The sequence below is a fragment of the Thamnophis sirtalis genome, unplaced genomic scaffold (genome assembly GCF_051295495.1).
Source record: "Thamnophis sirtalis isolate CommonGarterSnake01/CBP01778 unplaced genomic scaffold, rThaSir2_p1.2 scaffold_3, whole genome shotgun sequence".
NCBI lineage: Eukaryota > Metazoa > Chordata > Lepidosauria > Squamata > Natricidae > Thamnophis > Thamnophis sirtalis.
Window position 1 is genome coordinate 75,461,193 of NW_028261383.1, and position 144,179 is coordinate 75,605,371.

The 144,179-nt window shown below is 39.5% G+C and overlaps 1 protein-coding gene across 1 annotated transcript; it reads right to left on the reverse strand.

Annotated features, from left to right (window-relative positions):
• Positions 1-385: 385 nt before the first annotated feature.
• On the reverse strand, positions 386-94,308 carry SEMA3G (semaphorin 3G). Its single transcript, XM_087709202.1, has 16 exons — positions 93,951-94,308; positions 57,509-57,669; positions 50,740-50,802; positions 37,569-37,688; positions 33,717-33,807; positions 31,399-31,515; positions 30,707-30,849; positions 19,316-19,430; positions 18,501-18,570; positions 18,029-18,173; positions 17,484-17,715; positions 16,151-16,242; positions 14,931-14,972; positions 10,478-10,703; positions 9,602-9,741; positions 386-1,704 (listed from the first exon to the last, which is right to left on the reverse strand). The coding sequence occupies exons 1-16, from the start codon at positions 94,069-94,071 to the stop codon at positions 1,219-1,221; spliced, it is 2,364 nt and encodes a 787-aa protein (XP_087565328.1). The 5' UTR covers positions 94,072-94,308; the 3' UTR covers positions 386-1,218.
• Between the last annotated feature and the right edge of the window lie 49,871 nt (positions 94,309-144,179).

A 144,179-nucleotide genomic window follows, 5' to 3' on the forward strand; every position in this document is an offset into this window, starting at 1 on the left:
TGGGCCTCCGGTGGTGGATAGTTGTACTGCCCAAGAGAAAGTAGCCAGCAATGAAATAATCAGAGGTAGTGCAGAGACAGGGTAAGATATTGGCAAGCAAAATATAGGAAGCCCAGGAATAGGCAAACAAAAGTACAGTACGTTGTGTGGCCAAGTTTAGCCTAGAGGTTCCTCTGCTGTTTGACAGAGGGATTGGGTATGTGTGTGTGTGTGTGTGTAAGAACAATTATAGTGGAAGGGGAGAGAGGCCGAGGGGGAAAAAAGCTTAGTTACTTTTCTGCCATTCATTTCCCCACTGAAATCTCTGCTCAGTCTGAGAAAAACCTAGGGAGGTAACGGGAGCTGCATAAGGTTTTATTTTATTCTTTTGGTCTGGTCCATGTTACCCTTCAGGTTTCTGTTTATTTATTTGCTTGTTTCTTTGTCAGGTTTAGTTTCGCCTCCACAACCGCTGGTTATTTGCAAGAGAATGCACGAGAAGGACACATGTGGCATAAATGAACATTAGGGTCAAATCACATCGTAAACGTAACTGGCCTTTTAAAAACTCATATGCAATCATGCCCAAAGAATTGACATTGCTTTTGACCTGTTGGACAGAACGAGGAAAAACATGAGGCTGGACGTGCTGTAACAATCTGCTTTGCACCTCCAGGTACCATGATACACACAGTTCAACTGTCACACCCATACTCAGCATGTAGCATAGGGAGAATAGGTCACTGGAAGCAGCATCTGTTCCTTCAAAGGGGTGACTGTGTTGCCTGTTATCTCCGGCTGATCCTTGTCACCTCCAGAAGAGCAAGGGTTATATACATATCTCCATTCTTCCCAGCTCCCCACTGTTTCATCTCAGTCTTGTAAGAGGAATGGGTGCCGCTGTTCCTTGGTTACTGGTAACAGTCTCCCAACCACATGGTTAGATCCTTACGGCTCCTTTTCTGAGTCATGTATCTCAGCCGTACGGAACATGAGGCTTCAGGGATGGTGGCATTTAACACACACAATCATCAGTGAGGCCACCTCCGCCCATTCTTAGACTTCATGCCGTGCGAGGTGTGATACAACTCACACCAGGGTTGTCAATACAGGACAGGAAAAAAAATACTTTGGTATTTGTTAAATCTCCAGCATTTTGACAGAAAGAAGGGATGTCAATAGGCTCAGTTGATCAGCAAGGCCAAAGGCAAGGGCAGTTTTAGAAGGGTGGATTTTAATTCAGGGGATGCTTTTGCCAAGAGTTGCCTCTATGTCCCCTTCAGTGGCCACCGCTTGCCTGGGCACCCGGTTTCTCTCACCGGGCTGCTTGCCTCGTCCTTTTTTGCCACCCTCCAGCAGGTTCTTGCTCTTTGGGAGTTTGCTTTTATGCCACAGTGGCCGATCTCCGCACCACACACGCTCACAGTATTCCTCCATTTTCTGCAGATTGGCATAGCCAATCAGATGCATGATGTCTTTGAACCACAATCGTTGTCCATGCAGCAGGCGGACTCGGCATGGAGACCGAGGCAGCTCCTCCTCCTGTTCCTTCTGGAAAATTTGTTCCAGCTGCTCGTTCTCAACCACTTCCAAAATGATTTTGGTGACAGTCTGCGTAAAGCCCTGCTCCTGAGACCTGCAGTAATAAGTTCCAGTATCCTGACGAAAGACTTTCCGAAATAACAATCCGTATTCTGTCTTCATGATCCGTTCATCTGTTTTCACCTGGAAGAGCCGGGGGCGGGGGGAGGAAATATATTAGGCAGTTTTCTAGAAATTCAGTTTGATTTAATCAAGATACTGCAGGATGTTAAGAAGTGGGTAGACTTTCCCACAAAAGTAGACTCAGTCTTTCTTAGGGACAAAAAACCCAAACAGATTTGTGAATATGCTATGATTCACATCTTTGATTCACATCTTTACTCACATATATTACAGTATGATTGATTCACATCTTTACTGACATATATTACAGTATGTTTAGGTTTAGGTTTAGGTTTATTGGGATTTATATGCCGCCCTTTTCCCTGAGGGGACTCAGGGCGGCTTACAACCACAGGGGAGGGGAAGTGCAAGGTCAAAACAAACACTTTGTGAACAAAAGAAAAATAATAAAACACAGCTTTCATTCAGCAATCAAACACTCGGGTGGGTAATTGGAAGCCTATCCCCAGGCCTGCTGGGAGAGCCAGATCTTGAGGGCTGCGCGGAAGGTCTGGGTCGTGGTGAGGGTGCGGATCTCCATGGGGAGCTCGTTCCATAGGGTCGGGGCAGCAACAGAAAAGGCTCTCCTCCGTGTGGTCGCCAGTCGACATTGACTGGCAGATGGAATTCGGAGGAGGCCCAGTCTGTGCGATCTGATTGGTCGATTTAGGGAGGTAATCGGCAGAAGGCGGTCTCTCAAGTACCTAGATCCACTACCATGGAGTGCTTTAAAGATGGTCATCATTATCCTGAAGCGCACCCGGAGACCAACAGGCAGCCAGTGCAGCTCGCGGAGGACAGGTGTAACGTGGGCGAACCGAGGTGCGCCCACTATCACTCGCGCGGCTGCATTTTGGACTAGCTGTAGTCGCCGGATGCACTTCAGGGGCAACCCCATGTAGAGCCCATTGCAGTATTCCAGTCTAGAGATCACAAGGGCTCGAGTGACTGTTGTGAGGGCCCCCCGATCTAGGTAGGGCCGCAACTGGCGGACCAGGCGAACCTGGGCAAATGCCCCCCTGGTCACAGCTGACAGCTGGTGGTCAAAAGTCAGCTGTGGATCCAGGAGGACTCCTAAGTTGCGGACCCTATCTGAGGGGTATAAAATTTGACCCCCCAGCCTAAGCGTTGGTGTATTAGCCAAATTATTGGGGGGGAAACACAACAGCCACTCGGTCTTATCCGGGTTGAGCACCAGTTTGTTAGCACTCATCCAGTCCTTAACGGCCTCCAGACCCCGGTTCATCACGTCCACCGCTTCATTGAGTTGGCACGGGGCGGACAGATACAATTGTGTATCGTCCGCATATTGATGGTATTTTATCCCGTGCCTCCGAATGATCTCGCCCAGCGGTTTCATGTATATGTTAAATAGTAGGGGGGATAGGACCGAACCCTGAGGTACTCCACATGTTAGGGGCCTCAGGGACGATCTCTGCCCCCCCACTAACACCGACTGCGACCTGTCCGAGAGGTAAGAGGAGAACCACCGCAAAACAGTGCCTCCCACTCCCACCTCCCGCAGTCGTCGCAGAAGGATACCATGGTCGATGGTATCGAAAGCCGCTGAGAGGTCAAGGAGAACCAGGATGGACGCATAGCCTCCATCTCTGGCCCTCCAGAGATCATCGGTCAATGCGACCAAAGCGGTTTCTGTGCTGTAACCAGGTCTGAAGCCGGACTGGAAGGGGTCAAGATAGCTAGCTTCCTCCAAGGCCCGTCGAAGCTGAAAGGCCACCACTTTCTCAACAACCTTCCCGATAAAGGGAAGGTTGGAGACAGGACGAAAGTTGTTTAAGATGGCTGGATCTAACGATGGTTTCTTTAGGAGGGGTCTCACCACCGCCGTTTTGAGTACGGCGGGGAAGTGCCCCTCCCGAAGAGAGGCGGTGACAACCGCCTGGATCCAGCCATGTGTCACCTCCCTGCTGTTAGCCACCAGCCAGGAGGGACACGGGTCCAGAATACAAGTGGAGGCACTTACAGCTCGGATGGCCTTGTCCACATCCCCAGAGGCAACTTCCTGGAACTCAACCCAGAACTGATGTGGCAAATGATCCTCCTGTGTCTCAGCTGGATCTACTGCGGTGGAGTCCAAGTCCGATCGCAACCGAGCTACTTTGTCCGCCAAGAATTGAGCATAATCCTCAGCCCTACCCTGCAAGGGGTCTCCCGCATCCCTCCTATTAAGGAGGGAGCGGGTTATCCTGAACAGGGCGGCTGGGCGTGACTCGGCGGACGCAACCAAGGAAGAAATATATGATCTTTTTGCAGTTCTTAATGCTCGGACATAGTCCTTGGTGCAGGTAGTTAAGAGTGCTCGGTTTACCTCGGACCTATCGGACCTCCACTGGTGCTCTAGGCATCTCCTCCGGCGTTTCTTCTCCCGGAGTTCCTCGGTAAACCAGGGAGCTCTCCGGGATCCACTGACCCGGAGGGGCCGTAGTGGCGCAATCCGGTCGAGAGACTCCGACGCCGCCGAGTACCAGGCGGCAGCCAGAGTCTCCGCCGAACTGTGGGCGAGGGTATCAGGAATAACCCCAAGCTCCGTCTGGAACCTCAAAGGGTCCATAAGTCGCCTGGGGCGGAACCACCTGGTCGGTTCCTCCTCCCTACGGTGGGGGTTTGGCCTCCGGAAGTCAAGCCTCAGTAGGCAATGGTCTGACCACGACAGGGGTATGATCTCATTACCCCTCAGACCAAGATCACACATCCACTGCTCCGAGAGGAATACGAGGTCGAGCATGTGACCCGCTGCATGGGTTGGGCCCCGAATTACTTGGGTCAAGCCCATGGCCGTCATGGAGGCCATGAACTCCTGCGCCCCATCAGAGCGTTCACCGAGCGATGGCAAGTTGAAATCCCCCAGAACTATAAGCCTGGGGAACTCAACTGCCAGCTCGGCTACTGACTCGAGGAGCGAGGGGAGGGATGCTGCAACGCAGTTGGGAGGCAGGTACGTTAGCAGCAAACCCACTTGACCCTTGAGGTCCAACTTTATCAGCAGAGACTCACACCCGACAAGCTCCGGAGCAGGGACCCTACGAGGTAACAGAGACTCCCGGATTACAATAGCCACACCGCCACCCCTTCTCTGGGCTCTCGGCTGATGAAGCACCTGAAATCCCTCTGGGCACATCTCTACAAGGGGGACTCCTCCTTCTGTGCCCAGCCAGGTTTCAGTAATACATGCCAGGTCTGCCCTCTCGTCAACAATTAAGTCCCGGACGAGGGGAGCTTTGTGAACAACAGACCTGGCATTTAGCGACAACAGCCTGAGACCAGGGTCCTGACTACTCGCGCCATCTGGTCTTGGAGTGGGACTCCTAGGGCCGGAAGGAGGGATCTCTGCAATGTAGCGAACCCTCCTTCCCCGGTAATGGCCAGCCCTAAGGTCCCCGCCGTATCTGCCTCTCCCTGTCACGACCGCTATGCTCCGACCCACTCCCATGTCCATGGTCCCCCCAACCACCCCGGTTCCTCCCGCCTTCCCCAGCAGGTCCTCCGAGTCAAACATACTCATTTATCCACTCTAACAATTCCCACGTAAAAATTTAAAACATATAAAATACAAGGGTAACAATTACTAAAATGCTTGAACTGATGCAGCAGTGTATGACAAAATGATAACAGTACAGGTATGTTGTAGAAATTCCAGCAGTTCGAAATGCATCTTGCTTCACCCCATAAGTAGGCAAGGCAGAATAATAAAAAAAAAAGTAAATGCTTATTTCACGTAACTGATGTGACTCTGAGATTTTTATAATTGATTTAAAAAAAGTAGAATTACACTTGCTAAATACTGAAGATACTGGTAAAGAATGGACCCAGAGCCTGGAACATCCAGGCAATCTGATAGATATATAAAAGATTGCCCTTAAGATCAAAGCTGTTAAAAAAAAAAAAGCTTCCACTTCATTCCCACTATTTCAACTACTTTTGTATTAGAGCTTCTGAAACATCCAGTCAGGCTTTACATTTTCCCCAAACCGTGCTGCTTATCCTGACCCAGAAGTCTTGTCTTTCCCTCAAATTGCCAGACTCCTTTGGTGGCTGGCAATTTTCAATAAATGGAAACCTTTCTCTAGTTTGGAAATGTCCTCATCTATAAAAATGTTCTAATTCCAATCCAATCCTTTCTCTGCCATTAGGTTGTGAATTCTTCAAGTGACTTACTCCTAGTTGTATGCTGGGTAATAATAGCAGTAGTACCTAGAACAGGGCTGTCAAACTCCTGGCCCACGGGCCAGATGCATCACATGCTGGCCATGCCCACACCCGGTTTAGCGAAGGGAGGGGGAAAGTCCCGATACATCATGTGACGCCGCTGTGACGACATGAGTTTGACCCCCTGGCCTAGAAGGACTTTTTCTAGGGAGAAAGCAATCCCCAAAGCAACCCCAAAAGCCTACCTAAAATGCTAACAATGCTCAGCTACAAAACACTTTTGTTCAAGGCTCCATCTTGAAATGGCCTCCTGCAAACACCTTCCACCTGCAAGAATCTATTCCAGCTGAGTTTCCTGACACAAGCCCCACCTTATAAAGGAAAACACCTCATACTAAAACAAAATAAAAGCAGCAGATAGATGTACAACTTGTTAATTTCTTCCCTTCTTTTTAACGATTGACTTGTATTTATTGTTTTATACAAAGAACAAGGAGCGCAGCAGGAGCAGCACATTCCATTCATCTGTGTGGTCCTTCAGAAAGTTGAAGGGAGACATGGGAGGAGGTCTGACACCACTGCACCCTCAGGAGATACCAGCGCTGTCCTTATTAGCAAATGATGGTTTTGGACTGGAACTCAGCAGCTGTGTTTACTTATCAGTTCCCATCTTCTATATCCCAATTGCTCTCCAATCATTGTGTATTATCACTTCCCTTCCTGGGAATTACACTTGCCTGGGAAAAGAGGAGAAAGACCTCACACAGTAGGGGGGGGGGGGAAGTTCCCTATTTTCAGTTTAGTTACGAATTTCTCACCACACTCCCTGAAATAGCAATTCCAAGAACCAAAAGTTTGGTGTAGTGGTTGAGGCCTACAAACCAGGAGACCATGAATTCTAGTCCCATTTTAGGCATGAAAGACAGCTGGGCCAGTCATTCTCAGTCAACCCATCTGATTGTGGTGTTGTTGAAGGAAAAAGAGGAGAAAAATGAAGCACTGGGTATCTTTGACGTCTTAAGTAACTTATAAAGTGATAACAGTGGGATAATTTACTAAATAATCTACATCAGGGCTGTCAAATTTACGGCCCATGGGCCAGATGTGTCACATGCTGCCCACATCTGGTTTAGTCACAATATGTCACGTAATGCCACTGTGACGACATGAGATTGGCACCCCTGATCTACATGCAGATAACTTCAGGAAGAAAACCCTCTCCTTGAAGGCTATTTGCCATTACAAATAAGTTTTTAATATAGAGTAGAATTCAGCATGAAGTAGTAAAGTATGTTATTTGCATTATGTAGAATAATTATTGGCCTTTTTATTTTAAATATTCATGGACTGTCCTTCACTTTGCTTGCATATTTCTCTGGTTTCCACAGTACTGGCACATATTGTAAAGGCAACTTTATTAATAATTTTGTAATTTTTACTCAAGCTTCTATGTTGTGATTTGATATGCAAGTCTGCCTCTTTAAAAAACATTGTGATTATGGCAAAATAATTTGTGGGAAAATATCCCCCAAATCATCACACTTTTCTGGCAACAATGAAAGTTACAGATTTTTACTGAGAGCCACTCCCTAATATATATGTATTCCAAACCACTGAAATCAGGCCTAAAGATTTAAGAAACCATAGCAGGGAGAAGCGAGGCTGTGCCATTATTCCAGAGACCTACTTCAAAATTAATTAATTGGAGAGTCTATGCCTCCTAAATTATTTTTTTTTCCTATAAGGATGGTCCACCATTTGCACAGAAAGAATGTAAGTTTATCTTCCATGCTTTGAGCACAAGTAAAAATAGAGTTTTGGATTTAATAGTGAGGGATTAATATGTCATTTGCTGTGATTCAATATTATAAGAACTTGCTGAATAGTTCAGTCTTTTTTATTAAATATTTAATGAGTTCATCTTTCACTTGCACTTTTTGTGTATTTTTTAAAAAGAATTCCCAGTGGAAAAAAATATGCACACATTTTAAACAATTATTTTGAAATTATTTTCAATCAAAGTATTTTCTGATATTTCACTGCCCTGAAATGTATACCCTTTATCACCAAATCTATCACCAAATATTTCTTAGCTGAGAAATGCATCATAAAATTCAAAGAATAAAATCTAAAGGACATATCTTTCCTTGGTCACCTATGAATTTGCATCAAAATTAATTTATTTTTGAATATTCAAGCAATGGATAACAAAGTATCTTTATTAGGAGTTTAATAGAACCAGAATTCAGTGGATCTGAACATCAAAGCATGTCAGCAGAGAATGATACTTCTTGTGAGGTGTCATTCTGATCACCTCCCAAGAAGATATCAAGATAGATAGAAAAACAAACCCACCCCTACCCTTCCTCAGTTGATCCTTGACCAGGACTTGTCCCTGAAGGTCCATTCCCAATGTCCAAACCTTTTGAGAATATTCCCATATGCACACTCCTACAATGAACTCTGAATTAAGAGTTCTTCATTCCTCATCCTCTCTTATTTACTTCAACTGCTGTTGCTGGAACGTTTGTGTTAATATTCCTGAGGTCCCCAGTATCTATTTCCTTGGTTTCTTCCAGTAGGAAGAAAAACTGGAATATTACTTTCTAGCCTTAAAGGCAATCAATCAATTTCCTTCTTAACTGCAGATGGAAAGTACCTCTTCTTAGTATACTCTCTAGCAACATCACAACAATAATCTTCCCAAACAATTTCTTCCCCACAGAGGACTTGCATGCCAAAGTAGTTCTTGACTGTAGTTCTTGACTGATGGTCAATTTACCAATGTCTGTTCCCCAGCCATCTGCAAATTAACACTCTGGTTGCCATAGACTGCGGTTGCATCAGTAATCAATTCAGCTGTTTTAGCAAACTCACTGAATGCCTCCTTAAGGGGTTCAGGGTCAGTTAGTAAAGCCTTAAACAACTCACATACCCATATTATCAGAGCTGGAGTGTGGGGAACAGCTATAAAAATAACACTTGAAGGCCCACAACAGCTGTTTCATGTTATTTAAGCTCTATCCATCTTACATTCAGTAGGATCCATAAGAACTGTACTTCTTTCTCTCTGGACCACTGTCTTGGCAATGATGGCCATGAGTAGTTTATTGACAGAAGACATTCCAAGCTATTGTATTGCCTCCTTGAAAAGGAGGTACAAATTAAGAGAGGAAAATGCTTCATATTTAGCAGGCTCTGTTACATGATAATCTATTTTATTTTATTCAAGTCCGGATACAAACCACTTTTTCCCCTGGACCAGATTTTTTAAAAAAATCAGATTGAGGAACGAGAGGGAGGGCAGATCACATCCACCAGATGCAAGAGGAGCTCTGCCTTATGACTGGAAGAGGTTGAGGAGACCTTTCTTATTGGTTCCATCTTTGCTAACTAAGAACTCACATGTGCTTATAGCCTGAAGAGAAGGCAGTTTTATTCACAGACAGGGAACTTTTCCACAGAATGGGGAGGGGCACACTTGGCAGAGATCCTCAGCTTTTACAGCTGTATTGCAGACTGAAATTTAGTAATTAAAGATCTCCCAAACCCCCACAATATAACCAATATCTGTTGTAAGGAAACAGTCAAGACAAAAAAAATGTAGTATTTATGCGACAGAAGCAGCAGGAACAATAATGTGCTAAGACGACATATATTTACACGAGAGAGAGCATATGTTTGTGTATACTTAGAGGGAGAAGATATAAAGAAAATTGCCATTAAGAAAACAAAAGCAAGAGTGCCTCACCTCATCTCTTAGCTCCTCTGGAGATCTGCGTACAAACCATTGCACTGCAGCTTGGGGTGATTTTGGGATACACTCTAAGAAGGTACTGTTGTGCTCCGTCCCATACACCACCTTCTCCGCAATGCTGTCAAAGTCATCCACTACAAAAACACAAAAATTGAAGTTTTTAAGAAGAGATTGGACAACCATTTGTCTGAAATGGCACAGGGTTTCCTGCCTGAGCAGGGGGTTGGACTAGAAGACCTCCAAGGTCCCTTCAAACTCTGTCTATTCTATTCTTCTTTATTCTACTCTATTCTACTCTACTCTATTCTATTTTACCCTACCCTACCCTACACTACACTACCCTACACTACTCTAAAGACAATCATTTGGAAATCACCCATTTCCATAAAAGGAGTCACGATGATCCAGGATTGCTTCTGAGTGGTAGGAAAGGGTTTGAAGCTTGGCCCAACCTGATACTTTGCTATTTGGTAGAGAGAGATATTAATTTCCCATCCAAAACACTGAGTACTGAATCAGAATTGCCAGATGTTTGCAGGATTAATTCAAGATGCCGAAGACTCCAAGATCTCCTCTCTTTCCCAATATTCCAGTGAAGATGGTGGTGCTCTGTTTATGTTTTCATAAAATAAGTGCTGTCCAAAGCAAAACTTTGACCCATGTCCCTGTGGAAATGTCTGTTTCCATGTACAGAAAGGTCATTATTAATGGTAATACAGCAGACGCCTTAACTATTTGTAACTGATCTTAATGCTGCCATGTTCACACTCTCTAGTGTACTTGAAATCCAAGGATATGGCAGGTACAGCTCCACAAAAGCCATCCCATTTTGCCCACCTGCTCTAAACACATATTCCCAAGTTCCTTCACCTGTTAGGTTTTGATCCAGGCACTGGTGCATAGGGTTCCCATTCTGGATGTCTTGCCTGCGAAAGCGACGTTTGCCCAATTCCTGGTATCTGGTGCAAGTGAGACCATCCCAGGCACAATACGGATCCCGTGCCAGGCAACATTCTGCACAGGCGGTCCCGTAAGTCTCACACTGATGCAGTTTCACTTGGGCAACACCGATCCGTGAGCCCACATAAAGCATTTGCTGTCAAAGGAAGCCAAAGCAGGGTTAATCAGAGGAGTGCCAAATCACCTTGGAGCTGGTATTTTTGTGCTGGTGAATGGAATAAAGCACACAGTGAAATTGGTGGGCATTGTTTTTGAACATGGAGCACTCACTCCACTCACACTGATATTACCTGTTTGGGTAATGAAATGTCTGCAAGTAAATAACCATGCTCAGAGACCATCCAGGACTCCACAGTTCAGCTCTGAGTTACCGATATTCTCTTCTAGTGAGACATCTTTTGTCTCTATCAGAATTTCCTCTGCAGTTCTTCAGAAAAGAAAACTGGAGTTTAGCTTGCTAAAAGCACCTCCATATGAGGATTCTGATCCTACCTGAAGCCAACTCCAAACCTGCCTAATTTCAGGAGACCGGCTTGCCTGGAGAGTAGGCTGCCTTACTCCTAGTGGTGTTTTGGTTCAGTAAAATGGGGATACATGTGTAGTGTTTGCTGGAATGCTGCTGCTGAGTGGGGATTGTGAGGGAGTGGGGCAACCTCCTTGGCTCATTTCCTGGGCTCGTAAGCCTTCACTCTTTCCTTCCCCCATACCACTGAGGGTCATTTCCTACATCCTCAACTATGTGTTTATTTCCCTTTCTCGCTCCCACCCCTTCCATCCCAAAACTCTTACAGGTCCTGGAAGAAATGCCCTGCCAAAAACTAAACTGATATGCTTTTGTTCTAGATATGTTTTTAAATACAAAAAACAAATGATGTCTAGGTATCTAAATAATCTATTTCAACTTTTTATTTTTCAGTTCCACCCCTTGCTTTATCAAGTTCTCATAATAGTAACATAGACACTAGAAACAGTGCACGTCACTTTTGTTATGAAACAGGGAACTAATTTTTTTTTGCTCCTTTGGGACCCAAACAAAGTTAGGGAGCAAATCCTGACTGAACTATTTTTTCTAAGCTACCCTACTGATCAGTGGGAAGGAAGATTGATATATATTGAACGCAGGACCGATCAGCAAGAGAACCAATCAGCTGCTCAGAGTTTAAATATAGCTTCAAATGAACAACCAATCACATGACCAACTGACCAAACTGGCACACAAGACATTTATATGCTAAAGGAGAATAGGAGAAGAAAATCCTGATGCTGATGTTACCTAGTAGGGTAATGAAATGTTCAGAAACTAAATTGAAACAAGCTTGGAGAGCAAACCACTGTCAGATTCATGCTGATCTTTTACAGGTAAGATGGCAAATGCCACACCTGCCATCTTGGTATAGAAACAAGTGCAGAAGTGTCAAATTTCATGGGAACAATGGCACTGGGAAGGACTGTTCAGTCTCTCCCCCCCCCCCCCCGCGCTATATTTTCCTGATCTAAATTGCCGTCTTCCTTTTTCTACTGAATTTGGTCCTCTGAGTGAAAATATTCGCAGCTGTGTCATCAACCTTCTTGAGTTACAGCATTTGGAAGAGCAATAAAATTAAATGGCTTTGGAATTCCCACAGCTTCCTGGATATGTTATGACATTATTTATGGCCATTCAGAATTGAAACTGATCGTATATACGTTCATGTCAAAGAAAACCTACTCGGTAACATCAGAGGTCTTAGAAGTCAAGACATACAGAAAGAAGCCACATTACATACACCTTGAGATAATCTGCAGTATCAAACTACAGTTAACATTTTTCACAGATCAGATTTAAAATAGAAATTCATGATTTAAATAATGATTTCACATTTCTAATTTGCATATCAATGACTGTTGGAGAATAATTGGGAAGTTGTCCGCTGTTTATAAAGCAGGGACATGTTTTCCCCAATGTAATGCCCATTGAAATGGACTACACAACCTATGATTTACAAACAGGATTCCCAGTCTATCTGAGATTATGGCTTCTGAATTCAACAGAGCTGGATAATGCTAAAATTGGAGGAAGGTAAATTATATTATGATGGTTCCCTGTTTGGGTATAAATGTTTGCTGTGAAGTCAGAGCTTCTTTTGGAAGAGGTATCTGAACTTTCTCTGGTTTCATTAGAACTGAATATCTTTATTGTATTTGTTTTACCCCTAACTTTCAACAACAAATCACCATAATCTACTGTAATCTAAAATCTGGGAGATGTTTTGTTGGACTTCAAGCACGGTGGTGATTGTAAACTGTTTTCATCAACACCATATTCCCATAAAGCACCTATTCTTTTTTGTTCCTATTTTTTAACTTTCAGTTTAAACAATCAATATTTGGAATGGCAGTTTACTAATTTAGCATCCACATTGTCACATTACAGATCACATTATGATTTCCTCATATGTCCTGGGTTGACAGAAAATGACTTATTATTGTTTATAAAATATAGTCCCCCCAGGTCCTGTAAAATGACAGTTTGCCATTCTGTTTCCTTAGCACATTCATCTTGTAGTTTTTTAGGTAAAACTCCTGGCCAAATTTTATTATGAACCACTTTACTGGTGAGAGGAGAGGTGTATAAATCAGTGGTGAAATTCAGCAGGTTCTGAGAGGTTCTGGAAAACTGGTAGTGGAAATTTTGAGTCGTTCGGAGAACGGGCAAATACCACCTCTGGCTGGCCCCAGAGTGGGGTGGGAATGGAGATTTTGCAATATCCTTTCCCCAGGAGTGGGGAAGGAATGGAGATTTCACAGTATCCTTCCCCTGCCATGCCCACAGAGCTGGTAGTAAAAAAAAAAAAAGAATTTCACCACTGATATAAATAATTGTAAATAATGCAATTTTCACATGATAAATTATTCAAATATAAAACTGAGCATTCATGATTTAAGTGAAAAAAATAAAATTGTAATAGTTATTTTTGCTACTTGATTCTATATTTATCATATATACTGTATGAAAGATTCTAAAACAGAACTCTTTGTTTAGTTATACTATTCAGTTCATCAACAACATTTTCTCCAAAAATCTGATCTTTTTCCACATGTGACTCTAAGGTGGAAAAATGTTAAAGCTGATACTTTTGCAAACTTTTGCAGCTCCCTTTTAATATGAAACAAAGGTGCTGTGTTTGAGTATCTATCACATTGCAGGAAGATTTTTCTCTTGAATGCATACTTATTACATATTAATAAGAACTCTTGTATTTAAATCTCCTTGCACTGTTCCTAAACCTCCTTACAGAGTCTGATCCTGGTGATTGCCATTCAGTACTGTAACATTTGTAATTTAGATTATCATTAATTTCATCTGCTATAGAATTGCCTGAAGGTATTTTTTTTTCAAAAAATCATAAATTAATCATTAGTATTTTAGTCTGGTAACAATTTGACCTTCAGAGATTTTTCAAAATCTTTTTATCTTGATTTGTATTATTGTATTCATAATATTTTTGTTTTAGATATAAAAGCTGTGTGGTGATTTTATCAAACTCCAAAATATCTTATTATTTTTTCCTTTTCTTTTCTGTTTATATACATATTGACAGACTGCTTACTGTATTTTGCCAATATATTCTTGATTTCTATATCTAATTTATTTGTAGATGTTGAAGATTCATTTTCAATTATACTGATCTGGTTTATATATTCATAATTATCTAAATTACGTACTGATATTAATACTTTCATAGATTCCTATCTTATTATCAGTATGTTGCCAAATATGAATAATTGCCTAATTTTCTTTAAAAATTATTAAAATGTGAAATAAATGTTATTTTGCTGCTTCATTGAAGGTTAATATAGGATTAAATGACAAAAATGAGTGTAGGTTATATTATTATCTAATTTTAACTCTAATACATTGGTAATTGGACAGTCATGGTTCCCTATGACTAGATTAAGCTCTTAACATAATTTTCTACAGGCTTTTATACAGTGATTTTGGGGTTTTATATTTTTGAATAGCAATTTTTGTTCGAATTTTTGTTCCTGAGTTTGTATTTGCCATTTGTCCCAGCAGCAGGTTCTCTATGTCAAATCCATTTAAACACTGCATTACATTCTGAAGGAATCTTGTTTGTTAATTAATTAATTATTACTTTTTTTGTCCAATTTCCTTTAGCAAACATTTAAGACTTTTAAAATTCATCTATAGCGATGCTGCAGGAAATTCAACCAATAGAATAAAAGCTAAGTATTTTGGAAAAGTACAATTTGTTGGAGGGGTTGAAAGAGTGAATGGCCATGCCTAACTTAAATATTATTTTGAGTTTTATAGTAAAAACACAAACGGATGATTTATTTTTATAATTCATTTATTACTTACCCGTTTCACAGAAATTTCCATCTCAGTGATGGGGACTGGTACCTGGAGGACATGAAGACATGGCGGTTCAGCTAATGTATATCACCAGAATGACCCCCAACCCTATCCTATGACTCTATATTTATGTATTTCTAATAGTCACAGAAGATCATTATTGTCCCAGCTATTTTCTCACAAAAACAAATGTGTGCACACAAATGGCAGTTGGACAAATCACTCATTTGAAAATTAAACTTTCAGTAAATCTGAAAATTAGGGCTAATGGAAGTATACAGCCATTCTCTTTCCCAGATTACTCAATAATTATAAGTATAAATAAGTATACTTTCTATGATCTTTTTCTCTTTTATCCTGAGAAAAACTGGATCAAACAGAATGGCAAATTCCAACAAGCAAGGCTCTTGCGCTATCTAAAAAACAGGGCAAGGTCCCATTATCCATGAAACTTCATTAGCCACATAGGAAACCAAGCCTAAAAGCAGGCTTAAATAATTACTGCAGTATTCATATTATGGTACCTTTATCATAGCTCCTTTATGTAGTGTATGTATACGTACGTACGTACGTATATACATACATACATATCTGGATGCATAAAATACAATTTTTCACTTTCCAAGATAGGCTTCTAATTAATAAAGATTTTTTAAAAAAAGAAATTGTTCAGGATGATGGCTGTCTTCATAAAACACCTTACAAACATGAAATTATATCGCTAAAAAGTAATCAGGCACAAAAGTGGTCCAAGGATGACTATTACCGCATATGAGGGGTGGGTTCCGGCCACCATTACTACCGGTTCGGCGCCTGAAAATGTTTGCTCTGCACACGTGCGCATTTGTACTTAAAACAATCTGTGCATGTGCACATCATTAAAAAAGGAATAATAATTACATTTTTTCAATGAATATTGTTCTGCGCATGTGCAGAACAGAAAATCAAGATGCTGCCACTGAGTATAGAACCGGTATGGTCATGTGTCTGCCGGAGTTACTACTTATTCAGCTGAACCAGACCAAATAGGTAGGAACCCACCTCTGCCGCACAGGTGCCCATTGATATTATAAGACTTTGTCAGAGGAACACATGCAAATACTATGCAAGAAAACAGTGAAAGTCAAGCAATGTGCAATATAATCCAAATTAGCAAGCCAGGATTGCTCTTTTGCTGATCTATATATATGAGGCTCACATATATACTGCTTTTTTTTTTACTGAACCTTAAACACTTGAAGTTCTTCCAAAACAACTTCTTCAACAGCAGCAAAATTTCCTCTTTGTAGGGCTATGACCTTCAATATGGAGCCAGCCTCTAAAAGGGAGGAAGAAGAGAAAGTGCAATGAAACAAGGCCATTCCTGAGGTCACCTAAAATCCTGGCAAAGCTGATTGGGGAGTTTTTCAAAAGCTACTCTTGAACAGCAGGTAGCCTAGAATCTGACTCCTAGTTTTACACTATGAAGTACACTATGCTACTAATATGTGATTTTGGATTTTTCCTTTGCATCCCTGAATCATCTTTATTCTTTCTGTCCCTGAATCTTTAACATTTAAAAGCTATTGGGGGAAATGCTAATTTAAAAAGTATTTTTCAATGCTCAACTTTCCACCTTAAAAAAATGAAATGGTAATATAACCATTTTTTTTTCTCATTCTCTGACCTTGACTTAGAAAACATTTCTTGTAGCTTGCCAAGCTATTGTTTTTCTCACCGTTGAGTAGGGCCTACATTTTGAAATACAACAAGCAGATGGACACAATTTCTAAGAAAGAAGCCTTAATGGGAGACAAATTTGAACACCTCTTCAACACAATACTGTAATTGGAGATTCTGTGAAGAAGTATTTTCCTTGAAGAAAATACATGTGTGACTTGCTCAAATGCATTCATCTACTTCACCATTTCTCTCCTCCTGAATAAGTGAAAATTGAAAATATTCTATTTTGCTGGTATAGGGCAAACTTCCTATAGTGCCAAAAAATGCCAAATCATTCAGAGTGCCTCATGGTGGTTACAATGTAGTTCTAACTGCTTCACAAATTGGTCCAAATGGCTCACTTCAGAGGGGAAATTCAGCAGGTTCTGACCGGTTCTGGAGAACCAGTAGCGGAAATTTTGAGTAGTTCGGAGAACCGGCAAATACCACCTCTGACTGGCCCCAGAGTGTAGTGGGAATGGGAATTTTACAGTATCTTCCCCCAGGAGTGGGAATGGAATGGGGCTTTTGCAGTATCCTTCCCCTGCCATGCCCACCAAGCCACACCCACAGAACTGGTAGTAAAAAAAAATTGAATTTCACCACTGGCTCACTTCAATTCTGAATTCAGCCAAACATGATGCACAGGCCACAACACATAGCTAAGTTTGGCTTGTCCATTTATCAGCATTTTACCCAAGACCCCTTGGGTCAGGATGTAGTCTGAAGATTTGAAAAGTCAGGAGATTATCTTCAAACTCACAAATGACAAGTAACTTCATATACGGCATCTGCAGTTTGGAAGAGAGATGTTCAGGTACTGCTGAACTCCAATTCATCACATGATGAACACTGTACCTGTGCCAATGAACATGACATCGTAATGCCCATCCTCAGCTTCCACGCGGTCCACTACTAACTGCCGTAGGCGATGCTGCAGGTTGGTTTTCACCAGCACAGGCTGCCGTTGTAGCGGATACACAGATTTGCTCATCAGGGGGTGAGCACGTGCAAATTGGAGTACCTCATCTGGGTAGTCTTTGGTAGAGGAGTACTGACGACTTGGCTGATTGGTGGTTTTGCTGGGGCACTAGGAGAAAGGAAATAATTTTAGCAAATAGCTCTGTTAATACTATTTATTAGGAATGAAAGCCAACTCTTTCCCACATTTCATTATGTTCCTTGATTCTTCCCATGCTTGCAAAATTTATTCCAGAAGTTGAGGAAATTGGGTTTTTTTTTGTCATTTCCACTGACATGAATAGTTCTGGCAGCTTTAGATAATCACACAAAACATCATTTTGCATGTCATTTTTTAATTTCTTTGTTTTACAGCAAATTGCTCTTCCTATACATTGTTCCTTTCTTTTCAGGAAAATCATCAACTTTATTGTTATACTTACAACTCCTGGCCTTGGGTAAGGCACCTTGCCCTCATAAGCTGCCCATTGATGATCAGGACCATCTTTATGAGCAAATGGTCCATTAAAAACCTCCCAGATGTCTGCCATACGATAGACACAGATGGCGAAGCCTTGGAAGACATTGCTGTAATGAGAAAAAATTACTCAAATATTGCTTGTAACACAAGATTTAAATGTCACTGAGATTTGCTTGTTATCTCTCTAGGCTGCAATTCAGAAAGAAAAAAAAGATTTTAGGTAAATAAATGTCTAGAAGATTACAGTTGTTTGGAAAAAATAATTCATACTGTATGGATCCTACTGAAGTTAACTGAAGAATTGGGAGAAAAGCAAACTACCATATGTTGAATATACAAAAAATTATAAACTTATTATTAAGGACATTTTTAAAAGATTCACTGTTAAAAGTAACCAAAGACAGAACTACAAGCTACAGATGGAAACATCTTACCTGATGGTGCTAAACAGTGCATAGACTTCAGGATTCTTGCCATCTTTAGCCCTCAGAAGAAAGACGTCCTCTGTTGAATAATGGATGATCGAATGAGTTCTGTAACTGTTCTGTCAATATACTCACTCTACACAAACGTTTTTCTAAGTGTTTTTTCTAATATCTTTGCTGGTTCAGGAATTCTGGGAGTCGAAGTCCACAAGTCGTTAAAGGGCCACAGTTCCCCATCCCTGGCCTAGAAGATATTTGTGCTGTCCATTTTGTTTCACTGCTACTAATTCCTCTTAACTACCACTGCCCAATCTAAAAGAAAATTGCATGGCATCACACTCTAGCATAGGAACACAAACTTTTCCTGAAGTGAGAGTTGTGCTAGTATGTGGGTGCTATGCTGGAGAAGAGGATCCATTCCAAAAGTTGGGCAGTTGGGCAGAGCCAGAATAAGACTACAACTGATTTCATTTGCATGTCATTAAGCATCATCGATATGATTACTCTTCATCCATGCATTTAATAATTTCCTCTTTCTCTTATACCAAAATTTATCATTTTTATTTGGAGGTTGCAGACACATTTGGGGGCGGGGATGCATAAGGCTGTGGATCTCAGATTATGAATTCCTAACACAAGCATTTATCATTGACTTTAAACTCCCAGTGATTTTTGATCAAGCACTGATCAAATCTCCACTGACTTAGTTTTACGATTGGTATAAAATTAAATGTCCCTGGTCATTCTAACAACCCCATACTATAAATATAAATTCTTAATCCTCTACAAACCAACCAACTGTGATTATGGAATATAAGTCATACCCAGTTCATCAAAGTGTGTGTCAATGCCATCTGGTCCTGGGACGGAACACACAAGACGGGCTTTGTTGAAAGTGCTCCATTTGTTGACCAGCACTCGTTGTCCACCAGCATCATTCTGGTGAAGAAGAAAAATAAATATTGCTCAGAAATGAAAGCTCTCTGACAGAGTGGCACATAAATTTTTTGAACCTTCTGAATTGGTAATATTTTGGCATAAATATGGCTTAAAACATGATCTTTCTCTACACAACTCCTGAAATAAGATCCTGAGGAGCTGGTTGAACAAACAAATAAAAAAAAACATTACATTTGTTTATTTATTCATTGAAAGACTCTAGAAAGAGTGCAGAGAAGAGCAACAAAGATGATTAGGGGGATGGAGGCTAAAACATATGAAGAACGGTTGCAGGAACTGGGTATGTCTAGTTTAATGAAAAGAAGGACTAGGGGAGACATGATAGCAGTGTTCCAATATCTCAGGGGTTGCCACAAAGAAGTGGGAGTCAAACTATTCTCCAAGGCACCTGAAGGTAGAACAAGAAGTAATGGGTGGAAACTGATCAAGGAGGGAAGCAACGTAGAACTGAGGAGAAATTTCCTGACAGTTAGAACAATTAATCAGTGGAACAACTTGCCTCCAGAAGTTGTGAATGCTCCAACACTGAAGGTTTTTAAGAAGATATTGGATAACCATTTGCCTGAAGGGGTATGATGTTTCCTGCCTAAACAGGAGGTTGGACTAGAAGACCTCCAAGGTCCCTTCCAACTCTGTTATTCTATTCTATTCTATTCTATTCTAAAGAAGTGTACTCTTAAACATGCTTTCCCTCTCCCCCAAAAAGCAACAGGACTGTATTTCCTTGAGGAGGAAAAAGAAGACATTTCGCTACTCCTCTAAGAAGCTTCGTTGGTTCTGGCAGGATGGTGGGAGCTATAGAAGTATTAATTCTCACAGGATGGAGGTGGGGTGTTGAAAGGATCACATTTCTTTGCAGTCTTCTGGTTGTTAGCATTTTCCCTGAGAGTTCTTGAGGCAACTTGGGGGTTTATCTGCTCCCTCAGGGTCATCTGTATCAGAGTACAAATGGGAATGGAATTTTCTTGGAACTACTATCATGTATTTGAGCTTTCCCTAGGCAACATCTCTTTGTCCTGTCCCCCAAGGTCTTCCGCTTCTCCCCACTTCCTCATTAAGAAGGAGAGGAGCCATTGGTGGCTCCTTTTATACTTTAAATTAATTCCTACTTGGCCTTAGCCTATGGCCAGCTCTTGTCACAGTTCTGGGAGAGGTCAGGAGGTGGTAGTCCAGAAACAATCCTGTGTCATGGCTCAGATTTGGTGAACTCTTTTTCCTCCAGAAATTCACAGGCTGACAACCATTTTATTTGAATGGGCTTTGGAGAAGTGATTTGACTTTATTGGTTTTGAGATTTTATACTTTGTTTCATGGAGATAAGGAATTGGGCAGTACAGAAATGTATGTAATAAATGAAAAAAAGAACAAACTTGGAGTGACAGACATTAAGAAGAATGGAAAGGAATTTTAAAACCAGATAGGAAAAAGGGGGAAATTTTAAAAAAAAGAAAGACAAACATATACTGTATAATGTTAAAAGAAAAGGGACACTGATGTCTCATCTAACATTGTAAACTCTAATTCTACCCATAAGACCTGAGTTTTGATAATGCACATCCAAACAGACGTAACTTGTACTTATTCTACACACAATGTTACTATTAATTATTTTGTTTATAATTAAGTGCTCCCTTGAGAAACAGAATAATCCTTTCCCACACACACACACACTTAAAATGTTACACTCCAAGGAAAACACTGATAAGATTGATGTTAACAACCAACGTTATCATTTTGGGAAGTTGGTGGCAAGATTTTAAACTATATTTATTTCTCCCACCCCCAATAAACTTTAGACTTCTGACTAAAATAAATCTTGTTTCACCACAGGAAGCATAAAGAAGTAACAGTATACATACTAAAATTATTCTTTGCAACTAGAAAATGCAAAGAAAAATAATCCAACATCTCCAGAACCCCAGGAAAAACACAGAAAATCCTCATTCAGCCTACCCGTGTAATGTGACCCTACCTAGTTTTCATCACTGCCCTGCTCAATGTGGTTTTCGTTCTCCCTCCCAAATATTCCCGCCCACAAAAGACACACGTCTCTTTTTCTCTGCCATAGATGAACCAAAATAGACTCCAACTATCTTCCCACAATTACCAGCACTACATTTCAGGTATTGTTCTATGACAACTGTTCCTTTTCCTTCACAAAAGCAGCCCTTACAAAATCCAGAAATCCCTCTGGAATTATTGTAGATTAATACTCTCGAGTGACTGCAGCAATTTAACCCGGCCATTGTGTGTGTGTTTTGACTGCCAAAGAGGCAAAAGGACAAAGCCACAGTCTTAACTAAGCAGGGTACTTAACTCCCCCTTCCCTGCCCTTGATTTATCTGTGCCCCTGCCAACTCTGCAAATCAAATTAGATCCCCATCCTGGATGCCTCTTAAACACAAAATCCCTCTTTGTAGAAAGACTGGTTAATCTAGCAAATAATTGCTTCATCTCTATGTTTTATTGTTTATTTGGAAGATTAGGACGAGAACAAGGAATTCACAGCCAGCAGAATTAGTCTATTTGCATGGAAATCTGCCATCTCCATTTCTCTCTAGTCCATTGTAGTACAGTGACTTTATGACTTGTTACGGGGAGTTTGAATTATTGCAGGCAGGCGCCACTAGGATAATTTCCAGCTGACAAACACTTCTCCTCAACAGCTCTTTAGGCAGAGACACAGTTTTTTTTTCCTTTTCAATTTTTCAAAAGCAGTGATAGAGACTGAATCGTATCTTGCCCTTTAGGCTGGCTCTTAGCTTTGCAGAGGCCAAGCTCCGACTTCTGCTTCACAAATATGGCAAGCCTTTGAATTGCTAGCTGTAGATGTTTCCAGATGTGTTTTTAGAATGCAGGCACGCTGCCTCAAAGGCAAATATTTAGAGTGCATTGGCTGATTTTCTATTTTGATACCCTCCCTCATTTTCCACTTCTTATTTAATGTAGCTTTCCTTTTCTCCTTTTCTTTTCTTCTTACATAGACACATATGCACGATCGAGAGAGAAAAGATGGTTGATTACTGTCCATCTATAACAGGCCTGTCAAATTGGTGGCCCACAGGCTGGATGAGTCACAAACATGCCACGCCCACCCCGGCTCCACAAAGGCAAAAAAAAACCATCCCAATACATCACAATATACATCACACGACATGATCGAGTTTGACCTCCGTGATCTACGAGGATTCTCTGGGAAAGTGTCTCAAATAGGTCATTTCCTGAGTAGATTTTGAATAAGCATCTACGCTTCCCTGTTCAGGTTTTTTTTTTATTTCTTTATTTATTTTTGGTACAGGTCCTCCACTTATGATCACAATTGACCCCAAAATTTCTGTTCTTAAGCGAGACATTTAAGTGAGCTTTGCCCTATTTTACAATCCTCCTTGCCACAGTTGTTAAATGAATCACTGAAGTTGTCAAGTTGTGAAGTGAATCTGGCTTCCCCGTTGACTTTGCTTTATCAGACGGTCACATCCCATAACTCACAAATATGAGTCAGTTGCCAACCGTCCACATTTTGATCATGTGATCAAGAGAAGTTGCAACAGTTGTAAGTGTGGAAAATGGGCATGTCATTTTTTACAGTGCCATTGTGACTTTGAACAGTCACTAAAGGAACTGTTGTAAGTTGAGGACTATCTGTATTTGCCCTACTCCTCTGGCTATAAAACATTAAGAGAGAGAGAGAGAATATACTGGCAAACATTTCATACAGAAGAACAGGAATATGTCTGAAGCATCCCGTAAAATAGGAACATGTGTGGAACACACCCAGGTTCAGGCCAAGCATCAAATGATGAATTAGAGAAAATTCTTTGCTGCCTGTTGTGCAGCATATTGGCTCATCTGGCAATAGCCCCTCTTTCCCTGATTTAAGAGACAGTAGACTGCTCTCCGCTTTAGTTGAATATAAACATTAAAAAATAGGCTCTCCTAAAATATGCTGTGAATAATCCAAATACATTTTATCAAGCTGTAATATGACAGACTGCACACCCCAAAGCGCCTTATGTACCACACCCACTCCGTAGAGTCTAGGGAGCTGAGGCTTAAAGATGAGGCTAGCAACGTATCAATATATCCCAGTATGGTAATAAAAAAATGGCAGTAAATTATCCAAATCGAGTCACAAATGAACTGGCCAGTTGGAGCCCAAGAGAAAGGAACCCTAGACTTGAACAAGCTTAACTTTCTGGATTTCAGTCTCTTTACACACGCATAGACAGCTCTGTCCAGCATTTTTGGCCTTCACTGTTGCCATGGAGCATCCATAGCTCTGAGATGTGGTGAGATAGAACAGTAGTACTCATTCATCAAAATGTTAGTGCTCTAGCACTGAGTGTAAGAACAGATGAATCCAAAGAATGAAGGGGGCAGCAGCTAAAGAAATGAATGTATTTTACAAAGTGCTCAACCAAAAGAATTGGAACTATTTCAACAAAGGATGAAATATTAGGCGGGGGTGTAAGACCCTCTACTTCCCCACTTGGTGGAGATGCTCTTTGACATTTCAAGTATACAAATGATGCTATGATGTTTTCTGGATACCCATTCCGCAGAGGGATTCTCTCTTAACGAGTAAGAAGATCTATCTGTGGGGTCACCAGGCGTTGAAAATGAATGATGGCACTTAACTGTAAAGGAACCAGCAGTCAAGAAATATGTCACAGACTGTCATTAGATGAAGGACTTGGAAAAGACATACAGATGCTGAGGTCTTCCCTGTGCTCAGTGGTGGGATTCAAATAATTTAACAACCAGTTCTCTGCCTTAATGACCAGATGGGTAGGCATGGCTCGATGGTCATGTGATTATGTGGGTGTGGCCAACTCAACGTCACTCACATCGATGGGTGCTTCGCCCTAGCTGTTACAATGTAATAAGGGTTAACCGGAGAGGCAGTTTCTGTAAGCAGGGCAATAAAGATTAGGCTAGGAACAACACCAGAATGTTTCCTTGCCTGCTTTCCTTACTGAATTAACCCTGTAAGTGGGGGCGGGGGAGGGAAACAAAATGAGATTTCTTCCAACAATCGGTTCTCCAAACTGCATAGAAAGTTAACAAGCGGTTCTCCCAAATAGGTGCAAACTGGCTGAATCCCACTAAGAAGCTGGACATTGTTGGAAGAAAAGTAATGATAGAAAATTCCCAACTATACCATGGGCAGCCAAAGAAACAAAATAAAACAAAACGAGATCATCAAACAAGTAAACCCAGACTTCTCACTTGAGCAATGACTTGGTTAACTAGTTCCATAGCTTTCATTAGAAAAGGTGAAGCTATCTGATACTGAGTCAAACCACCGGTTCTTTCAAAGGCAATAGAAATAAATCTGGGCAAATGATTATCTCAAGTCTCTACCAGGCAAGCCACTCAGAGTCTGCTGTCTGAAAAATGGAGATGCCAGAATTGAAATGTGCTTCCTACGTTTACCAGATGTCCCACCACTGAACCTCATCATCTACTCACCATTTTAAAGTCAATAAAGCACTGCCTTTCTTGTGTAAGGCATCCAATGTGGGCCCTATCATTAGTTATTAGAGGCAGGTACCAACATATGGGAGAGAGTTATTAAGGGAAAGTGTATTCCTCACAGTCTGCCTGCACTGTATCATCTAAGCTAACTTAGCTCTCCCAAAATGGCTAGTCAGTTTCTGTTCATTAAAATCTACTCTTTGTGAGTGAGATTCAGATAATTACTTTTTCTCAGACTATGTATTTTACTGTGAGTATACAGAATATTTCCATATGTTTATTTTTTTCCATTTTTTTAACCACATCTTTATTGCTTTTATAAGTATCTCAAGGCAATGAAATGGTTTTGCTTCCTAATCTACCCTATGGTTTAGATTTTCCTGGTGGCCTCTCACTCAAGTATTAATTCAGATTGAGCATTGCTTATCTTTTTGAAAGCTGCCAGATTGGTTAGATGCTGAATTTAATCTGGGATAACCCAGATTGATTGATTTACTTGTTTGTTTTAAATGGATAAATAAGTCAGGATTAATGGCATCTCAGAAACAAAGGATCTGATCCAGGTACACTGCCAATAGCACTTAGCAATAGCATTTAGACTTATATACTGCATGATAGTGCTTTACAGCCCTCTCTAAGTGGTTTACAGAGTCAGCCTATTGCCCCAAAAAATCTGGGTCCTCATTTGACCAACCTTGGAAGGATGGAAGGCTGAGTCAACCTTGAGCCTGTCAGGATTGAACTCCAGATTGTGGGCAGAGTAGGCCAAACTAGAGCATGTAATTTTACCTTTTCAGTTGCCCCAGTAAAGTACACCTGCCACCATCTTTGCTATCTTTTGGTGCCAAGTAAAAATATTTTTATTCTGCTTGCCTTTTAATAGTAATGCTTCTGTAATTTTAACGTTCTGCTGCTGCTGCTTCTTGTTACTGGCTTATTATTTTTATTCTTTATATATTTTATAATGGTTTAACTTTAACCGTAATATGTGTCTGAATGTATTAAACTTATAAATTGTTGAAATTGATTATCTCTCTGCATTTTTTAAAAATGAGTAAACTTACTTTAAGAAAATTTAATGTTGTACATGTGTATGTGTTTTACATATACGGCAGTGGTGGGTTTCTACCGGTTCGGACCAGTTCGGCCAAATTGGTAGTGGTTTGGCAACCTGGGTGGCTGGAATTGGCAATGACCCAGGCCTGCCACGTCCCCGAATTGGTTTTCTGAGCGGTGCCATAGGTGGCGCCATCTTGTTCTTCAGTTCTGCACATGCGCAGAACAATTTTTATTGTACTGCATGACATGCCCACAAGCAAACTGGCAGTAGTGGTTGCCGAAATTCACCCCTGATATACATACATAAAATCTTAAAATTTTTATATATATAAAAATTGCTTCATTATATTCATGAATATTGGCATGTAAAAATGTTCTGATTCCAGTTCTAGATTTAGCAAGGGGCTGCAGCTGAAAAGAACCTTTTTAGATAATTCATTTTTAAAAGAAAAACTATTCTACTACCTGCAAACCTTATGAAGAGAACTGAGTCAAGATAATTCAAAACCTTTTTAGTTGGGAAGAGATCCAATCCCAATCCCTCCAGGAACCTATGGAAACTTTTCTCTATTTTATTGGAGAAGCTTGGCAATTACCAAAGTTGCAGAGAATTGTTAAAACGGGCATTGGCTGGGACAGAAGAGGGAGGCTTCCAGTCTCAGAAAAGGGTGCAGGATTTTATTGTGATGCATCAGCTCTCTGCTTTCAATGATGGGGAATGCCATTAAGAGTGGTATTAAAAAGTACAGCTCAGTTAGGCTTCAGATCCAAATATAAGAAGGTGTTTTAAATAGTGGAGGGGGCCCTTCATATAGCACTTATCTGCAATTCCTTCAAACGACTATGCTATTTCCTGGAATAACACATTTGCTTTCCACAGCCAGTCAGTAATCCCAGCAAAGACATGTTTGGATTAAGGAGTTACATCAGTTATTACATATATGCTCACATGAGCTCCAAAGCACCGTTTTGGCTTCAAATCTGAAGCACTGTACATCCAGTGGTGGGATTCAGCCAGTTTGCACTACTGTGGGAGAACCAGTTGCTAACTTTTTGAGCAGTTTGGTAAACTGGTTGTTGGAAGAAATCATGAAGGCAGAGAACCGATTGTTAAATTATTTGAATCCCACCACTGTGGACATCCCTATTAAAAAGTAAGCTTATCAGTGCTCCAAAAAGAAAAGGTTCTTGGTCAGTGAGAACGAGAATATTAAAGAGCTAGGGATGTATTTGCAATAGATCCATTTTTCTCAGTTATTTCTATGGTTTTCTACATGAGACACATGTCATAAAATACAAAAGGGAACATTAAAGAGTTTTGTTAATGACCTATTACTCTAATTTATTTATGGTGTGCCTTCAAATCAGTTTTGACTCCTGTCCCTGCTGTCTTCCAGGCAAGAAGTGGTTTGAAGTGGTTTGCCATTGCCCATTTTCAGGGATGAGACAATGTGACTGGCCCAAGATCAGCCAGTTGCCTCTCTACCTAAAGTAGGACCAGAACTCCAAGTGTCTAGCCTGATGCCTTAACTATTACACCAAACTGGCTCTCATGTTACTCGAATGGCATAATCCATTACAATGCCATAGAAGTTCAGTGAATTTCAATTTATTTTACTACTGGTTTGCGCGTATGCACAGAAGCATCCGGCATGGATGGGCAGAGCTTGCTGCCACCACCACTACCGGTTTGCCTGATCCGGAGTGAACCGGCAGAAACCTACCTCTGCACCTTTCCTATTTCTACAATTAGCCTGTCTCCTTGCAGAGTAAGTTTTTCATTACATTACACTCCATGCATGCATGAAATAGAGAGATCTAGGAGGCAGAACTGAAACTGGCATCAAAATGGCTTTGTGGAACCATTGGCTAGAAGGAATTGCTTGCAGGAGAAGTATAAAAAGAACAGTTGAAGATAGAAGGGAGGAAGTGAAAACGGCTTGAACAAAAATATTTCCATTTGGAAGAACAACTGAATTCAAAAGCTTTAAAGTATTATCCCTTCCTCCCTTCCTGCAACACCACTCTCCCCACCGGTTACTTTTTTTTTGGGGGGGGGAGGGGAGAATCACAAGAAAGAAATCACCAGAAAGAAAAGGTCCATGTTCATAACTTGGCTGGAAAAGAAACAATTGTGTCAGGCAAGATTTATACAGCCTACAAGAGCCAGGCCCTACCAAAGAGGAGATCTTGATAGGAAAACTTAAGGCCAGCAATTTGTTCCAAGCAGACCTCCTCCATTACGTCACTCACTGCTCTTCTTTAGGAAGCAGAGGCAAGGGGACAGCAGGTTTAACTTCAGTACATACAGTATAAATCAGGATTTAGTTCAAAATAAACCAGAATTGAGTAGGCTCACCTAAGTTTCAGATACATTTGTCAACATTTTCTCTCCTCCTGTTTCAAAACATTTTATATCCTTTATTTATATATATATATATATATAAATATATATATATATATATATATATATATATATTCCATATATTTTTAGGTGGGTGATTACTGGAAGCCAGTGAACATGCTGTAAACTGAAGAACACTATCGGTAATGGTTTTCTAAACATTTTCCAGCTTTAACTAGCTGCATTTTCAGCTCTGGGTATTAAAATAACTCCGTTACAAATCCCAACAATGTTATATTACCCCATCATGAAACTGATCACAAATAAACAATTGTAGTGAACAAGGAGGGAGAAAAGACATTGCCACATAAAGCTACATAGCACGGCAAAGATATCAAGGAGTCTTTCAGTTACATATCTGCTCTTGAAAACTTCCTTCCTTTTTCATCATATGAGAGCAACTGCTTGGAACTTCCTTGCATGGAACACCATGAAACCTCATCTTTTGGGATGTAAGGCCCTTTGGTGAAAGGGAGTTTATAAAAGGAATGCAGAGGTCCTAACAGTGAGAAAAAATAATACAACATGAGAACCACATTGTCTCCTGCGGGCATTTTAATCTTGATTTGGGATTAGCAACGCATCCAACTTTGGCTATTTCACTTTTTGTATATTTATTTATTAATTAAATTGATATGCCATCTATCTCACCGCCGAGCGACTCTGAACACTTAAGTTAGTGTATAAATTCCTATTTGATCACCTATCCCATTCACCAGAACTCATACATAGTGATAGCATCTTCCTAAAATTCTTTAGTGAATTTATTTAGCCTCTTCCAAGTTTTCTGAGCTGGGCTGGACAACTTTGTTTAATTTAAAGCAGACAAGACCTCCATGATCAGAGAGAAACCTTTTAAAACGTTTCCATGTTCAGTGTATATGTAATAACATTGCCAAGTCCTAGAGGCAATTTTTGTTTACCAGCAGAGCTTAGGGCTTCAACGGTTACTACTTGATTTTCATTTGGACCCTTGGCTGCAGATCACACATGCCAATCCTTTCCCTGGAAAGTTTTTTGTTCCAATCTCCAGAGGCCATTTCTCTAGAGTCTAATTTGGTTCTATTATTTCTTCCATGTAAAATCCAAACTATCAATTCAGGGGTGCATTTTTAATAGAGAAGTTGAGAATTCACACAGGGTCTTAGAAAGCAAAAATGAAGCTGAAACATTTCTCCCTTCTGGTCAGAGGTGGTATTCAGCCAGTTCTGACAGGTTCTGGAGAACCGGTAGCGGAAATTTTGAGTAGTTCGGAAAACTGGGAAATAGGCTGCCCTTCACCCACTGCCTCCCTGTCTCCCAGGTTGATCGTCTTTTGTTGCCAGGAGAACGGAGATGGAAAGCAATGGGGTGGGGAGGGAATGGAGTTTTGCAGTAATCTTCCCCCAGGAGGGGGGAGGGAATTGGGTTTGCGGTATCCTTCCCCTGCCACACTCAGCAAGCCACACCATGCTCACCAAGCCATGCCCACAGAACCGGTAGTAAAAAAAAAATTGAATCCCACCACTGCTTCTGACGTGGAAATCTATACATTGTGGGTGCAGGTTTTGGTCTAACCTCTGCAGTTTCTGCATAAAAGAAAGCAGTGTCATTTAAGCCCAAAACCTATGCAGCACCATTTCTGCCATTGATACCAGGAAAGGATACATCTTTAAATATTTTTTTTAAATTAATAAAATCAATGTACACATTCAGGTATTCTCATTTCTGGTATTCTCATTTGATTCACAGAAAACAAGTAATCAAACAGACTGAAGGCTATTATTGCTTAACAGTTTTCATAATAACTAGCAATGCCATAAATCACAAAATGGTATGCCCTTGTGCTATAAAGTGGCCTTGTATGTATTAATAAATCTCTTTAAACTCACCCGTGATATATAATTAGGCACCAGTCAAAGACCAAATGATCCATTTCAGTTGTGCGTAAAGATGTCAACTGAGTCGTTTATATTTATGATTTATTTATTACATTAATTTATATACTGTCTCCTTCTAGATCTCTAGGCAGCTTGCAATAACATCCTCAAAACACATTACCATGTATCACTAAAACAACAGAGGGGCAATAAAAATAAAATAAAGACACATTATATGGCCTTTATCTTCAAGTACCATACAATTATTCAACTGCTTCTCCTGAATTAAATCCCAAAGGCCAATAAGAGCAGCAAGCAACCACTTCACAGGGGATAAGCTCTCCCAGGACCTATAGATTTTAAAATATGATATCCAGAGCTGCAAGCTGCTTTTTTTTTTTAAGATCAATACCAAGGGGCCATCATTATGCCCGGAAATGACCTGAGAAACTCACCACACAGATTCTACCCACACGGCTGAAAATAGCATGCCCTTTGCTGTCTGACTCTGCAGCTTTCTCCGTGAAGAAGAAGTAGACTTTGTCATTGTCCCGATCATCATTCTCTGGGATCATATAAGCAGCAACAAATTTGGGAGCTGAGAAAAAAAAAGAATCATTGATTAAGAAAAAAAAGGTCCCCAGAAGCAGTTTGTAGCTTGGTGCTGGTCCTAAAAGTTTAAAATCTTGGCAGATTCTGTCTTGGAACAGTTAATGAAGGTTATTGCCAAGAGAGATAACAGATAAGTACTCTTCTTAATAAAACTATACGGGGTTAGTTATATAAACACTCCCCCATCTCCTCCTCCTTCCCCATGTACAAATTTAGAGTGAACATGACCTCCATTTCACCTTTTTTTCCCCCCATTCTTATTTTTGTGGACAACGCTCCCTTTTTCATTGATTGCTGTGTACGTTGTATGGGTTTCTGTCAGTCACTTTTCTTCTGACTATCTTTGAGCTTTGCATGAGGCCTTGTTTAATCCCCTTTGCACCCTTGTCATGATCCAGTGCACAAAATTCATACCTATTTCACATACCTATTTCATTGTTTGCCTAAAATGAAGCAATCCCAACTTCTCTAAGACTGCATATTTACATGTTCACTGTGCTTTTTGACTTGGTAAAGAGTCGTAATTTTTCCCTACCGTTAAGCAGCCTCTGGTCCATCTCCGTACGTAGAGAAGAGCGATGTCCCATGGTCCGGAAGATCACAGAGTCCCTGCCCAAGAAATCGGCTGTTAGCCCCGTATACAAGTCTCCACCTAGGGAATAAGTTCAATTAAAAACAGTAGCTGTTTGTTCACAAGTTTTGTATTTGTTAATAATAATTAATAATAAAGGCACCAGCACATAGAGACGCATCCCATTATGTTTAAAGAAGATCGTGAGTATTCTGATTGCCTGATAACATTCATAGTTGGTTCAAGGTGAGAATGGATAACTTTTCTAAAGCCATCCATTGTATTTATGGCAGAGGTCGGATCTAAACAGGAGATTCCTTGGCTGCCATTCTTGACAAGTCTGTTCTATCAATTCTCAGGGTCTTTCTAGATCAGCCCTTCATTATGCAGCAGCCCAAGGGAGCTGATGGAGAGGGAATTCCAGATGATTTCATCTACCATTTTTAATCCTCCCATCTGTTCCTGTTACTTTCCCCATCATTTTTCTTACCATGGACAATTCATTATCAGTGGCAACACTGAAATGTATAGCACAATTTTCATGTGAGATGTGGAAAGAAAATAACTGAAGCACGGGGAGGGGGGGCAGTTGTCCCTGGAGAGAATGAATGGGGGTTTTGTAGCTGTCTTTTCTTTTTCTTTTTTCAAATTACGTGGACTCAAAATCACACTGAAGTTCTAAATACAGTTACAGTTTACTTTATTGATTAGCCCTTGGGCCAAATGCAGAGTTCCAGAGGAAAAAAATCTGATAAGAACAATTTAAAGTTCTAAATGAGTGTGGCTATACTGAGAAGGAGCAGGCCTCACATCCATAGGGAAAACCCATCAACATAATAGTCTTTCAAAAGTCAAGCCAGTGTTTTTCAACTTTAGCAATCCTAAGATGTGTCAATTTCGGCTCCCAGAATTCCTCAGTCTTAAAAGTTGCCAAGGTTGAGAAACACTGGGTTAAACAATCCTTGTCCTTGCTCTGCTTTTTGCCACATATTCCACTGAGCACTAAAACATGATTTAAATATAAATTAGGAAATCGAGAGTAGAAGAAGTAGCAGTCTTTTATTTCAGCAAAACAGCAACTGTTCTCTTCCCCAACCATACTGCTAGATGTAGCTCCTACTTTCTGGATTACTCCAGAGGTGGGTTGCTGCTGGATTGGCCCAAATCGGTAGAACCGGTAGTAGCGGTGGCTGGAGGCTCTGCCCACCCACCCAGACGCTTCTGCGCATGCACAGAAGCGGCATGGAAGCGCGCCCAAACTAATAGTAAAAAAATTAGCAACCCACCTCTGGATTACTCATGTTGCACTCTCTCCAAAGCTCTCAGAACTTGTCCATTTATAATGGTAGTTGAGAAAACACAACAGAACCCACATCTATTATTGAATCATAAATTCAGCAATTGCCTGGACGGATTTTACATAGAAATTCAAAAAAGACCTTGGAGAAATACAGCCTCAATAGTTTATTATGTTTTTGTCTTTGTTGAGCTTTTTAATTCTGTTCATTATTGTTATTGGTTTTTTTTTTCATTTTGTATGCCACCCAGAGTAACAAACAAAGGCTTTCTAATACATCCACTTGAGAGACCGCCTGCTGCCAATTACCTCCCAAAGACCCATTAGATCGCACAGGGTCAGCCTCCTCCGGGTCCCATCCACTAGCCAATGCCATCTGCTACGACCCGGGGGAGGGCCTTCTCTGTTGCAGCTCCGGCCCTTTGGAACGAACTCCCCGCGGAGATTCGGACCCTCACCTCTCTCCCTGCTTTCTGAAAAGCTGTTAAAACCTGGCTGTGTCGGCAGGCCTGGGGTTGATGAGTTCCCTTCCCCTCTCGACAGGTGTGGTTGTTGGTCATTTTAAATGTCTATTTTGTACTTGTATGTTTCCCTTGCCCGTTTAAGTTGTTCGCTGCCCTGAGTCCCTTTTTGGGAATAGGGTGGCATATAAATAAAATAAAACTTAAACATGCTTACAGACAAATAACCTAAGTTATTGATTCTTGAGCAGAGTGACCAGAAAAAGCCTGGAAGAATGGAACTGAATCAAATTCTCTCTGGGGAACAGAAAATTGCCAGGCAAGTAAGCCTATAAGATCAATTCTTGGGAATTCCACCTGAGATATTGCATTTGTTCAATTATTTCCAGCACTTATTTGCTGAATGTCTTAAACAGTAAACTAAGTAGCAGGAAAAATAATATACACATACAATAATAAAACAATAAATATCCATGTGCAGCTAATAGGATACAAGATTCAGATTAATTTACTTTGGCACCTACCAAAAAATGTACTTGCAAATGCTCGATTAGGCTCATGTGGACATCTGCCCCGGCCACTTTCTATACTGGTTGGATCCATGCTGAACATGTGCTGGGAAGAGAAACAAGGGGGGGTGGGATTAGGTGCCCACATCAAACTAATAGAGCCAAAGGAAACGTGGAAGTGTTTGTGTGATAAGAATGAAGAGAACCCCAAAAGGCTATGTGTAAGGAAACCCTTGTCATGATAGCAGAGATTCACCAAGAGGAAGTAACAGCGTTTTTTTGTTCTTAATGTAAGCAAAAATCAAGTTACTAAGACTGATGTTCATCCCATTATAAACCCTATGGCTTTCTCAGTGCCAATAGATCTTGGAATGTTTACATCTTTATGAATTAAAAGTCGCAATAGAGGTTAAGGAGAAAATGACTTGGGTTTAAGAACTCAAGAGACGAGAGGGAGGGAGGGAGGGAGGATTCACAAAATGCTGACTCATCTGTTCAAACAAGCTGACGTTTGATTTTAGTACTGTCTGTTACTGTTGTTGGTCAATGACAAAATAAATGATGGCCAAGCTCACAATATAGGAAGGGAAAGGTCACAACCAATCCTAGAAAGGCATTAAATGTCCTTGCCATGGTTAACTCTTTGGTAAAATGTTGTTGGTGGGGTCTTCACTATCCTGTTTAGTTTCAAGAAATACCCCCTCAGCATAATGAAACTGTGTTTTTTGAAAATTGTAACGCTGATATTATTTCTGCAATATTTGAGTGTTTCTCTGGAGTCATCTCCTTGGCTGCACAAAGCGATCTCTTCAAATCACCTAATTGTGGGAGCTTCATTCAGGCTTTCCCCACACCCACACTCGAGGCGGAACACAGGGCTCAGATTGTGTTTCTGCTTTGCATGGCAAACCAGGGTGATGTCAATCTGAACATGTGGGGAGGGCGTTGCATGAAATGAGAAGTCCAAGTGATCATCCCAGGGGCTCATGATAAACAGCTGTGCTGAAAGGACTCTTTCTCCCACAGGCTTGGTCATAAAAGCTTCTGAAATTGCCAGAGCCAAGAGGGGTTATGAGTTGAAGTTGGGCGACCTTCCTGCTTAGGCCAGCTTGATTAATGAGGAAAGGACACGAAATGCCACCCACAGATTTTATATCTGGTTGTTGATCGGGGTGTTTTTCATGAGAGGCCAATGGGTCAAATGGCTGCTAATTGGTCTTCACTCTTGTTTAGTCTTGATTTTATTTGTATTAGTCCTTTACAGAGCTAGACTGTAGTTTTAAGATAATGCAAAATTTTATTAATATCTTATTACACCAAAGGTTTTATAATTTATGTATATATAGAAGGGTGTTGCATATGTGTGTACACACAGAGAGAGACACAAAGACAACCAAACATTTTTCAAGAAATAGCCTCCAAAGCTTCTAAGAGATTGAGCTAATAATGGATATAGGTTTCAAACAAACAGAATGATTTGGTCCTTCTGGTTGCAAAAATTTTGAACAATGTGATCAATAGGTGCAAATTACAGAGAGTAGATTATTTTCTACAATACTGCTTCCAGACTAGTGATGAGATTCATTTTTTTTTTTTACTACTGGTCCTGTGGTCATGGCTTGGTGGGCATGGTGTGGCTTGGTGGACGTGGCAGGGGAAGCTTCCTGCAAAATCCCCACCTCCTCCCGATCAGCTGGGACTCGTGAGGAAAGAATAGATGGGGATCTATTCACACACACACCCCAAAAGTCCCTAAAGATAGCATTACCCAAACACAAAATGATTAGTTCGGGGAACATAATCAGTTACAAAGTATGAAAATATCAGATGGATATGTAGGCTCTCTCTCAGCAGATGATTTCTGCTAATTTTACCTCATTCCTGAGCAGATGTGTATAGGCCAAAGGTCCAGATGGCAGCCATCCACCATTTTTGCTTTTAGAAAAAGATTATGGGGCCTATTTGGGATCCAAAGGCATTTTTGAAAACTAAGACAACACTCGAGACTGTTGTTTCATTTCATAGCAGAGTTATTTACTAATTTAAAAGATGTCTTTAAAAATGTGAGAAACCACAAGGGAGGCAGGGAGGTTTAGCAGCCTCCATAATAGATCTCAAGTTCCAAAGGAATCCATCCTTAGAAGCTACAGTACTTGTAGCTCATATCGCAGATATCCTATATATGCCTGTATTTGTGCTGTCCCCCAAATATGTTAATGTAGACCATTATACTGGACTCACTGGAGAAGAGCCTAATGCTGGGAAATATTGAGGGCAAAAGAAGAAGGGGGGGGACAGAGAATAAAGTGGCTGAATGGAATCACTGAAGCAGTCTGCGTGAGCTTAAATGGACTCCAGAGGATGGTAGAGGACAGGAAGGCCTGGAGAAATGTTGTCTATGGTGTCATGATGGGTCGGATACAACTTAACAACTAACAGCAACAACAGGCTATTATACAGTTGCGATTTCACTGCTTTTTATAGGTTATTGCCTAGGTTAGGTTATGAAACATCTGCAGGAAAACAATGAAGCATGGAGAGCACCTTCTTCTTTTTTTAATCTGTCCCCTTCTAACATTATTTCGGCTGTAAGTACATTTCGGAGTGAATAAACATGTTACAGATGGAATATAAATGGGGTTTAGTTTGGTTTGTTTTTTTAAAAAGAGAGCAGACAGGAAAACAGGCAGAGGAAGAAAGTAGGAGTTAGATATGAATGGAGCAATGCACTGATCTGCTTGACAGCTTAATATATCCTACATTCACTTCTTAAGAATGCTGAGAAGGCTGGACAAATTCCACAATGGCAGTTATGTTTAGTTGCAACAACAAGCAGGCTAAGTGCACTGAACTGAGAAATCAAGGATTTGTTTTTCCCTATCTGAGAAGCATAATTAAGCACATAAATCAACCTTTCCAAACTTAATACAAGATAAGGCATTTAACACAAAGAATTGCAAACCTAGTTACTCAAGTCTGCATTGATTCCTTCTTGGAAATGGAAATATCAGGGTTTAATCTTTCTGCATTAAGTGAGCAGACTAGTACACATACAAGAAAAGCTCTGCTAAAACAATCAAAGGCTTGTCCAGTCTTCTCTATGATTTCAAGAGGTATCTGTCAGCTAATGTAACAAGATGCTGGTTTGATTAAATCTTTGTCTGATCCAAAAGAGGTCTGCCCCCCCCCCCACTTTTATTTGCAAAACAGATGGGGTGGAATGATTGAAACATTGGAATGGAACTGGAAGGCATGGGCTCAGATCTCACTCAACTGGGACACCATGGGGCAGTCACTGCTTCTCAATCTTGTAAGGATCAATGAGGGAAGCCTCCTTCTCCAAGAAGCTTGCCTTTATTTTATAGTAACAGGGCGTGTGTGGATGCTATAAATATAAGAATGAATAAAATAAAAGATTTTCCACAAGAGAAGTAAGGGCTTGGGAACTCTTGCCTCACCAACAAATCTTCCTTTATCTCCTTTATTTGCTTTATATTCTACCTTTATTTTTTTTTGCAGCTCATCCTTCTACTCCTATTTTCCATTTTCCAATCTTTCTGTGAGTTGGACTGAGAGACAATGACTGACCCAAAGTCACCCAGGCAAGTTCAATAAATAAGGGAGGTCTAGAGTTCAGGGTCTGTAGGTTTCTATTCCAGCATCTTAGCTACTAAACCAAATTGGCTTCCCCCAATTAAAGAAGAAGAAGAAGACCGGCTCAAAGAAACATTTTACAAACAAACAATAGTCACCACCTGCCACCCCAGGAGAGATATTGTGAGTCGCAATTGCTCTTAATAGAAAAATCTCCATCCTTCACTATAGTACTTATATATGGTCTGCCTCAGATGCACGTTGTCTCCTTACCTCTCCTCTGTGTCCCACATAGATGAAAGCACAGACGGGATGAAAAGCTCCAGTCCCACAAGCTAAGAGATGAGTCCGGTTTAAAGGATAAAGAACTCGGATATAGTTTGCACACTCCGTCTGGAAAAGAAATAGCAACTGGTATTTGCAATGTTTTCTATGAAATAACTTCATCTGGATGGTCACAGCTAGGTATTGCAATTAAAAGAGTGTGTTGAGCAAAGTATGACACAATTAGAAAGAGGGTGGATTTCTGTTTCAAGGGATAAAGTACCATGAAGATATACAGAATTATTTAGAACCATGCTTGGTAGCTTTGGTTTCTCAACACTGACTTTGGCTAGTCCTTTTCACCCATTCTCCATGCTTTGAAACACCTTCCCCATAGAGATTGAGGAAAGCACCTGCAATCTAATCATTCAATCCATCCCAGGAGGAAGGCATGTTGCAATCATTAGGTCACCTGGTCAACACATGGCTTAGTATGTTTTCTTCTGCTTCTATACAACTGTAAAACCATTAGTTCCTTTATTACTTTCAGGGGAGTTTTCTTCTTGTATGATGGTTTTGATTGTTAGCAATGAAGAGCCTTTGGGAATGAGCAGCTTAATAAAGAATCAAAACAGTAAAGTGATATGTTGAGCACAATGAACCAAATAGCGTTTTCCACTTGCCAAAGACTAATGTTGTTTTAGAGCCAATATCTATACTGAAGTACAGAGAACAAATCCCTTCTCATATTTCAAATTTTCACATGTCATTCCCCAGGGTCATAAAAAATTTTCTTCTCGTTGAGATCATATCACCAATTATAATTATGTACTGCTTTTGATCAGAGACCAGACTTTTCTTGTGACTTCCAACATGGGTAGTAAATTCCTGTTTATATCTTGTAGGTTGTTAGGTACATTACAGTCCTCCTCCCATGTTCCTGTCACTTCAACTGAACCAATGACGATCTTTCCGCACCTCAGGCTGCCTGGGCGACTGATGTGACTGAAACCATTGTGTTATCATTCATAGGTCAGGAAGTGAGGTTGTCATATTGCCTTGTGCAGTGATATCCTGTATTAGCCTAAGTACATACAATGTATGTAACACTGCTGTTAAATCAGCAGAAAACAGGAAGAAAGCACCACAATGGATCTAAAAATAGCATTTTCATTTAGAAATTCAAATGGGCATCCAGAAAATAAAATCTATCCTGCCATAGTTCACAAACATGTCCAATGGAGGAAGAGGCAGGCAGGCAGGCAGACAATTCCTGCTTCCCAGTCTTTGATTTTCAAATTGGATTCCTGTTCTCAGAAATGTTCATATGGAACACACAGAATGCTTCCGCCTCCATCATTTGGTACCCATCACACAACCTCCCCTGTCTGCGCTGTATATGTTAAAGATTTTTTAAATTTAAAGTAAAACTAAATAGGAAGCCAAACACAAGGCAAAGCATAGTTCCAGTCTCAGATTCATTTGTAGGAATTATATGGGGTCCTCAAAGTAGACAACATTTTGAAGGATTAGTTGTTTTCTTGGTAAATGGAATGTAATGGGACACACATAATCTTGTATGTGGCTGGATATGGTAGATTGGTTTGGGTGGGAAAACTCCTCCATATAGTCCCCTCCCATACCTGGGTGGTGGTGGTGGTGGAATAATTGGGTAAATGCTGCTACATTTCCCCAAGAACAGATAAAAGTGTTAGGGTTAGGGTTGCTTTCTTCCTTTTCTATAGCTTAATCAATCAGGGAGATCTTAGAATCCTTTCAGAAAGAGAGAACTGAAGTCTTTCTAAAATAATTATAGAACACAAAGGATAAAAAGTGGGGGGAAAGAAAGCATAATTTCTAATGAGATCTCAGCTACTTCTCTATCAGCAAAACCTCAGACATACAGTACTAATCCAGTGGTGGGTTTCAAAAAAATTTGGAACTTCTTCTGTAGGTGTGCCCTGCTTTCCGGGTCCACTGGTGGAACCTCTTCTAACCAGTTCGGTAGATTTGACGAACCGGTTCTACCGAATAGATGCGAACTGGTAGGAACCCACCTCTGTACTAATCCCACTTCTAGTTTGACTAGATTGCCCTAGATGGCTATTTTCTTTATATCTCCAAAGCAATTCCTGCACTGAAGTTCTGCCTTCCTAGATTTGATCCCAAGAAGTGATCAAAAGGCAAAAGGCAAAGAGAGAAGGGAGTTGCCCCTTCCTTTCTTTAAAAAAAAAAACTACCTGAAAGGAGAATCTGTTTGATTCTTGCAAATTTTGGACATTTATATCCCTATTCCTGGATTGTTAGAACCAGGAATTGCTTTCAGTTGTCGGCATCAGTGCCAAGTTTAGACCTGGTGAGGCATTAAGCTACGGTATATAAAGTTTGGAGGGCGCTTGTTAAAAATTTAAACTAAAAGGCCTCACAATAGGGCATATCGAAACAGGACTTTGGGTAACCACAAAATATACACACACTCATACACCCCTTTTAATTATTTTAATTATTTAATAGCAAGGCATTCAAAGTGAAAAATACAATTTATTTTCAAACGAATTCTTTACTGCTAACATATTTATCATTTGGCTGGCTTAACACCTCTCATAAATTATAATATAGTACAACATGCCCTAACTCTAGAAACAGTACTTAAGTGTAATTTCTAAAAGCAAAAAGAAAACAAATATCAAACATGTTGTGAGGTCCTAAGTTGTAGCTTGATTGCCTTATGTCTGAATCTAGCACTTCTTAAAACAGACTCTCACAATCACTTTTGGGTGCTTTGTGATTGGCCATATTTCCCACAAACCTGTCAAGGGAGCCATTTGGTGAAGATACTTGCTCTATTCCTAAAATCTTTAATGTGCCCCCAGTCTAAAAGTATCATCTATTTCTGATTGTAATTGCTAGGAAGTTGACTTACAGTGATCAAATGCTACTTTCAACTCCCAATAGTTATATAAAATGTTGGCAGAGATTGTCAAAAGGTAGCAGTCTTCCAAACAAAGAGGGAGATTTAGGAAGAGCTGTTTCCAAAGGCAATAAAGTTAAGAGACTCACTGATTAAAGGGGGAAAAAGAATACGTATGATTTAATAGTTTGCTTTGTTTCCTACATGTCAGGCAGGCTATGCTATAGAAATAAATTTGTCCAGCGAGTTTCTTAGAAAAATGAGAATCTGAGTGTCTGAACTCCCTGCTCAGAATTTAACAGTTGTAGTACACAACTTCAAAAATATACTTTCAGAGCTACAAGTTGATGAAAAAGATTTCTTCTGTTTTAGGAATGAACAGAACCTGGATTGTGTGACTGCCATCCCTACATGCTGGATTCCAGGAATCGAGATTATGGGAGATTGTAGATCAGAATTCTTCATGCAGAACAGAATACCAATGAAGTCTGGATAGTTGACACTGACAGCCAACTTGGTCTTATAGACATAAGGCTATATATAACAATTTGGGGCCTGTGAATAGACCTAATGGGAATTGACATAAAACATTTATTTCCAGGGTCTAGCAATCCAAAAAGCCATCTTGGACTTTTTTTTCTGCTCTAAGAGTCCTATGGAAATTTAGGGAAATTTGAAATGAATTGGCTAATGCCCCTAATAAGAAAGCGACTGACTTATAAGCAACTACTCTGTAATGCTTCAAATTAGATATGCCTTCCTCAACATGGTGTCTTGCAGTTGCATTAAACTACAACAGTTCAAGCCAGAGGATTGACAGCTGTGCTGGATGGGGATTATGAGAGTTGTAAACCAACGTATGCAGACAGTACTAGCTTGGTGGAGACTGCACGTAATGGTCCCATCTCTCTCGCTCTCTCTTGGAACAAGGCCTCCTCAAGACTTCTTAATTCATTTTGCTTTTTCCCACCCAAAGGGAGAATTAATACTAAAAAAGAGGATATTAGACTCAAAGCAAGGGTCTTAGATTTAGTTTTGCCTGCAAATTCCAGTTAATATGTAGTGGGTGGGTGGGAATATTGCTGGTAGGGAGACAATTACAGGAAATGAAGGAGACGCACAACCTTCATCCAGCCAAACAGTCATTTAAAAAGGAAGTTTAGTTACATAGCAGAATGACAAACGACCACTCACAAGTCTGACCTGGATTAATTGTTGACTTTTCCGGAGCAGAAGTCATTGGCAGATAAGCAGAAAGAAGCCATGGAGTCTCTTGGAGGAACCACCAGATTCCAAAGGCCATCACACATAACAAGCTACATGTAGACTGCTGTAGAAACCCAAGGCCTTACCCTCCCTTTCTTACCCTCGTCTTTCCCTCTGCATCACATCATCAAACAGGACATGCCACATCCCATCTCTCATTTCTATTTTGAACACACCACTTTAACAAAAAAAAAGGTCCCTGGGTATTTCCAATAAACTAAATAGTAGGTTGCTCTTTTATCACTCATTCTCAAAACCAGGCAATAATTGGTACCCACTTAAGACTACCCACCCAGGGGTTATATTAAAATGGGAAATCTGATTGATGCCAAGGAGATGTCACGTCTTTTCATGATAGGTTCGTGATGAGTTTAAAGACTGAAGTTAAAGGTGCTCATAATACATCAATTCAACTTCTAAACCAGGACTATACAGGCAGTCCTCAGCTTATGATAACGTCGGAGTCCAAAATTTCCATCGTTAAGTGAAACATTTGTTAAGTGAGCCCCATTTTACGACCTTTCTTGCCACAGTTGTCAAGTGAATCACTGCAGTTGATAAGTTAGTAACACGGTTGTTAAGTGAACCTGGTTCCCTATTGATTTTGCTTGTCAGAAGGTCGCAAAAGGGGATCACATGACCTTAGGATACAGCAACAGTCGCAAGTCAGTTGTCAAGTGTCTGAATTTTGATCCCCTGATCATGGGAGTGCTACAAAGATTGCAACTGTGAAAAAAGGTCATAAATCACTTTTTTCAGTGCTGTTGCAACCTTGAATGGTCACTAAATGAAGCATTGTAAGTCGAGGACTACCCATATAACCCAAGAATAGCCTTTCACTCCAAAAGCCTTGAGCCTAAAACCTGCAAAAATTGCCACGAAACTGTGATTTTAACAAGATAAGAGAAAAAACAGATAAAGCTTTCTCAGAAGAAAGCAATTATATTCACTATAGAGGTAATCCTTGATTCACAACCACAATCTGGACCAGTTTCTATTGCCAAACAAAGTGGATGTTAAATGAGTCATGTCTGGTTTTACACCTTTTTTTGCTATGGTTGTTAAGCGAATCACTTTGTTAGGTGAATCAGGTGGGTTAAGAAAATCCAGCTTCCCCTACTTGTCAGAAGCCACCCTGGAAGGTGGCAAAGGACAATCACAGAATTCCAGGACACTGCAATCATTGTAAACACATGCCAGTTGCCAAGTGCCCAAAATTGGATCACATGACTCTGGAGATGCTGTAACAGAATGACAGAGTTGAAAGGGACCTTGGAGATCGTCTAATCCAACCACTTGCTTAGACAGGAAACACAATACCATTTCAAACAAATGCTTGCCCAGAGCCGAGGTGGCGCAGTGGGCACTGCAGGCTACTTCAGCTGACTGCAGTTCTGCAGTTCGGCTGTTCAAATCTCACCGGCTCAAGGTTGACTCAGCCTTCCATCCTTCCGAGGTGGGTAAAATAAGGACCCGGATTGTTGGGGGCCATATGCTGACTCTATAAACCGCTTAGAGAGGGCTGAAAGCCCTATGTAAGCCCTATATAAGTCTAACTGCTATTGCTATTGCTATTCTTAAAGAATTCCAGTGTTGGAGCATTCATGAGTAGTGGTGACGCAGTGGTTAGAATGCAGTACTGCAGGCTACTTCTGCTGAATGCCGGCTGCCAGCAGTTCAGTTTGAGTCTCACCAGCTCAAGGTTGACTCAGCCTTCCATCCTTCCAGAGGTTGGTAAAATGAGGACCCAGATTGTTAGGGACAATTTGCTGACTCTGTAAACTGCTTAGAGAAAGCTGTAAAGCACTTGAAGCCATATGTAAGTCTAACTACTACTGATATTCACAATTTCTGGAGGCAAGTTGTTCCACTGATTGTCAGGAAAATCCTCATTAATTATACTGGTACATCGTTTATCTCCTTGATTAGTTTCCATCCATTGCTTCTTGCCTGTCTTTAAGTACTTTGGAGAATAGACTGACCCCCCTCTTCTTTGTGACAGCCCCTCAAATATTGGAACACTGCTATCATGTCACCCCTTGTCCTTCTTTTCACTAAACTAGAAATATAATGTGATGATTGTAAGTGGGAGGGCTGGTTGCAAGTCATTTAAAATGATTGCTAAATGAATGGTTGTAAGTCAAAGGCTATCTGTACTTAATTTTAATTAAATATAAATCAATGAAATCTTACTTTTATTTTTGGAAGATGTCCTCCTACCATCCTGCCTCTCAAACACTGTGTGGTGCCTCCAGCTGGGGAAGAATTCTGTATATCCATCCAAATAGGACCTAATTCATCTCCATCGTATTTATTTGGACAGGGATTCTTCTTGTAATTCAGGCATGTCCAACACGTGGCCCGCACACAGCCCTGGACTGCAGTCCCACAAGATTGTAAACTTTTAACATTATTATGTGATTTTTAGCAATATTTATATACATTAACTCTATTATATACTTTATATGCGGCCCAAAGACAATTTCCCTTCGCTTAATGCAGCCCAGGCAAGCCAAAAAGCTTGACACCCATGTTGTAATTCATATTGTAATACCATCAATTATTCCTTTGTTAGTCTTTGAGCCAATGATGACATTGCTGGTCTTGCTAATTGCCTTAGTGTATTTTTCCTGCTCAAGAGATTGAGGAAAAATGAGGCAAAACAGCCCAGACACTTTGAAATAGGCAGTGTTCCCTGCTCAGTATGTTCCAGGCACACAAGCAACACCCATAATTCATTCCCCAAAGGCACAATTCCTGGCCATGCTGATTCGGAATTTGGGAATTGTACTCCTAAAGACATCTGGTTGGGCATGACACTGAAGAAGGCGGAGCAACAATAATTCCCATGTTTCTCATAATAAAATATGTCGTCAAAAAGAAAACCACCTCATTTCCAAAATATAATTAAAAAGCCAGCCTGCCCTTCAAGTGATTATTTTCTGCCTTGTTACTCTTCTTCAGTTTCCAAAGAAGAGTCATTTATTTGAATTCTTTCATAGCTTGGTAATCAATTCCATATTTTCAGCTTTCAACTTTTCCCTTTGAGGACCTTACCAGAATAAACAGCGGATAGATCTCAACCAGAGATTTGTGTTTCATATCAGGTTAATGCCTTTTAATCCCAAAATGTTATTCTTTCAAGGAACAATAAACAGGCATAACATTTTTTTATCACATATGTAATAGAAGAAAAAGAAGGCACTTTTAAAAATAATTTGCATTAAATTGTCCTGGTCTGGATGGCAAAAGGGGGGAAATGCATATCTTAAAGCATTTTAAATTTTGTCATATATGGTTTTTATTTTATTTTTTTCAATACCTTAGGAACCATAATTTAGCACAAATTTGCAGGTCTCAATTGCTAGATTGAAATTTGAAATTAAGTTCCTATCAGAGCCAAGGTGGCGCAGTGGTTAAATGCAGCACTGCAGGCTACTTCATCTGACTGCAGTTCTGCAGTTCGGCTGTTCAAATCTCACCGGCTCAGGGTTGACTCAGCTTTCCATTCTTCCGAGGTGGGCAAAATGAGGACCCGGATTGTTGTTGGGGGCAATATGCTGACTCTGTAAACCGCTTAGAGAGGGCTGAAAGCCCTATGAAGCGGTATATAAGTCTAACTGCTATTGCTAGAATGTTTTTGTTAGATTATTTTGCTATATCTTTAAATTTATAACACTTACAAATCCTAGACATCAGTGCAATTATTCATTGGGTTTATACCCCATCTTTTGGCAAGAGCTCAAGGCTGCTTACATGGGGATTGCGTTCCAATTTATCCTAAGAGTAGTCATCCTCAGAGAATCATTGGAGTGACAGAGACTGGTACCAATAGAAGAGAATATTTGTAGCTCAGGGTTGAGCTTGGGAGTCCTTGGTGCTCTCTAAGCTTGGTTATTTTCTTGCTAGCACTGATGATGTTATGTAGTTGTTAATGAAATTTCTGCAAGAAAACAGAGGAGGAGTCCTGCCAAGGAGTCCAATGACAAAGAATGACTGCCACAACCCAAACGAACAAGGTTCCAAGGCTAAAGAGGGACAAGGTTCCATGGAACAAGGTTCCATGGCTAAGGAGGGATATAACCCAAATCTCCCAACTATTAAACACACTGGCTGTCTTTTTCATGTCCCATTATGACCCAGAAATTCAAGGTCAGATCTCAGCTTCAAAGAGCTCCCTATTTCTCAGACTAGGCTACAAACAAGATTAAAATTATAGATATTGTAAAACTGAAATAAAGACATCTGCACCTACACCACCGTATCTAACAGCAAGGGATTATGTGAGTTATATCTCAAAACATCTGGAAGGCACCAAGTTGACTGGCCTGAACTAATTATTTTCTTGCATCCAACTGTCCCCATAAATTAGCTTCCTTCTTCTTTTTTCCTTCCTCCTTCCTTCTCCCCCTGCCTTCTACTACCACTGCTATTTTTCTATGATGTGGAGCGGTCTAATGGATCTGTTGACTATGATTAACCTGTTTCCATTTTGCTGATTTGTGGTGTTTAAAATACCCTTGTAACTCTCAAGCCTTTTAAATCTACTTTGGAATAAACCTTTCTTCAGCAAAGATGGCACTAGAATTCAATGGGGGAAACAGCAGCAGCTTAAAATAAGAATTATATTTCTTTTCCTTATCCATCTTAGTATTTCTTCTTTATTCAATAGACACCTGGTTGTTTCACACATCTTAAAACATAGATGTTCAAAGTGCTCACAAGCATATTCACCTACTGATGAACTGAAAGTCCAAACAGCTGAGCAACAGTGCCTAAGTAAAAAGGGAGACATTTAAAATAATGTCTTTGAATAATTGCTTAGAAAACAAATTGCCATTTCCTATAGAGTTATTTATATAAGATTTGTCTGCGGTCATACAATCAAATTATGATGGATAATTTATATGTTTGTTAAAAGGCAACTGAAATGTAAAACCAGATAGCATTAAATTCTAATAAAACAAAATGCAAAATAGCCTGGATTTACAAATGCCGATTAATTGTGGTCTTTCCCCTCCTCACAATATCTGGCATCGAAATGCCTCTGCTCAAATAAGCTGTGTCTCACCTCCTACAGGGGACAGATCAAAGCAAGAGCTACAGCAGGATAATTGTTCCATTCTTTCTCCTACCCCAAGAGAGGCAAGAAGCAAAGTTATTTTTGCACTGTTATCAAATCCAATACCAACACTCAATTGTTCAGTTCAATCCACTGAATAGCACTGAACAAAAATATGAATAAGTAAAAATAAGAGTTCCTTGGAAAATTAAAAATCCAATATTCCTTAATGACTCTTGGTGTATATTACGTAAGTCTTCCTTTTATATAAGTGGAAAGACTATAAGTTAAACCTAGAATGTGTCTGGCAACAAGCTGATGGAAAGAGTTAGCGGACCTCTAAGCCACAGTCTAAAAATGTACTGGAGAACTGGATATATTTTCCACTTATATTATTCTAACAATGCTTTTAACCAACAAGGAGGATAGTGAAGACAAGGCATTTTAATTCAATTACATTAGTAGGTCTTTAATAGCTGGTATATGCTATCCGTAATCATTGCTTCTATTGATCTATTCCTTCTGGATAACTTTGGTCAAGTTCTCATGTATCCTATTAAAAGCATAAATGCTGGGAAAAGAATAGGTTTTTTTCTGTAGCTAAAAGAATGGATTTTTTTTTTCATTTTGTGTTTGTAAAAGCAAAGAATGAGCACTTTAAGACTCCCCTCAAAGGCTGCAGCTTTTTTTGCAGACTGCAAAATAAATACCATAATGCTGAAGGGAGTGACACTCACTCTTGGGAACTATTACCATGAGATAGACTGTCAACAAAAGATCCCAGGGTTGTTTTCTCCACATTTCTCCACCCCCCATTTGCCTCAGATTATTGCTCCCCTGATGTAGAAGCAAAGAATAGGCACTACATAGTAATAAGACCTATAGCGAATCTAACACCAAAATGCAATCCAGTAGACAGCTTGATGTCTCCTGAGAATGTGTTCTACAATCAATACCTAATCAGTTCTTGCTTCCCCTATCTACAAGGAAGATGGAATTTCAGTAATAAGAATCCCAAACTTCAAAGGTATAGAGTACAATACCCCAAAGAATAAGATCAGAATCAAGATGGGAGCTCATTCTGATGACATTGTACTAATGCCTTTAAACTGTGGTGCTGGAGAAAAAGCTAAGAATATCCTAGCCCACAAAAAGAACAGATCATTCAATATTAGATTAAGTAAGGTTACAACAACTCCCTAGAAACACTAATGATGGAGGTATGCTATTTTGAGCGTATAATACAAAGGTTACTGGGGAAGATGCTAATGTTTTGGAAAACTGAAGCAATCCACAGGGAAGCCAAGAAAAGACAAGAGCATTAGATACTATCTCTGATGACACAGGCATAAACTCACAAAAACTCAAAAGAGAAGTTAACATTAGATAATCTTAGAAAAATAATGGCCACCAAATCTTAAAGAGTATCCAATAACAGCCCTATGAGAGTCAGGTACAAGTAACCAGGAATACGAGTTGAGCTCGAAGCACTAAAAGTTTATTCCATATTATTTATACACAAGGAGTGTGTGATGGCCTAGCAATTCAAACACTGGGCTTGTGGACCGGAAGGTTGGCAGTTTGAGACCCAAATACCATCACATGAAAAATGCCCCAGCACATAGCAGATACTAGGTCATGTTTGCTCGGGGGGGGGGGGGGGGGGCAGGTAGGTACAAGTGAGGAAATAGATTCCTAATCTCCTCCTTCCTCACAGAATGCAAATTCCTTAAATTAGGGCAGGGAGTGATGTTCAACAATGGATGAATCATTTGGGTAGAAGGACTAAAAGAAACTTTTGAAAAAGAAAATCCAATGAGTTCAAGGTCAATGTTCCCTCTAATTTTTTTTCAGTGTGAGCGGAAAAGTATAGTGTTTGAGCAGCACAGTTTCATGCCTGAGCACCTAAGAGAGCCACAGTTTGAACTGCTGTCACATCTGCTGGACATTTGCGCAACATACCAAGCGTCAAGCGCCGATTGCTAGCGAGGTTTCAGCCTGATGAATGCCAGGCATGAAAAGTGCCACTCAAAGACTATACTTTTCCGCTCACCCTGAAAAAAAAAAGGCTCTCTGCTCAGCTTTTAGATTGTTAGACTGGCTAGAGAGAGACATGGCACCAACAGGGTCCTGGCCTGGGTCCTGGCATTTTGCAGGCAACCTGTCCTCTCACATTCCTTTGGAATGCAACCCATCACATGTGAATTAGATTTTGCCAATTATCCTATTAAAAGATAACGCTATTATTCTAAAATACGACTAACTCGATATTAAAAACTGTAAATATGTAATGCTGATAAATGATAGCAGTAATTGTTATTTAGTATGATTAAAATCAGTATTGATATATCAATATAATATCTATCGAAATTGACAATATACACTAAAATAACAATACAAATATATAATGTGGAATATAAATGTAATAAATATAATATATAAATGCAACATAAATATAATAAAATAATTTATCATGAAACTCTCCCCCTTTAAAGTAGTAAGATCAATTAAATAGTCTAGCAAGTTTGGACAATATGCTATATGTTATGTTACTTAAGAATATATATACCTCAGAATCAGATACAACATCCACATCATTTCCAACTGAGTCAATAAAATCATATGCCATGCCAAAACTATTTTAAATAAAGATATGAAATTAATCAAGTATTGCATTTATTTTTCAAAATGAATGTACAATTTTTTTATTATTTAAGTTTTGTACCCTATATTTTCTAACTAACGTTAACTTTAAAAAGACATTACATCAGACTACAATACAAGTAATTAAATGAAGACTAAAATAAGTGTTTTGGCATATTGAGCTTTTTATATTTCTTTCTTATATTGCTTCCTTAGTTGAGAACTTGCTCCTCAGCTTACTTACGCATTAACTGTTTGTTGCTTTTATGGTTTATTCATTCACTGCTCCATCTTCAGTTTTTTTCACAGGGGGCAGGGCTTCCTTCCTCCCTCCCTTCCTTCCTTCCCTCCCTCCCTCCCTCCCTCCACTCCTTTGGCCACCAATTTTGATCCAATTCTCTCTCTCTCTCTCTCTCTCACACACACACACACACACACACACACACACACACACGTTCTTTGTGGGGGGGGTTGATTACTCCGCCTCACTGCGCAAAGTCGGCTCAGCATGTGTTCGGCCCCCACTTACGCCGAATCAAATCCGCGGCCGGCGGGACCAGGGGGTTGCATTTCAAAGCCGCCAGTCCTCTTGCTTCTTCTCTTTCACCAGCAAAGCTCCCGCTGGCGCCTCCGCCCATGGCAGTGGTGCCACTCCCTCCACGCGGAGCCCCTGAGCTGGCTCCTGCGTTATCCCTCCCCCTTCCTCCTCTGCCGTGCTTTTGAGGCCGCGGGAGCTAGTAGGAAAGCGGCGGAGGTGGAGGCGGCGGCAGGGGTAACCCAGAGCCCAGCTGAGGTGGAGTCAGCTGGGCTCTGGGTTACCCCTGCCGTCGCCTCCACCTCTGCCGCTTTCCTACTAGCTCCCGCGGCCTCAAAAGCACGGCAGAGGAGGAAGGGGGAGGGATAACGCAGGAGCCAGCTCAGGGGCTCCGCGTGGAGGGAGAGGCACCACTGCCATGGGCCGGGAAGCCAGCGGGAGCTTTGCTGATGAAGGAGAAGAAGCAAGAGGACTGGCAGCTCATCAAAACAAGACTGGGGAGGTCCTTTGCGGGAGGCCAGTTCTAGCTGCCTGCAAAGGACTTCCCCACGTTTGCTTTGGTAGAAATCTATGCGCGACAGTTAGAAACTTCTGCGCGGGGATTTCTTTCCATGTGCGCGGCCGCGCACGCGCGCACCTTAGAGGGAACAGTGTTCAAGGTGATTGCAGACATTTTTTCAGAAACCGCAAATTCATTTCAAACATATCACAGAGTGGAGATGAAATGTAACACAAGCATTTTACAAGCAATGGAATGACCTACCGCTAAGTCCTTCCCTTTCCGGAAGCATTCCTCTTTCTGCCCAGGAAGAGGTGGCCAGTAGATCTGTAAAAGAAGACAAACTTGAGTTCAAATCAATTGAAGAACATGTCTTAGGGACTGGGGAATCTTCTGAGTCAGAAGGGTAGTTTCAGTTCAGTAAATCCCCAAGTTTCAGGATCTGCTTTCTAAGCAATATTTTGGAAACATCAAAAATCTTTGTAAGGTTGGTTCCAGTTACCAGGAATAAAACTCTCCCAGAGATAATATTATCGAATTTACTTATCTTCCCCCAACCCAGCCCTACAGATCTTTGTCAGTGTTAAGACAAGTGACCACAAGCAGCCAAGCAAGCAAATGGAGAAGCTCTTTGGGCTGAGTGCTCTTTGGATTCAACAAAGCACTCTTCACTCTGAACTGTCATAGGAAAAAAATAGTTTCTCTCTGCAGAAGAAGGAGCGGACTAAGCAATAATCATAACTCTAAAATGAGTATAAACCAAAGAGTGTTTTATTTATATTATGTAATAAATGCCAAATGCAGTCGAAAGCACAAGACGAGCAAATAAAAAGACAAAGAAAGGGGGGGAAACCACCTCAGTCATTAAAATGAATAGTTCAAATAAATTTGTAAGGACAATAGGACAATTGATAAATGGTTGAACCAAGCAAAAATAAGAACGGAACTCATGAGCTACAACAACACTGAAGTGATGATAGAATTTAAACAAAACAGCAGAAGGGAAGAAAGAATAACTCAGAATAAAGTTAAATACAGAATAATCGAGCATTATAAATCATATGTAGTGACTGTCAAAAAAAATCTTAGCAAAACAAGTTCTAAACAAAAAGAGAAATTAAGAAGAAAATAATCAGCGAAAGGAAAAGAGAACAACACATATCCACCAGAGAGGAAAATATACAAGTCCTATCATACCAAAATTTCCCATGCCAATTTTCTACTGGACGTGGTCCCATCTATCTCATGCCACCAGCTGCAAAATCATACAGGTAAGCTACAAGCAGCCAAAAAAAATCTAGATTTTTTTCAAAAGCATAAAATCAGACTTTCCCATATTTCTATTGTGGGTAGAATACTCAAGCAAGCATGTTTCTCCTTAAGGTTTTTTTTTTAATTGGCAGATTGATTGCCCATCATCTACCATGCTTCCTGCCTCCCGGGTTCACATTTCACACTCACTCAACCAGCAGTAACAGATTCCTGAAAGTGGTTGTGATTTGCAATTGGTGCGGACAAACAAAGGAAAGTAGATTGACTTTACATGCACCGGCTACAGCTTGCAAGTTGAGTTGCATGGCAAGGCTCAGAAGCACCATTAAGAGTTTCTTGAGGATGGTGAAGGGGAAGCAAGGCAATGGAAGGAATATGGACCAGAACTAAGAAAATGGACCAGAAATTAGATCATTCATAAGAAATGTTAGAATCATCAAAAGTGAAAACTAGAGAATGAAACTAGAAGACATGAAAAAAAAAAGAGAAAGATTGTGTGATGACTTCCTTGGATGCTTCCCAAGATGTTAGTTTGGACAAGGAACAGCAGGACCCAGGGATGTTGGGGGAGATGTGGAGGAACATCTGGAGGCTGCCAGAGGCTATGAGCCAGGAGCAGAGGGGCCAAGTACAGTGGAGCAACTGAACAAGCAACCAGTTGAGCTAGGGACAGGAGAGGCACATTTGCAGCTGGGAAGCCCAGAGGTTTCAGATAGAGAAGGCACACAGCTGTAGATGTAGCTGGTCAATGCAGATCAGGAAGAATTGCCTCCTCCTCCCCCAATCCAAGAGCAGCTAGGGCTGAGAGGAGGCAAGTACAATACAGGTCAGCCAGGTTACTTGCGAGGCGGCAGCCTTGCCCCTCTTGATGGGGCATGAAGCGTGAAGCAGCTATTAGTTCAGCAAGTGGATTGTAATGATGCTGGGAACAACATGTTGGTTCCCTTGCTGTGTGTTCTTAGCCTTTGTGATTCTTGTCTTGACTCTCAGACTGGTTTCTGTACCTTGAACTTTTGATCATGCCTCTGGAACTCTGGACTTGCCTTGCCTTTGCACTGTGGACTGGCACTGGCTTCTTTTGAGTAGCCTGTAGAACTCATTGGGGGTGTGATGGTGTTGGAGAAGGAAATTGCTGGAGAATATTAATTTGGGCTTGGAAGCCTTAATAAAGACTCCTAACACGTGAGTGAGTGAGTGAGTGAGTGAGTGAGTGAGTGAGTGAGTGAGTGAGTGAGTGAGTGTGTGTGTGTGTGTGTGTGTGAGAGAGAGAGAGAGAGAGAGAGAGAACGAACGAACGAACGAACGAACAGCACAGTTCAATGTTAAAAATAGAACTAAATTTTATTATGCTGCTTGGAATTAATCTATTCATCTATCTACTCTGAGAAAATGAACTTAAGAGGCTATCTCAATATTTCAAATGAAGGCGTCTCTGAGATGGTTTTACTTGAAACAAAAACATAGTAATTATGTTATTGAGCTGTAGTTTCATGACACAAGAAAGAATTAAGATAAAATCTTAAATAAGGGACTTCTGATTAACCCTAACCTGACCCCACAATTTGGCACTTTTATCCCTATTTGTTTATGCAAGCCAAGACCTGATTTATAAAGTTTGTTTTACTGGCAGATGAGCTGGCAGGAAAATTGTAGAGAAACATTCATTTTTAAAAAGATGTGTAGAGGAGTAAATGTTGACTTTTAATTTCTCTTTTGTGTGGTCTGACACCGTCAGAAACTTAGGTATGCATAAATGACAAATTGCTATTTCTAAAAACCTTACAGTTTACAACTGGCTAAAATTTCATCCAAATGCAATGGTGCTCAAAATCTTCCTTTCAAAATGGCCACAAGAAGTCAAGCTATATAATTAAGAAGAATAAATTTGCTCTTGTCCCACGTAATATATCATATGAGCTTGTTTCCATGTCTTTTATTAATAAAACACGAACAAGGATGGACTCCTGTAGGTCAGTAGGGTAAGCAGTACAAACGCCTGAAGACTATCTAAAATGAAAACTATAATTTTGGCTTTCAGCTGCCGTATTTTAAAAACCAAAGTACCAAAAACTGAAGCTTTCAACATTAATGAATAATAGTGTATGACTCCCTTTAGGCATCCAAGTAAATATATCAAGTACTCACAATGCAACATTTGAGCAAAATATACCAGGATGCATCATAAGATCATGATGGAATTGATTTAAAGGAAAAAATGAACATTTTTCAACAGATAACTCTATAAAGCCAATTCAGAAGTACCCCTGATCTTATTGGTGATCCTTCTTGCTTCAAAACCTAAGTTGTTTTAGATGTCCTTTTTTTACATATACAGTAAAAACTGAAGAGAAGACAAATACATCCCTGGCTGGAGGCCATTTAGGGAAAAGTCAAAATAGTATCTGATCAAATGCAACTATAGGTTATGAGTCTATATTCCCTACATGCTGGATTTCTACTTTTTTCAAAGCTGTTAATGAAGACTTCCTCTATACAATAGACCAGGGCTATCAAACTTCCAGCCCGCGGGCCGGATGCATCAAACACAGGCCACACCCACACCCGGTTTAGTGAAGGGGGGAAAAGTCTGGATATGTCATGTGATGATGACATGGCAACATGAGTTTGACACCCCTGCAGTAGACCAACCTCTATAACCTTCCATCTAGCATGGCTAATGATGATACTGGCTAGTGATTATGAGAATTAAAACCAAAAACATCTAGAGGGAACCAGATTAAAGAAAGCAGAACTAATTCCAAGACATATATAGCTGCACGCTCAGAGGTTATCTATTGCATCCCCTCTTTTCCCAAACATCCATACACATAAATCTCTTCAGTCTAGATTCAGTACACACAGATATAATTAGGTTTCTTCTGTTGTCACTGCATCCAGTGGTGGGATTCAAATAATTTAACAACCGGTTCTCTGCCCTAATGGTTTCTTCCAACAACCAGTTCACCAAACTGCTCAGAAACTTAACAACCAGTTCTCCCGAAGTGGTGCGAACTGGCTGAATCCCTCCACTGATTGCATCTATTATATTCTTCAGATTAATGAAATCATTTTTCTTTTATTGACTGATTCAGTAAGACCAGATTTAGGCAGAATAACTTTATATTACCTCTTTACAAGGATTAGAGGAAAAGTTTGCTATGTCACACATGGGCCAGACAGAGACCAATGATACAAAGAAGACAAGCCTCAATGGCAAACTCTGTCTTGACTAAACCCATTACATTAGTCATAGAATATATTTAAACATATGTTCCAGCCATATTAGTTCTATGAATTTGCAGTGATCCCACAAAGAACAAATGGGACACAGTCCATAATTTACCTTGGAGTTGCAGCCTTATGCATTTGCAAATAGCTTCCACTGAATATACATCTTTGCACAAACGGGATCAAGCAATTCTCTTCAACATGCATGATTTAGAGAAAACAATGTTGGCCAGACCAGAAGAGGAAAAAATTCTGGATTTAATTTCTCACTGGACAGATTCCCTCTATATAGTCTTGATTTTTTTTTCTTTATAGGCTTATGAAGTGTTAATGGCCTATCTCACAGAATTAATGAACAAAGAAAGAGAACAACTACCATTAAGAAGTTTGCATAGTACTTGTACTAAAAATTCCTAACCTGTCAAATCTAATTTCCTATCTCAATTTATACTAAGGTTGACCTAGCAGTTGATTTACTCATTTAACATGTATAGCAGAAATCCCTTTGTAAACTTCTATAAATTACTCAAAACCTGATTGTGTCTCAGCTTCCCATGCTTTCAATTATTTTAATTGCAATATAATCTCTTTAGGGCTGTATATTTTGCAAAACCCTCATCCATCTATCCAATCTAGTGTCACATTTCTGGCTTCTATTTAATAAAGTTCGCTTTGCTCTTAACTCTACCAGAACTTAGGTCTGACTTTGCAGAGCTCCTTCTGTCCATCTCAGGTTTCGACTTCTATGGAAGAAAATCTCCTCTAGGGATGACTTAATATCCTGATCTAAAACTACTGAAAAGTGCTTGGTCATGCTAGAGCAACACTCAATGAGCACATTTAAAACCACACACAGAGACAAATAAAAGTCAACATGCAAGACTCTGAAATATCCACAATGGAGGAATGGTTGCTAAAAATAACAGAATTAAAATGGAAGACAAAATTGACCTGCTTGATTAGGAAAGACAAATAATCATATTTAATGATTGGAAATCCCTTATGGACTTTTTGCAAAAGAAAGGGAAAATTAACTTTGGATTCAGAAGGGTAGACTTTGTTAAGCAGGAAATTATTATGTAAATTTAAAAAGAGATGACAAAATATAAAAACATCTATAATAACTGCTAAGAAGACTGGATGCCATTTGTTGTAATCTTTTTTTCATTCTTTTTTGTATTCTTTTTCCTATTTTCTTTCTTATCTATTCACTATTTCTTTTCTAAAATTTATATTGTTTTTATCTTGTTAAACATTTCCTAAATAAAAATATAAAAAGAAACACAACTCAATGTGCTTGTAGAGGCACTTGACTATTAACATGTGGAAGATTAATGTTAAGTATACATTTTATGGGAAGTTTTCCCAATAATATCTAAACTGGCCAGCAGGAGGGAAATACATAACTAAGATTAATATAAAAGCAAAGACTTAGTATCTCAATAATTTACAAAAAAGTTCCCACAAATTACACAAATGGCTGTTTCCAAATTCACTTCCAATTTTTTACAGAGCAGGTAAACCAATGATTTCTCTCCCCGTTTGCTACTGTGGTCATGGAGAAGCCGCTGGAGTACCCATGGTGGGCTGAACTGGTAATCTGCCAACTGTGGCAGTGGAACTTCCAGTGGAAAAGGGCGGGCATCCAGTCCTTCTGCCTAAAACCTAGGATTTGAAGTCTTCTTCTCTTCTACCTTAGTCCTATTTATCCCCACTGCAAACAGATAATCTTTTTCTCCACAGTAGGTCTCCAACTAGTCAGAGTCTTACAAGACTATTCAAACTGTAGTCTCCTTTCACTTTGCTGAGCTTGATGCCTAATGATCTCACAGATGTGTCCATGTAGTAGTTTTCTTGGCAACTATAGGGAAATAACTTGTCATCTCCTGGGACGAGAATGGAGGAGACTTCCCAGTCTAGGTTTCAGTCCTAGCTTTCCATTCACTAGGCACTAAAGCTGTGGTGGCGCATTGGTTAGAATGCAGTGTTGCAGGCTACTTCAGCTGACTGCCGGCTGCCTGCAGTTTGAGTCTCACTGGCTCAAGGTTGACTCAGCTTTCCATCCTTCCGAGGTGGGTAAAATGAGGACCCAGGTTGTTGGGGGCAATGTGCTGATTCTCTAAACTACTTAGAGAGGGCTATAAAGCACTGTGAAGCAGTATATAATTCCAAGTACTATTGCTATGACCCAGGCTTGAGCCTGCTTAGCTTGGAGTCCAGACAAGGTCAGCTAGATGCCAATCACTAGTTTAAAATCATATGATAAATACATTCCTAAATTATAGTATGAACGGTGAAATTTTAGTTCCAATGTCAGCTGAATATGAGGCCATTTGATGGTCATAAATAAGTCTCTGGCTTCTCTCACTTTATTGCTTGCTTGTTTGCTTGATTCTATGAGAATCAATAGATTGCTCTCCTTTCAGAAGCCACCATGAAGAAGGTCCATGGGGAGAATTTTATTTTTTCCTATGTAAATAATCAGTACTATTACAAATACCTGACTGTAAACAATCAATCTTAAGAGCATTACCTCCTTAACATCCATATTGGTTTGGTCTAGCCGAAGGGAGTAAAGGGTGTCCTTTCCTCCAATGAATAGGCGATCACGGTATTCATCTAGGTACAGGGAACGAAAGTCTAAATTTCCCCGCTGACCAAGAAACAGGACTGAGCGGTTAGTGGCCAGGAGATCTAAGAGACAGGAATAAAATGACAAAACAAAAAAGTTAGGACAAATATATTGAAATAGAAGATGTTCTCTGTACCACATAGCTTGGGTAAGTCATTGCTTTGCTTGGCACAATTCAACAAAAGGGAGTAGCAACAAGTAAGTTATAGCAATTGTCTGTGAATTTGCTGTGATTAAAGTCTCATTCCTTCCAACAGAATTTTGTCATGTGTTTTTGCAAATATAGGATATGGGCCAGTTGCTGAATATTTAGATAGACACAAAAATTACTCTATAGCAATGATGGCTAATCATTTTCTCATCACGTGCCAAAAGTGGGGGGAGCGCAGGGGGATTGTGCATAGGTGTGCCCACACCCATAATGCTATGCATGCGATACCCCTCCCACCCCCACTTTTGGCGTGCAATGGACCCATTTTTCCTCCTCCCCAAGCTCCAAAGTCTTTCTAGGAGTCTAGGGAGAGCAAAAACAGCTTCCACCCCGTCTGGAGGCCCTCTGGAAGATTCAGGAGGCTTCCATGATGCCTCCGGAGGGCAAATAATGGTCCTACGGGAAACCCAGAAGTTCAGGAATGGCGTTCCGGTTTGCCCGTAGGGCCGTTTTTCACCCTCCGGAGTCTTCAGGTGGCTTCCCTAAAGCCTCCAGAGCATGAAAAACAGCCCAACTCACAAACCAGAAGTCCATTCCTGAACATCTGGTTTGCATGTTGGGTTGTTTTTTGCATTGGGTAGTAAAAAAATTTGAAACCCACTACTGGGTCTTAGAATAGAGCAATCAGCCACATTCAAGAATTTCTGCCCTCTCTGGTCTCCTCCACAGAACCATCTACAAAAAGGGAGCCAAATGGACCAAAATGGCAGCCATCAAAGCCCCTCCCAGTGTATGTACATCAATCATATATATGTAGCAAGAGATCAGGCTTCAATCTGCAGTTCTGCCCACTATTTTAGCCCCCTTATTCCTCTTGCAGATAATACCATAAGAACAAGGTGATGGACTCTGCTATAGTGGCAATGAATGCACCATTGGGAGTCTTGAAAGAACAGATTAAGAATAGATTTATCATGGAAAAAAATCTATATGGGTAGTTGCTAGCAGTTGAAAATTATTTTATGGCACATAAAATCAATCAATCAATCTGGCTTGCAGTTGGCTCTATGTAAGGATGCATTAGGGAATTTTCTTTCTGGATTTTTCAAGCTTAGCCTATCTTTTACTGGCTTCTCCAGCTGCATCAAATTTAATTCTATTCTGCTTAGTTTTTTGTTTTTTTACCATTACCATGTTGACCCACAGATGGGCAGGCAGTCCTGTGCCTCTTTACATAATTTTTCCAACATTCCTTTGGGTTGGAAAGAATAAAAAATAGGTGGGAAAAGAACTGGAATAGAGAAGAGCAGGGCTGGAGACTGGAATGCTCAATAGAAACAATCCAAATTATAACCTTTTCTTGTGGTCCCATTTTGCAAAGAAAGATATACACACATGCATGCAGCTTCCTAATTTTTTGTGCTATGAAATGAAGAGAGATCGTATTGTTAATTTTCTAGTGCAAGTCAAATGACAAATACATTTCTTATATAAATCAGTGCATGCCAGACAACAGTGACAGATTCAACTAGTATCTCAGAAAATCTGCTAAATCCCATTTTTTTTTAAATGTATTTTTAAAAAAACAATATAATCTTGTAATGTGTTATTCTTATTCATTAAACATCTTTCTTAGTTTGAAAAAGCACACACTTCTGAAACTGAGAACCACAAAATCTGAGAATTTTCATACTTGGCATAAACTCCAAGAACTGTGGAGTCCTTGGTGTTCTCTGAGCTTCATTCTAAGAGAACTCCAACTTAGTTGTAACCAAACTCCAAGAACTCTAGTTTCAGGGAGGGTGTAGGGCCTGGAAATGGTGTTCTAACATCATCTGAGTAAGACCTAAGAATGTACTGCAAGATCATGACAAATGCCAGAATTAATCTTTCAATTTCACAAACTTCACAAGTTTCAGGGACAGAAGGGGAGGAGACGAATTATAAAGGAGGGTTTTTCTAAATCAATTACTACAAGAGTTTCTGCTCTTGATATACAGTGTACTGAATTTGTCAAGAAGCAAATGGTTTCATGTCAGGGAAATTGGATACAATATAAACAATCTTGGTTCAGATTTCTACTTTGGTTAGGAAGAAGAAGTGGTGGCTACAAAAATAATATTTGTTACATCCACCTTGCCTCAGCAGCAATATGGCTGGTAGAAAGAATGGGGTTTAAACCTGGAAAATTAACATCCATGCTTAGGAGGGGCCAATTAATTCTTTGACAGCTTCCCAAGAAATTTTTCTAGCTAGGAAAGCTGGGTCCTCCCTCTGAAAGGCTGGAAGGAGTTGCCATTATCTGGGAGTGAAGACAGAAGGATTCTTTAAGGCTGATAAAAAGGCTAAAGGATGAAATATCTATAAAGCAGTCAATTATGTGACAAAGGATTAACTCCCTGACAGTTGCAGAATGAGTCTTATCTGTGGCTGCTGAAAGCTGGAGTAGATTTGAGGTCTTGGAACACTGTGGAGAAAAGTCAGGAAAAGAAAACTGGGGAGAAAGATGAAAGAAGAGCAAAAAGAGAAACTAGAAATATTGACTAAAACCCCTTTTAGGTAGAATATTTGTAGTTCAGAGTTGAAATGAGGAGTCCTTGGTGCTCTCTGAGTTTGGTTGTTTGCTTGCCAACAGTGGCAAATAAAGGCTCAATGGTGCCCTAAGCACTGATAAATCTTGGTGCCACTTTCCTTTGTACATATCGTACAAATCTTCATTGGTTTTTCTTTCTTTCTCAACTTTGTGATGCCCCCTTGGGCCTGGTGCCCTGAGGATGTGCTTAGTCTGCTTAATGGTTAATACACCATTGCTTGCCAATTTTCATTCTCCAAACTGGACAAAATCATTAGTGCTAGTCTACTAACACTGATAAAATTACCTAGTTTTTGTAATGAAATGACTGCAAGCTAACAACCAAGCTCAGAGAGCACTAAGAATCCTTCAAAAACCCTTATAAATAGCTGAAGCTCAGTAGATGCTCTTCAGGTGTATTCCTGACTCTCATTCCGCAGGGCCATGATGCTTTGGGCTAATGAGAAGTTTTAATGTTTAGTTTAGTTTAGTTTAGTTTTATTATTATTTATAGGCCGCCCTTTTCCCTGAGGGGACTCAGGGCGGCTTACAAAATATAGGGAGGGGGGTACAAAACAGTAAACATAAAACGATACATAAGTAAAAATAGTACACAACATTCATTCATCATTCGGGTGGGGACAGATTACGATCTTTATCCCCAGGCCTGACGGGATAGCCAGGTCTTGAGGGCTGTGCGGAAGGTCTGGACGGTGGTGAGGGTACGAATCTCCACGGGGAAATTGTTCCAAAGGGTCGGAGCTACTACTGAAAAGGCTCTAATGGTCTAATGTGCCTAATGGTCAAAGCAGCTGACATGGGGATAAATAAAAAATGCTCATCATAAGATTCAGCCCATTTAGAAACCACCAAGTTGATATAAGCATGTTGCCTGTTGTTCTTCAACAGGAGGAGATACAATATCTGCAAAAGAATACCATCTGTATTTATTTTTCTTCTCGATAGTCTATTCGTTACAGAAAAACATTTGCAGATTGAAATTTATTTGAGCTTTCTCTTGTTAAATATGGCTGACCAAGGTCAGGAGGATGTGATATTACAATATATAAACACCACGCTTATTCCTGAATGTTACTATCATCACTGTGGAATTTACTGCATTAACATTCCCTCTGTTGTAATGCTGAAATACTGTATGATGAAGTTTTTTAAAAAAAGATGGAAACAGTCTTTGTGAGAAGAGGCCTCCGTCAAGTCAGATGGTTAGTGTCAATTGCACAAAGTAATTGTTCTGTTGTATAGGGATGAGAAAATACAAGCCTGAGGAGGAGAAATCCCCAAAGGAATTGCTTAGCACAGGCAGGAATCTATCTTTCCTTGCCCCTGAAGATGGTGAGCTTGGAGTCAGGTGCTTGTCGTGCTGAATAGTTCCCAGCTGTTAACAGGCATGCCAATACAGAAAGCATCCTTGGAGACCAGCATTCCAGTTGGCTTCCTAGGCATTCATCAGCTGTTTCTCTGGCTAAGCTGGAACTATTATATGAAGTATAATTGTGTATTTATAACCCTTACTCCACTGGAGGATAAACCAGACCATATATCTCTGACCTTTTAAATCAGCACTGGCTATAAGAATCTGACTACGGAATATTTTGCAATACCTAACAGGATTGCTCAGGTCTGACTCAGGAATTATTGAAATGCATTGCCAGGCTCTGCACCTCCAGCCAAATTTTCAGGCACAATTTTATTTCATTAATCTGTTCTTGCTAAATTGTGCCTTCCTTGAATAGGCAATGCAATGCCGTTGTTTCAGTAGCTTTCTTCCCCCCCACCACCTCATTTTGCCTCTCTAAACCCAAGAATTCCCAGCAACATCTTCCCCTTTCCTACAAGTTTTCTGCATAAATCATAGCAGTAGAAGGAGGGAGGCAAATAGGATGACATGTGGGAGAAGTTGCTGAGCAATTATAAGTTGGAAGGAGATAAACAACCAATCTTGACCTCAGGATGCTCCCACATACCAGATTCAGCTCTGGCAGACTTCATTTCAGCCTCATCATCTTGGCTCAGCATTTAATCATTTGGTGCACCTTCTTGCTACCCTGACAAAAAGGCTCAACTACTGCAGCCTAATTTAAAGCTTATTCCAGAAGAAGCCTGCTCTGGATCTCTCCCTAGGATGGGCAATCTGCAGTCCAAAAGCCCTTCAAGATTACCGCCAGGTTACCCTGTAGTAAGGCTAATAAATATAATAAATAAATAAATAAAACAATTTTTTTAAAAAAAATCAATCCAATACTACAATTCGGGAGCGCATGGATAGTAAGTGGGAAAATGTAAGGGAAATACAAATGGATTTAATGATTCAATTTTAAAGTTAAAATGCCTCATTACTGAAATATGGACATTTCTGACTTGCCTTCTTCACCATGACATCACTGTGGTAGCATTTTGTATGTTTTGCTCTTAAAGTACAATGCCAAGATTGCCTTATTGTCCTACTATATAGTGTTAACTTTTGGCAACCACATAGATAGATTTTCTGTATCTATCTTCTGCCCTTAGCCTCATTCTTTAGTCCACTCATTGTCAAATATAATCAAATCCATCCATTTTGTGATTAGTTGTCATCTTCTCTTTCCTTCCACTTCTGTCAACATTAGGGGCTTTTCCGGAGAGCTAGATCTTTACATAATGTATCTGAAGCAGGATAATTTAAGTTTGGTTGCTTGTGTCTTGAGGGAAAACTCTGGGCTGATTTGCGCAATGATCCATTTGTTTGCTTTCTTTTTGGTTGTCCACAGTGTTCTCAAGAGACTTCTCCAATGTCAAAGTTCAAAAGTGTGAATATTCATCCTGTTCTGCTTCTTCTACTTTTGCTTCCATAGAGTGATAAAGATGGTTTGCCTTATTCTGATCTTTGTAGCCATATATGATAAATGGTACAAATGATATGATAAACACAGCATATTGTTTGGATATCTTTTCCAAGGCCTTCTTGACTGCCTTACTAAATGCTAGTCTGACTACTGGTTTCTTTACTGTTCATGACTGATCCTAAAAAGCAGAAACTACCCACTACTTTAGCTTCATTGTCAATTCTATAGTTGGTTGTTCTACCTGTTGCCATTAGTGTGGTTTTCTTTATATTCCACCTTAACCCCATTTTTCCCCACAATGCTCCTTGACTGTTATTACTAGATCATTTGCATTTTCAGCTATCAGATACATAGGAGTTAATGGTGAAGGCTCCGGTCTCTCACGGGCATTTTTTTTTTATTTCTCTTTTTTTATGAAGGGCACAGTGCTAAGAAGGCACAAGGAATATAAAATGCAGAAAGGATCCCAAGTGTGCAAAGTGGTCTCCAAAACTGTATGATAAAAAAAGCCAGCCATGGGTCAAGATCCACAAAATAGGTTCTTATAAACAAGGGATTTGATGGGCAAGTAAAGCTACAGATACCATGAATAATTTCCAGACCCATGAGACTCTATTGTTGGAGTCACACCCATTATTTATTTCAGGCCTAAAAAGTAGGAGATGCAGATTGCTATAAACATAGGGTAGAAGAGATTGTGCACCTGAAGCACCATCTGTGGTCATCCTGCTCTCTCATAGTCAAGTGACGCTTCCAGCTAAGCTTAGGTGTAATGGAAGATATCGTCCATTTGATGATATCAAATGGACAGGGACAGAAGCCTCCTGTTCTGATCTTCGTGGGTTGCATGCCAGAGCCCAGCATTGCAGCAATTGTCCTACTGTTGCTCTTCCATTTGGCTTCCTTTCCTTTGCATTTTGGCTGGACATAATTATTCAGACTAGAGCAGAAGGCAACAATAAGTCATTCTGCCTCTTCCCACCCCTCAAAAACATTGAAATTTTTCCCACTAACATGCCTTTATGCGGAGCCCTCTCCATTAATTCCCCAATTTCCACCTCTTGGTAGAAAACAGTCCTTCTTCACCATACATCTGGAATGGTTTTGACAGTCTCCCAATAAAAGGAATGATATGTCATACTTCACTGCCTAAGACCACACACATACCCCTCCTCTCCACAGATGTCAAATCAGAATTAGGATATTAAGGGGGCAATACATTATTAAAACAGAAAAAAAAGGCAGCAAGTTAGTTTGAGGAAGCCTCTCTTCAAACTGGGATATCAAACTCCTGAAGTATCCTCACTATTCACTAGAGCCAAAATCAGGAAATGTAAAGGTATCTATGTCACATGCCAAAAAAGAGCCAAATCTTTCACACAAATATTATATTTGGCACCAGGATCAGTCCTCCTGTTAGGCAAAAGGAGTCAATCACCTCTGGGGGCAGTATAGCAACGTCTGAAAGAGGAACGTCTGTGCCATACATTCATTTGAAGAGCTCTTACACTAGTCTGTTCTATGCACCATCAAGACTATCAAAGAATGATGAAATTATTTGGCTGGAGAGCTTTTTATAAAGGGACCAGGAGAGTGCAACATCTGTTTTATACTTCAGAGATTAAAATAATTTAATTGATTCATTTTTCAACCACCTGTGGTCTTAGTGCCAATTTAAATACTCCCTACTTAACTGAGATAATACTAGAAGATTAATTTAGATTAGCATTCCAATCATTACCACGTTGGACAACTGCAGGAACCGATGGAATATTCACTGGAGCGGTCTGAAGTATAGCGAGCAACTGAAAAAGAATCAGTCAAGATTCAAACCAAGCTAAGCCAGCAAACCTGGAGAAAGATATAGGGGCCAACAGATTGGAAGGTATCAGCCTACATTCCAATACCAAAAAAAGGAGACTTAACAGAGTGTGCAAACGATCATATATTATCCTTAATTCGCATGCTGGCAAAATAATGCTTAGAATCATCCAATGCAGATTAGAATTTTATGTGGGAAAAGAGTTACCAGATGTTCAAGAAAATGTTAAGGAACAAAAAACATTATTGCTGATTGTACATTGATAACTGAGAACGCCAAAGAATGGCCAAACAGAAGTCACTATGTACGTGATTGATTATAGAAAGGCCTTTGATTGTGTCAATCACAATAAGGTGTGGAATGTGCTTAGAAAATGGGAATCCAATTCTTTCTCCTCGTGAGAAACGTATATACAGATCAGAAAGCAACAGTATGGACAAAACATGATAAAACAGACTGGCACTAGGGAAACTAGGGATTGGAAGGGTATCATTTTACATTGGAGGAAGAAATATTAATAATCTGCAATATGCTGATGATACTTCTAAACATAAATGGAATGGATATGCAAACTCTAGTAATAAAAGTCAAAGAGCTCAGAAAAAAATAGAACTAAAATTAAATAGAAAGAAAACCAAAATCATGAGCATAGATACAACAACCAACCTTGTAATTGACAATAAAGATATCAAATTGGTGGAGAGCTTCTGCCTTTTAGAATCAACCATCAACCATAAAGGAACAAGCAGTCAAGACATTAACCACAATCTAGCATTTTGTACAGCAACTGTTCAAATGTCATAATGTAGCTATCCTTACAAAAATCAGAATCATCTTGTTGAATCACTTAACTAAGACAGAAATTGGGTTCCAGTTATCAATTATGAGAACTGGGAACCTCTTCGACTCTCCCTTTCTCTTAAAATCCAACCACAACTGACAAAAGCAAAAACAAAAAAGGGCCAATAGCAAAGGGAATCTGCTCATTTGTCTGCATAATGGAAGATAATGTAATTGCAATTGCACTTAGACTTATACACCACTTTACAGTTCTTTACAGCCCTATCTAAGAGGTTTACAGAGTCAGCCAATTGCTCCCAACAATCTGAATCCTCATTTTACCCACCTCGGAAGGTTGGAAGGCTGAGTCAACTTTGAGCTGCTCAGAATCAAACTCCTGGAGTGAGCAGTTAGCCCTGCAGTACTGCATTCTAACCACTGTGCCACCACAGCTCTAATCCGAATGAAAGGATTACAACAGGAGGAATGAAGGAATCTGTGATGCTCCAATGTCATTGACCCTCAAACTCACACCAGCAACCACTAGATGGGATAATGGTGAGGAACGTTGGGAGTCATGGTTGAACAGTCAAATGACTGTCAGAAGATAATGACTAAGTTACTATGTCTATTGGTTAATTCTACCAAACAAGTGGTGACTAACCTGCCCTTGCTGGTGTTACCACCACCTATGGAGGAGGGATTTCCTTTTACCAAGAATCAGAAGAGGCAGAAAAAGAAGGCATTTTATGCATTTCCTCATTCCTTTGGTGACATATAAACTAGGACTTTTGTTTGGGTTTAAAAAAGGAAATATAATCACACTATTTAAACCCCTACTATAGGTGTTCTTCGAGTTACAACCATTGGCTTAGTGACTATTCAAAGTTACAATGGCACTGAAAAAAGTGACATGACTGTTTTTCACACATCATCCCCATGTGGCAAGAAAGATCCCAAAATAGGGCAACAAGTCCCAAATTCGGAAGTATTCTGTGTCTTTTTTCCTTTAATCTTTAGTATTAAACTATCCATTTCTGCACAGTCTTATATATTTTTAATTATGTCTTCTTCTGTTGGTGTGTCCTCATTTTTCCAATTATTGTTCAAATACAATTCTTGCTGTTGTCAAAACATGTAATATCAAATGTACATTCTCTTTGTCATATTTTTCTGGTATTATGTCTAATAGAAATACCCCTGTCTTATAATCTATATGTTGCCTTAACGTTTTTTCTAACGTGAGCACTTTCATCCAGAATTTTTTTTTTTTTTGGTGCTTTTGGACACGTTCACCACATATGGGAGTATGTATGTGCCTGGTACTTGATTACATTTCCAACATTTGGTGGACATATTTCTAAATATTTTTGCTAGCCTCGCCAGTGGAAAGTGCCACCCATAGAACATTTTATATAGGTTTTCTTCATATGTAGTTGCCTTCATCAATTTATGATTTCTTTCCCACGGTTTTTGCCAATTATCTAATTCTATATTATGTCCAAAAAAAATTTGCCCAGACTATCATTGTTTCTTTCAGAACAAAATTTTGGCTGTAAGTTTAAGATTATCTGAACATCCTCAGATCCCACCAAACTCCATCAAGTGCCATCCCGCTAGGATAGAAAAAAAAGTATGCATGAGCTAGTAAATCTAAATGAAAATGGTCTGCACCTCAGAGATATAAAAACAACCCAATTCAGAGTTTTTGTGGGTAAATAAATTATCAGATGTTTCAACCCAAGACTAGCAGGTTGTTTGCAACATGCTGAATGCACTCTTCAATTCTTCTGTCATCAGCTTCTCTCATGCAGCCTTCTTAATCTCTTTGCAAATCCTCCCCTTGAGTTTCTTCTCTCTACTTTCAAAGGAGTTTATTTTAAAAGCCCAATGTCCTCCCCAGATCACATCCCAGTGTTGTTTTCTTTAGCTGTGTCATTTATTTCCAGTTGAGGTTTTGCTTATTTGCATTGGGCTGGGTAATTATTTCTCTAGAGAAACTGGTTGGGCTCAGACAGGCCAAAATCACTTGATCCTATGAGAGCTCACACACGGAAAATAATTACTAACCCTGCTGGGATCACAAAATGCATCCTATCAACACAAGAGAGAGCTTGAAGGGATGAGAAAGAGGGTGTAAACAACAGATTTGAGAAGGACAAGAGAAAGCTAAAACAATTCCCAGCTATAAATAATTTGAAGCCTGTATTGACCTGCAAGAAGAAAATCAGTATATGGGTACAACTGCTTTGAAATGCACAGCTGCCCTCTTCCTTGTTTTAAAATGTGCCAAAACTGAACTCATAGGGAGTTATTTCCTTCCAATCATGTACCAAGATTTCTGCAACACAACCTGAGAAGTTATTCTGTTATAATAAACTTTATTGATTTATTGCTGGCCAGGACTGTAGGATTGCCATGCTAAGAGCTACACTTATTTATTATTATTTTATTAACATGCAGGACTGTAGTGAACACAAAAAACAAGAAAACATTCATGATTCCTACCAATACCTGGAAGGAAGACTACTCTCCCTTAGCCCCTGCTACCTACCGTATGCAGTGACAAGTCCCCAGAGCCAAGATTTCTGATTATTACTATAGGAGAAAGCCCTGCAAACTTTTGTTTTGCAATGTTTGACTTATTTATAAATATAAAAGCAGGACAGAAGGGCATTGGCAGTAGAGTCTCCAGAGAGCAATTCACTGAAGACTCTTATAGTTGCTTTCCTGTCACAGCTCTCAAGAGTAGGCCACAAATAAAATATTTTATTGGACAAGGCAGTCCAATAAAAATCCAAAAGGAATATCTTTTTAAATGGGATAAAAAGAACTAATATGCTTATACAAATTTCATAAGAGGAGAGAAGAGAGGAGAAAAATTCATTTCAATTATGATCTGTTAGGTGACCAAAAACCAAGAAAGACAAACTGAGATTCTTTTAAGCCGTTTCCTTTATTGTTCCTCACCTTCAGGCAGAAATTTTGCCTAACTAAAGCAGATTATTTGCACCATAAACATATACACTAGGAACTATTTCGGAGGAGCTATCTTCACTCTTTCTCCCACACAAGCTGTCTAAACTGCACTGTCTCTTGCTCCTCTGGAATGCACACACTCTCTCCTGGGAATTATTATTTATTAAATTCATATACTGCCCATCTCATTATATAAGTGATTTAATTATGCTTTCATAATGAAAGCAAGAATACAGGAATATTAAAACATTAAAATTAAGAAAGATTGACTAAAACTAGGAACAAATACATGAATGGAATGCAGATAAAATCTTTCATAGTCCACTATCCACCTTCAACGTTACATGGGACATCCCCATTGTGGCCCCAAGCTAATGGCCTCTGGGAGCCCATCATACCCAACATTAGCTTATCCCCAACTCTATAGGCCTTTTGGCTATTGGCATGGTAGTCAGGAAGTTAGATAAGCCCAGGTAAATTGGTATCCACAGTACATTTGTCTTGTCTTCAGTTATTGTTTTTAATTCACTGGTTATATTATTCCCTCAATAAAATTTATGCATCATATATTTCATTTGGACTTATATTTGAGAGATATATGGGGTATTGATTTCAAATTGAATAAAGAAGTTACATAACATGTTTGTTAGGTAAAAAATGGAGAAACCAGGTGCCCTTATGAATTTTGCAGCAAGTATTTCTTCATTTATTTACTTATTGTATTTGCATAGCTGCCCATCTGTAAATCAATTCAAGGTAGCTTTTGAATAAATAGTGGTTTAACTTCTACCTAATGCAACATACACATACTCAATATCACACAGAGGCCCAAATCTGTATATTATCAAATTTGGGCCTGATGAAGGAAGGAAGGAAGGAAGGAAGGAAGGAAGGAAGGAAGGAAGGAAGGAAGAAGAGAAAGAGAGAGGGGGGGAGGGAGGAAGAGAGAGAAAGAGAGAGAGAGAGAGAGATCTCCAACAATCAGCAGTCAATTAAGCAGGGACATTAAGGAAATTATCATGATTTCCTCCGCATCAAGAGTGCAAACCATGTTCTCTTGGGCACATCCTCTAATATGAAATTAACTCCAAATTCACCCAGTCAGCAACATACAGTATTTCCCACTGTGAAAATTATAGTTCCCACTGCCAAAAATAGAAATTCAGACACTTTCTCTCTGAATGCTGGTTTTAGGCATTCCCAGGGAAACTACTGGCCACCAGTTGCCACCCTCCTGGCCAAACTTCATTTCCCCTCCTGGGCAGATGGTACCTCATCTCCTTCCTTATGCACCCCAGTGAATGAAGCACTGTTATTAAAGAGCAGTGGCCCAGCATAAGTGTCTCACAGCTGTCTCATAGACCTTTGCCCTTCCTCTGCATTCCCATGGATTCCCACAGAACACCCACCAACACACAAGAAGGATAAAACATGAGAAACAGTTTTCCATTCCTTAGTTTTGTATTATTCCATTTTCAACCAACTCCCTGAACATAGCTTCAAAAGCAAAGTTCCAATAGCTCAGTATCTGGTTTGAATGTAACTGCATCAATTCTTTTTTTTTAAAAGATAGTTTGTAATTTTTAAAAAAATGATCTCTATATATTCATTCTCATTTAACGGAAAATATTTTTAAGGCAGCTTATACTGATAATAAAACAACACAACAGTGAACAAAAGTGAAACTGAAAAAAGGCACCAGTTCCGTTCTTTCACCTCTGCTAGAATGAACCTGTTTCTACTCCAAATTGTGGAATGTGCATACCAGTGTGCCTAAACATACCAGTTTAGGCACATACCAGTGTACCTAAACACTTTGCCCTTAGTGATATTACGGAGTGATTCAATAATTTCCCCCCTCCATGAACATTTATGTACATACACAGATGCTGAGATTGAAGCAGTTGTACATGAATTTTCAATTGTCCCATATATGCGGTTCTTGACAATTGCAGCTAATTTCCATTATATATTGCACTTCTCTAGTTAGCCCCCAACAACCAACTTTGCATTTCTGACTAAATCAGGGGTGTCAAACTCAAGGCCCATGGTCTCAGTGCAGCCTGCAAGGTGCTTAGATCTGTTTTCACTGGCAGAGGGCTGGAGGATCCCCCAGGCCTTCCCGGGCCACCCTGACATGAGTGATGTCATGCTGGCCACACCCACCTTGTCCACACTCCCCCCAGCCACACACACACACACTCTCCCCCCCCCCCTGAGGTTAAACACAACTCTGATGCGGCCCTCAATATAATCAAGTTTGATACTCCTGGACTAAACGATCACTATTCTAACGTTTCTAGAAAAGTGGCTATATTCTTTGCCATAGCAATTGCTGATAGCAGTCACTGGTTCTGAACAAAATCCTGTTATGCTTAGTTTCTGTTATGCACAAGGTTTTTATGCCAGATGGCTGGATATGTTTGCCACCTTGAATTAAAAATAATAAAGGGAGGATATAAACAAACAAAGATTATGGGATTTTGAATTTGCTCCCCTCCTAGTTCTCACAAAAGTACCAAAGAAATTCCCAGTGGAACTTTCAATTCAGCTGAAATGAAATTCTATTTGCTTCAATATAACACACCAATATTGAAAAATAGCATCCATATGTATGGAATTTGTGCTATTGTTCAATTATTTTTTTTAAATCATTTCCCCCCCCCCTATAGCAGTGTCTCTCAACCCCAGCCGCTTCATGTGTGGACTTCAATTCCCAGAATTCCCTAGCCAATATGCTGGCTGGGGAATTCTGGGAATTGAAGTCCACACATAGTGAAGCTGCTGAGGCTGAAAAACAGCTCTGTATACTGAGAAAGAAACTGAAGCGAATGAAAATTAGGAGGACAACAGTTAGACAATGAAAGCCTATATACGTCCCTTTACATGCCAATGAAGGAAACACTGCAATGCCATACTATAACCCTATTTTGGAAGCACCTGTACTGTTTTTTCTACAGCACCTTATAATGCTATTTATCATAATTTCCAACCATCTTTAATTACCAGTGCGGCCTTCCTAGAATTTTTTCCACAGTTTTTCCTGTGGAAAGTCTTAATTTGGAAAGTGAACTGCCTTGCTGGCTTTTATTACCTTTTGTTCAAAAAAAATTCTTCCAGGGCTCTCCAGAAGAGAGAAAAGAGGAAGCAAGACAGCTGAAAGTGAAGGGGAGTGTAATCTCAGGGCTAAGATTGTGAAGTGAGGATGGAAGTTCATTTAAAATATGAATTTCAACACCCCCACCCCCCAATTCCCACAAGACTACGATGGGGATAGAAGAAAAGAATGGGGTTGTATATCAAGCATGTCAAAGAGCATTACCTGAGAGGTTTATTCACAGATTACGCCATCTTTCATATGAAACAGTATTGGCACTAGAAGGCAGGAAAGCGGCTGTGGGGAACTGGCATTAGTCCAGCAACAAGAAAACTGGGTTTGCTTGCTTAGAAATCCAAACCTATCACCTAACTCCAGTTAGTCAGAAAAATGCAGGTCTTGCAACAAAGGGACATCTCTTGCATGCCTCATGTTTTCATCCACAGGGAGGACTATCTATGGACTATCTATCCACTATCTATGATGGGTATCTAATAAGCAGAGGTGGGTTCCTACCAGTTCGCACCTATTCGGTAGAACCGGTTCGTCAAATCTACCGAACCAGTTAGAAGAGGTTCCACCAGTGGACCCGCACCTACAGAAGAGGTTCCAAACATTTTGGAAACCCACCACTGCCACACACAGACAGACAGACAGGCTGACACAGAGAGAGAGAGAAAGAGAAAGAAAGGAAGAAAGAAATAAATAAATGAAAGAAAAAGAGAGGGAGATGAAATAAAAAAAGAAAAAAGGGACAGAGAGACAAAAGGAAGGAGAGAGAGAGAGAGAGAGAAAACACATGGCCGGCAAGCCACTCCCACCAGGTCACATGGCCGGCAAGCCACTCCCACAAAGGAGGCCACAGCCACAGAGTAGGTTCCAAAAAAATTTGAAACCCACCACTGCTAATAAGATAGGGGTCCCCAACCCCCAGTTTTTGGACCAGCATCGGACCCTGGCATACCAGCAACCAGGTCAAAGAAACAAGCAAAATATCATGCGTGGGATGCAGGCAGCATGCAAAATCACACCCCCTTCGGTTCACAGAAAAATCTCCATGGAACCGGTCCTTCATGCCCAAAAGATTTGCAATAAGGTATTTCTTTTCTGTAGGAAGTTAGCACCCACCCTTCTCCTAGAAGAATGAAATATTCTAGGAAATATTTTAAAAGGCAGAATATTATACCTCCCTGAATGAGACAAGGAGAAACATGGTCTTGGAAAGCAGCCCCCACCTTTGTTAATAGCCCCAGAAAGACTGGTGCCAACCTATCTACAAGACAAAAGGCTGGGCCAGCTTATCTACAAAACAAAAGATCTTCACCCTCAGGACATGATAGGCTTAGCCCTCACTCAAGATCCAAACCAGGACAAAGCCATTAAGCCATAATAGGAATTGCACAAAGCCTTTTCATTACATCACCTGGCAAGAGTCAACCAAGTCTGGGACTCAAGACAACCTACAAAGTTACCCTGCATGGCCCCATGGGAGTGTGACAACCAATAAGAATACATTTCTCATTCTTATAACAGGAAGCAAAAGAGCCGAGGTGGCGCAGTGGTTAGAGTGTAGTACTGCAGGCCACTTCAGCAGTTCGGCGGTTCAAATCTCACCAGCTCAAGGTTGACTCAGCCTTCCATCCTTCCGAGGTGGGTAAAATGAGGACCCAGACTGTGAGGGCAATATGCTGACTCTGTAAACTACATAGAGAGAGCTGAAAGCCCTATGAAGCGGTATATAAGTCGAACTGCTATTGCTATTGCTATTGCTAAGCAAGTTCAAAGCCCAAGAGAGGGTATAAATCTTTCTCTCTCACACCCATGTGCTCAATTGCCCAGGTACCTCAAATCATGTGGTCCTGTCCACCATTAAACCATCTTTCCAAACAGTCTCCATGTTTCCAGTGTGTTTCTCCCCGCTTGGAACTGAACCCAGATGGACATTTCTTCCAAAACTTCTTCCTGAACATACAAAGTCCTCTTACCTATTCCTGTGGAAAGCTTCTCAGCATAGAAGTGCCACAAATGGTCACTTCAAAAGGAGTTATCTCTTCTGCTGTAATTAAACAAAAGTAATATTTTCCTGCCTCAGAATAGCATTGGGCTTAAGCTCTCAGCCTTTTGTTGTTTCAGAAAACTTCCACCAGCAAAAATAGAAAAGATCCCGGAGAGCTTTTATATTTGTATTAGTCCAGCAGGATTTTTCCCTGCTTAAGCATTATGGCCATATCAAAAGAGATTAATGGCACAAGAAGAGAAGAATGGCTGTGGGTTGATTCTGGCTGTGATTGTTCAGAGATTATGCCCAATTCCCTTCAGACTTCACCAAAATGCATTCTCCTGACTCTGAGGCAAAAGAATGAAGGATTTTGCAACATTATAGTGTATTTTAAACTATACTGTGCTTTTCTTAATGAATCCTTCAGCTTACTGAAAAAAATTAATTCATAATCGAACTTCAGTTCAACCATGCACCAGCGTTGTGGTCCTTGGGGGCTTCTTGAAATATTACTTAATGTCATAAATTTTCTTCTATAGTCAAGTCACTGAAAATTCCTTTCACTTCTCCAGCAGGAGCTTTTCTCTGTAAGAACCTTTTCATGCTTTTGTTTTTCGCATCATCTTTAATTTTTACTGTTCCTCATTAACGCTCCTGAATTCCTTCATGAGAAGGAATTCCTGAGAAGTGTCTGTGGAACTCAAGATTAAGAATTATTTTTAAAACAATCTCGCAGGACTGCAAAATCTCAGCATTCTTGCCTAAGCATCTCGCTTGATTTGACGATCTTGTACAATTTTATTCCTTTAAAAAATACCCAGCATTTTAAAAGACTGAAAAATCCTCTTACCACTAATTGATATTATTATTATAGTATATCTCATTGTTATAAATTCCAAAGTGGTTGGTAACATTTGTGACTAGGAAAGCCAACATAAAAATACAAGTTTTAAACAGCATGCCAATAGTCTCTACCAAGAAAACATCTTTGCACATCCCCCATAATCCACAATCCAAAATAACAATAGGATCCTGTAAAGGCTGCAGACACTTTTTGTGGTTGTGTCAGGAGTTGCCTTCTTAATTCAGCTCTGCCTGCTTTTGGGATACCATGTTTTGTATGAAAAATAAAAGTATTTTCCTATTATTTCTAAAAGGCTTAGTTACATACAGTACAAAGAAATCAAGATAATAAATTAGTCATATATCAGGGTATTCTAGGATGAAGTAGTGACCAATCAGCATTTTTTAAAAATCATGTAGATAACAAAGTGCTTTGTATGTGCAAATGATGTTAACCATATAAGGCAGAAGGAAGCACTGAAACCAATGAGAAATGGATACATTGTGTGATAGCTGGTAGGGGGATGGATGGGTGGATGGAGACAGACAGACTGACAGACAGACAGACCGACTGACAGACAGACAGACTTGTAACCAATGCCGGTATCTGCTCTTGCATGACACATTCAACTATTGTTGTTGACAATATTTTTTTAAAAAATTTCATTCGGAGAATTGATATGGCGGCCTATATTAAGTAACTTTCCTTTTTATCCACTGGTCCTCTCTACTTATTGAGGGCAGAATGATAACTCAACAACAGCTTCATTTATCCTAGACTTCCATATGACCCAGGGGTGGGTTTCTCGCCCCGTTCCAACCGGATCGGTTGGAACGAGGCCGGCGGCATCCTCGCGCACGCATGCGGTGCGCCTGCACGCACGTGGCGTCCTCGTGCACGCACGCGGCGCGCGCATGCGTATTAGCGTCTGCGTGATGCTCCAGCTGCTCCTGGAGGATCGCGCAGGCGTTCTGCACATGCGTGGAAAGCGCGAAATTCAAAAAAACTGGGTAAGGAACGGGCGCGGGTGTGCGGGCGCGCGCGGGCGCGGGGGGGGCGCTTCGCCATTCCCGGAAGTTACTTACTTCCGGGTTCGGTGACCAACCGGATCGCAGGGACCGGTGCGAACCGGTTGAAACCCAGCCCTGATATGACCTCATAAAACAAAAACTTTGCATCCAACCTTTCCCAGTCCCTGAGCACTGTCCAGAATTTAAGATGTATTTTTTTCTTTGCAAATAATATCCTAATTCTGAAAACCTTCAGATTTCCCAGATAGATTCAGACTATTGTCTTCAGCATGAATGATACATTCTGGGCACTTCAGTTGTTTGCCAGAAGAAAATAGGATATGGAAGAACATAGTTTGAGGCCTATGCTCTTTATATCTCTGTCCATGGTAGAAAACCATAACCTTACTGAGATTTTAAAAAAGGTAAAAGAGCAGTTGTCATCTGCACAAGTCTGATCAGTCCTCTACCTAAGCAATGTGTGGACATGTGGTGGGTTGCAGGCGGTACGCCTAGGTATGGGCGTACCGGAGCCTGCCCGGAGCACCGGGGTACCATTCCGGTACGATGCTCCGGAGGGCCCACTGCCTGCCCAAGCTCCTTACCTGTCCTTTAAAGCCTTCAGCGCTTCCGTGCACGCACATGCCGCATACAGCACCTGCGCAATGCTCCATCAAGCAGCTGGAGCATCATGGAGGCTTGCAAAGGCATCGCTGGAAGATGCGATGCATGCGTGCACTGCGCACATGTGCAGGTGCCCCTCATGCATTCATGTGGAGGACACCGGGCCCCATTGCAAGTGTATTGGTTGCAGCGGGATCCGGAACCCACCACTGACATGAAAGTATCGTCAAATATGTCCACAGGCTTCATTCAAGTCTTGCTTGAAGAAAGCAAAATCCCACAACTTTCTTTTTTTCAGCAAAGACCAAGTTTTCCTTTGCTTCTAAAGTCTAGGGTTTCCGCTGTTTTCCCCTCACATTAACTGTTGTCAAAATAGTGGCCTCCTTTTTTGTCACCCAATTTACCAGCAAGGAAGGGAACCCTGGATTCTGTGCTGACAGCTTTTTCTCACAAAGAGAAGCAGATACACAAACAGACCCTCCAAACACACATCTAGGTTCAGCCATTAAGCAAAGGGCAGCTTCATCTGGTCCTTGCTTATGTTATATATGATGAATGCCTTCTGTAAAATCTCAACTGGGCTTTTGACACAACCTCATGCAAACTATCCCCTCCATATTATTGTGTCACCATGCTACTTTGGGAAAAAGATGAAAACCTGGCTTTGCTTCAACAGTTCCTTTTCATTTAAAACCAAGGCTATAAACTGATATATCTGCTGCTGGCAGGACATATGGGAGATTGCCAAACAACGGCCCCATATAGTCTGAGAATGGAAACTCATGGGATTGGTAAACCAAGCTCTCCTCTGAAATCAATGTATTCCCTCACTTGGAGATCATTTTTCATTTTTTTTTCCATTGAGGAAAAGTCCACAACATAAAACATGCATTTTGCAGCTATTGTTATTCTTGCAAGGGTAAAGTGGATTAGGTGCAGCTTGACATCCACTGATTTTGATCAATACCATTGATTAACTGCTTTCCATGATTTCACAAAAGGTTTCCCCCCCCCAAGTCTACCTAGAGTTGCCTGGAACTAAATCTAAGATCTCTTGAGCCCTACTCATGGCCTTTACAACTAAGTTAGAGTCCTGTTCCTCTAACTTTGAAAGAAAGGTCAAAAGACCCCCTCCCCTAAAAATCTAATTTCTTTAGGAAATTATTATTTGCAGACATTTTTCGATCATCTGCTGGTGCGTAAGAAGTAACAGAAACAGCTTAGTTAGTGAAATCCCCAGAAAATACTTGCTCTGATGAAATCCCAAATGTAATCAAGGAACAAGGCAACTGCATGAACAGGACATCTGAGGGTCACAAGTGCCAGGAATAGATGATTCTGCTGAAATACTGTATATATAAGATTTGCAAATATGTCAAAGGCAACAGCTTGGGAAAAGAGGAATTTGGGGAGGGGAGACAATGTACTATTTATTTATTTATTTATTTATTTATTTATTATTTATTTATTTATTTATTGACTTTCAGCCCTCTCTAAGTGGTTTACAGATTTTTTTTTTAGCAAATTGAGTTAGCAACTTGCCCCCACAGTCTGGGTCATTTCACCCACTTCGGAAGGATGGAAGGCTAAGTCGACCTTGAGCCGGTGAGATTTGAACCGCTGAACTGCAGATCACAGTCAGCTGAAGTGGCCTGCAGTATTGTACTCTAACCACTGCGCCACCTCGGCTCTTATGGCATACTGGCTAATTATTACTGGAAACTAGGGGAAATGTGCTGATTGCTCCTAGACAATGTGGATCAGTGGTGGGTTGCAGGTGATACGCCCGGTACGGGCGTACTGGAGCCAGCCCGGAGCCCCATATACTGTTCTGGTATGGTGCTCCGGAGTGCCCACCCAAATTCCTTACCTGTTTTTTAAGGCTTCCGTGCTTCCGCGCACGCGCATAGCACGTACAGCACCTACGCAATGCCCTGCTGAGCATCAAGAGCATCGTGGAGGCTTGCAGAAGCCTTGCTGACAGGTGGGACGCATGCGCGCATTGCGTACGAGCGCGGGCTGCACACATGCATGTGGGTGATGCCAGGGCCGGAATCAGGAACCCACTAATGTGGATGCAAGCTAAGCAATATTAATAAACATTGATAAGATCATAGGATGACCTAAAAGGGATTGGTTTAAGGGGGGCTTAGGAAGAAGTACCTATAAAAATTGTACTGTTGAAGCAGTAGCTTTTGTACAGGCCAGTGGAGGTGACTCCCTGTGTCTCTTCTTCTGAGCAGAATGAACCTTTTGCAAATCTCCACCTCAGAGTATGGTTTTATTGAGCATTGCACACTGGGCAGAACCAGTTTTCTGGGACAAAGTGACATCCTGTAAATTTATTTTCCGGAAGGTCACTGTTCTCCCCAAGATATACATTTTTTAAAGTTGTTAAAAGCTTGAATTCTCCACTACCACCACCAGAAAGACCTACACTCTGTGCAAATGTCTTGAACACGAACGTTTTCATCCATTATGTTCGTGCTGAGAATATGGCAGCAGTTCAGTCATCTAAGATGCTCTTGGTCTTCTGTGGAGCAAATAACATGCAATGTGTTTAGCAGCAACACTTGCACACGGCAGCTGAAGATTTTACTGAAAATAAGTTTCATGGAAGTGCTGCACCTATTTTGCTTCTTCAGCAGCTAGCTTTAATCAAGTGCCACTACTGATATAGCCGGTTCTCCACAAAGCACTGTGGTGTTGTCAAAACAGCACTGTTAAATTTGGAAGAATCAAAATAAAACTTTGAAGATTTGGCATTTAGGTGAGGTTTTCATCATTGCTCTTGTTTTCTTTTTGCCTCTCAATCAAATATGTAAACATCAATAAACACTATGCATGGAATTTAAAAAATAAAGTGCCATTGTAACACCTCATGTTTTAAAAATTCTCCATCTGGCAAAGACTACTATATATCCCATTGTTACATTAGAAAAGCCAAAGCTGGAAGAGACTGTTTCAAACAACTCTTTTTTCCCTAGAAAAATGTGTTTTAAAAATCAGTCTCTTTTTCGTCATTCATTTCTTCTCATTGTACGCTAGGCAATTTCTCTCTTGAAAATGTGGGCAATATGTGGTAGACAGTATCCAGCTGAGGTACATAACCATTTCTCCTCAGTATTCATACCTGTCAGAGAATGATTAAAGGGTTGGAACTAGACCTCAGAACTAAAGATTAAAACCAACCTGATGCTTTTTCAATGATCTGCTGCTTTTCAACCTAACCTACCTAAGAAAACGTATTGCAGACGAAATGATAAAAACTAGAGCTGTGCAGCTATTCTGATCCTGTTTCAGAGAGCGTGCAAGTGCAAACAGCACCAATTTACAACAGCACCTGCTTTCTCGGGATCACAAGGCACCTACAGAGAGCAGGTCCACAACTGCAGGAACAGGTAGATGCTACAGGCAGCTGCTAGAGTTATGTTTCTATGTGCTTGAAAACCCAAACATTATAAAGTCACTATAAAAACCTAAGTTTCTTAAGTAAATAGTACAAGTCATTCTAGACTTACGACCACAAGGTCATAAGTCAGTGTGATTATAAAGTGAGTGATCACATGCCCAGATCTAATGTTATGATCATTTTTACCATGGTTGCTAAGTGAATCGTGTGGTCATTAAGCTCAGCTCCTCAAGAAGCAAAGGTATGAGTACCCATAAGTGAGATACATCTGCAGCTGGGTTGTATTATAGCCGTTGCCACTGCTGACCTCTTGTTGGGAACAACCATGCCAACTTGGGATCCATAGCAATAGCAATAGCACTTAGACTTATATTCATTTGTTTGTTTTGTCAAGCATGTATATGATAATAGATATAAGTACGTACAAGATTATGAATACATGAAATGGATATGAATAAATGGGGTTGTTAGGACAGGGATGGTAGGCACACCCCTTACAGACCTCTTGGGAATGGGGTGAGGCCAACAGTATAAAGTCTAAGATTAAAGTTGTGGGGGTTTGAGGAAGAAACCACTGAGTCAGGTAACACATTTCAGGTATTGACCACTCTGTTGCTGAAGTCCTATTTTCTGCAATCGAGTTTGGTATGGTTTACCTTAAGTTTGAATCTATTGTGTGCTCGTGTATTGTTGTGGTTGACGCCGAAGTAGTCATTGACAGGTAGAACATTGTAGTAGATAATTTTATGTACTACGCTTAGGTCAGACCGAAGGCGCCATAGTTCTAAGTTGTCTAAGCCCAAAATTTCAAGTCTGGTGGCATAAGGTATTCTGTTGCGAGCAGTGGAGTGGAGGACTCTTCTGGTGAAATATCTCTGGACTCACTCAATTGTATTAATGTCCAATATGCAGTGCGGGCTCCAGATAGATGAGCTGTATTCGAGAATTGGCCTAGCAAATGTTTTGTATACTCTGGTTAGTAGTACAGTGTTATCAGAAAAGAAGCTACGCAGGATTAGGTTAACAGTGTTTTTGGCAATGTTGTTACAGTGGGCTCTGGTACTTAGATCATTAGAGAGTGCTTTACTGCCCTCTAAGTGGTTTACAGAGTCAGCATATTTCCCCCAACAATCTGGGTCCTCATTTTACCCACGTCGGAAGGATGGAAGGCCTTGAGCCTGGTGAGATTTGATCTGCCAAACTTCTGGCGGTGATCATTCCTGTTTCGCATTCTGAAGGCTAACTAACCTTGGTGACTCCATTTTTGAACTGTTCCAGAGAGCATCTTCCTTTCTCAATCTGTGCTTTTTTGACTTTATACTGAACTCTCCAACCACCCAACTCTCAAGCAAAACCTTGTTTTCCTATATACATTTCTGGAGCACAGATGCTGGCTCTCTGCCTGTCTGTGATTGTTTGGTACTTAGTAGTAAACTATTTGCAAATCAAGTTGGTATGTGTGCACATGATTAATCTGAAAGAAGACATTTTGTTCAAGTTTTCCAAAGCAATTTATTACTTCTTATCTATTTACTATTGTTTATTGTAGTACAATATGAATTATAATTATTCTATTGTATTAATTCCTACGTGCATAGGCACTCGTCAAAACCTAGATATCATCAATGTATATGCACTGATATACATGTTAGCCCTTTTCTTCATAACAGTATCTGCAACTTTACTTCCTTTAGTGTAACTCTAGTCTATAGGTCAGACCAACTGCATTCAGCTTTACAGTATTGCTTCCTTCCCCTTTCTCTTAGTTTTTTCACGCACACACAAATACCTGCTTTTTCTTTCTCACACTGCACTGGTTAATTCATTCTCTTTTCCACTTATTGTACTCGTAGTATACATTCCAAGCTGCAGTCTTTGACATGTGTTTATTTATTGTGTTTATGCACCACTGGACTCAGAAAACAACTCAAGGCACCTTACAAATGAAAACCACAAAAACATAATGCAAACCATATTGCAATAATAGGCCCACTGATGACCATTCATTCATTCTGAAGCAATTTCCTATTTAATAGTTTCTGGATGACCACCAATGAGAGTGCCATCCTAATATCAACGGGGAAGTTCTTCTGTAATATGGGTGCTGCAACTGAAAAACGCTGCCTATGAACCCCATCTCTTCACCCTCTCTCGCCTGTGGCAACTAGATGATCTGATAGCAAATCAGTACTGGATGAATTTGGGGGACCATTTCTGAATGGAGAAGGAGACCCTGGAAGTCCCTGAGTGCCAAGCCATAGATAACTTGAAAGATCAAAACCAATCCCTGAACTGCACCTGAAGATTTACTGGTAACCAATGCGGCAACTTCAAAAGAGGTGTTGCATGACTGTGGTGGCTCTAATTTGGTAATATTTGGGTAATATTGGTAATATCTTGTAATAAATATAGTTTCTGAATGGTTTTCAAAGGCAGCTGCATGTAAAGCACACTGCAGAATCCAAAAAGGGGGTGATGACAGAACACCACCATAGGTTACAGTTACAGGGACAACAGCTCTCTCCTCCAGGTAGGGAATTCCCAGCTGCAGAGACACATATGGTTTGGGGCTCACCTGACTATAGCCTCCACCTACTTCTCAGGCAAAAATTGTGAGTTCAGGATGAAAAGTTTTGATAATTTAGAATGGTCTGTTATGCTTCCAGTTGTGAAGAAGATGAACTCTTGCTCAGATTTTTTTACAAGGAATTCAAAGTCTTATGATGAAACAGTGAAGATAATAGTAAGTGAAACTATTATCTTCACTGTTTCATGATAAGACTTTGAATATCTAAACCATGCTACATCATATAAAGGACAAGGTTGCCCAATTCTCCCTTTCTGATTTTATTGAACCATTAGCAGAAAATATTCAATAGGATAGTAACTTTTTAGAGTTAAAATGGCAAGAAAAGTATATAAGTTCAAAGTGTACACTGATTAAGTTTGTAGTTATTATTATTCATCCAAGGGAGTCTTTAGAATTAATAATGGAATATATACAACAATACAGTATAGGATCTTGGATAAACAACAATAAGACACGGTTGATTGCATGGAAATTCTCCAAAGAGTAATAACAATTCCTAAGATAAACATCAGGGTTTAATATTACTATTAAATCAATAAAATAATTAGGAATTTACTTAGCTAGAAAATAATATGTACTCTAGAATAATTTGTAAATCCGAAAGAGTGTAATGGACATTCTTAGATGAAAAAAAGTTGAACACATTTTGGCTAAGGGGAATGTTAACAATAAAAATGAACATTCTTCCAAGAGTTAGTTTCCTGTTCCAAATGATTTCATTGATGAAAAGATGCTGAATGAGTGGCAAAGACAAAATGTGTAATTTCATCTGGTTAAATAAACAAGAATTGAGCTTCAGATTTAACCTTCGATTCAGACTAAGAAATCAACAGGATTGGCAGAAATAACATTGGATGATTACAAGTATGAACTCTGTTCAAAGCAGCTTATTAAATGTATAGAATAATTTCTTTTAATAATTCTTTTTATTTATGGCTTTAGTTATTTAATAAAATACAGACTTTATAGGATAAATATTTTTTAAAAGAATAAAAAATAAATATATATTTTCTATGCTGAAAAGTTTGATCATTGGACAAAAAACTCTTGACACCCTGCAAAAATAAAATCGCTCGAGATTCTTTCCTTAGAATGGTCAAAAGTGCTTCAAGTATTTTAAATGAGCAGTCCATAAGGAATTTAAAAAACAAGGTGAACATGCTCAGAATGTTTGACTGAATTTGAAATGCTTGTTATATAAAATGCAGAACACTTGCTGGATTTTTATGTAAGTTGGTATTGAAATGCAATTCAGAGACCAAGCTAGTTAAAGATTATATAATCAAAAAGAGACAGACAGAACTTAAATTATATAATTGACAAGCAACAATGACAGCATTAATGGAAGATGAGCATCAGATTCACTGTTAATAATGCACTATAAGAAAGTAGCTACAAGTGTTCTTCTGCTGATAAATTATCTCTGTGATAATTGTTAAAAAGTTGTGGAACTGTAACAACTGGAATGTTCTACCATACCTGGTGGTAACACCATAAATAATTCAACTATTATTTAGATGATTTACTGAAAGATGCAACAAACTCTAAAAATTGGCTTTCCTTTTCTATCACATACTTTTCTGTTAAGTATTACTAAACTTAATATATCTATAAAATACACTGAGCTCACTTTATATAGGGTAACTTTCCCCAGAATACTTTATGCTTTTTATTGGAAATCACACCTCATTCCTTCACTAAAGAGATGCCAACTTAAATTGTGGAAGTGTGCAATAATCCCCAAAATAATGGCATTCTGAAAAGAAGACTGAAGTTAGTTTCAACTTAAAACTGTTTATGAAGTACAATTAGAAAGAAGGTTTGCTGAGATAGCCATGCTTTGGCTTCTCTTAAAAGTTCTAAACTCTAGTTAAAATTATTTATTGTTACTATATAGAAGTTCTTGTTTTAATTTTTTAAAATAGCAATTAAATGTAGCAGTATCTTTATTACTAAATGTAACAACATAAATACTCTTTCTGACAGTTTAACAGTATAAAATGTTAAAATGCTAAACTGTCTTAAAATTATTTGATTTTTATTCTAATCCAAATTAATACATAAGGACAAAAATGAGACGTTTCTTCCAATGGAAGGGTTTGTATTTTCTTCTAATTTTATCTTGCATTATTCTGAAAACATTTCCATGTAATATCAGCATTTTGCAAATTCTGGGCATCTTTCTTTTTGTCTCTTCCTTCTTTTCCTTTCAAAACAAATATTATACAAAAATCAAAAGTTATCATTGATGGCAATAGAGTTACTTCATCAGAAAAAGCTTGCTTGGGTTCACTTTAAACCTGCTTTGTCCCATCCAGATATGAGCATCCTCCAAAACACCCATTCAAGACTTCCACAGAATCTCAGGCTCAGACCAGGATAAAAAGGCAGAGTATTTTTCAGTATGGTATCTCACCTCAAAACGAATGGGTGATGTCTCCCATTAGCCTCATCAAAATGACCCAGGACAAGTCAATCAAAGCATGCTGGATCCTATAAATGATGCAACAGCCATCAGCCAACAACTTTGACCGACAACTTCCCTTGTGGTTTGACAGATTGACCAACACCATCTCTTGTGGCTTTGATTAATTGAGGCTTTCAATAACACTTTTTAATAAGCAAGTTTCACATGCAGAATTCCTTTCTAATCATAAGGAATTCCCTTATCATTTTTGGTACCTTTTGATTAGTATACCTCAAGAACAACTAAAGTCCAATAGAGTCTCTGATCTAAGCATGACCTTGCAGGCCAATACATTGTTGCATCTCACCAACTGGGAGGCGCAGGGAATATACTGACAAACTCTGCTCACAGGATACACATAGGCATTCCAGGCCTTGATGTCATTGTCTTTACAATATTAGAGGGAGTAAAATGCAGACAAAAATGCTCTGAAACAAAAAGGCCATGACCTTAATTTCTTACATATGATTAAATAGAGTAAAGGAAATGTAGTTGATCCTGGGCAATGGAAAACAACATGCAGGCTTTAGTTATTCATTAAAGATATTTATATTTATAAATGCCCATCAGGGCTCTTAGACTAGTTTAAACCAGGGAGGCAAAAGAATTACAACAGAGTAAAAGACAAAGCAAACATTATTTAGAACTGGGGATGAGATTGTGCCAACCTGATCTTTCCTGAGAATGCTCACAAACCTCTTTGTCTAACTTAGTACATCTTCATTTCTCATTCATGGAACATTTTACCCTCCCAGTCTACCCCATTTAATCCAAATCAACCATTCAGTGACTCTAAAGCCATCTTCTTATTTTCTGCTACTTCTCTTATTCTGAGGTTGCTTCCAGCTAGGCCTCAAATGGAGTTGGGAATATGATCTTAGGGTTGTTTGTGTATTTGTTTGTTTAATAAATATATATGGCTGCCTATCTACCCAAGGGACTCTAAAATAAAAAACAAAAAAAACTTGTATGGATCCATTAAAAAGAAAGTGAATTGAGGCTCCTAAAAATTACATTATACTATGTAGCTCATTGAACAAACCACATCCATTCCCTTTTTATTATTAAGAACGTAAAATATAAATAAAAATGATATGAAAGTGGGAAAGGAAAGAAAGAAAAAAATGAGGAATAAAATAGGACAAGAAAAAAAGGTACTGACTTCCAACTTTATTCAGTGCAGTAAAATGCAAATGTAAATATAAACTAGAATTACAGCCTCAATTTTTTTATTGTATCATTCTAACGAATACTAGCCAGATCCATAACAAACTAGTTTAATCAGGAAAAAACCCAAAGTCCAAATTTCATTTTTATGTCTCAAGCACAAAACCCAGAAGTGATTTCCATGTAGAAATAAAACTGGATATATTTTTTATCTGATTAAAATATCATTTTTGTCATCTCTGTTAGCTCTGACACTTTTTCCATCCAGTGTTCCATTGTGGGGATTGATGTCTCTCTCCATTTCTGTGCATATTCAATTTTTGGTGCAGTTAACATATATAGTAATAAAGCTCCAAAACTTTTTTTCCCAACTCTTTATCCAGTAATCATAAAAGAAAAACTTCTGGTCTCAATTTTATGCTGATTTTAAGGATACAAACCACATCCATTCCATCAACCCCTCAACATTCAGTCCCAGTGCCCAACGGAAGAGTCACGGTTTCACAGATTTGTGCTGCAAAAGATGCATAGCAAACAGCATTTCTTTATTTCTGCTGCCATGTAGGCATCATCCAGAATTTTGCAGCCCCACTGCCACTGTTATCTTGACAGTGTGACTCTCACGTTCCTGAGTTTTGGTATCTGGTTCTCCTCCCACAATGTTGTTGTGCAGTTATAGTTTTGCTTATACGTAAAATTTAGGTAGTATTTATACGTTTCTAGATAAGGACGGAGAATCCGATATTGGAAAAGAATGAGTCACTTCCTCAAATCACACCTGTACATTCCTATATTTATTTTTTAATCTATAGGTTTCCAACAGATTCATCCACTTGTTCTACACCAGAATAAGTTCAAATGGTAGCTTTTTTTTAAAAAAAAGTTCTTAAGTCACACAATTGAAAAGGGAGACATTTAGATGTGCAGAGTTAGACACCTGTATATGTATATTAGGAGCAGTGGTGGGATTCAGCCAGTTCGCACCTATTCGGGAGAACCGGTTGGTAACTTTCTAAGCAGTTGGGAGAACCGGTTGTTGGAAGAAATCTCGTTTTGTTTTTGTTTTTCACTTTATAGGGCTAATCCTATAAGGAAGGCAGGAAGAAAACATTCTGGTGTTGTTTCTAGCCTAATCTTTATTGCTTACAGAAACTGCCTCTCTGGTTAACCCTGATTACATTGTAACAGCTAAGGCGAAGCGTCCATCAACGTGAGTGATATTGAGTTGGCCATGCCCACCCAGTAACATGACCACCAAGCCCCACCTACCCTGTGGTCACTAGGGCAGAGAACCGGTTGGTAAATTAGTTGAAACCCACCACTGATTAGGAGGCGTAGTGCTCTCTGAGCTTGCTTGTTTTCTTGCAGATGTATCATTACCCTAACTAGGTGACATCATCAGGGCTAGTAAGGAGTGCTGTTTGCCTTCAGTTTATATTCTAATGGTTTGTCCTGTCAGTGTTGATGGGGGTGCTCTTAGAGATTATTTGGTTGGGCTGTTTACTGTTGGTTTAAAGAGCCGAGGTGGCGCAGTGGTTAAATGCAGCACTGCAGGCTGACTGCTAGATCAGCAGCTCAGCGGTTCAAATCTCACCGGCTCAGGGTTGACTCAGCCTTCCATCCTTCCGAGGTGGGTAAAATGAGGACCCAGATTGTTGTTGGGGGCAATATGCTGACTCTGTAAACCGCTTAGAGAGGGCTGAAAGCCCTATGAAGCGGTATATAAGCCTAACTGCTATTGCTATTGCTATTGCTATTGGTTTCTTTGGCAGTTCCTTGATTGAGGTATTGTTTACTTAATTGTTGATCTGATGTTAATCTTGGAATTAATTTATGCAGATCTGCCGATTGCTAACGGAGAAGTATGTTTCTGTTCCCTTTTTGGCTGGTTGGTTGTCTCTTTTTCATAGTCTATACATGCTGTTAATATCAATGTTTCTATTGTTGGCTTATTTGACAGCGTGCCAGGCTTCTAGAAATTCCCTGGCATCTTTGGACTTAGTCTTGGAGTTAGATTAACTTCAAGATTAACTTCAGACCAACAATCAAGTAAGCAATACCCCAATCAAGAAACTGTCAAAGAAGCCAACAGTAAACAGCTCAACCAAAACCTCTAAGACCACCCCCACCAACACTGACCGGGCAAGCCACTAGAATATAAACTGAGAGCAAACCACACTCCTTACTAGCACTGATGATGTTACCGAGTTTGGGTAATGAAACATCTACAAGACTCTACAAGAGTCCCCCCAGGGAAAAGGGCGGCATATAAATAAACAATCCAAAACAAGTTCAGAGAGCAGCAAGGACCCCTCAGGTTAACCCTGAGCTACAAATATTCTCTTTTATTAGGTGGCTTACTGTAACTGCAAGATAGACATACACATGCAAATTCAGCATTTGTTGTATTTTTCCCCAGACCCAAAAGTCTTCCCTGTCTGGTCTATTATGTGTGGTTGGGTCAGTGAAGCAGGAGCCAGACCATCAGAGTTCCCTACTTGATAAATAAACTGCTGTTTTAAAACAAACAACATAAGAAAGGAAGTAGCGTGGATGAGAAGTAAGCAAGACATTTCAACATATGAATGGAGAAAAAGGATGTTTGGCCCTGCTTCTTTGAAAAGTAAAAGGAGGAAGCATTCTGAGCATTAGGCATGATCAATAGCAGCCAACATAGTTTTATCTCCAAACCTGCTCTCTCCAATAATTATTTCAGAGTTGAGTTATCCGAGGCCCACACTTGATCATTTGATGTTGGGCAGATTCAGAATTTAGCTCAACTTGCACGCAAGGCTCAGGGAGTTCCTTCCTATCCTCCTGAAAGCAGAGTTTTGATTGAGTGGCAATTGTTGGGATACTCTGACTGCTTATGGCACCAAATGAGAGGTACAGCTCTGGGACAGGCATAATTATATTTCCAAAAATTAAAGGGCCATCCCGCAGGTGGTGAAAAAGCAAGAAATAATACTTATTTCTTACAGGATTTTTTTTTTAAATATGCAGACATCAACAGTCCAAAAACCGTTTGCCAAAGACATTCCTTTAAAATGAAGTGGCTTACATACATGTGTGCATTCATCTGTTTCATCTGTTTACATGCATGCACATGTGTGCTGTACTTGCTTATGGTAGTTGAACCTATACATGTGCTACCATTTTTTTTTCCTGAAAGGTGCACTAAACTTTGGCCATAAAGCAGAACAGTAGTAATGGGGAGATGAGAGTGTCCTACAGCTGCCTCTTCTCTGCTTCCCATTTCAAGATCGATTAGGAGGAACAGACATTACCTAATCCTAATCTTAATAAAAGAAAAAAGGGAAATTAAGGTTTTTTTTTAAAAGACCTAATGTAAGCTACAAGTCAATATTGGATACTTGCAAGCTCTGTGGCTTGCTGTAGAAAGTTCTTTCATTGGAATTCCTACAGATCCAACCAATCATTTATTTTTACTTTGATTCTCAAAATTAATTATCTCTCTTGGCGAGCCTGAGCCATTTGTAGTGGCCATGTTCAGCAACCATCTATAAGTAGGAAAAGGGTAAATAGCTTTCTTCCTGAGTAAAGTAACTAGAGTTCTGATAAAACACTGGCCTAGTTTACCATGTTTTGGGAATGTAATCTATAAATAACTGGGAGAAAAGTTCTTTATAAGCCTTTTTTTTTCCAAAAGTGCAGAACAAAGAGCCTTTCTCAAACACATTTTCTGGCTATATCCATATGTTTGGATTTATAATGTTCTCTGATTGCAGAACTCTTTACTGTGCTACCCAGTATAAGTTTCTAAAAAACTTAAATATTACATATTGACAGTGACAAGTGGCTGGCTACATTATTATTTTAAGGCAGCTCTAACATCCCCCCAGCTTCTCAGATGAGACCCATGGGTAGCCTACAGCGTTCCTCCTAGAATAATCCAACTTAGACCCTTGTGTAAATATACCCCTTCTTGGATTCAAGAATCCCAGATCATAAGCCTACAACATCCCATCAGAATGGATCTTAGCCAGAAGGACCTGGTCTGTCTTTGGGAAAAAAGATCTCCATAGCTATTCAATCTGAGCCAGCACCAACCCAACTCTTCTGTTTTACATTTCCTGCCCTCCCACAGTTACTCCTGAAAGCAGATTTTCCCTATTTCCTTTAGCCTATTTGAGGTTACACTACCTTTCTTTGCTGGCCATGATATTTATTTTTTGCATGGAGCAGCATCTTAGAGCAAAGAAGAAAACATTTGTTTGGAAAGTGAACTATTTGTCTAAATAGATGCAGATGCAGCTACTTCAGCAATACCTCAGTACAACGTGTGTGTCAACCTTAACATGACTCACAAGGGTAGAAGTGCCAATAAGTATTCCTCTGAGAAGCACATGTGAATTTCACTACTGGCTTCTGTGGAAACAAACCATCAAAAGAGCAACTTCTGCTTTTCACTATAATACAAGGTTGTGGTCCCTAGTGGGTGGCTTCTTGGATTTCTTATGGCCACCAATGTTCATATTCTACAACACGGTTAAGTTTGAAAGGTTATAAAATCCCCACATCCCCTTTATGCAGCCCTCAAGTGCTCTTTTTGTGGCAATCTGATCATCACTGTTCAAAATGGAATACAGAGTTTATTTCCATTTTGTGATGCAAAACAGAAGAAAACTAACATACTGTAAATCCTAAACTAAACATACCACAAAGAAGGAACAATCCAAACAATTCTGCTTAAACAACTAAGCTTATGTAAGTTGCGGCTCCACACCCTTTGTAACCCTCAGATCTTCAAAACAGTCTGGGCAGACTTCGTAACATCCCACCCCATCCCTAAACTGCATCAAACCAGGATCACTCAAGGAATGCTCAAATTTATTAGACATAATACTTACATTGAGTAACATGTGTTCCAATTCATCGAAATTCCTGAGTTTTTCTCTTTATTGTTGGAATCTTCTGTAATGTCACAGAGCACCAGAGCTCCCTATTCAGCCTTTAAGTCCAATATTGACAAAAGGACTAACATAATAATTATGCCCTCACTTCCAACAACATTTTACCGAACTATTACAACTGAGGCTTTAATGGACACTGACAGCTTTCTCTAGTGCTCATATTTGAACAACACATCGACTCTGAAGGATATCTTCACAAAAGAAGGGTATTTTGCTATTCTAGAAGAGCCATTGAGAACAACTGCGACAATCCATTGATTATCCTCTTGACTAAGGCCCGACCTTAGATCAAGAATTATGGGGTTCAGAGCTAGCCTAAAGAGATGGCATCTTGAATAATGAATTTAGGAAATCAAAAAGCATCTCCAATGGTCAGAAGCAAAAAAAAAATGTCCATGTCAATGGAGACAAGTCCTGCCAACTGATCACTGTCCTACTGAGTGGGCAGTATAACTTCCCTAGGCATTTAGCAAGAAACAATATTTCAGGACTTGGCAAGTGAATGATTAAATATAAAACATTCCAACAGTGTTTCCTTATCCTGCAGAAAAGCAATACACAAATGTTCACAGTAGACATTCTAAATAGGCAAATTCCCCCTAACCTCTCAGATTGACTCTCAGTTGTTGTGGCACAGGCCCAGACTCATCATTTGTAATGATAAATGCAAGTAATCCAGTCCATCTGATCCCTGAGAGTTCAGATAACTCTACAAGCATCAGAGACACCTGAAGCATTCTTCACCTTGTTCTCATTCACATGACCTCTCCAGACACCATCGTTCTGCTTCCACTCTGGCCCAAAGAAATGCAGCCTTGGAAAAAGACCCACCTATTTTATGATCCTTGTTACAATCTTCTCCAGGGAATCCAGGTCAAGACAGAAGGCTGGGAGGAAGATCACCAACAAAGGTCATATACAGAAGGTCCCATGTTCTATCCTGGAGTTGTTCAGATAATGCAAGACTGCCTGACCTCTGAGAAAGTCAGTAGGTTTGTAGATGATACCAATAAAGGAGAATATTTGTAGTTCAGGGTTGAAATGAGGGGTCCTTGTTCTCTTGCAGATATTTCATCACCCAAATTAACAGTGCTAACAAACATCTGCAAAAAACATCCAAGCTCAGAGAGCATCAAGGACCCCACACTGACTATATCATTTATTGGTGAAAGCAGAGCCATTGGTTTAACTTCTCACAAGTTATCTTCAGTTTTCCCTCATCAGCACACTGCTGATAGACAATAACTTTCATGAAGAAGCACCATACAATTTGGTAGTGGTGCAAGTAATAATTCTTTTTTCAAAAAATTATAACTTAAATAATAAAGGGAGAATGTATTAAACCCGTGGTTCTCAACCTGTGGTCTACGGACCCTGGGGATGGGGCGATGTCATCACAGGGGGTCCACGAAAGCTTGAAGAAATGTTATGATTTGAAACTTGAGTTGAGTCTAGGAGGTTGGTGGCCCTACTCCGTGGACACAAAAAGTACTTAAAGGGGTTTCGTGGCAAAGGAAAGGTTGAGAACTACTGTTTTAGACAATTGAAAAGCAATAAAAATTCCTCTGCAAATCAGAAAAAGCAATAAAATAACAGCACAACACATTGCAGAATATAATGGGTGAAGATAGCAAAGCAAGTAGGAAAATGAAACTGGAAATTGTAGGTAACTTCAGTGAAAGTTGCTCAGCGATTTGTCACAAAAAGCACATCCTGGAGCTAAAGACTTCATTGTGTTGGTGATTCCTGTAAACCTGTTTTTTCCAGGCAAATGCCACTCAGCCGCAAAGCTACAATAACTAGTATGTTCTTGAGATTGTGGATAGAGACCCTATTAAATATGAACTGCCCTTAGGTGGGGCTGCATAAATACAGGCATTGTTCACAGGACCATGTGAGAGAAAACTTTATGAGTTCTTGTTATATTGCTCAATCAGAAAGAAAATTAGTTCCCCCCCTTACCCTCTAGTGGTAAAATTTCAGGAAAGACAAATGGAATCTATCTGTATTTAACTCCAGGGCTGACAACTTTTACGAAAATCTAATGTGTAAAGTACTTAGTTTTCTTGCCTGCATGCTGATAAAATAAAGGACACTTGTTGATTTTGATGCATCAAGTTGCTGTCAAGGGAATCAAGGCATGGCACCACCAAATGATTTTGCTTTTGCATTAGTTGGTAACTGATTTGCATGCTTGTTTGACATGCTTTTTTTCTGGGTTGATTATGTTATATGTCTATTGCTCGAAAACTTCCTTGAAGAAATGTACAGTGCAAATTCTGATATCTCTCAATTGCATGCAATTCAACACTCCCCACATTCAAAAAGCATCCCATACACACTATTTCAAACACATAACTTTTGCCCCCTTGAGCAAACACGTGCACAGTGCTGGAGCCAAAATCCCCTGCCTGCCATTCTTAGATATATATTTTTTTCCTTATCTATCTCGCTGTTCTTCATTTACCCCTTACCGTGATATAAACTGCCCAAGAGAAAATGAGTCACAATTTAAAGCAGTTCAAAGGATTTTAGTAACCTCCACCTCGTTAAAGAATGTGGATCTTAGTCCAAAGATCTCTCTTTGAGATTTAGGGACTTGCAATGAATCTAGCAAGTGCAGAATGAAGTAGCCTGGCTGTTCTAACGCTGCTAGTCCTTGCAACTATCTCGTTCGTGCGCGCACACACACACACACACACTGACCTCCGGATTTAATCAACGCACCACAAAAAGGGAGAGAACCAAGATTAGATAAAAAAGATCCCCAAAGATTATAGAGATAAAACTATAAAGGGATTCACCCAAACGCACGTGCAGAAGCACAGATTTTAAAAAGTCGAAGGCAATTTTGGAAATGGGAAGCAAGTGGAGGATCCCACCCGTCGACGTGCCTCTGGATCCCTCCAGTTTCGCTTGCTCGGCCTCAGTTCCCCGTCTGCGAAATGGAATCATCAGCGTCCCTATCGCCGAGGCTCAACCGACGGCCAATATATATATATATCAAATCAGAAAAAGGCTTAAAAGGATCTGCAAAGGCGTCTCCCTTTACCTTTATAGGAGAGGCGGAGGCGAGGCACGCGGCCCTTGGCAGCCTCGCAGACGGCGACGAGGTCCCAGCTGAGCCACCACCACATTCCCAGGCCAGCGAAAAGGGCTCCAGCGCGCTGCATAGCCCCTCACTTGCCGGGCTGGGCAGCACTAGCGGCCCCGCCAGAAGTTCTTTCAAACTCCCTGGGCTTTTTGTCCCGAGCCCCGCAGCCTTTCCGAGGCCGCGCGTGTCCAGCTGCCTAAGGGAGGCTCCAGAAGCCGGCTCGCTCGCCCGCCCTCAAGCGCGCCTCGCTCTTCAGCTGGACGCCGCCGCCGCGCATTTCCCCCCGAAGTTCTGCACGCGAGGGCTCCACCCAGCTTCTAGCGCCGGAGACTGCCGGAGCCCGAGAGCCGAGAAGGAAAAGGCCGGAGGGAAGCGCGCTCCGTCTCCAAGCCCAAGACTTCTCAGCAGCTGCCCGCCTCTGAGTTCTCCGCGGCGGATGGGCAAGAGGAAGCGGGCAGGCTAGCTCGGAGCGCAAGAACCACCCTCCGCGCCGCAGCCGTGTCTGGATCAGCCCTCTGGAATTCTGCTCACTTTCTGCCTACTTTCTCCTCCGCTGGACCCCAAAGTTCAAATCCTCCCTGCTGGAGGAATTCCACTTACGGCCTCAGGTCTATTTACCAGTTAGAGGGTCTGGAGTTGACCGTTGCCAATTGGGGGGCAGGGAGGAAGACGGGGGGGGGGCGGGGGTTCAAGGAGAGAAAGGGAAAAGGGAAACTCAAATTTGACAGCCCGGAATTGTTTCCTGCTGGCTTTGTCTTCACCTGGAAGGGAAAAGAGGTGAGGCCACCTGTAGCCAGGTGAATGGACCCAGCTGCAGTGGCATGAGGGCACTTTTGGAAGATGTGAAGGACCAGGTTTGGAATGAATGGTCATGGATAAAATCTGTGTGTTCCTTTAGAGTGACACATAATCAATTAATAATATGTCTGGGATTGTTTTCTTTCTGTCCTAAAGAATGCCCTTTGCTGCCCTTCGAAGACTATTGAGTCCAGCCAAAAGAGAAGATTCCAGGGAGGTCCAAGTCTTCTGGCTGCTAAAGGACTTTTTGGACTGCCCCTTTGGGTTCCTTTGCATGAATACAAGGGCTGAACTTTAAAAAAAGGGGGGGGTGCACAGAAAAGCATTGTTAAAATCAATCAAGTAGTCATAGGTACGACCTGGTTATCCCAGCCAAAGAACAAATCTACCAACAGCTCTACTCCTATACATTTGTCCAGTGTTGCAAGTTCATACTAAGTGCTTAACCAGTCATTAAGATATATTGTTCCTGCTTCACAGCTTGGGGAAGTTGGGGGATTTCCAGTAAACCACAATTAAGCAAATCAGGTCAACGGATTAATCCAGGCAACATTCCTTATTTCCAAGTAAGCAAAAGCCAACATTGGATGATGCCCTTTGTTTTATAAACTACAATATATGATAGAATCATAGAGTTGGGGAAACTTCTGAACCCAACATTCTACTTAGCACAAGAATCCAAATCCAATAAATTATCAAAAATGTATAAAGGTACCTCAAACAAATGTTGGAAATGTAAATGTAAAGAAGGGATTTTTGTCATCTATGGTGGACATATGACATAGCAAATAAATATTGGAGTAGGATTCATATCTTAATACAGAAAATTCATAAAATGAATATAGAAATGAATGAATATAGAAAGAAAACCAGAGACTTTTCTTTTGGGTTTCATGGAACAAGACTTGTGGGGGGAGGGGGAATCAGACCTCTGATGTTCCGGCAGCAAGACTACTTTATGCACAGAAATGGAAGGTCACCTCAATTCCCACAATGGATGAATGGCTACAAATACTGATGGAGTTAGCAGAGATGGATGCATTTGACTGCTTTGATCAAAGAAAAAAAATACAAATACTTTCATTTCCACTTGGAAACCACTTCTGGGCTTTGTGCTTGAGGTGGAAAAGGATGAAACATTTATTTTGGGTTTTACCGATTAGATAGATTTGTTGATATAGAAATGGCTAGTTTCTATTATTATGAAAGTAAAAAGTTGAGGGTAGATCTTAGTGCCTTATTTTACTGCACCAAAGGGAGTCGGAAGTCAATGCCTTTTTCCCCCCTTGCTTTCCCCCACTATCCACTTCTCTTTTTCCATTCCTAATTTCCCTAATATTTGCTTTTATATTCTTTTTGTATGTCATATTATAAATTAATAAAACTATGTAAAAACAAAACAAACAAAACAATACAAGTGTCCAAATCAAAGCATCCCAGGTTCTCTAGCTTCCTCTTGAACCCATCCAAAGAAGGTCCCATCACTTGTCTGGGTGACTGTCAAACTTCCTTTATTATTAGGAAGTTTTTGTCTAATGTTGAAGAAGAATCTACAATCCTACAATTAAAATCTGTTATTTCCTGTTCTGCTCTCTGGCACAAGACAGAAGGGGTCCTCACCTTCTTTTATGGGGCATCTTTGCAGGTTCAAGGTTACTATTCTATTCACTCTCAGCATTTTTTTTAAGGTTAACATATCATGTTCATCCAGTTTCGCTCTGCAGGTTTTAGTATGTAGTCTTCTAAGTGTCTTCATTGTCATTTTCTGAATTGGTTCCAATTTCTCAGAATCCAGTGTGATTTCCGCTTTAAGTGTGGACTTAAATTGTGGGGGTCCTGACCCATGCAAAACAGAATGGAATTGTTACTTCCTGTGATTGGATGCCCATTTCATTTACTTTCTATAAACAGCCGCATCATATTACTGGCTCATTTACAATTTCTAATCAAGGATTAAGCCAAATCTTTTTTTTTTTTTGGCAAGTGTTATTACTGAGCCAGGTGATCCCTAATCCTATTCTTGTACATCTGATTTTTGTCCCCTAGGTAAAGAATTTTGCACTTGCCTTTGTTAAACTTCATTCTTTTCAATCCATTCCTCCAGTACATTATGATCATTTTGAGTCTTTTTTTTTACTTCTAAAATATTTGGATTTAGAAGAATTGGATACAATATATCCAAAACCATTTTTATAATTTGCAAACTTCATAAGCATTCCCTTCACTTCATCATTCAAATCTTTAATGAAAGTAGTGAAGAATAGAAGACCATGGGTTTTTATTTATTTCTTTATTTTTGGGAGATCTTCACTAAACCTGTTCAGTTACAGTATTGGTCCCTAATTTTCCTCTACTCACCCAATGTTCATTTTTTGGGTATAAGCTATCTAATCCAATTTAGTATCATCTGGAAATACCATAAGCATTCCTTCCCATCCATTTTAAGCTACTTGTCTTATCAGCTTCTTTTCCCATGGAATTCTATCTTTCAGTAATTGATCTAGGTTTATTAAGATCTGTTTTTCTGAAGACAAAATACAGGTTTTACCTGTATTTAAGTTTCCCTTAAAATCAAGAGTGATGATCACTTACCCACAGTGCTATTGGGTAATCCTATTGCTTTGACATTCTCAAACTATATTTAAAGAGAAAATCTAAAAATAGAGCATAAATAAAACTAACAATAATTCCGAGTCATTCAGATTGATATCTATTATCTTGGCCAAACCAAAATTTGTATAGTTGTTAGAAAAAAAAGCCTAACCAAATAAAATATTCCATCCCCTCATCTCACTATGTATTTAGAAGCAGATTATGGAAAGTAATAGTACTCATCTTGTGTCTTTTTGATCAGCTGATGTTTCATGGGCAATTTCAAAAGGAGCCCCCAAGGGACAACCCTACCACAGTGTGGATAATGGCATAAAGTCGAGTTATCTGTGGAGCAGATAACACAGATAAAGATGCTCCAAACACCATCTATGTAATGTAGTATTTCAGTGTATCCCAGACTAAACATCTGATCCTGTAGGGATTATGCAATGCAATTTTACTCATACCTAATACTTCTCTCTCTCTCTCTCTCTCTCTCTCTCTCTCTCTCTCTCTCTCTCTCTCTCTCTCTCTCTCTCTCTCTCTCTCTCTCTCTCACACACACACACACACACACACACACACACACACACACACACACACACCACGTTAAACATTCTTACTAAATCCAGGTACCAATTTAAAACATGCACCATTCAAGTGGATTAAGTCTAGATGTCATCTGCATAAAGATGATATCATCAGCATTTTAAAATAAGCGCTTTCAGAATTTCCATGCCATTGCTGAATAACACACAGAATAAAATGTAGTCACAAGCAGTCATATTTTCACTAAAATATCATGGAAGCTCCACTTCTAAAAATATCTTAAGATCCACATCGTAAATGGCTGAGCCAATAGGATGGAAAGCTGGAAGCCTCAACTCTTCTCCAAAAAGCCTTCTGGCCTTTTTACATCCTGCCCCCATCTCCTGTTTTGTGGTAGCAGCTTGTTAATTTTTGCTGCCATCACCCAGTTCCCAGGGAGCAGTTGATTTGACATCCACATTAACGATATTGTTGAGAGAAATGAGACTTTCATAAACCATGCTACCTTTCTGGCAATGAAAACAAAGAGCAAAAATTAAAGTAATTTCAGTAGTGACTTTATAGTATAAAGGCATAGTATCTAGAGGATTTAGCCTTTTTTTCCTGCCTTATGTGATAGTTCAATCTCATGAGAGATATACAAAATTAAAAAGAAAAGAAAAACTAAAAGACAAAACCTTTTAAAAACAATACTAAAAAGGAAATATTCCGTGTTTGAGATAAAAAAAGAGACCAGCCCAGTTCAAGGAAAAAGCAGAAAAATCTGAAAGACATAGCAGTAAGATGGTATTGTTTTGCTCCATAAAGAGATGAGATGGAATTCCAAATTCATACTAGCAATCACAGGAATGTTCTATAGAGGAAAATGTATTTTATGGAACTCTGCTCTGCCTATGGGAACTTTTATGGGATAGAAGTTGCATGTTCAGTATGAAGCTAAGTAAGTTTTACAGAGAAATAAAAGACAGAAGAGCATGAAATATCAGCATTAAAAAGCAAGCAGAATCAACTCTAACATAAATTCCAGGCTATAACTTTAATTTCTCTTTATTTTATTATTAATAGTATTTCTACAGTATGTTGCTCTATTATACTGTAGAACAACCTTTTTCTAAAGCAAAACTTCATTGCAATGGTTGGTTCACAGGCTGATAAGGATTTAGGAGATGACTTTGTAAACAGTCATCTGAAAGCTTCTCTGTTATCTACGAAAAAAAATCACCTCCTTGTCAGATCCCAAGAAATGTGTTAGAAAGAATCTGAACAAGTCTCCACCAGAATGTATTTTAAGATAAATTGGTGCTAAATGGGAAATAATTCAGCTGCTGAAGTGCTTGTAATCCTATTATTTCATCTCAATAAATCCTGTCAGTGATAAAGTTGCTTGAAAACATTACTTTCAGTTGAGTCAGCTACCAAATGCCTGGTGTTCTGCTTCAGTTACCTAGACTTCTCCTAGAATCTAGAACTTGTTAGAACACCTTTATTTTAATAGATATTTTTCCATAGTTGCATTTTATCACATTACTATCTTAATACTGCACTGAAAGGAGAAATTAATTATTGAACACACTTAACCTAGTGTCTGAATTCATCCATTATGGATTTATTCGGTCCATTGAACCATAAGTTAATAACACTGAAAGCTAAAAAAAAGTTAGACCAAGCCAAGCATTGTATGTTATACACATGAGCCTACTAGCTCTTTAAATGACCTGGATAAGTATGTCTTGCAAACATGGCTATAATAAATTTGACAACTACAGAAAAAAGCTCTTTGTTAACTTGATTCTGTCGGTCCATTTATAAACTGGTCCTGATGCAAACCTAGGTTTACTTGCTTAAAGTGAAATTCCTCAGAAGCCTCATTTATGACACACTGCACCCCAAACTGGTCAACCACATTTTAGTCTAGTATATTGTGCAAATCTGTGAGGTTAGATTATGGTTTTAGGTGAACCCTGAAAAATTGGGTTGAGTAAACTACAGTTACGAAAACCATGGGTAAGCAGGCTAGAATAAATATTTCTTACATCTGAATAAATATGCAGTCTCATGCCAGCAGTGTAAATGGTTAATTTAATACACTTTACAAAATCCTTTATTACCCTAATGTAGCCTTGGAGGAATATAAGGGAAACAATGCTTATTGTTTCAAGCAGATAATCATTAGCCATCATGTCCCATTACTGTAAATACTCTATTAAATATCCATGTCAAGCATTTACATTACCAGGGGTCCTAATAGAAGTAAATTAAAAAGACAAGGCACATCTTAAGAAATAGATGAGCCTGTTTTAAGTTGTCCAGATAGATTTACTACCCTTTCCTCTGGGGCTAGCAGGGGAAGGTGAGCTTTGAAGAAAGTTCTGGAACGCATAAGAAAACTCCCAAATTATTAACCCTCCCTCTCAGAAATGGCAGGCATTTTATTTTGGCAGGATAATAAATATCGGTAAATTTTCTCTCTGACCTTCAGTCCAGATTTTGTAAGAATTTGGAAAGCCTGTATGGTGTAGTAATAAGCAGGGGAGACAAGTTGGATGCCTGACACTCCAGACCTGAAGCTGTTAGGTTATCTTAACACAACTTACAGAGTCTCAGCTTTGCCTGAGTGGCCTGGGGAAACCAAGGTGCCCCACTCCGAATTCCTTGCCAAGAGGATAGTATCACAGCATAATTTAACACACTCATAGACTCAGTGCCTGGTGAATTATGTTAGATTGTTGATTTAGGCAGATAAAGTATTATTCACAGAAGCAACGTGCTACATTCACAGACTATTGTGCTGGATTACATGCTATCACAGAAATCAGGTGCTGGGTTTTATTTCATTTTATATTTTATGTTATTTTATTTTCCCACATTGCCAACACGGCTAACACTGTATGTTTGCTTTTGTTGCGTTTTCCCAATGCTAACGGACTTAGGTGCTTGGAAGCTACACGAAAGGAGCAAGGAAAACATTTTGAACAGATGTTGGGCCAAAGAGACGAAGGGCAGGCATGAGGAGTGGGGTCTACCAGGCAGTCAGTTACAGCATGTCATTGAGGAGGGAGTGCTAATTGAATTCAATTAGTTCAGGGCTTGCCCCCAGAATCCCCAAGGAAGCATTTAGGAAGCAGATAAAACTAAAAAGACTTGTATTGTTAGACAGAGGAAGAGAACCCAGAAGAAAAGAAAGAATCGGGCAGATAATACAATTTTCAGCATGTGTTAAAATCAGCCCTGGAGAAAATTGGGTGGTTTAGAGGGAAAGCAGTCTGATAATTAACATGCTGAGACCTGTCAAATAACTACAATATAGAAACTGATACATGAAAAACAAATGAGTAGAAGAAAGGACTTCTAAACTGCCAGCTCAACTAGTACGGTAAATGTTTAAATTAAGTGTTCACCAGCCTTTTTCTCTAAATTCCATAGATGAGCCCAAAATAAAATAATCCGTGGAAACCCTGTTGTGGGTTTGTTCATATTTAAACAAGCTCTTACCACCCCCCAAAAAAGAGTTCTACCTTTAAAAATCTTCTATATTATTTGAAACTAGTCCTCAGCTTATGCTGTAATGGACCCCGCCCCTTGCATTCTTAAGCCGTGATGGTCATACAGCAGGTTGTCATGTGATTGATCCAATTTTACTACCTTTTTTTGCCATGAATGCAACAGCTGTAAAACAACTGTCATCAAGTGGACCAATTGTTCCCTACTAGCCAGCTTTGCTGAAAATCGGAAATAAATGCCAGTTTTCCATTGTAAAGAAACCATTGTAAAATGTATCAAGCCCGTGACTGCAGGCGCTGCAAATGGCCGTAAATGCAGGTTGGTTGCTGACTGCCTGAAATGCAATCCTGTGACTGTGGGGGTAGGGGCATCTGAATTTGGAACCAAGTCTTAATTACCCCTGGGCTGGTCCATTGTAACTTTAATTGACCACTAAGCGGCCATAAATCAAGGACTTCTTTTTGAGAAGAGATTGGAAAGCCACTTATCTGAAATAGTATAGGTTTTCCAGTTTGAGCTAGAGGTTCCTTCCAGATCTATTCTATTCTATTCTATTCTATTCTATTCTACTCTACTCTACTCTACTCTACTCTACTCTACTCTACTCTACTCTACTCTACTCTACTCTACTCTACTCTATTCTCTTTATATAGGCTGTTTGTTCATCAGACAGTGGTCCTCAAAGTAGCCTAAGCCACTACTTTGTAAATTAACAGTCACTATGTTTTACTTAACATCCGTAACTAAAAGATCCAAATAATGTCTTCTTTGGGTCAGTGAAAGATCATGAAACAGTGGGCAGACTTCCAGGATCTGCAGAATTATTCTCCAAGCAGATTGTAAGGACAGCCTTCCCCTCCTACCTCTGATGTAAAAACGACTTGTGTCAGATGTTTAAGTAATAGTCTGGAAAGAAGTTGCAGACATTCAGACTGGGAATTACTTGATGTTGTAATGGTTTCAGACTGTACCTAGTAGTCTCTCTAGGTCTGCTGGAACATGAAGGAACAACAATGGGTTGACCTTCTCCCACCCCCAGTTTTGAAAATATGAAATCCAGCTGTTACCCAGATCTCTCTTGATTTTCAGACAATGTACCCTGGGCTCCTTAGAAGATGGAAAACAGAAATCTATAGTAATTAGAGAGAGGGCTTTTCTTTTTAATTAAAAAAAAAAATCTTGCAGAAGTCATGCTTACTTCAGATTGCAGCGGTTTTGGGAAAGCACACTGACCTTTAACTGAAGATTTTCAACCTGTTTTTCATTTGGAACGCAAGCAATCGTTTACAAAAAAAACCAAAAAACTTGCTACCCATTAAGCTGCCAGTGTGAACTAACAATGCAATCTAAGCAAATGAAAAATAACCAGCTTGTCAGGTGCAAAGAATCAGGCACTTTTGTTAGGTTGCATCATAAATGGTTTCTTGAAGCCGATACACAAAAATCTAGTCAACTAATCGTCAACAGTAAATTGGCACTAAAGGGAAACTGGACTTGTGTGGCAACACAAGGACTTTAAATTTTAATGATGCTGCATTTTGTACGCCCCCAGCTCTGCTTGCTCTTCTAATTAAGCAAGTTTTGCTTAATTACTTGCTTGTCCTCTGACACTATCTAAACCAGAGGTGTCAAACTCGTGTCATCATGGCAGAGTCATGTGACGTATTGGGACTTTTTTCCCCTTTGTTTAACTGGGTGGGGCCAACACTTGACGCATCTGGTCCGCGGGCAGCAAGTTTGACACCCCTGGTCTAAGCTACTCTTAAAGTCAGCATAAAATCAGAAAGCTTTATTATTACCTCACTTGCTTGCCAAAGTCAGAAGGGCTTACCTTCTGAAAAACTAACCTTACTTAACTGAAAAATATTCCTGCTTATCCCTGTTTTGAAACTTGTCTCAAATCAGCCTTTTAGTGATTCCTCTCAATGCAAATGTATATCGTCCTCAAGCAAAACATTTCTTCAGAGATCTGACAAACTTTTTCAGTCTCTTTCATCTCAATCAAACTGCAGTCATATGAAATAAAATATTGTTCCACTAACTGTTCGACTTCTAATATCCTGATGCTTAAAAGTGCTGGAAACTTCACTTTGGGTTATTTCTCTTTTTGGTTAAACACAAACTTAATAACTCTGTCCTGTCTTTCATATTCTTGGGTATGTTGTCTGTCTTCTGAGTATGAAAATATTGAGATCAACTGTCTTTCAGGGAAAGTATATTTGGCATCTGAATATGGCCTGTAATGTGTTATTAAACATTAATGGGACATGTCTGCACCCAAGCAGTTTCTTCATTTCTCATTTTCTTTTTTTCTTTTTTTTTACTTTGAAACTCCCCGTCTATCTCTGCTATGCATACACCTCTGGTAATTGTAGGTGCGTCCTTTCCATGTGAATAGATGAAGTGCAAAGGTCAACAAAGTTCTCCATCCTTCTGTATCAATGTTCCTTAAATTTCTTTCTTTCAGGATCCCTTCTCACTTTTAAAAGGATCTCAAAAGAGCTTTTTGTTTGTATGGGTTTTATTTATCAATATTTACCATATTAACAATTAAAGTTCTATGGACACTTGCTAGAGGTTAAGTTAGAAGAACAACAGGTTAAAGGATCTATGATAGCTTGGGGGAAAAATTTTGGGCATGGGATTGAACTAGAGAAGTGGCAGAAACTGTGGTCTCAAAACTACAAAATGACAATGTCAACAGCATATAAAGAGAATTCGTATAAGATGTATTTCAGGTGGCATCTACCCCTGACGAGAATAGCAAGAATGTTCAAGAATAAATCAGAAAAGTGTTGGAAATGTCATCAGATACCGGGTTCATATTACCATATGTGGTGGATTTGCATAGAAGCTAAAAGATATTGGACTAAGATCCACATGTGGTTGGAGAAAATGACAAAAAAAACCGCATAGACTTTAAACCAGAGACTTTTTTTATTGGGAATTATACCAGAAATATACAACAAAGATTTGAAATATTTGATTGTAAATGTTTTAACAGTAGCTAGAGAATTGTATTTGCAAAAAATTGGAAAAATGAGAAAATACCAACGCAGGAGGAAATTATCCAAAAAATAATGGAATGTGCGGAAATGAGTAAATTGACATTTGAAATTAGAGAACAAGAAGATGAACAATTTTATAAGGTTTGGGATTTGTTTTATCATGGTTAGATAAAAAAAATCATGGTAACGGAAAATATTGAAGATTTTTTTATTTTAAGAATAATAGAATGATATATGCAATACTATAAGGGTTTAGCATTGTTAAACAGATTAGAATGATGTAATGGAATGAAGTTGTATGCATGAATTCAATATTTAGAATATTCTATTTAAAATTAAGGAATAATAATTATAGTTGAAGAATTGATATATAACAATAAGATACTTATGTTTACCTAATGAACAATTTGTGATTTGATATATAATTATAAGTGGTGACCATGGAAAGGACGCACAAAATTTTGTAACCAAACGACATGCTATATGAAATGGCAGAAGGTTGTATATGTTTATCTTTTCATTTGTCTTTCTTTGTTTAAAAAATTAAAAAAACTTTAAAAAACAATTAAATACAAGCACTGCCATTGTGCTTCTTATGATTGTTTCATGGGATTTCAGTACAGGTGGTCCTCGACTTATGACGATAATTGAACCTGGAATTATGGTCATAAGTCACTGCGGTTGTAAGTCAAGGTATCACATGACCAGATTCAAGCTTTCAACGTTTTTTGGTGGCAGTCGTTAAGCAAACGCCACAGTTGATCAGTGAATCCCTTTTCCCCAATGGGTATATTTTGCCAAAAAACAAAAAGAAATTATCGAAACCAGTGAAAGAGTCACAAATTGAAGCCTCAAGACTGCATGAGGCTGGAAACAACTGTAAAACTGAGCCGGTTGCCAAGTGACCATAAGTGATCATGTGACTGGGGGGGCAGGGGTTGCCGCCATTGTAACTTCAAATCTGGGTCATAACTGGCTTTGCGGAGGTCTGTTGTAACTTCAAATGGCTGCTAAGTGACTCCAAAGATTATCTGTGTTGTATTATTTTTCATCATAAGCTGACAAATAATTTTGATTTCACGGACCACTGAGAAGGTCTTCAGGGGCCCCCTGGGGTCCTAGGATCACTTTTTAAGGAAACACTATTATACATTTTCACACTGTTCTCAGAATGTTTTAAGGGTTTTATTTTCTTTCGTTTTTTAAAAACAACTTTTGAGTCCGCACCTCCTGGCTAGTACTGAAGCATTATATTTTCTAATGTTCACACTGTGCACTTTAATATAACCCTCTGGATTAAGAGGCAACTGAATATATATTTATTTAAAGTGGGAGTAAGCAATCTGGAGCTAAGTAGATATTTTCGTATTACAATTCCCACAGTTCCCTGTTATTGGCCATGCTACCTAGTGCGGATGAGAAAGTACCAAGCTGTCTACCGTGGGTGTAAATATCTTGTGTTCCTGCTCAGCTGAAAACCTCCCTGAGAAAGAGAGAGACTCTGCAATTTAAGCGACATGACAGGAAACAAGAAGCATATGAGGAGAGCAAAGCAAAACAAGGAAACCCTGGCAGTGATGCTTCAAGTTACACTGTAGTTCTGAAAATAATTAGTCAAGTGAGAACCTTTTCCAGGAGAGAAGCCAGTGGGAATGGGCTTCAGAGAGCAAGGAAATGGTTCAACTTCAGTCAGGACTAGGATAAGCACTGCCTGCACTTACTTGGGACACTGTTGAGCTATGCACACCACACAATTACTACAGTATGCATTGTACATTGGATCTGGGTACTTGAGAGACCGCCTGCTGCCAATTACCTCCCACAGACCCATTAGATCTCACAGGGTTGGCCTCCTTTGGGTGCCATCTACCAGCCAATGCCACCTGGCTATTACCCGGGGGAGGGCCTTCTCTGTGGCAGCTCCGGCCCTCTGGAATGAACTCCCCGCAGGGATTCGGACCCTCAACTCTCTCCAGGCCTTCCGAAAAGCCGTCAAAACCTGGCTTTGCCGACAGGCCTGGGGGTGATGAGTTCCCTCCCCTCTCGACATGTATGGTTGTGCGACTGTTGTTTACTTTTATCATTTGTATTTTGTTTTTTATGTTCCCCTTTTTTCCCCCTTGAATTGTTCGCCGCCCTGAGTCCTCCTGGAGAAGGGCGGCATACAAATAATAAAATTCTAATTCTAATTCTAATTCTACAGTGGATATATCCCCCCCCCCTCTTTCTTGCATCAATATTACAGATTCCAACAGTTTTGGCTTTAGCATACATGTGAAGAAGCCAGCATACATGTGAGCTCTGTTTACTTAATAAGGCTGAAAAGGAAACCGTTCCTTCCAGGTTTAAACAGATAAGATTTGTCAGAAGATACAGTGGTCCTTACAGCTCTCAAAAATGTCATGCGCCTCACATGACATTAGCAAATTCTGCTAACTTAGCAACCTTAGGTTTTTCTTGACGCCTTCTGCCGAATATAGAGACACATTGCTAGAGGGAAGTGTGCTCCAGCCAACACATCTGCTCAGATCTGAAAAAATGACTCCAGGGAATCCTCCAGAGCTTTTGCAAGTTACTCTTCTTCCTTCTAGCACTGAACAAACTAGACACCACCACCACCATACACTCCTCAAGTCATTTAAAGCACACCAGGGAAATGAGCTTCTGTCCCACACAATTATTATTTTTTCTTTCACCTTATAACAGAAACTCTATAGGGGAGTTTGCTGCCCTGGGGTAGAATTGCTTGAAATAGTCTAAAAGTGTTGACATGTACAGGAAGCTGCAAATATCGTCAGTCTGTGACAACCAGATGTTCTTCACTTTCATTCTGGGAAGGAATGGTTCCATGTATCTGAGCATAATCCTTTCATTTCAGTCTCCTGTCCATAAACTCAGGGTATATTTTCTTTCTCTGTTGCCTGTATGCTGCCAGAGGAACTGATCTCTCTGTCAGGAGCCAAGGGTGACATCTGCACAATAATTGCTTGTAAAATTCTAGCAATGTCCTTCCCACTAAAGCCAAGCCACAGAGAAATATATTTGAAAACCTATATGGCACCACTGAAGTTGATTTAAGGCAGTGGTGTCAAACTGGATTTCTTCAAGGGCCAGATCAGCATTGTAGTTCTCATCCGTGGGCCAGCTGGGGTGGGAGGGGAGAGATGACCTTGATGGTCTCCTGCAGTACTTTGCTGGACAAAATGGGGTGCAGGGGGTGGTGTTTACGGTTTTGGCTGGCAAAGGGCTGCAGGAGGCCATCCAGGCCAAAAATAAGCCATGTGGGGGTCCCCCCATGCCCCCGTCATCTCCGTGCCATGTTTTGGTTGGCAAAGTGCTGCAGGAGGCTATCCAGTCCAAAGACGGTCATGCCAGGGCTGCATGAGCTCCCCCTGGCCCATTTTGGCTGCCAGAGGCAAGGTGGGCCAATCCTTTGCTATTTCCAGGCCAGCCCTGCTAGCCAGATTTAAGCACCCTGCAGGCCGGATTTAACCCATGGGCCTTGAGTTTGATACCCCTGATTTAAGGGTAGCTTATAATATTCTATGCTAGATTTTTAAAAAATCATGTCTGTTTCCATCTTTCTGCACTTAAATTACTCCTCATCTGTTTCCAGCATAGGATCTGTCTCTCCTTATTTCTCCTTTGTTGTTTGTTTTTCCTCTAGACAGGCCATTCCTTTGGAGATCATGTTCCTACTTGTGCTGTGCATTTTGCTACCCAGTGACTCACCCTTGTCTTCCATTTCCCTATCCTATACTATCTTTCCATTTTTATTGTCCTCCTTCACCCTAAAACCCCGCTGCCTAGAAAGAAGAAAGGCCAACTGCATTATGCAGGGTAGGAAGATAAAGTGAGTGTTAGCATGCTCACATTTCTCTGGGTCTCTGTGTGAAATGTCTCTGTCACCTGCTTAGCTGATGACGTTCTCCTATTTTTGAAAGATGCTCACTGTTATTAAGTAATGGTAGAATTGAAAAAAAGTAACATAAATTGCATTCACTCATAAATTGCATATCACCCGGTTCCCTTTCAGGGTAAGTAATGTAATGTAAGTACAAAAAGGGAGTAAGAAATAGTTTCCCTCAAAAATTAAACACATGAGATTAGATAAGGAAGGGAAAGCTGACTCTAGTTTATACTAACATCATTCACCAGATCTTTCTTTCTTTGCTTGATCATCACATCCTGTAATGGAATATGTGGATGACCTTGAGGGATGAGAGAAGAGATGCTACCTAGAGAAGGATCATTCAATCCTTCCTAATTGATCAAAGTGATCAAAGTGATGAGAAGTTAGTACTTCAGACTTGAAAGATTCTGTCAATGTAGACTTACAATAAAGTATTGTGACCCATTTAGCTCATCTAGTCAACTAGTCATGTTTCCTATCTGGATTATGCAGGAGAGTTTATATATGTATATCCATGTATTGCTTTGCCAGTACTATCAGCAAAGCTAAAATGGTGGTCACTTCAATTTTCCATCCCAAATAATTTCATTATTTTTATGGTTAATTCCATTGGTTAGGGTGAAGGCTTCAAACTATGTTTTATTTCTCTCAGAACTACCTTCTATTTTCTCTGCCTCCTTTAATTTTAACCAATTCTTGCTATATTTTATTGTATTCATATGGTATCCTACTCCCATCCTCTTCATTTTTTTACCATTCATAATTCCTTTTGCTTCATCATTTTACTTCCCACTAATGTGACACACACACTTCCATACACACACTTCCATAAACCTATTGGTTTAACAACTGGTTTGCTGGGTGTTGGAAAAGGAAATATAGGTGAGTACAGTGCAGGGGTGGGCAGGTGGGCCCACTTCAAAGTCGGAGTAAACTGGTTTGCTCCCAGCTGATGGTCGGAGCTACTGGTTCACCCGAATCAGTCCAAATTGGTAGAATTCCACCCCAGACTCTGTAACATAATTCTATTCACTCAGCAGTTTTCACAGCCATTTTGTTACATCCATATTCTATTCCTTCTGTTGGGAGGCCAATCTGCCTTTTCATACAGGGCTTGTACTTTCACTTCCTGCAATTATTCTATTTTCACTTTCATTTCCTTCATATTTTCTTTTCTTCCATTTTCCCCTAAGATAGATTCTTAGCAGTACTGAAAATGGTCTTTCCAACATCCAGACTCTCATTGTTTTTTGTGTCGTTCAACAAATCTCTCAATCCTTCATCAAAGACAATCCAATCAATCATGCTTTTGGATTTCTATTCAAAACATAAAGATCCCTGGCACCTTGGCAGGAATACATTTGTTTCATCTTACCTTTCATCACGCTTTTTCAGGTTTTGCTCCCTAAGCTTCTTCTTGATTTAATTATTTTTCATTCTAGCTCATGTGATTATTTTTGATTAAGCTCTCTCCTTTTTTCACTAATCATTTTAATAAAACCATGAAGCCAGTAATTAGCATTCTAACTAACCCATTCTGAAGTCCTGCCAAGTTGTAAGAATCTAAAAAATCCTTTGCAGCTTGTACAGCCAAATGACCTCACTCAGGTTGTCCTGTCTATGTAAATTTTGATGGGTTTCACAGTGTTGCTATGGAGGTTTGTGTTTCTCCAGGGATAGAAAAAGGACCTTTGTCCATTCCCACATCATCTCTACTTCAGAGTACATGATGGGCTTCCTTCATCATTAGCCAGATTTCTGACATAAGCACCCTGTGATTTCTTTTTTTTTAAGTCTAATTTCTGGCTAAACACTTTTATAGGATAGTAGTGATAAGGGTTGTTCAGGCACTCACACTCTTATTAATAAAAAGGACGGATTTAAATAAAATCAAAGTAGGCAAATTAGGAGAGATTTCATGCCAGACTTATTTGAGTGGGAAATCACTCAATCTACCGCAATAAATGAAAAGAAATTCCAGATTATATTATTGTCTGATCTGGAACATTCACATTGCATTATCTGTCATAGCCTTCTAGGCAGTTGATAGGATTTTTTTTTAAAAAAAAGAATAATAATAAAACAACCAGTAAATGCAAAACAGCAGCAGAAAAACCATAGTGGAAACAATTAAACTATTTAAAATATTGAATTAAATATGATTAAAACAGAAGGATTACATTTCAAAGATCTTCATCTAAATGAAAATTAACATTAATTTCCACAGTTGTTAATGAGAAAGGGAGTTTCACATATCTTTCTCTTTCTCTCTCTTTCTCTCTCTCTCTCTCTCTCTCTCTCTCTCTCTCTGTGTATGAGAGAGAGAGACAGAGAGAGACAGAGAGACAGAGAGACAGAGAGACAGAGATTCTTTTGTCCTTTCCCACATGATCTCTACTTCTTCCTTATACAACTGGGTTAAAAAATCTATTGTTTCCAATATTGTCCTTAAACTAACTCACACAGGAAGCACAATACAACAAATGTAAATAGTTCCTAAATTATACTTACTGTAAGTCAATGAAGTCATAATATGGGCTGCAGAAATCCAGAAAGTTTCTAGATGTGGCAAAGAGATACAGAAACCTCCAACCTTTTGCTGCCATCTACTGATCCTCTGGAAAGTTGGAGCTGAAATCTGGTAGCCTTATGTTTAATCAATGGCGTCTGAATGGAATTGCCATCTAGACCACATTTGCATGGATTTTAATGGGACAATATACAGACTGTTTTCCAGTTACTTTCATCATTCATGGGATGAATGAATAGATGGTTAAAGTTTGCTTGATTGTGAATGGAACTTCATATTTCCTGGAGAACAAGACTCTCAATGGATTCACTCAAGTATCTTCTCTTCATTGGGAACACAAAAATCATATTCTTTGGAAACTACCCACACAGAAAGTGTCAATTTCCTGGAAGCTTCAGGCAAAGATAATGGGGCCCTGGCCTGAGAAATTATTCAGTCAAAGGCTTTTGAAATCAAGATATCAAAGATTTGTGAAGAGAAGTTGTATGCTGAGCTTGATTAGATAATGAGGCCTTACACCAACCATTTCCTTTCAATACACAAAAGGCACCCACAGCTTTTTGGAAGTATGCATAAATTTCTTTTTCCAAAGGAAGCTGGCCTTAGAATATTGAATGTCTAAGAGTTCAGGAAAGCAAAAAAGACAACCAGTTATTCCCAAATGCTAAAACCAGAATGTACCATTCTTTAAAATTTCTTTAAAGTCCTTCTTTTTCCAGACTCTCCTTGGCTGTTAAGTAACCACAGTCTAAAGTTTCTTTAGTTTAACATGCTGGTTACTCAGAAAGTATGGCTTCTAAGTAAACCTGAGCTATGATGCCTCCAGTTTAATATATTAAATTTGTCAAGATGCCAAGCACTTTTTAAATAATCATAAGAAGAGACTAACTATAGAGATATTATAACATTGTATAGCAATGTAGGAAGAGATGAGATCACTTGGACTTCACTTGTGATTATTTTCATAAATGTATAATGCTGAATTGAAACTACTCTAGTCTTCATACCAAATTGGCCATAACATGGACATTATCCCACCACTGCAGAATAATTGTATTTGCCTGTCTTGAAAAATTCTTCTCTATTTTCTCTCCTTATTGTTGAAACCAGATGTTAAATGTAGAGACAGTTGTGAAGACAAAGATAAGACTTAGTGGAAGACAGAATATGAATAAAATTAGGAAAATGGATACAGTATACAAGCAAAACTCTGCCTGGAGGAACTTGAGAAGTTGCTTTCCACTTACTGGTTCAGACGTTATAAGACATGGCTTGCTTAACCAAAATGTACTGAATACATCATAGTTGGCATGCAGATGTTAAGTCATAAACCATTGTTTACAGACATATTAAGTCAAAACAATGACTTTGTATGTTGTGTGAACCAGTCACAGAATTAAAACTTTGCTCGTTCTAACTTCTCAAGATTTGAGATAGGAGTTTTTGTAGCTCTACCTGGAGATGCTAGGGATAAAGGATATTTTTGGTGCAAAGCAGATGTTCTACCAGATAAGTGGGAATTATTCAACTGATATTTGAATTTCAGCCATAACAAGATGATGGTGGAACACGAGAAACAGACCAAGCCTTGTTTTACAAACATTGTATTTTCCATTAATCTTAGGGTCAAGCAGGCCAAAGAAACCACATGAGGTGGGTTTTCAGGAGTGTCCCTAAGGAATGTCATAAGGAAAAGCAGAAGTGTATACATGACATTTCAAACAGCCAGAAGTAAATTGGCAGTACAAGATCATGAGAGGAAAGCAAACATCTGTGAACCATGGTGGACATCAACAAGTTAGGAGATGATGGGATTAGAAGTGACACTAACTCAAAGCCAGTCCTCCCATAAAACAGGATATTTCTTTTTCTGAACTTTTAGTGAGACATTTAACCTACCCTTCTTAAAACCACAGATTTTCCTGAACAAGAAATAGGGAGCCAGCCACTGAAAACCAGATGGAAGAGAGTCTGGATAAAGAAGCAAAGCAGGAAATCTTGATTAAAACACTGATACAATCATTGGCTGAAAGAGACCAGATTGGCATTCACACATGCAAATATATACGCATATAATAATCAGCTTATTGTAATAATAAGCTTACCTCATAATGACTCGACAAAGGCAGGGTTTCATGTCTTCCATTGCAACAAACCCATTTATTATTTCTACTGATCATTTCAAATATAATGTTCAGCACAGGCTGAATATTGAGTTGCCCTGAGAAATTGACAGTAGTTTATGTACAGAATTGCTAAGAAAACCAATTTTTGAAACTGGTAGTTCTAAACAACCCTCCTCCTGTTTGAAAAGACTATGTACAATCATTCGCATTTTCATCAGGTAATCAATGCAATTTAAAAAAATCCTACACAATTTTTGATTCTAATAGAATATAATTTATATTGTCTGAGAATATATACATTATGCTTGTTTGTTAATAATTTGTTATGTGAGAACTCCCATTGTGATGTTCTGAAGATTGGGATTTTTTTTTTCATTCATAAATAAATCCAGTTCATTAAAAACAATGTCCCTTGCCTTGGAATAAAGGAAATTGTACAATTTCTCATTTTGTTTGAGTTCTCTTGAGTTCTCTTTCCCCCCCCAAAAAAAGTAATATTTTTCCTGCTTCATAGGAATACAGGATTTCCGTGATTATGCAACAAATGACCTAGAAACAAGGAGCTATCAACTAGGAAAGAGATCATGGAGAGGAATTCAAATATCTATAAACTGAAGTTTTACATCTGAGTAGAACACATACAAATAGACTTTGATCACAGGAGTATAGATTGTGTTAAATGGCAGTAAAATCCCTTCCATGCAAAAGATACATAAAGCCAGTTTAATCAATGAAATAGTTAGTCCAAGGAGGTGTGCACACTAATATTACAGCATATGTTTCTCAGTCTTGGACACCTTTAAGATGTGTGGACTTCAACTTCTAGAAATTCCCAGCCAATCATTTCACAACTTAAATGCAATATCAAAAGTCTCTACTCCTAGTGATAGCCAGTTGTATAGTTTTCCAGCAGTGTGGAATATTAAAGGTGGCTTTTGTTGTTAGTTATGAAGTTGTGTCCAACCCATAGAGAACATTTCTTCAAGCCTTCCTGTCCTCTACCATCCTCTGGAGTCCATTTAAGCTCACGCTTACTGCTTCGGTGACTCCATCCAGTCACCTCATTCTCTGTCTTCCCCTTCTTCTTTCACCCTCAATCGTTCCCAGCATTAGGCTCTTCTCCAGTGAGTCCTTCCTTCTCATTAGGTGGCCAAAGTATTTGAGTTTCATCTTCAGGATCTGGCCTTCTAAAGAACAGTCAGGGTTGATCTCCTCTAGGACTGACCAGTTTGTTCACCGTTCAATTCAAGGGACTCACAGAAGTCTTCTCCAGTACCATAGTTCAAAGGCCTCAATTCTTTGGCGTTCAGCCTTTCTTATGGTCCAACCTTTGCAACCATACATTGCAACTGGAAAAACCATAGCCTTGACTATACACACTTTTGTTGGCAGGGTGATGTCTCTGTAGTATGCTGTCTAGATTTGCCATAGAATGACTTAAAGAAATTGAAATCTTGATGTATGAATCTTTTTCATCCTGTTTTTCATATTCAGAAAGAGAAAGACATTGTGCATTGCACTGAATCTCAAAGTTAAAAACTCACCTGTGATGCTTAAATTATGTAGGACTAAGACTAATTATTTTATTGCAACTATGAAGTGATTGTGGCCCCTTTGTAACTTCATCTCATTTTGACTTCATAATGCAGAAAGAATGCACTAGTTTAGGAAGAACTGCATCTGTATTTTTCTTATTAGGATTTTTTGGTCTTGTACTTCCTTGTTACCAATGTGGCAAGAATAAACTTGGCCAACCTCCAAGAAACAGGTAATCTATTCACATTGAAAAAGATGGGAAGACACCTTTATTTGATCTTGCAGCAATCTTAATGTAAAGCACTGGATTTGCCAGCCTTTGACCTCATAGTCACAATATGTCAGAGGTCAACTTTATAGTTATGTACACAGCAATAAGGAACCCTGGCTTTGTTATTATTGCTCTCCTGATGAGAAGGAATTTCTTCTTATCCCTGATTCTTTGGCATACATCTTCAAAGACAAGCTGTTTTCCTTTCTTTCAAAAGATTGCAGCCCTTTGGCATTGCCTGCTAATCCAAAAATTATTAGGAAAAATATGTAACTGAATATTTCTAAACAAATAATGGGTTGATTCAGCTGTTTGAAGTCCTCGTTTATTTATAGAATTGTAGAGGAAGAACTTTATGTTGGAGATCATCTTGTCCAGAGGTAGGAAACCTGTGGCTCTTCAGATGCAGATTACAGCTCCTATCATCACTGACTGTTGGCCAGGGAGGCTGCCAGAAGGTAAATTCCAACATCTGCCACTTCAGAGATTTACTTAATTTAATCTAATTACACTCAGGAAAGGTAGGCACGCTGGCTGAGAAAAAATTAGGACCCATTCCATTGAAGAGTTTAGTTTAGTTTAGTTTAGTTTTATTGAGCTTGTATGCCGCCCACTCCCGAAGGACTCCGGGCGGCTTACAATAAAACAAGGAAGGGGGATAATACACAAGACAACATATTAAAATATACAACAGTCACAATTTCCGAGGGGCTGGATATTTCGAAAGCCCCCCGGCCTGCTGGAGCAGCCAGGACTTAACGGCTTTGAGGAAGGCCGGGAGTGTAGTGAGGGTCAGGATCTCCACGGGGAGATCGTTCCAGAGGGCTGGAGCTGCAACAGAGAAGGCTCTCCCCCGGGGAGTCGCCAGCCGACACTGGCTGGCAGATGGGATCCGGAGAAGGCCTAACCTGTGTGATCTAATCAGTCTATGGGAGGTAATCGGCAGGAGGCGGTCTCTCAGGTTTGGGTCTCTCAGACCCAAATCCTGGGTCTTTCACAACAGGGTGGATGGCTAGAATTGAAAAGCTAGACCTTTCCAAAAACTGCTTGAATAAAATGGCCATTTGACTGAGCCTTAATTTTCAAACAATTTCTGAAATGGTTTCTTTAAAAAAAAATTAAGCTTTTTAAAAAAAAAATTTAAAAACAAAGCACAAATTTCCACTCATTACAGCGAAGCCATATCAGTATCGTTGATATCATTCGTATTTACATAAGCTCTATTTCTATATTCTCTGATATATTCTATATTGTTTGATATATCATATAATCACTTAAATATATTAATATTTAAAGATTTATACAGTGTTGTCATATTTGTCATAAATAATACTTAGTTCTTATACAGTATCTCAGTGGTTTCTTAATGGAATACTGCTGCCAGTTCTGCTTCTTTATGGCTAAAAAGTCCTATTTACCCCTATTGAAGTAAGCCTTATATATTTTCAGTTCTTTTATGTGTGTACTGTAATTTTTTTAATGTAGAAATTTGTTTAAGATGCTATCTACCATCAATGAAGCTTCATAATCAACAATTAAAACAAAATTATGTATGGAGATCTCTCTCTGAATCCTTGAAGGCCCCAAAACAAATATGTAGTATGTGACTAGATCTTCCCTTGCAACACTAGAAAAAGGGATTGTCATCCCAAAACTCAGATCAAATTAGGGTTATACTTCGCTATACTAAACCTGGAGAAGCTCATAGCTTATGAATATATGAAATGTCCTTATTATCCTTGGTCCTATAAAGCATATAAAGCAAAATGTAATTTTAAACAGATTGTCAGAGAGGAAGTTATACTGGATTCTGTATAGACTAGAGTATATAGTTGATCATTTTTCCATAAAATACCCCCTAAGGCCAGGCATGCAGAAAGAAAGCCAGCTTGAAGAAATTAGCGGGAAGGAGGAATGGCAGAGAGAAAATAATGGAGCATAATTATGTGCACAATCACACACATGTGCACACTTTTTGCATTACCTAGTTTCATTTCCAGAAGGGTGGAAGAAAAGATTATCTGAATGTATCGGACATATTTGCATGAAGAATCTTGCTCAGCTTTCATCCTGTAAACAATTCAGCCAAATTATGCTTGCTCATCCTTAAATAAGAAAATGATGCTTTATTAGAACAGGTTTGCAGAAATCAAGTTGGCAGAATTTATCACTCAATACCAGTCTAAAGCATACATAGACACTTTTCTTACATTGACCTAATGCAAGATGTAGTAATTTCATACATTTGCTTTTAATAAACCATTGTCATTCTCTTCATTTCGTATTGTTTCACAATTTTTATAGACATAGGATTGATAATTACTTTCCATGGCTTAATAAAGAGATCATCTCCCATGCTATCCAAAGTAGAGCTTTTGCCTGTGTTTCTGGACAACACAGCCTCCCCTTTAGGGCTGTGCTATGCCTTCCCTTTGCTTTTGATAGCTTTTCTTATTGTTAAAATATATTATGGTTCAGCCAGATGTTTAGACTGGCTTGCTGTTATTGTTATTATGGTACATTGCACCATCATACCGCAGCCTATTTTCCCCACAACAACCACAACCTGTGAGATGGATTGGGCTGAGAGTGAGTAAATGGTCCGAAATCACACATCTGGCTTTCCTGCCCAAAAGTGCGACTAGAACTCATGGTCTCCTGGTTTCTAGGCCAGCACCCAACATGTATACATTACAGATGTTGAGATAGCTATAATTCACAATATCATCCCCTAATCACTCCCAGGCCAACCTGAAGATGGTCTCCTCCTGTGTTTTTCCTGCTTCAGGAGCATTGCTTGCAGGACTTATTGGGATACCTTTCATAGCCATAGCAACAGCAGGATTATATCACTCAAGATGACAACTATTTTGAAATACTGGAAACATACATCCTTCCTTCCTTCCGTCCGTCCTTCTCTTTGCAGTTCTTACTCATCTGGGCTATCCCATATTATAACACTGAATTCAGTTTTAAGTGTTGAATCAGGTAGTCAAGTAGACTGCTCAACAGTGTTCCTACTAATCAGAACTCTTAGAGTTGATTTTGGGATTAACAGTTTCCAGTCCAAGCTGCTACCAATAAAAGCTGACATTTAGGAGTAATTGCATAGGATCTCGGGACAGGGGTGTGGAAACAGAATGGAACGATTTTGAACAAATTGCCACTAGCCTGCTGGTAACCTGAACTGAAGTACACCTTATTAGCATGTTTGTTGTAAATCATGTTACTTCATCACACGCAACCTTCAACAAAACTGCTCCTTGTAAAGCAGTAGATGAATAGTCACAAACACCAGGAGAACCTGCAAAGTTAAATTAATCCATATGATGAAAGCAACATTGTCCCATCATGGCACAAGACCTGTCCCTTGTGATAGAGCACACCCATCCAAAAGGGACAGTCAGGTAGTTTTGAGGAAATTAGTTGGAACTGCATTCCCCTGTGTTAGAAATCTTCTCTTAACGAAACCTTCTTGTGAATAAACATTAGGGGAAGACCTTGGCCATGAAAACCATTGTTCAATAGTAAAGCGCTTACAGACATTTATTCAAACATTTCCTGATTATAATATACTTAACTACCTCGGCAGCACTATGGGGCTCCTACGTTGTCTCTGAAAGCGTGAAATGATCATTGCTTGGGGGGGAAAATTGGATCAGTAATTTGATTCAATCGGTACCTTTGAAGCTGAGTGATTGAAACTGATAATATGGGGCCAAGCTGATTTAAAACTACAGGCAACAAGACTTAAATGCAATCTCATTGCTTCATCTATTACTCAAATTTCATCTTACTTTAGAAACAGACATGGAAGGAAGGCAATAGTTTTTAGCAGAATCTTAGTAAGAGGGGATGTCAGGTAACATTCCCACTGGGAGAGAATTTCTATGGAAAAAGGCAGCTCTTTAAAATGTATTTTTTCTCTGGCTATTTCAAGTCTTAGTTATTTCAGTTGAATGGGAGTGGTGGTTGGATACTTGGGGCCTCTGTGTTTATTACAGCTGACAAGGGCAAAGTTGATTTCCTGCAACTCCAACTTTATGTTGACAGATTAATTAGCACACACAAAAAAAAATCTTCGTTCTTAGTAGGATAGTCAACAGGATCTTCTACAGGAGCCAAAAATTAAAGGAAGAACTCTTGAAAAAAAAAACAGTGCTATAAGTGTACTTTCCAGGCAAATCAGTGCAGTGACCAGTGCAATAAAATATCCCACAGGGTTACATTTAATATTCCTGGTTCCACCACATCATCTTACATCATTCAGATTCAAATGGCTCCCTTTCCTTTACTTAAAAGTACTGGCTGTGTTGTTTATCTTGGCTCAGACATTTTTAAAGAAGTGCTTCTAAAATAGAGATTTCTCTTTCAGGGGGCAATGCCTTTCATACACCAATTTCTACCTGTGATTTTACTTGCCTGTTAATTGTACCTGGTTGCACATTGCATTGTCTTAGACCACAGTTTATAGAATAAGCCATGATGACTGGATTCACACCACACACTGTACAAATGCTAATCAAGTCACATTGTCGTTTAATGTACAGTATGAATCAGAATGAACAAAAGACATCAATCCATAGGCTTCCTTCAATACTATCCCTCAAGAGCTGTGGTGGTACATTAGTTAAAGTGCAGTACTGCAGGCTACTTCTGCTGACTGCTGATTGCCAGCAGTTTGGCAGATCGAATCTCACCAGGCTCAAGGCTGACTCAGCCTTCCATCCTTCTGAGGTGGGTAAAATGAGGACCCAGATTACTGGGGGGAATATGCTGACTCTGTAATATGCTGACTCTGCTTAGAGAGGGCTGTAAAGCACTATGAAGCAGTATATAAGTCTAAGTGCTATTGCTTTTATTGTATGAATAAAAAGGTAGCAAATAATTACTGGATTAATCATTATTGCATTTTCTACTATCCCAAAATAAGGAAAGTTTCCAGCAGAATTATCTGTCTCTGGTGTAAAATAAGTTCTTGTACTTGGGGCTATCTAAGGGAAGAGGAAATCTTGAAATCTAGTACTAAAGAAGCTAGACTACAGAAAGGAAAACAAAAACATAGCTACATTTTTAGAATTATCTATTAAAAAGCAAAGGCAGACATTCAAAGGAAGTAAGTTTGGCAATTTTGGGGTATTCAGAAAAAATGACAGTATCCAAAATTATCAGTATCCAGTGTGCAGGGAATAATTCCCATTCTGGCATGTGGACAGTAAGGAAAGAAAATGGGAAAGTTTGAAAAGGAGGTTTATATGGACAAGAATGCAATTCCTGGTTCAAGAGGAGGGAGGTTGAGATGTCAAGGGCTCTTTTTGGCTGCTAGCCCCGTGTCTGGTACAAACTGTCTATTTAATAGGAGTGTACAAATGCTCGGATTTGATGTTTCAAGAGGCAAGGCTGATCTGCTGCTAAATCATTCTTAAAAAAAAACACCTATGAAACAACATTTGCTGGAGGGATCAAAAAGACAAAATGGGGTGAGTGAGAACACAATATAACCTCCTTCCCTTTTGCTGATACGTACAGAGTTGGATACCTCTTGCCATTTTTGCCATCTTGCCTTTTTTTGATACATACAAATCTCCCACCCCCTCTGCAGGTGACACTGCTTCTGTGCTACTTTCATCCAAGCAAAGAAAATCCCACCCTTTATCTGGCCTTCAACCTCAGCCATTAGGACCTCAGAAATCGTTCTAGAACACCACTGCTCAGATGATAACAGAAGAACAGTCCTGAGACAAACCGGCTTTTGCCTGATATTCTGGTCTTTCCTCCTTGAGGAACACCAAGAAGGAAAACAAGTCTCCCTGGAATACAATGTTACTTAATTAAGTCCTAACTTATCATTTCCTCTTGAAGCCTTCCAAATCTTTGTTGTTAGCAGCCAGTGCTCTTTGTCTTTGAAAAGCAGTCCGCGAACACAGGAAGACCACCACTCAATTTTTCAGCATCCAGATTTAAGCCAGCACAGAATTGTTTTGACTTATATACATATGGGAAAATCCTAGTTATTATTTTCTCTGCCTTGCGTCATACTCCATTACCAAGGAAAGTTCAGGGGCCTATTTAATGGAAGCCATGGGCAGATTCAATAAAACATTTACTGCCTTGGCTGAACTGAAAAGCAATGCAACAGAAGATTGGGTACCAAATAGTGGGAATCAAGTGAAGTCACGGATGTTGGCACTTGTATTCCCATAAAACTGACTCTGGAGCTTAACTTTCTAATATGCTGGATCTTCTGTTCCATGCATGATTGGCGATAACACAGTGAGTTTTCTGGCAACTAGGCTAATAGGAAGAGTTGAGATAATCAAAAACTCTCTATATAGCAATATTATGGAACAGAACCAGTTTCCTATTCCCCTTTTCTTTTAGTGAAGTAGTTGCTTTCTAGAGCAGAACTTGCTAAAACACATTTTAATTTCATAACACGTTGGAAATTTTACATTGTGTGATGAGATTATTTCTGGAGTGAGGACCTGTTGGTATTTTATTTAACAGTGTCTACATTGCCAGAGGAATATTTATTTTGTTTACTAAGGAGACATTTTTTCATTGTTGGGGGCTGTACTTTCCAAAGGGTGAATTTTTGGATTCTGAGAGCAGTGGAGACCCAATAGGATCAAGGAAGGAAACTGAGATCTTCTCCCAAAATGTATTATCTGTTTCTTTGTTTATAGAAGAAAGGTATTTAAGGTATTTTATTTTAAGACTGAACACATTAGGTAAAGTCTCCTCCTTGTCAAGTTCATCTCCTAGTGCCTTTCTGGATACATCCATGTAGAATAAAATAGAATAACAGAGTTAGAAGGAACCTTGGAGGCCTTCTAGTCCAACCCCCTGTTAGGCAGGAAACCCTACACCACTTCAGAAAAATGGTTATCCAACATCTTCTTTAAAATGTCCAGTGTTGAAGCATTCACAATTTCTGGAGGCAAGGTGTTCCATTGATTAATTCTTCTAACTGTCAGGAAATTAATTAAAGTAGAAAATAGGAATTTAAAATAGTAGAAGATAATTGGAAAAATATTTCTTTTAATTTCTCCTCCAGTCAGAGGAAGAGGTAGAATTAGCTGTGAGTTGAAAGCAGCAGAAAGTGTAGTTTCAGAAGGAATCAAAAACTGAGTGGGGAAAAAAAAGGACTGATAAAGGGAGGTTTCTTTAAAAGAACAACTGATAAAGGGAGGTTTCTTACTGAAGTTCTTACAGGGACAAGTTAGTTAGTATTTTTCTATATGAACCTATTGTGCTAAACTCCTTAACAAAAGGAATATGCAAATGCGCACATTCACCCACTTAATGAATGAAAGCTTAATGAATATGTAACTTCAAAATCAATAATTGTTATAATTTTAAAAAAGGAAAGGGGGAGAAGAAGAAGAAAGCTTTATATTGTGGTACATTCAAAATTCTGAAGAAATAGCAAATAAGAAAAAAATGCATCCTAAATACATAACAATTGATCCAGAAAGAATGTAATTCAGAAAGAATTCGTAGACTATTTGAAATATGATTAAGGTCACTCCAAGGTATTTTTATTTTTTGGAAAGCTTTTGGACATTGTAAGAAGTTAATAAAAGTTGCATTAAGTGCTTATAATACTTCTGGAATAATGAGCTTGAATGTCACGCCCCAATAGAGGATTATTTTAAGCAATGTGATCTTAAAATGAGTTCTACCAAAAGTTGTTTTATATACTATATAATGGATAATTCATATCTTAGACTTAGAGGATTTTTAATAAGGATTGATCTTAATTACCTTGTTATTAAAATGCAATTCAAGAGTTAGAATACTGACACCTACACTTTGGTCTTGTTTTATTAGTGGCTCCTTTGTGGTTAAGCATCTACAGGATTGTTAAGATGATATTAAAGCCTTTAAGCTGCCTTCCGCAAATACTCATGCTGAACACTCTGTAAATAAGTTAAAATAGTGCAGAATATCAAGCTTTGTATTCTCTAGTATTTTCGTCAAATCTCTGATAAACTCTGCTTAATCATCTAGGAAATGCAGCTAGCACTGCTTGCCTGACAAGGTAGATAGCTAATCGAGATTTAGGAGGGGAGCCAGGAAGGTAATTAAAAACTTCCAGCTTGCCAGAGCAAAGAGAAAAATAAAAGTCTTCTCTTTCCCCCAAAACAATAAAGTCTGTTCTCTGACTTTTCATGCTCTCCAGGGACGCTGATCTCATGAAAAGCTCGGTAATACTAGAGGGCCTCCTATCCAGCTTTTAGCCTCAAGCCTTAATTAAAATAAAAGCCAGGAGCACCAGGTTCCCATCTGACTAATGTACATTTGGATGAATACTGACTGAGGGAGTGGCAACGCCCCAAAACAGGGAGCAGCCATCTCGTGGTAAGATTATCCCACCTAGAAGCAGCTTCTCGTTACCCTTCTCTCTGCCTCTTGTACTACATTCACCTTATTCTCATATTTACTAATAGCAACAGCACCAGGGGTGGGTTCCTGCCAGTTCTAACCTCTTCTATAGAAGAAGTTCCAAAAATGCCATTTAGAACCGGTTCCAGCTCCCTCCCCCCGCCTGTCTGTACCACGCTTGCCCCGCTTGCCACTCACTGATTGGCTGGCTCACCAATCGCCCCGCCCACCTCTAAGAGTCCTATCTAAACCTTAAAGTCTTAAAGCTGTCACGTTTGAACATCCCTGGGGTTTTTTTTCTAAAGGGTTAGGGGTGAAAAGGTCTTGTAACTTGACAGCTTTAAGACTTGCACACTTCAATGCCAGAGTTTCTGAGCCAACATCACTGGAGGAGGAATTCTGGGGGTTGAAGTCCACAAATCTTAAAGCTTTCAAGTTTGAACACCCCAGGGTGTTTTTTTTCTAAAGGTTAGGGGTGCAAGGGTCTTGTAACTTGACAGCTTTAAGACTTGCATGCTTCAAATGCCAGGGTTTCTGAGCCAACATTTTGGTTGCTAAGCAAGAGCGTTGTTAAGTGAGTTTCACCACATTTTACAAGTTGGCTACGCCCACCCGGTCACATGGCTGCCAAGCCACTCCCATCAGGTCACATAGCTGGCAAGCCATTCCCACAAAGCAGGCCACACCTACAGAAGAGGTTCTAAAAATTTTTGAAACCCACCACTGAACAGCACTTACAGCCCTCTCTAAGTGATTTATAGAGTCAGCCAACAATATGGCTCCTCATTTTACCCACCTCGGAAGGATGGAAGGCTGAGTCAACCTTGAGCCTGGTCAGATGCAAGCTGCCAGATTGCAGGCAGCCTGCAGTACTGCATTCTAACCACTGCGCCCCCACAGCTCTTTCTTTTTTAATGCTTTTGATTTTGTATTCCATCTAGGATGTACAACTGGGACTGGGTGGATGAGTAAAGGTGGCAGGGTGGCTGTTTCAGAGGAGATAAGGTTGGAATTGGCCGAAAACTTCAGTGCAAAGACAAGGCAGAGGGGCTACATGGTAGCCTTTGGCCTTAGTTGCCAAATACTTCTATTGAACAAAGCAAGGCAGTTCTATCTACAGAGGAGGCCCATTTTTTGGTATTTGTTATTCCATCAGGAACACAAAAATGCTTAGATCTCTGATTTGGCTATCTTCCTCTACTTTTACCTTTATCAAGATAGCATTTTTTAATTGCTTTCCACATTTTTAATTTGGGAGGTCTAAAATTAAATACCCCAGGAATTGCCAAAAGTCACCCTAATGAGTTTTCCCCCTTCCTAATTGGTTTTGTTGATAGTAACATTTCCTCACCTTTAAATTACCAAGTGTAATCAAGGAGGGTTCATTCCATCTCTGACAGATCAAGAGGAGGTATTGTCTTAGAGCAGGCCTATTGAGGCCCACATTTCTTTGAGTTAATCAATATTATAGATTTAATTCCATTTAAAGCTTCTTTATAATGAAAGCCAGCTCTTAAACAATTTTTGGACAACCTGGTGGTGACTAAGGGTTATACTAAAAAATGGGAATCTGAATTGAGAGCAGAAAATTAGATAGGACTGTTTCACATGGGAGAGCAGAATTAGAGAGGAATTTGAAGTATTTTTTGTTTTTAAATCAGATCTTGCCAGTTTTAACATTTTTACCATTCCAAAATAGCAGGAAACTGGCTTGTTTGTTTATTTATTTGTTTGTTTTATCTCACTCTGAGGCAATTTTACAGCTACCATGGTCACAGGGAGCTTCAATAATGCAAAAATGAGCATTTCCTTCATCTAAATTGCAAACATGATGTGGCATATATCAAGCCACTCCCACCCAGTCACATGGCTGGCAAGCCACTCCCACAAAGCAGGCCACACCTACAGAAGAGGTTCCAAAAATTTTTGAAACCCACCACTGCACCACGCCCACAGAACTGGTAGTAAAAAAGTTTGAATTTCACCACTGGCTGCCCTGATAATTTTTTACTCTGCAAGTTCTAAGTGGATTTATAAATACGCTTAGTGAAAGGGGAGTCATGCCCCAGGCTTCCTGCAGGCCTCCCTCTTACACATTTTTCCCTACCTTAATGCAAAACTTCGAGGAACAACTTCTTCGCTTTGTAGGCCATACAGGTAGTCCTCAACTTACAACAGTTCATTTAGTGACGGTTTGATATTAAATTGGTACTGAAAAAAGTGACTTTTGACTGTTCACACGCTTATGACTATTGCAGCATCCCAATGGTCACATGATCAGAATTCGGACATTTGACAACCAGCATGTATTTAATGCAGTTGCAGTATCCCAGGATCAACTTTCTCAAATTTCTGACAAGCTAGCCAGACTTAAAACTGTGTTACTGCAGTTATTCACTTAACAACTGTGGTCATAGTTCATACAATGGGGCAAAAAACTCACTTAACAGCTGTCTTCTTTTTTTTTAGCAACAGAAATTTTGAGCTCAGTTGTGATCGTAAGTCAAGGTGACTTGTGTTTCAGTTGGGAGGTGTTCAAACCTTCTGAATTTTGGGAGAGGTTTCTTGGTGGGCTATCTGCTCAATGGGAAGAGAAATGAGTCCTTTGATCCTAGTCATGGCTTTTCTCGTGGCTGTCAGTGCAAACATGCATAGAATTCTTCAAAGCAGAACAACTTCCCCACCAAGCCATTTAATTCTATCTAGGCATCCAATGATTCACATTTTTTTTTCCAGTGAGGAGAGTGGAGCCTATTCCTATAAATCATAAATTACAAAGGTACCAAAGGTAACTCTGAGTAATGTGGCATAGGCTGAACTCTAGCTGGATATGAATCATATTAAGAAGAAAAGGTCTCCTTATAAAGAGAAACATTCTCACACTGACAAAAGCTACACAAACAGTACCAGCCAGGCCTTGAGACAAAATGCCTCCCTATTCTCCCCCCACCCTTCACCCTTTTGAATGTTTTCCTTGTGCTTTTCTCTTTCCCAGCACTGAGAAGTCCAGTCTTAATGGCTTGCATGTTCCTTCTCTTTTCTCAATGTTTAGCTCAGGGTTGAAATCCAGCAGGTTCTGACAGGTTCTGGAGAACCGGTAGCGGAAATTTTGAGTAGTTTGGAGAACCGGCAAATGTCACCTCTGGCTGGCCCCCGAGTGGGGTGGGAATGGAGATTTTGCAGTATCCTTCCCCTGCCACGCCCACAGAATTGGTAATAAAAAAAATTGAATTTCACCACTGGTTTAGCTCCACTTTTATACCTGACCACTTGCACTTCTGTTCCAGAGAGCAGGCACCAGAGCAGAGACAGGTTTGGGGACTTTTGTAGTGGATCAGATTTGTCGTCCCAAAGAGACTTTTAAAAAAAGATAACTGGATTTTGCTTTCCCTTGAAGATGTTTCGCTTCTCATCCAAGAAGCTTCTTCAGTTCTGGGACCTTTGGGACAACCACGACCTAGATGACTGAGAATCTCCATAGACCATCAGACTTGTCATAATTAAAACATGATATGACATTGAAGGGCATCCATCCCGTTTGTGTGACTGCTTAACAATGCAGCTGATTTGAAGACTTTTGTGACCACTTCATTAATAATTCTCTCTCTCTCTCTCTCTCTCTCTCTCTCTCTCTCTCTCTCTCCCTCCCTCCCTCCCTCCCTCCCTCCCTCCCTCTCTCTCTCTCTCTCTCTCTCTTTATAGTGGCTTCATAAGCCCCTTGTCCTCTACAGAATATGAGGAACTGACTATAACTTCATTTTCATATGTTTTTGCTTGGATTTCAGTCTAAGCATAAAAGGAACTATTTGATTTTTGAAATAATGTTTTTTTGGGGAAAATAATATTCATTTGAGCCCTGAAGCAGGTCTTACATATAAAATCTGTTCTGGATAAATAAAACACCATGACTTACGTATGAAAGCAATATTTGAGAATTTAAAAACTGTTTTGGATAGAATCATTCGCTTGTGGTCTTGAGCATATCTTGGAAAGAAAGCACTGTTTTAAATCAGAATTTATCCAATTTCTTTCTTTAAAAAAGACATCCACAATAAAGCTAGATTACAGCTAGTTTGACACAGGATATAAGCAAAAGGCTAGAACCCAGGAAATCAGTAGTGCTAATTGTACCCTATATATCAGTGATGTTGAACTTTTTTGACACCAAGTGCCAATACTGGAATACACATACATGTGCGTGCATGTATGTGTGCCAGAGCACTGGAAGCCCAAAGACTAGCTGGCTAGTGTGTTTGCACGCGCCAGGCAGCTGGCCTTCAGATTTCTGGCATGCGCATAGATGCTGGCCAGCTGGTCTTCACATGCATCGGAGCACCAGAAAGCCGAAGACCAGCTGGCAGGCATACACATGCCTGTTTGGGGTCCATTTTGGGCCATTTTTAGGCTATTTTTCAGGTTTAGGGTTTTCAGGCTGTTTTCAGGCTGTTTTTTGGGCTGTTTTCAGGCTCTGCACATCTCACAATAATTATGCTTTGCATTCTACAGTGGATCTCTCTCTGTCCCTCCCCCCCTTTTTTAAAGTAAATGGTAAATGTTAGGAATATAATCTAACGGTTGGGTTGGCAATATATACATCATGTAACAATTCTGCACCTGTTTCTTTAAATCATGCTGTAAATGTGATTGGTTGCTGTTTCCTCAATCGGCCATAAGATGGAGCCAGAATCACTGTTAGATGCTGATCTGATCTGAGTGTTTGGAAGCTGGCTGTTAGAAGTGCTGTATATGATCAGCGTGAGCTTTGTAAGTTTTGCAACTGCTAGCAAACTTTGTGTACCGGATTGTTTGTATGATTATGCACTATGTTATTTGGATTATCCCTTAACTGAAAGACATTGGTGACTGACTGTCTTAACCGTGTATGACTTGGACTGTTTGATGGACTCTGACACCTCTATTTCCACGAAAGTAAAATCCTATTTAAACTGCAGTGTCTCTGTATGCTGGTTTGTGTGTTCTCCAACACCACTCTCACAACGCTTCTCTAACGGGGAGCTTACCTAACAGTAAAGAATTTGCTGCTACTAATACTTTTCCCAAGAAAACTGGAAAGATTAGTCAAGGCAAACACATCAGGATTTATGATGGACTCAAAGGCACAAAAAATAAAGAAATAAATCTGGATAGAAGAATCAATTTTATTTTATTTTATTTATTGGAGTTAATATCTCTATATATTTATCAAAAAAAGAAGTGTCTTTCTTTCTATAAAGGCCTTAGCTTAGATTCCATATGGTTTCCTGTTTTTTTTCTTTTCAGTATATTCCCTCCCTTGAAAAAACTAAGACCCATAGGATTCATCCCCAGGCATGCAACTTCTAGTTGGAAGTTACCGTGTATAATATTACTCAAGTCTATCTTCTTGGTATAAATACATTTCTATCTATTTCAGGGGGGTCAAACTCAGGGCCCAGAGGCTAAATCCAGCCTGTGGGGTGCTTAGATCTGGCCCACAGGGCCACCCTGAAAACAACAAAGGACCAACCCACAGTGCCTCTGCCAGCAAAAATGGAACTCAGGAGGGCTGCGAGTGGCCCTCTCGAGCTCATTTCCCTGGCAGATTGTTGCAGGAGGCTATCACAGCTAAAAACAAAGCTCAGGAGAGCCTCAGGCGGCCTTCCCAAGCTTCATTTTCACTGGCAGAAGGTTGCAGGAGGCCATCACAGCCAAAAATGAAGCTCGGGAGAGCCTAAGGCGGCCTTCCCAAGCTCCGTTTTCACTGGCAGAAAATTGCAGGAGGCCGTCACAGCCAAAAACGGAGCTCGGCAGCCCATTTTTGCTGGCGCTCAGTCCATCAGAGCTGCCCCCAATATGAGTGACATTGAGCTTGCCACACCCACTCTGGCCATGCCACCTGGTCATCCAAGGTCAAACACAACCCTAATGTGGCCCTCAATGAAATTGAGTTTGACACCTCTGGTCTATTTGGCGGCATTTGTGTCTCATATTGTCTCCAGGGTCTCCGCCAAAATTGTAATTGTCCAGACTGTTTAAAACTGGCCTCCCTCTGCCTGCCTTGTCCTTGCAGTCAAAATGCCATGATTTTGTAATGGGAGTAACCATGAAAAACGGCACTAACCTTGAAAAATTATTGTGGGATGGAGATGGGGGGAATCATAACAGTCACAGCCATCTGTACTTAATTTGTTAGGGTTCTTCCTTTCTTAGCACTTTTAAAAACCCAAGAACATTTTGCTCCCAAGAACCGGTTGAGAACACCTTCCATGCTACATAGACAGAAACTGTGATATTGAGTAAGGTTTGTCTTATAGCACCTATAAGCACCAAAGCACACTTGCTATGATGAGTTTTCCAAAATGTAATTGCTGTTCATTTCATCCATAGTGTAGTAAAAAAAAAAAAGCCACCACTAAGTGAATTAATGCAGTCTACACACACGTACACACTCAAAATTGGGAACAGATGAGCTAATTGTAGCAAATTATATTTTTCCTGACCTAATTTTCTTCTATAAATGTTTGGGGTTATAACTGTTCTTTTTTTGTTTGGTCCTTGCCCATCTAGTATCTGAGATATATTGTTTTGTTTTTCACAAGTAGAAGAAATCTAAACATTAATCTATATATTGTACAAGCTTAAAATAAAAAAGGCAAAGTTTAAGACAACAGTCTGCAGGAATAAATCCCAACAAAATTAAGTAAGTTTCATTTCAGGTCAATATGTACAAACTCACCACACACACCACCACACACACACAGACACACAGACACACACCTTTCAACTTCTTGAGCTCAAATAAAGTCCACAGAAATCCACAATTTTCTTTTCAAAGGAAAACAGTTACACATAATACACTGAATCACAAATTGGTAATAACCCAAAGGCTATAGGGCACAATGAAAAATCAGGAGTGTTATGAAGAAACTTTTGAAACATGAAGCTAAGCAAGACTAGTCCTAGTTAATACTTGTTTGAGGAGCCATGAAGAAATCTGAGGACTGTTGGAGCACTCGCAACTTTCAAAGGCAAGTTGTTCCACTGATTAATTGATCTAATTGTCAGGAAATTTCTCCTTATTTCTAGGTTGGTTCTCTCCTTGATTAGTTTCCATTCTCCTTGATTAGTTTTCATTAATTCAGTAATTAATGGAAACCATTAATTAGTTTTCATTCGCCTTGGTTAGTATTCCTTTAATGCAGTAATTTTCAGAATTTAGTTAAATGTCAATAATTAAATTTAAGTAAATCATGATGATATAATTCTTTGAAATGAAGTTTCTGTTAGATATATAAACAGCACTTCCTGCATTGTCTTTCATAAACTCATTTCTGGTTGATTTCATTAGATGTTTTTGAGCTTTTTATGCAATAAAGACATGTGGCTGTTTTATGTACAACATTCATGAACTTTTCTGTGCGTTCCATTATGACCATATTAGAGTATTAGAATTTTTACAAACCAGCTATTGAAGCTGACTGAGGAGCTTAAGTAAAATATGCTAATCTCCTACTACTTTCTTCATACTATCTTATAGCTTCATTAATATACAATATCTGGATATTAAAGATACATCTGTAATAGCTGCCATTACATAGACATTGTGTATGTTTTTTGTGATACAATAAAGTTATAGGAAAACACTAGATGTCTACTATGATTTTGGCTGACCCTCCAGTCAAACTGGATCATCATTTGGCATCATAAATGAAGCAGGATTCTCTCTGAAACAGCCAGAATCAAACCTGGATCTTCTCAAAGATTTGTGACTCCTTTATGTCTGAATTAGGCCTGAACTAATTCAATAGCTTTTTTTCTGCAAAAAGAAAAATACTGTTTTTGATTTGTGATATCTTGAATATGTCAGGCTATGGAGCGTGAAAAGTTGGATTAACAAATATGTCTTCTAATCATATAGTTTCCCTGAGTTGTCTACTCAGAGGACTTTGAAGGAGAAGTCATAATGGAGTTCTTAAAATGATTATGTAGAACAGGGGTTGATTTTATGGAGGGCCACATCAGTTGTGTTTGACCTTGGGGGGGCCAGGGGTGTGGCCAGGGGGCATATCCAGCTCGACCTCACTCATGTTGGGTGCCCCTGTGATGGCCCAAGCACTCTGCCAGTGAAAACGGACTCCTGAGCTCCGTTTTTGGCTGCAACAACTTCCTGCAACCCACTGTCAGTGAAAATGGAGCTCTGGAGGACCAAATGGGGCCCTCCCGAGCTCCCTTTTTGCTGGCAGAGGCACTGCGGGCTGGTCCTTTGCTGTTTCCAGGGTGGCCCCGTGGGCCAGATCTAACTTTAACTTTAACTCCCCTGATTTAACTTTAACTCCCCTGATATAGAATATAGAACTAATGTGCTTTGCCTATTATCATAAAACCAGAAATGTTTCCCTTGGACAAAAAAAATACAAAAACTCTATACTAATCTGTTTGACATTTGAAATATGTCCAGTAAATTTAAAAACTAAGTTTTAAACAATCAACCATTTGTGATTTTCTAATGACAGTTGATTGGAGGCATGAAATTTCAGATTTCCAAATGTTGCTTCAAATTAAATTTCAAATTGAATAAAGAGAGAGCTCTGAAATTTAGGAGGTTGGTTCAAGTCAAATTTTACTCTTTTGTGAAATTAAGTCATAGGAGTGACATAAACCCTTATAAAATGTGCTAGCGAATAAACTAAAAAGAAATTACTTTTTGTAGATGGTATGCTAGGCTGATCATAATCCATTTTGGTTTTTTTCCTCTCTGGGTACTCAGCAACTATTCCAATTACTGACTATTAGATAAAAGTATGAAATATTAAGAATGTAAACTTAATTGTCCACTTTATTTATTTTTTCTGCTTTGTATGCTCTTATGAGAAGAGTACTGCTGGAAGACATAGCACTGTTTTCTTAATGATTACTATAGTGTTGAAACAATTATAGGTACTCTGTTGTGGCCCAGCAGGAGCCGTTGGAGCTGCCACAGGATTCCGACAGTGAGTGGCCCTCTGAGTCGGCTCTGGAGGATGTGGAGGACCCTGGACAGGGTTCCGACTCTGAGCAGGGCGCAGAGAGGTTGGTTGGCCACCAGGAGGCACCTGAGCCTTGGACCAGTGGGGAGGAGACAAGGGAGAGTGAGCCGGAGGCCAGTAGTGAGTTGTTCCTGGATGCACGCCATCGAAGAGCTACTAGGCGTCAGGAACAATTACGCAATTACAGGAGGTAATTGCACTCAGCTGATGGTCATTAGGGTCCTCTCCAGACTATAAAAAGGCTACTTGTGCACACGCCCTCTTTGTAGAAGTCAACACAGAATAGAATGTTGGAGAACTTTGTATAAGCTTGGCAGGCTGGATTGCTGCCAAGCCTTATCTGTGTTCATTGCTGCCCAAGCTTGTCTGTGCTGGGTTGCTGCCAAGGACCTGTTTGTCTGTTAATTAAATGCTGTGATTTATCTCTGGCTCGGAGTGTGCTTTGGTGTGGAACGAGGAGGGTCAGAACAGTGCTCTATAAATGGAGGAGAATATAACAATTATGTTGGACAAATGAGATTCACTCTCAAATTAATGCATATAGATTTTAAGTCTAAATATTGTATTATGCTACAGTATACAATTATCCTAACTAGGATAGTAGGGAAAGAAAACAAAAGAGATATTACTTACTGTAGAAAAAAACATTTCAAATGATTAAACAAAGTTAAAAAAAATATTTTGACAGATTAATGGATCCTAAAGCAATTGGTCTTGTTGGTAAACTAAGGAAAATGTGATTTTACTGTGTAGGGGAAAACATGATGGGAAAATTAAAGAGATGAAGGAGTTTTAGCTGATTTTGTAACTATCATTTGCAGATGTTGTAGGGTTAACAAACAACATCACAAGAATTATCATAAATTCTTCCAAAGGTAAATTGCTTTGCCAATATGTATACAGCTTACATTCAAAATTGCATTAAAATACATTCAGGCAGATGATAAAAGATTCAAGAAAATAAATATGGCAAAACATATTATTACATTTATTGTTTATCAATTTGAAAATGTAAATATATCACAAGCAAGATGCAAGGTAACAGATAAAACCATGTTTAGCTGATTTTGTAACTATCGCTTGCAAGGCATGAAAATTATCTCCTTAATGGGTAGCTCTTAATGCAAGTTCTGCACTGGGTCCATTTCAGTCTGCTACCAAGTACATTTTTTCCCATATATGGTTACTTTTGAAAGGTTAGTAAATGCAGTGCACTGTTTGACATATTTATACAGTGATATAATGACATATACCAATTCCAACTCTTCTGATTTATAGGAATAGCAGAATAATAGTAACATTTGAAAAGTTGTGTGCATCCTTACAGTGTGGGCGCATACTTCAAGCTGCATTGAACACTGCAAGAGAATCCAGTCTTGCTGCTCTTATTCGTTGTTTTTTTTCACTCTTTGCAACCTAGAAAAATTGGATAAGGAGGCTTGGAACAGCTCATCAGTCCATCTGTCTGTCAATGGGACAATAACCCTAAAATGGCAGAAGACAAAAGCTTATTAGTATAGCAGAAGTCAACAAAAGAAAGATGGAATTCCAACCTGGGTTAGATCCCACTGATAAAAAAAACAAATAAAAAACAATAAATATTATCCAATGTATTTCTCTAAGAAAAGCTATTGTCCAAGAGCTTGGAATATTAGTAACTCCTCCATTTCATGTGTCTTTATCTCCATGTGACATACATAGAGTTCAGTGGTGGGTTGCTCTGACCGTTGCTACTGGTATGCTGCTCATGGGGCCCTGCGTCCTGTTTGTGCATGCGCGCTGCACACGCTTGCACAATCCACCGCCCCTGTGATGCCCAGCTGCTTGTTGGGGCTCACACAGGTGCCGCATGCTGTGCGGATGTGCGCAATTGGCTGGTTGCTTTAAAAACAGGTATAGAACGCGGGCGGGCAGGAGGGCCAAACGAGCCACCATACTGGACCGGACCTGGAGGAACCCACCACTGATGGAGCTGATATTAAGGCTGATATTGAAAGCAGTTCCAGAAATTTCTGCCTTATTACTGCAAATGTACAATGATTATTTGCACAGCTTCACAACTGCAGAGAAACCCTGTTTAAAAAGTATGCATTTGAAAATAGGTTTTAAAAATGGCTTCCCTCCTTGTAAAATGGACTGTATGGCTTCTAAAACACATGTGCTGGTAAGAGTTTTTCAACTTAGCAATTTTAAAATGTGTGGACTTTATCTCCCAGAATTCCTAGCCAGCATTTTGAAGACTGTGTCTCTATAATGCCTATAATCACAGGATCAGGATGAAAAACAAGTGTATATTGTTCTTCAAGAACAGTAGTAGTAATTTTATTACAGTCACAGATCAGAATTACAAATAAGAAGCATTAAAAATAAAGACACTTTATTTTTTTGAATGCTTATTTATAAAGCTGGTCTGTAGCCATAATAAAATCACCTCTAAAATAACATTTCTTAAGCTTTAACAACAAGCATGGCTGGGAGATTCTGGGAGATGGTCCACATATCTTAAAGTTGCTAAGATTGAGAAACACTGGTCTAGAACACAAAGCCAGAACCTTGAACAAAATGACAAAAAGGCGATATCACTTATTTTCTAAAAACTTCTATCAGTTATCCAGCATCCTTTATTGGCTATGCTTTTTTCCTGTGCTTGAGGGTTACTACAATCATAGATTAACTCATACGTTTGGGTTTCTACCTGCTATTCAGGTTATATTTCTTTTCTGTCAAGTTTTCATTTTATAATGATATTTCTACCTGGCATGGTTCTAATGGAAAAGAGAGGAAAATGTGCATGCTCCTTATATCTAGTGGAAAATAATTTACTTTCTTTCCAATATTCCACTGCCAACATAATTATCCATCTCAATGTGGTTTCAAAATTAAATCACAAAAATATAATGGTAAATGTCACAATAACTTTAAAAAATCAGTAAAATTTAAAATAGCCCACTGTCAATCAAGTAGGAAGTAAATCCCAGATGTTAGACTCCGTAAATGTACTCAAAATTCCATATTGAACTGCTTTTCAAAAAGAACTAAAGTAAAGAACAGCCCGAACTTGGGGATCTGGAGAGCAATAAAGAAGCTTTGTTTCTGAGCCTTCCTTCCCATCTCCACCTTTTTCATTTCCAAAGTAAGCGAATCCAGAACTTCTTATTCCAAGCAGAACATGGTCAGTTTGAAGGAGATGGTCCTGTAGATATTCCTGGTCTTCATACTGTAAAACCCACAAATTAAAACCAGTACCCGTAAACTGTAGTTGTAAACTGGAAAATAGATTTTGTGTTACTGAATTGGATTATACAGTTGCATGTGGGTTAGCTGCCTTTTGTATCAATTGCAGTTTCTGTGCAGTCTTCAAAGGTTAGCGCCCCAGGACAGTGCAATGCAGAAATCGGGTCTGGAGGGTTTGAGGGTAATGGTCTGTGAGAACATCCTTGACAGATAGGAGGAAGAAGAGCAAGAGGAGCAGTTTAGGCAAAAAAAGTTTGAAAAACTGCTTTCAGAGTTACAAGATTCTGGTATTGTAACTTTGCAAAAAAAAACACCTCATGTTTTTTTGTACACTCTCCCCCCTTGTTTATTGTTAGTGTTGGCTGTTCGTTAGTCTGTTTTTTCTTTTTTCTTTTCTTTGTTGTGTATTTTATCTTTAGCGATAAAAGAATAATCATGTTTTCTTTAAAGACTTGGCTTGCTTCCTGGTTTCATCTAGAACCAGCAAGCAAGCCACCTTGTCTCCCCACAGAGGTTGGACCAGTGGTGGGTTACGACCGGTACGCCCTGGTACGGGCGTACTGGTGCCTGCCTGGAGCACCAGGTACCGTTCTGGTACAGTGCTCTGGAGGGTCCACCCACCCGTACTCCTTATTGGTATTTGAGGTTATTGGGGCTTCCACGCACACACACAGAAGGTACGATGCCTGTGCAATGCTCTGCCAAGCAGCTGCAGCATTGCGGAGCATCACGGGCAGTAAGTATGTATGCGTGTGTTCATATGGTGGACATCCGGCCCCATTGCACTGTACCGGTTGCACAGGGATCCAGAACCCACCACTGGCCTGAACACTACTCATCGGCCTTTCTAGGAATCATCCTCTAATTGTTTTGACACATCCCAAGCCTTATCGCCTCCAGATGTGGAGTGAGGATGTCTATAGCATCCCCTACACATTCCTGGTGGAGGTGTAAAAGTGGATATTATCAGCATATTGATGATTCCTCTCCTCAAAATGCTGGATGACCCTTCCGCACAACTATGCTGCTATTTTATCTCTCTCTTTCTCTCTTTAGGGAGATTATCTGGATCTGATTGTCAAGCAAAGATAAAGCTGAAGAGACTCCTTGGGTGGCAGTGAGCCAGCCATGTCTACAAGTTACTTTCACATAGGGTAGGTTTTTAACTATGTAATCACAATTTATGTAATCACAAATTTATAGTATGTCACAGACAAAATCATCTCCCAATGATAACTCTTCTGTGTTTCCTTAGCAGAAAAAAAAAACTATTAAGTGGAGAAGTACAGAATAACTGCACAATATGATGATTAGACAAGATTTTCTCTCCTTCTGGAAATACCCATTGTCTCTGCTTGCTTCCAAATCAGCCTTTTATTGTGCAATTCCACTTCTCTATTCATACAAATATATTGTGTCTTTGATTTGTAACCCCTTTCCACAGAAAATTGATTAAGGTATTCGAGTAGAACAGCTGCACACTCTCTTTTGATTGATAACGGTAGAATCCGTGCATCTGAAAGCAATGAATGGGTTAGGGATATTTAAAGCTATTTCTGTAAAAGGCACGAGATATCCCTAGGATTTATGGCTACTTATAAACATATATGAAGAGCGGGAAAGTGAATTACCAATGAGGACTTTGGAACGATGCCGAATAAGAACATGAAAAAAATATTATCTTGACATGAAATTATACGTGTTCCCTGAAATGTTCGGTGGCTAATAGTTGCAGACTTTTAGTCACCACAATTCCCAGATGTTTGGAAACAAAATTCAATTTTGGATGGCAACTACTTAGGAAAAGCTGGACTACTAACTGGGGGGAGCTATAAATCTGGGTACATACTTAAAACCACAATTGAGCTGAAAATTTCTGTTGTTAAGTGGGACAATTTTAAGTGAATTTTACAACCCTTCTTACCATATTGTTAAGTGAATCAGTTATGTTGTTAATTTAGTAACATGGTTTTAAGTGAATCTGACTTCCCTATTGATTTTGCTTGTCAAAAGGTCAGAAAAGGTGATCACATAACCCCAGGACACTGCAACTGTCATAAATATGAGTCACTTGCTAAACATGTTAATTTCTGATCACATGGCCAGGGGGTTGCTGCAGCAGTTGTAAATATGAAAAACAGAGATAAATTACTTTTTCAGTGCCATTATAACTTTGAACAGTGATTAAATGAACTGTTGTAAGTCGAAAACTACCTGTATTGTGAGTTTTAATTATAGTCTTTAACGAAGGCAAAACTGAATAGTTTTTGGCACCTTATTTTCCTCCCGAACAAACACTGAGATTGAAGAGGTTTGTATGAGGTTTCATCTGGAGTCTAGACCAAGCCATTTAACCACTATTCTATGCTGGCCCTCTTGTCCAATGTTTCTATTCCCGTCAAAACAATACAGACAGGGATGATTTGCTTGCTTGAATTTAACTCAAACATGAAAAGAAGTGGCCACTTTCTGGTCCAAAGTTCTGTCAGGAGACAAAGTTAAAAGAATGAGCTTGTGCTATGCCCAGCTTCTCACAAAACAGGAAGCAGAATGTTTAAGTGGATTGGGTGCTGCCAACTCAACCCCCAATATTTCATCTATGATAATGATTTCAAAAGTATTGTGTGCTTCAAACCCCATACACTTTGCCACTGACTAATCTAAAGTGGAAAATTGAGAGACCCTTCCCATGTGACATTTTCCACGTGGCAAGAATCATAGCCACAAGAACTGTGTATATTCACATCCATTAGTGCACTCTAAAACTTCTGGAACTCTGATTTCTAATCAATTGCAAGTACAGTACAGCACACTGGGTATTATTTTATTTTATTTTATTCCATTGTATTTATTCACAACAAAGTATAAAGGTTGTATTAAAATGAATTATATAATGGAAAAGCACTCATATTTACAGATCTGAATGCTCCCCATGTATTCTTTGCTATGGAAAAAAGGCTCCGCTCATATAAACATGATCTGCTTTCCTGGACAAGCATTTGACAAATTCATTCAGTTATTTATTAGGATTTAAAAGGAAATCGTGTTAAATCCTTAGAAAAAGAGAACAAAGTGTAAATATAATTGTAATTTCTGTTAAGAAGATTGAAAAATGCTACTTTATAACTGTTCTTTCCTTTTTTTTCTATTTCTTTCTTTGCCCTTACTTATCACTTTTCATTATTTTCTTTAATTTTCTTACTTTTTCCTTACTTTTTTTCTTTCAAAACCTGCATGGTTTTCATTCTTTTAAACATTTCTTGAGTAATAACAAAAAATATTTCTAAAAAGGATTCAAAAGAAAAATGCAGTATGTCAACTTGTTGGAATTGTTGGCTATGAGTTTAAACATCCTTGCATGTTAAAGAAACAGTACGATGATGATAATATAAATCATTTCCAGAGAATTAGTAATAATTGCCAGTTACAGAGACATCTGATTTATTTATATCACATTGAGCAAATATTTCTGCCAGAAGGACAACATTCATATCAAACACTTGTTAGTAAATAACCATTCACATACATTTGACACAACACTAAAGTAAAACAAAACAAAACACCAAAATATATCAGTCTTGCCAAACCATATGTCTCTAAAACTTTCTTCATATAGAAAAATACCATAAGTCTCAGACAACTCTTTCTGGTTTTTCAGTGGAGACTAAAGCTTTACAGGGCTTAGTGTCAACCATAATTTAATAAAGAGAGAGTCTTTCAAACAGGGAATTTCTACATTAAGAATTGTCTTTTATAGGCCAATATGTGGACATCAACAGCTGGAATTTGGCTTGCTTACCAAAGAGCAGTCAGTACACCTCTTTCAGTATAGTGATAATACATTGGGGATGGGGGCGCAGTGATTAGAATGCAGAATTGCAGGCTACTTCTGCTGACTGCCGGCTGCCCGTAGTTCAGCAGTTCAATTCTCACCGGCTCAAGGTTGACTTAGTCTTCCATCCTTCTGAGATCAGTAAAATGGGAACTCAGATTGTTGGGGGCAATATGTTGACTTTGTAAACTGCTTATAAAGGGCTGTAAAGTGCTGTGAAGCAGTGTATAAGTCTAAGTGCTATTGCTACCTTCACCTGCTTAGCAGAAGTTGTGCTATAGCTTCTATGCGAATCTCAAGAATAGGCTTTCTCCAGAAAGTTCTTTATGATAATCTAATCTTGACGAATATCATCATGTTGATTTACCCCCCACATTTTCTTTTGTACAACTCAAGATGACATACATCATGCTAGTTCCTTATATTTACCCCACAAGAACCTTATGAGTTGGGCTAGCCCAAAGTCCACCAGTTTCCATCCAACAGAAGAACTAGAATCCAAAGTCTCTTGGTTTCGAGCCCAGCATCAAATGAGTTATTCTCTTGTACTTCTCAGACATAACAATGTCTTCAAAAAGCTACAGCACACATTGGCACTGCTGAGTTACAGAAACTGCCATGACTAAAATCTTTAAGCAGTCTTTCTTTCACTATCATTAATGACTAAAGAAAGAAGACTAAATTTATATCTGAAATGAGACAAAGAGTAAAACCATGTCTCTCTTTAGAGTAATGAAAACATTGGAGTGTTGTTTATCATATGAACACAAATTCTGGGCGTAGTGACAAAATAATTTCATGTTATTGATAATAAGGTACATCAGGTCTAGATTTTCAGAAGATAAATAGATATTTTAGTTGTGTCCAAGATCGGGGATTTTTTGCTCAGGCATAAATCTGAGAGGTTACTCACGACATATGCATTTTAATAGCAGTCTCTTTGTGAGAAATAATTTCAGAAAAGGATGAATTTTGCAACGTGAATAACCTGCAGCCCTATGGAACATGAGAGCTGCATTCAGTAGCCTCTGAAAGGGATATAGGTTAACCAGTGCTGGGTATGATCACATTGGCCAATTATTTGCTGTGGTTAATACTTTACCATAGTAGCATTATAATCTTAATATCTGGATGGGAAAAAAACTACATGGAACACTGAACTCTGTGTAACTGGAGAAAATCTTAGATCCGCTGAGGCTTTGAAGTGGGCTTCTGTCAAAGGCTCATGTTCTTTTTTTCATGGGATAGGTCTGCAAACCTTTGAGCCGCCATCACAGGGACCTATCAGGAGATAAGCAAGCAAAAGGAAAATAGCAATACCAAGTATTCTTGCCTTTGAAGATATGGTTCTCTTTATGGTATTTACGTAAAGTGTGATAAGGTCCTATAAGTAGGGTGAAGGCAAAGCAAGCCCTGAAGTGTAAGGTATCTGGATATGACCCAGGCTCAGACCTTCTGAGTGGCAGATAAGCAAAAGCTCTGTGATTGAGCCTATACCTGGATTCATTCTTTAGGCATGAGATTGGACAATACAATGCATTCTCAATGAGCAAGAAACTGATTGACTCAATTGAGAAAATAATTGCAAAGCTTAAGCTATTTTCTGTTTCCAAAGAACATAGCACTATAGCACTTAGTATGCATAATCTTTATTGTCATTGTACTTAAATACAATGAAATTGGTTATAAATAGACTTATAAATCGCTCCACAGTACTTTACAGCACACTCTGAGTGCCATAATTACAAATTTTAGCATATTACCCACAACAATCTGGGTTCTTGTTTTACCAACTTCGGAAGGATGGAAGGATCAGCTTTGAGCCAGTCAGGATTGAACTCCTGGCTGTGGGCAGAGCTAGCCTGCAGTACTGCATTCTAATCACTGCCACACCGCCCCACCATGATTCCTGTGGTTGCACTGGTACAGCTAACTACTCTGGCTATGCTGCAGATATTTCAAGAAGTCCTAAGAAATACCTAGCAGATATTTTAATATGTTTTTCTAGCAAATCACATAGTGGCATTATGTAGTCCACCGTCTGGCGGAAAAATAATATTTATTTATTAAATATAAATATTATAAATTAAATATATTGCTGGCGGAATGGACATATAAAGATTAAATCGTGATGGCCTGTTTTCTGCTTCTGAGCATAGATGTTACAAGGTACTAACACTATGAATCCCTTGCTTAGCTTTCAGATGAGTGGCTTATGTAAGCCGCAAGATCTTATTCCAGTTTAGAGGTTGACCTAAGCTCTAGAGACTATAGGCTTCAAGACTATGGGCTTCAATTTATGCGTGGATCAATGAAACTTTTCTTAGTATCTTTCTCCCAGTAAAACAGGATAGGTATCACATGTATCCTCCCCCCTCCACACAGACTCTAGGATCTCTGCCAAGAGATCCTATAAAGTGGTAATGCATGTGGTAGTAGAGGGGGATGACTTCATTCAGTCCTTTGGGAATAACTGTAGCCAGTTCATTGAAGACTAATTAAGCACACACTAGTCAGATAAAACTCTGCTGAAGGTTGCAAGGAGATGCATCAGTTTCATCCTTACTTCCTCAATTAAACAGAAATGCAAATCCAACAGAGCTGTAATTGGAGTCAGATGCTTTCATTCAACAGCGCACATTGGCTCTATTGTCCGATTGTGTATCTTCTCGGCAGGAGCAGTTTGGTTCCTGCTGTTAGATTTAATGGGATAGTTTCTACAGGGCAGGGAGTCAGACAAACAATGGAGATGCCATTTGCTGAATAGAGTGCCAAGAATGTGATCATCCAAGATGAATCTCACCAAGCTAGGAACAGTGAAAACAAAAGGCAACCAACTAAAGCTCAAAAATATGGTGCTTCTGAATGGTAGCTTTCACTCCCTTAAAGATATTGAATGTCATCTGACTCCAGAATGGAAATTTCAAAATTGAGAAAAAGAGGACTAAAGAAAACTAGCACCTTGACTAGCTTTAAGGTGCTAGTCGTCACTTATAAAGCCCTTCATGGTATTGGACCTGGGTACTTGAGAGACCGCCTGCTGCCAATTACCTCCCAAAGACCCATTAGATCACACAGGGCAGGCCTCCTCCGGGTTCCGTCCACCAGCCAATGTCATCTGGCCACTACCCGGGGGAGGGCCTTCTCTGTGGCGGCTCCAGCCCTTTGGAACGAACTCCCCACAGAGATTCGGACCCTCACCTCTCTCCAGGCCTTCCGAAAAGCCGTTAAAACCTGGCTGTGTCGGCAGGCCTGTGGTTGATGAGTTCCCTTCCCCTCTCGATTTGTGTGGCTGTTGGTTGTTTTTAAATGCCTTGTATTTGTAGTTTTTGTGTTTCCCTTTCCCTCCTTGGGTTTGTGCGCCGCCCTGAGTCCCGCAGGGAATAGGGCGGCACATAAATAAAATGAAACCTAAACCTAAACCTAAACTCAAGGATGTCAAAATATTTTTATGATTAGGAATTACTCAAAATCACAGGAACAGACGCTCAAGCAGGAGTTCATGAAAAATATCACAATATCTAATAGATATTGTACAATTAACAAACAATATCACAAGAATTATCATAACTTCTTCCAAAGGTAAATTTCTTTGCAAATAAGGGTAAAGCTTATACATTCAAAATGGCATTAAAATAAATTCAGGCAAATGATAAAGGATTCAAGAAAATAAATATGGGGAAAACACATTTATTGTTTATCAATTTTAAAATATAAATGTATCACAAGCAAGATGGAAGGTAAAACAGATAAAACCACATTTAATATGATAATTGCCCAAAAAAACTCAATTTGAAATTCCTAATTGAATGACAATGATTAATATTTATTTATCTATCAAGTAAATAAATGTTGTCCATCTCGTTCTCAGATATGTCCACAACATTAATGTCTATGCAAGAGGACTGGAAATTTTTCAACACACTACCAATTTTTCAAAAGCTATTTAGATGGTAGAGAGAATCCAGAAAATTATAAAGCCGGTAGCTTGTGAGCCTGTCCTAGATAATTATAAGAAAAACATTGGTTGTTCTTATACGTCTTTATGCTTACTAATATTATTTTCAAAGAACAATGAACATGGTTTATGTAAAGGTAACTCCTGGTTCATTTATTTTCAGAATTCTTAAAGAATATCAATAAGCATGTGAGTATACTTACCAAGTAAACATGATTTATCTGGGTTTTCAAAGGGATTTGAAAGGGAAATGTTCACCAAAGAATTCTGAGAAAAATTAGTAATATTGAACTATGTGGAAAAGGAGATAGATAGGAGAAAGTCAAGGTTGCTTGTATCAAGTCAATTTTGCTTAGACTCAAAATAACTTGTCACTTTGAATGCACACTAATCAGTATACATTAAAATGAAAATATGTTGCATACAACTCTCAAATGCTCCACCTCTAATATACACTACATAAACATGACAAAATAAATAAATACAAAATTATGCATATACTCACATACAATATATTATATGATATAGAGAAAACCAATATTAGCTGAAGAAGTTAAGCAAGATTGTACTTTCTTACTTCTTTGATGGGAAACTACAAGGCAATACAAGGCTGGAAAGTCAGAAAGGAGGAAGTCGGAAAGGAGGAAGAGGAAGAGGATATGGTAGCAATGGCCTTGTTCAGCCAAACAATTACATAGACATTGAGTTTAATATAAAATAGATTTTATATGTTTCTTTTAAAGATAAAGGTTCCCGTCGCACATATGTGCTAGTCATTCCCAACTCTAGGGGATGGTGCTTATCTCTGTTTCAAAGCAAAAGAGCCAACGCTGTCTGAAGATGTCTCCGTGGTCATGTGGCCAGCATAACTAAATGCCAAATGTGGTGCTAAGGATTCAAACCGCTGAACTGCCAACCTTCTGATCAACAAGCTCAGCATCTTAGC

Excerpts from the sequence above, each read along its gene's own strand:
- SEMA3G (XM_087709202.1), bottom strand. The coding sequence starts at position 94,071 with ATGCAGCGCGCTGGAGCCCTTTTCGCTGGCCTGGGAATGTGGTGGTGG. Across the intron at positions 33,808-37,568 it reads ATGTGGGACACAGAGGAGAG|CACATGTTCAGCATGGATCC; the intron begins GTAAGGAGACAA and ends TTCTCTTCCCAG. Across the intron at positions 10,704-14,930 it reads TGGAAATTTCTGTGAAACGG|CAAATGCTTTATGTGGGCTC; the intron begins GTAAGTAATAAA and ends TTCCTTTGACAG.